General features: G+C 30.1%; 11 protein-coding genes and 1 long non-coding RNA gene across 18 annotated transcripts; 8 read left to right on the top strand and 4 right to left on the bottom strand.

Annotated features, from left to right (window-relative positions):
- Positions 1-10,355: 10,355 nt before the first annotated feature.
- Positions 10,356-14,944, bottom strand: LOC114188928 (putative GPI-anchored protein At1g61900). Of its 4 annotated transcripts, XM_085674159.1 has the most exons (9): positions 14,633-14,942; positions 13,326-13,387; positions 13,017-13,193; positions 12,311-12,916; positions 11,786-12,031; positions 11,638-11,649; positions 11,313-11,456; positions 11,095-11,139; positions 10,356-10,711 (listed from the first exon to the last, which is right to left on the bottom strand). In XM_085674159.1, exons 2-9 carry the CDS (start codon positions 13,366-13,368, stop codon positions 10,638-10,640), a joined length of 1,347 nt encoding a protein of 448 aa, XP_085530285.1. In that variant the 5' UTR covers positions 13,369-13,387; positions 14,633-14,942; the 3' UTR covers positions 10,356-10,637. The 4 variants fall into 4 exon arrangements, with proteins under 4 accessions (XP_085530285.1, XP_027933402.1, XP_027933401.1 ...); XM_028077601.2 differs by lacking the exon at positions 13,326-13,387 and having other exon boundaries at positions 10,356-10,708; XM_028077600.2 differs by lacking the exon at positions 13,326-13,387 and having other exon boundaries at positions 14,633-14,940.
- Positions 14,945-20,375: 5,431 nt separating this feature from the next.
- LOC114187282 (uncharacterized) lies at positions 20,376-21,215 on the bottom strand. Its single transcript, XM_028075490.2, has one exon. It carries the CDS (start codon positions 21,061-21,063, stop codon positions 20,665-20,667), a length of 399 nt encoding a protein of 132 aa, XP_027931291.1. The 5' UTR covers positions 21,064-21,215; the 3' UTR covers positions 20,376-20,664.
- Positions 21,216-41,502: 20,287 nt separating this feature from the next.
- On the top strand, positions 41,503-42,738 carry LOC114186943 (protein S40-6). The gene has a single exon (XM_028075025.2). The coding sequence runs from the start codon at positions 41,638-41,640 to the stop codon at positions 42,226-42,228; it is 591 nt and encodes a 196-aa protein (XP_027930826.1). The 5' UTR covers positions 41,503-41,637; the 3' UTR covers positions 42,229-42,738.
- A 5,143-nt stretch (positions 42,739-47,881) lies between these two features.
- Positions 47,882-60,637, top strand: DUO3 (Homeodomain-like superfamily protein). Its single transcript, XM_028075842.2, has 9 exons — positions 47,882-48,173; positions 49,116-50,699; positions 50,808-51,162; positions 53,854-53,938; positions 54,928-54,984; positions 56,521-56,580; positions 56,666-56,887; positions 57,284-58,786; positions 59,665-60,637. The coding sequence occupies exons 2-9, from the start codon at positions 49,229-49,231 to the stop codon at positions 60,058-60,060; spliced, it is 4,149 nt and encodes a 1,382-aa protein (XP_027931643.2). The 5' UTR covers positions 47,882-48,173; positions 49,116-49,228; the 3' UTR covers positions 60,061-60,637.
- Positions 60,638-61,340: 703 nt separating this feature from the next.
- LOC114188801 (ATP synthase gamma chain, chloroplastic) lies at positions 61,341-63,665 on the top strand. Of its 2 annotated transcripts, none has more exons than XM_028077449.2 (2): positions 61,341-62,633; positions 63,311-63,665. In XM_028077449.2, the coding sequence occupies exon 1, from the start codon at positions 61,494-61,496 to the stop codon at positions 62,619-62,621; it is 1,128 nt and encodes a 375-aa protein (XP_027933250.1). In that variant the 5' UTR covers positions 61,341-61,493; the 3' UTR covers positions 62,622-62,633; positions 63,311-63,665. The 2 variants fall into 2 exon arrangements, with proteins under 2 accessions (XP_027933250.1, XP_027933249.1); XM_028077448.2 differs by having other exon boundaries at positions 61,342-62,629.
- Positions 63,666-70,376: 6,711 nt separating this feature from the next.
- LOC114186831 (starch synthase 3, chloroplastic/amyloplastic-like) lies at positions 70,377-82,101 on the top strand. 2 transcript variants are annotated; one of them, XM_028074874.2, is made up of 17 exons: positions 70,377-70,583; positions 70,710-70,961; positions 71,098-71,149; positions 71,245-72,573; positions 73,286-73,500; positions 73,812-74,082; positions 74,476-74,651; positions 75,744-75,851; positions 76,231-76,340; positions 77,531-77,636; positions 78,159-78,329; positions 79,504-79,632; positions 80,225-80,407; positions 80,879-81,010; positions 81,095-81,206; positions 81,392-81,515; positions 81,767-82,101. In XM_028074874.2, the coding sequence occupies exons 2-17, from the start codon at positions 70,839-70,841 to the stop codon at positions 81,900-81,902; spliced, it is 3,477 nt and encodes a 1,158-aa protein (XP_027930675.2). In that variant the 5' UTR covers positions 70,377-70,583; positions 70,710-70,838; the 3' UTR covers positions 81,903-82,101. The 2 variants fall into 2 exon arrangements, with proteins under 2 accessions (XP_027930675.2, XP_027930676.2); XM_028074875.2 differs by having other exon boundaries at positions 70,457-70,579.
- Positions 82,102-84,743: 2,642 nt separating this feature from the next.
- Positions 84,744-86,637, top strand: LOC114189264 (protein S40-6-like). The gene is made up of 2 exons (XM_028077995.2): positions 84,744-85,086; positions 85,216-86,637. Exon 2 carries the CDS (start codon positions 85,721-85,723, stop codon positions 86,231-86,233), a length of 513 nt encoding a protein of 170 aa, XP_027933796.2. The 5' UTR covers positions 84,744-85,086; positions 85,216-85,720; the 3' UTR covers positions 86,234-86,637.
- A 4,944-nt stretch (positions 86,638-91,581) lies between these two features.
- On the bottom strand, positions 91,582-93,936 carry LOC146885910 (uncharacterized). The gene is made up of 2 exons (XR_014995473.1): positions 92,186-93,936; positions 91,582-91,961 (listed from the first exon to the last, which is right to left on the bottom strand). It is a non-coding gene; the product is annotated as an uncharacterized LOC146885910 (long non-coding RNA).
- A 7,463-nt stretch (positions 93,937-101,399) lies between these two features.
- On the top strand, positions 101,400-103,183 carry LOC114187402 (autophagy-related protein 8C-like). 2 transcript variants are annotated; one of them, XM_028075652.2, is made up of 6 exons: positions 101,400-101,587; positions 101,679-101,729; positions 101,943-101,998; positions 102,082-102,134; positions 102,740-102,858; positions 102,934-103,183. In XM_028075652.2, the coding sequence occupies exons 2-6, from the start codon at positions 101,693-101,695 to the stop codon at positions 103,026-103,028; spliced, it is 360 nt and encodes a 119-aa protein (XP_027931453.1). In that variant the 5' UTR covers positions 101,400-101,587; positions 101,679-101,692; the 3' UTR covers positions 103,029-103,183. The 2 variants fall into 2 exon arrangements, with proteins under 2 accessions (XP_027931453.1, XP_027931454.1); XM_028075653.2 differs by having other exon boundaries at positions 101,494-101,729.
- A 4,334-nt stretch (positions 103,184-107,517) lies between these two features.
- LOC114186627 (uncharacterized) lies at positions 107,518-110,015 on the bottom strand. The gene is made up of 2 exons (XM_028074590.2): positions 108,407-110,015; positions 107,518-108,180 (listed from the first exon to the last, which is right to left on the bottom strand). Exons 1-2 carry the CDS (start codon positions 109,832-109,834, stop codon positions 107,806-107,808), a joined length of 1,803 nt encoding a protein of 600 aa, XP_027930391.1. The 5' UTR covers positions 109,835-110,015; the 3' UTR covers positions 107,518-107,805.
- A 9,532-nt stretch (positions 110,016-119,547) lies between these two features.
- LOC114188601 (arogenate dehydratase/prephenate dehydratase 1, chloroplastic-like) lies at positions 119,548-123,104 on the top strand. Its single transcript, XM_028077173.1, has 11 exons — positions 119,548-119,776; positions 119,938-120,002; positions 120,092-120,184; positions 120,278-120,478; positions 120,607-120,687; positions 120,771-120,866; positions 121,010-121,084; positions 121,162-121,251; positions 122,139-122,206; positions 122,772-122,853; positions 123,039-123,104. Exons 1-11 carry the CDS (start codon positions 119,548-119,550, stop codon positions 123,102-123,104), a joined length of 1,146 nt encoding a protein of 381 aa, XP_027932974.1.
- Positions 123,105-127,654: 4,550 nt separating this feature from the next.
- Positions 127,655-131,180, top strand: LOC114188600 (arogenate dehydratase/prephenate dehydratase 1, chloroplastic-like). The gene is made up of 11 exons (XM_028077172.1): positions 127,655-127,901; positions 128,015-128,076; positions 128,146-128,238; positions 128,443-128,643; positions 129,916-129,996; positions 130,080-130,175; positions 130,401-130,478; positions 130,554-130,643; positions 130,711-130,778; positions 130,857-130,938; positions 131,109-131,180. Exons 1-11 carry the CDS (start codon positions 127,655-127,657, stop codon positions 131,178-131,180), a joined length of 1,170 nt encoding a protein of 389 aa, XP_027932973.1.
- Positions 131,181-136,412: the final 5,232 nt, after the last annotated feature.

Below are 136,412 nucleotides of genomic sequence, written 5' to 3'. Positions count from 1 at the left end.
TCACATACTCGCTGGGCGAGTGCTACTCGCTGGGCTAGCATGGGTCAGTGGCTGGGCTAGTGCTGCTCGCTGGGCGAATTTCCAAGTAAGAAACTTCAGACCTTGACCAGTGGTTGGGCAAGTGTACTAGCTGGGCGAGCATGAGCCAGTGGCTGGGCGAGTACTACTAGTTGGGCAAGTGAGTCAGAATCTGAAACTTGTATTTTTGGAGTTAAATTGGGTGGTATTTTAGTTCTCATAGAAGCTTTGTAATTATTATGAATGATGCGTATATGGTATGAGATTGTTTATATAAGACTGAGTTGAGATTGGTTGATGCTAACCTAAGGAGGATTAGTAGTGATTGTGGTAGTGTATGCATTGAGGTAGGGATTGTCTTGGCAGTTATCCTGACGCTCTAATAACCATTCAAATTCTCAAGTAGAGAGGAATGGGGTATGTGGTGAGAGGAGCAGGAGGTCCTAGCCTAGGGATTTTTTCTTGACCATAGGTGTTAACGGACTGACCTTGTATGTGGTAGAGTTTTGACTCTTAATCTGTCGCTCTGCAGAGCATGAGATGCCACTACAAGTGCATAACTGACTGGATCCGACCTTAATGCATGTATCCGGATTAGTTGAGTCGTAGTTTAGAAATATGTGTGTGTGAATATATGCTTGTTTATAGTTGTTAGATATATCAATATTATATTGTTTAAGAAAATTCTTTGAAAGTCATTAGCTTACCCTTCTTCTGTGTTTTTGTCTTGTGTTGTATGTTTTCCTTTTGCGATGATCACCTATTCGGTGGGAGCAGTGGTGGATGTAGTTTCAGAGACACCTCTGGAGGTTGAGGAGCTATCTTTTAGGTTGAAGGAGGTCTCAGTGGAAAGTTGTTGTAAGTAGTTAATTTGTGTTTAGAGTTAGAAATGTTTGGTATGTATAGTTGATATATTTATATAGTCTGATCATTTGTAAGACTGTATTAATATACTTTATACATTTGTTTATCTGTTTTGAACAGTAAAGTGGAATATCCTATTTTATTATTTTTAAGCTGCTAAAATTGAGATATTACAATATTTATAACAAAATTTTAAAAAAAAATTATATTTATTTTTAAAATTAAAAAAAGTGAACACACATGCAAGCATGTGTTTTCACTAATCTATATAGAAAGAATGTCCTATTTATCCACATTTTAAATTTTACCCTTCAATAAATAATCGTTTTTAAAATTAAAACAATTGTTTTACTTTTTTACATTTTGAGTAACTATTGTTTAAATTTAATTGTTCCATTTATTTAATTTTTCTTTTAAATTAATATTTTTAAAATAAAATAATTATTTTTAATAAAAAAATTATCTACAAAATAAAAAAATTACAATAAAATTTAAAAAATTATTATATTCACTTTTAAAATTAAAAAAATTGGAGACACAAGCGGACATGCTTTTCAGTAATTTTACTGATAATAATAATAACAACAATAATAATAACAATAATGATAATAATATATATTTATGTATTGTTCACATTTATATTTTCAATTTTACCTACCTAAATAATCATTTTTTGAAATTAAAACAATTGTTTTATCATTTTCGCCTTTTAAGTAATATTGTTAGATTTAACTGTTTCATTCATTTAATTTTTCTTTTATTTTATTTCTTTTAACAAAAATAAGTATCTTTAATACAAACAAATTATCTACGAAATAAATAAAAATATTTACAATAAAGTTTAAAAAATCATTTATATTTAGTTTAAATTACACATTAAGTGTCTATTTTCGGTCAGTTTTGTCAATTTGTCTTAATATTGTTTTTCAATCAGGTCATAATTTTGTCAATTTTTGTCAATTTGGTCTTTTTTGCTAATTTCGTTTTAATGATTAACGGTAATGAACAATGGTTGTCACCTGTCATTTCGTTTTTTTCTTTAATTAGGAACAAAAGTCCATGTGTCAACCCAACAACGTGCCAACGTGTCAAAGTTAATATTTTATATTCAATTTAATCTCATTCTTTTTTAAATGGAGTAATTTTGTCCATCTCCAAATTCAGACCAAATTTGAATTTTATATATGTTATAATTATGTTTTTATTAAAATTTAAATTTTTATTAAATATTTTTTGAAATATTACAATTAATTTAAAATTTTAGATCAATTATATTAATCCTTATCCTTACAATTTTCATTCCAATTTTAAATTAATCGTAGACCTAAACAAAAAATATTTAATAAAAATGTGACTTTTAATTAAATCATTATAACATTTATATAAAATTAAATTTGGTCTCCATTTAAAGAGAGAAAAAGTTCTTCCATTTTAAAAAGAAATGGAAGTAAATTGAGAAAAAATAATAAAAATATACCAAATTGAATATAAACATTGATTCTGACATGTGACACGCTGTTAGGTTGACACGTGGACATTTTAAAAAAAATCACGAAGTGACACGTAACAATCACAATTTATTACCATTCATCATTAAAACGAAGTTATAAAAAATTGACCAAATTGAACAAAATTGACAAAAATTAAGATATCACTGGAAAAAACATTTAGGACTAAATTGTAATTTAACATTATATTTGTTTTTAAAATTAGAAAAGTGAATATGTTTTCACTGGTATATATAAAGAATCTACATTTTGTCTTCCAAATTTACTCTTTTAGTAAATTTTTTATTAAAATAATTATTTTATTAATTTTACTTTTTTAAGTTATCTTTTTTTTAAATATAATTTTTTTCGATTGAATTATTTTTTTAAACTTAAGAATTAAAATAAAATAAATTATAAAAAGGTATTACTTTTAGAAAAAATAATATAAAATAAAAAATAACTATAAAATAAATTATTAAATTAACTAAACAAGATTACTATCCTTATTGGGGGTAAAAGAGGTAAAGCACAAAACATTCCTTGAAGAATAGTTATATGTGTGAATGATGTTCTGTTTGATCAGTTCAATGTCAACTATATCATGAATTCGTGAGAGTCAAATGATGTCATGAATCGTTGAGCAGTGGCTTTTTGAGTAATCGGTTGGATTTTAGAGTTTTCACGCTTAACTATGAAATTGGTTTAACAAGAAAAAAAAAATAGCATCACGATTATCGTAGAAGAATCTAAATTGAACACAAAAGAACACTTCTCCAAGAGATATAGAACTGGAAATTCCTATGATACTTCAAATGCATATAAATCTCATCAAGTTTCTGTATAACCTATGCTTTCTAAAATTTCTATATACAAAAAATTTATTACACAAACACACAAGAAGAATCATGAATCAACTATGATGTATGAATACGATACGTGTATTGGATATGACACATAATTGATATGTCGATATGTTTATTTTCAAAATAATAAGATACGATACGTAATAGATACGTGATATATGAATATCGAAAAGTAAACAATAATTCTTAAAAACATAATAAATATATGATTGTTATTACGTGAATTCAAAATAAAATTATATGTACTAAAGTTGTCCACATAAAAAATATAAATTATTGTTATCATAAAAGTACCTTTACAAGAAAATTATCAAATAATCCAATTTTAGTAACCAAAAATATGTTTGAGACCAATTTTCTAATTACAAATCAATTTAGAGATCAATTATTTTGGTAGTCAAAACTTTGGTAGTTAATATTTGTGACCAATGTAGAAATCAATTTATAATAGAAACTATTTTAATTATCAATTTAGAGACTAATTATAATTTTTTGAAACTATTTTAGTTGCTAATAATTTTTAGTTTTTAAATTGGTATATAAATTTGGTCATTATATAGTGACTAATTTTTTTTAACTAAAATTAGTCATTATTCAAAAAATTTATGGTAGTGTTAGTGTACTACGATTTTATAAATTAAATATTTCATTAATTAGTATCGATAAAGTATCCTAAAGTAACAAACATGGATACGTGTCGCACACGGATACACAACCCATGTTAAAGTGTCGGTGCATCATAGTGAATCAAGAAGATCCCTCATAAATTTAATAATATTTATAGTTAGGTCCCTATTAAATTTAAAAATTTTGCAAGTAGGTCCCATATAAATTATAACTTTTACATGTAAGTAGTTGAAAATTTTAAAAATTTCGAGGTAATTCCCTTTTAAATAAAAAATATTTGCAAGTGAGTCTATATTAAATTTAAAAATTTTGCAAGTAGATCCCTCATAAATTTAAAACTTTATAGATAAGTCCCTGAAAAATTTAAAATTTTATAGGTAGGTCCTAATAAATTTAAAAGATTTGTAGGTTTTTTGATAAATTTAAAATATTTACAGGTAGTTTCATGATAAATTTAAAAACTTTGTAGGTAAGACCCTCGTAAATTTAAAATATTTGTAGGTAGGTCCTTGTTAAATTCAAAAACTTTGCAAGTGAGTCCCTTATAAATTTAAAACTTTGGAGGTAAATCCATGATAAATTTAAAATATTTGCAGGCAAATCCCTCATAAATTTAAAAATTTTGCAGGTAAGTCCTGATAAAATTTAAATATTTGCAGTTAGGTCTATGATAAATTTAAAAACATTGCAGATAAGTCCCTCATAAATTTAAAAATTTTGTCGGTAGGTACCTTATAAATTTAAAAACTTTGTAGGTAGGTCTAAGATAAATTTAAAATATTTACAAGTTGGTCCACCGATAAATTTAAAAACTTTGCAGGTAAGTCCCTCATAAATTTAAAAAATTTGCAGGATGTCCCTACTAAAATTTAAAAACTTTGTAAGTAGGTCCCTTATAAATTTAAAACTTTATAGGTAATTCGTTGAAAATTTCAAACAACTTTGTAGGTAAGTTCCGGTTAAATTCAAAATATTTGCAGGTGAGTCCCTGTTAAATTTAAAAACTTTGTAAATTGGTCCGTCATAAATTTAAAACTTTACAGGTAAGTCCCTAAAAAATTTAAAACTTTGCAGGTAGGCGATAGGTCCCTAATAAATTTAAAAGGTTAGCATGTAAGTCTGTGATAAATTTAAAATATTTGTTGGTAGGTTCTTAATAAATTTAAAAACTTTGCACATAAGTCTCATAAGAATTTAAAATATTTGCAGGTAGGTCCCTGTTAAATTTAAAAACTTTGCAGATAGGTCTCTCATAAATTTAAAATTTTGTAGGTAGGTCCTTGATAAATTTAAAAGCTTTGTAGCTAAGTCTCTGATAAATTTAAAATTTTTATAGGTAGGTCCCTGATAAATTTAAAAACTTTAAGGGTAAGTTCCACATAAATTTAAAATATTTTTAGGAAGGTCCTTGTTAATCTTAAAAACTTTGCAAGTAGGTCCTTTATAAATTTCAAAATTTGCAAGTAGGTCCCTGAATAATTTAAAAACTTTGAAGGTAAGTCTCTAATAAATTTAAAATATTTGCAGTTAAGCCTCTAAAAGATTTAAAATATTTGCATGTAGGTCTCTGTAATATTTAAAAAATTTACAACTTTGCATATAGGTCCTTGATAAATTTGAAATATTTGTAGGTATGTACCTATTAAATTTAAAAACTTTGCAAGTAGGTGCTTTATAAATTTAAAAACTTTACAGGTAGGTCCCTGAAAAATTTAAAACTTTGCAGGTAGATCCCTGATAAATTTAAAAGGTTAGTAGGTAAGTCTCTGATAAATTTAAAATATTTACAGGTAGGTTCTTGATAAATTTAAAAACTTTGCAGGTAAGTCCCTTACAATTTTGAAATATTTGCAGGTAGGTCCCTGTTAGATTTAAAAACTTTGCAAGTGAATACCTTATAAATTTAAAACTGTATAAGTAGGTCCTTGATAAATTTAAAAACTTTGCAGGTAAGTCCCTGATAAATTTAAAATATTTGCAGGCAAGTTCCTGATAAATTTAAAAACTTTGTATGTAAGTCTCTCATAAATTTAAAATATTTGTTGGTATGTCCTTGTTAAATTTAAAAACTTTGCAAGTAGGTTCCTTATAAATTTAAAAATTTGCAGGTAGGTCCCTGAGAAATTTAAAAACTTTGTAGGTAAGTCCCTATTAAATCAAAAATATTTACAGCTAAGTCCTTGTTAAATTTAAAATATTTGCAGGTAGGTCCCTGTTAAATTTAAAAACTTTGCAGTTAGGTCCCTTAAATTTAAAATTTTGCAAGTAAGTCCTTGATAAATTTAAAAGCTTTGCAGCTAAGACCAGTGGCGGAACTAGGACTAAAAATATAGGGGGAACAAATTAGATTTGTTATATATAATTTTTCTTTAGAAGAAAAACTCTTCATTTTTTCTCTTCATTTCCTCTCCTTAAAACAAACACACATAATAATAGAATTCAAAAAAATATTATTATCATTCGCTATTATATCATGTTATTATATCATTATACCAAATCATGAATACCATTTTAGATAAGTCATTCGTATCTCATCAATTTGATTTCTGAGAACTTTAGAGATTTGTTTTTTATTGTCTTAAATTCTTGATTCTTATTAAATTTCTCAAGTTTAGTTAACGTAAATGCATTTTTTTCATCTTTATTAAAACCTTCCTCTTTGAAAAAAAGGAATCAATTTACTTTTTATCATAATCTTTCTAATATAAATTTATCACCACTCGCCTATTTAGAAAAAATAAAATTTATATTCACAAATCACAATTATCACAATGCAAAACATAACAAAATTCATACTACTTTAATTAAATAAGCAATATTGTATAAATTCAAAACTTAAAAAAAATTACCATAGGTAGCGATACATAAATCATAATAAGATACTAACCTTGATCTGTGAGAGATCATGCAAGAATTTGTATTTATCTCTCTTCACACACTTTCATGATAATTTACATGGTAGAAAGATTTTATAATCAGATAAAAAAAACCTAATCTCTTTTATAAATTAATGTCTCCATTAAAAAATTTTATTTATCTTTTATTATAATTTTCCATAATATAATCTTAATATAAATAATATATATTATAATTTTAAAAAATATATAAATATATGTAAAAAAAATTCAAAAAAAAAAATGGGTGAGCCGTGGCTCTTCCTTGTCATTACCTAGTTCCGCTAATGGCTAAGACCCTGATAAATTTAAAATTTTTGCAAGTAGGTCCTTGATAAATTTAAAAACTTTAAAGGTAATTCCCAAAAAAATTGAAATATTTGCAGGTAGGTCCCTGCTAAATTTAAAAACTTTGCAATTACGTACCTTATGAATTTTAAAATTTACAAGTAGGTCTCTAAATAATTTAAAAACTTTGCAGATAAGTCCTTGATAAATTTAAAATATTTGCAGTTAAGTCCCTAGAAAATTTAAAATATTTGCATGTAGGTCTATGTAACATTTAAATATTTTACAAATAATTCTCTAAAAAATTTAAAAACTTTGCATATAGGTCCCTGATAAATTTGAAATATATGTAGGTATGTACCTATTAAATTTAAGAACTTTGCAAGTAGGTGCTTTATAAATTTAAAAACTTAGCAGATAAGTCCCTGTTAAACTTAAAATATTTGCAGGTAAGTCCCTGTTAAATTTAAAATATTTGCAGGTAGGTCCCTGTTAAATTTAAAAACTTTGCAGGTAGATTCCTTATAAATTTCAAATTTTGCAGGTAGATCCTTCATAAATTTAAAAGCTTTGGAGCTAATTACCTGGTAAATTTAAATTATTTGCAAGTAGATCCCTGTTAAATTTAAATACTTTCAAAGTAGGTCCCTTTTAAATTTAAAACTTTGTAGGTAGGTCCCTGATAAATTTAAAAGTTTTGCAGGTAAGTCCTGATAAATTTAAAATATTTACATGTACATTCATGATAAATTCAAAAATTTTGCAGGTAAGTCTCTCATAAATTTAAAAATTTTCAGGTAAGTCCCTGAAAAATTTAAAAACTTTGCAAGTAAGTCCCTGATATATTTAAAAAATTTGCAGATAGGTCCCTGCTAAATTTGAAAAATTTGTAGGTAGGTACCGTTAAATTTAAAAGCTTTACAAGTAGGTGCCTTATAAATTTAAAAATTTTGCAGGTAGGTCCCTGATAAATTAAAAAAGTTTGTAGGTAAGTCCTTGATAAATTTAAAATATTTACAAGTAGGTTCCTGTTAAATTTAAAAACTTTACAAATAGGTCCCTTATAAATTTGAAATTTTGCAGGTACGTCCATAATAAATTTAAAAGGTTTGCAGCTAAGTCCAATAGTTTTATAATTTTCACCTTTTAAGTAACCGGTTCATTATATTTAAATGTTTCATTTATTTAATTTTTCTTTTATATTCATCACTTTTGAACTAAAATAAATATCTTTAATACATAAACTTTATCTACAAAATAAATAAAATATTTATTTAATAAAATTATTTATATTTTTGTTAAATTACACTCTTGGTTCCTATTTATGTTCAGTTTTGTCAATTTTGTTCAATTTAGTCATTTTTTGATAACTCAGTTTTAATAAGGGTAATGAACATTGATTGTCACATGTCACATTTCGTGATTTTTGTTAACAAAAGTCCAGATGTCAACCCAACAACATGCCACATTAGTCAATATTTTATATTCAATTTGGTTTCTATATTCTTTATTTTTCTTTAATTTAGACTCATTTTTTTTAAATGGAGCAATTTTGTCCATGTCCAAATTAGGACCAAATTTAAATTTTATAAAAATGTTACAATGATGTCTTTATTAAAATTCAAATTTTTATTAAATATTTTTGGTTTAGGATTTCAATTAATTCAAAATTTTAAATCAATGATATTAGTCTTCATTCTCAAAATTTCCGTTCTAATTTTAAACTAATTGTAGTCCTAAACAAAAAATATTTAATAAAAATATGACTTTTAATAAAATAATTATAACATTTATATAAAAATTTAATTTGGTTTTAATTTGGAGAGGGACAAAATAGGTTCATTAAAAAATTGAAGTAAATTGAGAAAAAATAACAAATATAAGGAACAAATTGAATATAAAACATTGACTTTAACACATGGCACGTCGCTGGGTTGACACGTATGCATTTTTTTTCAAAAAAAAAATTGAACAAAATTTGATGAAAATTAGAATCTGATTGAACAAACAAAAAATATTAAGACCGAATTAACAAAACTGAACGAAAACAGAGAATAAATGTATAACTTAATCTTATATTTATTTTTAAAGTTAGAAAAAGTGAATACACATTTATTATTAACGTATATGTTTTCACTGGTATATATCAAGAAAATTAGTTTCTACACTTGTTTTACAAATTTACTCTTTTAGTAAAAAAATTATTAAAATGTTTTTTATTAATTTTACTTTTTTAATGAATATTTTTTATTTTTTTTTATTTAATTATTTTTTAAAACTTAACCATTACAATAAAATTATAAAAAATATTTATATTTAATTTCTAATGATTATAATAACTTTATTATTTTTATTATTATAAAAAAAAGGAACCCACATCACATACTCATAACGCATGTGTTTTCCAAGTTTTCTTCACATGAATAAAGTTGTTCATCAAATAATTGGAGCCAACTAATGTGATCAATGCTTCTATCTTGAAGAAAAAGAGAACATTTTCCTATTTGATAATATTTTATAATTAATATAGTAACATAAACTTAACGTCCTAATAGCAAATTTACTTTTATAAATTTCTTAAATTAAAATAAATAAAAATCACACATCGATGTAACATAAACACTTATTTTACATTTCTTTATTAAAATGACATTGTTTTCTCTAACCCTATAATTTCTGAATACACTTACTCTTATATTTAAATGAACAATATCCAATTTTCTTATATTTTAAGAAAACAACAATCATTTCATTGTCTTATTTAAAAATAGCATATTTTAAGAAAGCAACAATCATTTCATTTTCTAATAAATGATTATAAAAGTTAAAAATTAAAGCTTGAAAATATCAAACATAATGATTTTTGAAATGACAAATTGAATTGTCAGTTATTATAGAATTTTATTATAAAAATTATATTGTCACTAAGTTATAATTGTCTTATATAAAAAGGTATTACTTTTAGAAAAATTAATATAAAATAAAAAATAACTATAAAATAAAGTATTAAATTAACTAAACAAGATTACTATCCTTATTGGGGTAAAAGAGGTAAAGCACAAAACATTCCTTGAAGAATAGTTATATGTGTGAATGATGTTCTGTTTGATCAGTTCAATGTCAACTATATCATGAATTCGTGAGAGTCAAATGATGTCATGAATTGTTGTGCAGTGGCTTTTTGAGTAATCGGTTGGATTTTAGAGTTGTCATGCTTAACTATGAAATTGGTTTAACAAGAAAAAAAAAATAGCATCACGATTATCGTAGAAGAATCTAAATTGAACATAAAAGAACACTTCTCCAAGAGATATAGAACTGGAAATTCCTATGATACTTCAAATGCATATAAATCTCATCAAGTTTCTGTATAACCTATGCTTTCTAAAATTTCTATATACAAAAAATTTATTACACAAGCACACAAGAAGAATCATGAATCAAGAAGATCCGAAACAGATTGAACATTACCTCCAGCTGAGATTTCTTTTTCTCATAGAACAGGCTACAACTAACTATCCTGAATTACACCCGTGTAAAACTATCTCTGTTGAAGAACCAGGAAAGCTTCACTTGAAAGGAAACCCTCATAATTACATGGTTGCCATAAGGAGAAACGATAAAGCAGCAAGCACGAAGAACATAATCTCATGGCTGTATAGGCCTGCTGAAAAAAAAAATACAGAGTCAGTTCATAACACCAAACCAATCAATCCAACTAAAACTGAAAAAATGAAAAAACTCTGAAGACATTGAAGAAACTGTAAACTAAATTGTTTAGTTGAATTTTTCATGGGTTTCAGATTTGGAAGCCAATCCTATACAAAATGAAACAAACCTGTCTGTGCTTTATATTATCTATGTACATTTAGAAACTTTGTTATTATAGCTCAAGCCAAATTTAGCCCCCTCTCTTAAATTTGAACATATGTATTATAGGATTGCCAATTAATTTTGAAACTACATTATACCATTTATATTGTATTTTGAAACTTCATAGATTACAGATTACTACTGCACAAACATAACAACTAGAAAAGGTTTTCTTACAACTTTGACTTGATGCTGCTGCAGGAAGGGCAGGGATGTTGACAGCTGCAGTTCCAACAACTTACAATTATCAGAAGTGCGGAAAAGAAATATAACATTTCAAAGAAAAATTACTACAGTGGAAATTTTGAAGCCAAAAAGAATCCAAAATAAAGAATCGAAAAAGAGCAGTTTGCCACTCATAATTATATTATAAACTTTCAACACGGTGTACATACATTTATTGCATGATGAAGAAGTTAGCTGAGATGTAGAAGGCCAGGGAGCTGGAATATTATCATTTAGATCACAAAGGAAGCTGATCCCAGAAATCCTGTCAAATGTAGCATCCGAAGGCAAACTAGGTAATAGACATCCAGCCTCTGTTTAGGGTAGACAGTGTAGCAAGTCACATCTCAGTAAAACATTAATGCAAGAAGGAAAATAATGATCAAGTACTGTCTCAACAAAACATTAGTTTTTTCTTATGTGAACCCCCTTCCCCTTCCTTCCCCATAAGTGGCACTTAAATTTATACTGACATAGTGTACATTGCAGAATTACCTTGATTTCCAACTGAAGAATCCACATTTTCGATTTCCACACCAAGTTGAACAAGGAAGAGAGAAGAATTGTTAGCATCAAGTATAAAATATTATAGGTATTGAGTGTGAGCTCATTATACTAACAAGAACAGAGAAAAGAAACCAACCTTGTAGGGAAAAGTCTTTAAGGCTGATGTGACAAAGACCATAAATATCAGCAGTAATATTTGATTTTTTTAACTTCATTGCCAAAGTCTCAGCACAATCCAAAGCTTGCAAGTTCGTGATGAAGCTCTGCTTTTGCAAGTGAGACACATAGCTTTCCATAGCATTACAGCAGGCTGTTTTGTTACTTATCCCATCCCCACAACCTCTGGTAACTTGCATTGTGTCAGGGAAAACCAGGGGACAAGCTGATGCAGAAGAGGAAGAGAGAATATATGTAAAAGAGAGGCAGTACTAAAGGGCCAGAAGGATTGACATCATTGGGAATTATCACCAGGTGATTAAAAGGTACTCAATGGAATCAATTATAACCAACTAAAGTCGTCATGCAATGATGATTACAGATTTGAAAATGCTTCTTATCGAGAGCAAGACAGAAAATAAAACCACGGAGGAAAAAACACCTAACTCACAATCTGCTCAAACTTTTCCAAGAAGGAATGATATAGCATTTAGCACACACTGACCTTTGTTAACATTGCAATTAGACAGCCCCCTGAGAACTTTCTTTGCATGAACAGGTTCAAGCTTACTAGCTACCCACCGGAGGACAATATTTCTACAATCACTGATCCGTAGTGGGTGCTCGGTTTGAACATGTGGTGAGTCCATGGTCAAAATATCGGAACCTTTTGATGCAATGGTTGTAGCTGCTTCTAATATTGCATTCTGACAGACTTGATAGCAGCATTCTTTCACAGGATCAATTTTGTCACATGCGGTAAGGAGCTTAGTAGTATCCACCATGTCATAAAAATCATTCACATTTTTTACAGGACAAGATGCCTCAGTGAGATTTGAAGAATGAATTGAACATATCTGCTTCAGATTAGTAGCAGCACCCTGGCCCATCAAAATCTGTTCCACATCTGCAAGGCAATGTTTGGCATTGGTCCCATTTAAGGCAAGTACATTGGTATATTTACTAGATTGACCAATGAGAATTGTGAGAGTTGCTTCCAATTGGGGACAACATATTACGTTAGCCAGAAATGGGGCAAAAACTTCCCAGCAATCAGTTGCCGTTACACTGATCAAACTTTCAGCACTACTAAAGTTTAAAGTGCAGAGTCCTGCGATCCAAGATACATTTATAAACACTTGTAAGAGGAACAGAGAACATTCAAGCATCTGAAAATCCAAAATAACCACAAAAATCATCTAGAAAGGAACCTGATAACTTTGGGATAGAGGTGTTGGTGAATGGAGAGAGTGGTGAAGGTGCAAGAGGAAGAAAAGGCTGTGGAGAACCAAAAGGTGAGAGTTTAGGGAACATAGAACCCACATGGTTAACCAGTCGTGCAGGACCTTGAAGATGATTGAATCTACTATTATGGGATTCAAGTGCGCCTAGACCAAAACACAAGATACTTTAGCTTTTGTTCACGTATCTTTCCTCTTGCTCACTCCCTTAGAATGAGTTAGCAGAGCAAGGAATTGCATACAAAAATTTGCAAACATCATGTTCCGTTAAATACTTACAATTAATAACAACTACAGTTCGGGCATGTAGAGGTGAGAACATGTCTTATTGTTAAGAGGAGCTGAATCACGGAAAGGCATCTTCAACTCAACATTAATTAATTCTCACCAATAAAAGCTCCCATTTACCAATTTTATTTTTGTTTCAATTCAACTGTCTGGTACATTACAATTTCAACCTAGTCCAATTTTGTTCAAAAGCAATAAATGAAAGACTATTCATCAACGAATGATACAGATAGTAAAACGGACAATCATGAAATATAATTGAAATTGACCCTTCTAAATATATATCTAACATCATCACCACCAAATATTGAACTGAAGCAATGGATAATGATGAGAATGATTGATAGAGCTAAACTTCAATTCATATCGTGATGTTCAGCACTCTAAAATTTTATAGGGAAGGGATGGTGGTCTAGCATTGCAACCCTGACTCTCCAAAATCAAGGATCATAAAAAATTAAGATTTAATTACTTATTTGGTCCTTATAGTTCCATAAATTTTACCTTTTGATCCTTATCTTATCCCTTTCAATCCTTACTTATATCATTTTAATCTTTTTTACTCCCAATACATACCATTTTTAATCTCTTATAGTCCTTGTCCCCTAAACTCCTTGGGATTTAAAGAGATTAAAAATAGGATGTAGAAGAAGAAATATTATTTAAACATAAGGACTAAAAGGTAAAGTTTATTAAACTATAGGGACTAAACGAGTAATTTAACAAAAAATTAACATGTAGCCTAATTGTGGGAAATGAACTCTATAATGTACAGGCTAAATGACACAAGCTCTGTTGTTAATTTTATCGAAGACCAATAACTTGTAAAAAGCAGAAACATCATTTTTAAAAGGAACAACAATTACATAATCAATTTGGCATGATAGCAGCTAAGTTGAACCGAAAATTCATGAACCAAGTTTTTTCTCTTTTATCCGTTGCACAGAAGATTAGCCCTGAAAGGCCAAGTAAAAATGAAACAACACAAAACCCTAACTCTTCCTACTGATGTCACTACCCCTTCTCAGTTCTCCCCATATCGAACAATAGAAGTTATAAATAGAAACCCCAAATACAGAGAACAATGCAAATGGAGAGAGTAAATTAAACTCGAAAAAACGGAAAATTTATCAACAACCAATGCACTTTAAACAGAAGAGCAATGCTGAAAGTTAATTTAGCTGAAACACTGGTCCCCAAAACATGTATCGGACCACGTAACACACCACACCCACCCACATGAGTAATAGTGAGACAGATCAAAGAAGAGTTAAAGAAAAATGAGAATAGGGACTTACGGAGAGACAGCAGGAAGAGGAAGAGGGTGAGGAGGAAGAGGAAGAAGTGGGGCATGGTGCAGAAATCGAAAGCAGCATTCAAGGAGAGAACAAAAAGGTGAGTGGTTGTGGCATTGGAGACAGAAGAGGAAGAAGAAGAGAAGAAGGAGGAAGAACTAGAAGGATCGGAAAAGGGTCACAAGATAAAGTGAAGTGTGAAGCGAAGAAAGGATGGAAGAAAAAGAAGAGTGAAAGCCATGAATGAATGAATGAGGGTTCAAAGTGAGTGGGGACTGTGGATGGCAGGATCAGTAAAAGCTGTCTGGTGAGAGACCCATAAGAAGGAGAGAGAAAGAGTAGACCCCACCATTAGCATTTGCAATGACTCGCACTTAGCTACCGCATTTACGCCATTCATTGCCTTTTTTTATTTCACTGCCTTTTGGTTTTTAAATTTGAAAATTACATAAACCAATTCTGGTTTTTAATAACATTTTATTCACATACAATTACAAATTGAAGTGTGAGTTTTATGTTTAAAGAACTTAATCTTGGATCAAGTTTGTTGTGTCTGTGACAGTATGTGCCAGCTCGTAGGTGGTTTTTTTTGTGTGTGTGGAAGTAGTTTGTTCTATTTGTAGGTTTCGTGAGTTGTGAGTGTTTGGCGCCAACTGTGTCTTGTGGCAGTTGGTAGATAGCGTGATTAATAGGGTGCGTTTGTGGGTGTTGCTTTTATTTATTTATTTTGACATGGAACGGCGAACGGAACGGAAGCATCGTTTCCTCCCACTACTTACCACTTTCATTTCTGATCTATCCGTAATGCATTCAATTCAGACATAATTCTTTATGGCTAATGAGCCGTTTTAAGTATGGTTTTTCAGATTCTATATCGTCAAATCAAGCTGCTTCTTATTAATTGTACGCTTCTTTTTACAATTAATGACACTTCTTTTTTACGCTTACTGTTCGTAAACAGTATTGTTTTCGTCAATACGTTGCTACTTAACCATCCTAGTTAAAATCCAAACGCTAGAGTGGTTCACGTAATTCACAGCTAAAAGTTTTCAAGATGTAACTGTATTGATTAAAATAAGTATCATTTTATTTTAGTCGTATAATATTAGTTTTCCTAAAAAGGTATTTAGACTCAGATAAAATTATATACAACTAATGTAGTTTCAAAAGGATGAAACTAATCAACCGGCAAAGCTCTCTCAACAAATTTTAAATAAGACGTTATTTTAAAATTTTAAATTCAAATTTCCCTTCAAAAATGTTGAATTCGGGTAAAATAAATTTACTTCGATTTATTTACTCATGACAAACTGAATACAAATAAATAAGAAATAAAAATAAGATAAAATAAATTTATACATCAACTAAATTTAGTTTATACATAAACTAACACATTTCAAATTACTTTTGTTCATAGATATATTTATTTTCTTTTTAATGTTTATAAAAAATTATCCAAACAGTATAATGTAAATTATAACGTAGGAAGTTTTACGTCAATTAATTTATAATATATAAATTGATGTAAATCTGACATTTCAAGTTATTTATTTTTGTAATATTGAGTTAATATATAAATAAATACAAATCTCATCTAACAAGTCAGTCTTGTAAAATTGAGTTATGCTTAAATTTCATTATAATTCTTAAGTGTTTTAAAGTTAATAATTTGGAATTAATATTTGATCTTTGATCCTTAGTATTTTTTTTTTCATTTTTGAAGAACCATTGTTTTGCATGAACAATTTAATGGTCGACGGTTTGATATTCAACAAATTTCCTTAGATCTTAAAGATATTTTTTATCTTATCATATCCTTAATTATATATATATTTTCTCTTTTGTACAATTTATTCAACGGTATATCATATATTTTATAAGACACCTATTTGATGATTTTTACTTCTTTTTAATATTTTTTATTTGTTAATTACCTTGATAATGTAAAATATTTTTTGGATTATTTTTTATATAATTATAATTTGTTCTCATAAGAGCAACTTTACCGGTATAATTGTATGAATATGTTTCGTTTACTATAATATAATAACTTATTGTTATAAATATTTTTATAAGTAAAGTTACTTATCGTTTGCAAAATTAATAAAAATTTTAGTTAATATGAAATTTTAGTTATGTGTATTTTTTATATTTATATAATTATTTTAAATGTTTTTTTGTTGTTATTTGATATTTTAATTTGAAATTTTGTATAACTATTGTTTTCCTTAATATTTGACATAAAAAAATATTACGTTTTTTTAATATCGAATATTTTGATTATATCATGATTCATTTATTTTGATTTTTTTATAAAAATAATTTAATTGATACTTAGAACAATAAAATGAGTACGAGTATGATTATATGAGTATACTTGTTATTTGATGGGATAGAGATGAAATATATATATATCCATTAAGTTTTAATATGGAAGTGAGAATGAAATTTTATTACGAGGATGAATGGAATAATGAAATTCGCACTCATCTCGCCCAGTTGTCATTTTTATATATATTAATTCAAATACTATTTTTCAAAAAATAGAAAAGTGAATGTATATTTTGTAGTTATATATCTGAGTTAAAAAGATAAATATATTTAAGCTAAAAATTATATTTTATAGTGTTGATTAAACCCATACTATCGTCGTGTGTTTTTTTGTGTAACTTTGATACATAATTTTTAGATTCAATTTTGAATACAATAGATAAGTATTTGATTGTATTTTTACTGAAATTAGAATATACCGTCTCATTTCATGTCATACACGTAGTTAAACATGCATTTACAAATACAACACCAATGAGACTTGAACCTAATCACATCAGCTATTAACATCATTCTCAACTCAAAACCTTAAAACATTGAGTTTATGGATCTTCAACCTTATATGATGCTCCACTTTTTTCATTTATACCTAATGTGAGACTTAAACTCATACTTAAATTTTCAACCATCTCTCCCTTAAGGATGAGTTCCTTCCACCACATAAAGGTATTTTTTCCTTAAAAATATCCCTATAATCAATCATATATAATCATAAAATAATTTAATACATTATACCCAGGGCAGGAACTTAGTGTTGACATAGGGGAGCCATGGCTCCCCCAACACTTTATTTTTCTAATTTTTTATATATTTTTAAAAAATATTTTATATATTATAATTTTATTTATATTAATTTAGTTTAAAAAAACCTTTTTTAAATTTAAAAATTATATTTTTCATTTTTATTATAATTTCTTTTATTTCTTTATTTTTTTCGTGTCTCTATCTCTTTCTCTTTTTTGTTTCTATTTCAATTTTCATCATCAATTTTTATTTTTATTTTCAAAATCAAATTGCACTAAGAAAAAATTGAGGAGTTAAGGAACATTTTGGATTGAACAATTTCTTTTTTTGAATAAATTCATTTTTTACTCTTTTTTTTCCGAAGTAATATGTGTCTTTTTTACGCTTTAGGCATATCTCTATCGGGTTAAAGATCATAAAATCATGCTTTAATTGTTCATCGAACTCTTCTTTGAGTAGATAGAGTTATTTTAGACTTTTAAGTCATGTAAGGGAAGAACAAGATTATGAATCTCTAAGACAAGGGAATGTAATAATCTAGAAATTATTATTTTTCTTAGAATATTAAGTCTTAGTTTTAAGATTTAGTTTAGGATATTCATAATTTAATATTTTTCTAAATAGGTGAGAGGTGACAAATTTATATTAGAAAAATTATGGTAAAGAGTAAAATAATTGATTTTTTTTAAATGGAAGGCTTGTGATGAAGATGAAAAAAGTACATCTATGTCATAAACTTGAGAATCCAAAAATTGAAGAAAATAAAAAACAACTCTCTAAAGTTCCTAAAGTTGTATATAATAAATTTTTAAATGCTTTAGAATGTGATCCCGGAAAATAACTTTTACTCATTTTTTTTAATATATTATTGTTGATGATAAATTTTATGCTACTTTTTTATATATATTATTGTCATATTTTTTGGATTCTATTGTTATAAATGCTTGTTTTGAATAGAAAAAATGATGTGAAAAATGAAAACTTTTTTAATTAAAAAAATAATTTATATATAACAAATATAATTTTGTTTCCCTAAAATCTTTGTTGAACTTCCGCCACTGATTATACAAAGTATGAGGCTTAAAAAATCAAATTTAAACATACATATGGTATATTCGTAAACAACTAATAATCATTTACATTTATATAGTTATATTAAAGTGTGCTAATTAAAATAAAGTATGTTCATTTAGTTCATCGTAATAAAATGTATTAATTTAGGGAAATTTCATTATAAAATTATCCCATTGTTGAGATTATCCTAAGATTATCCCACGTCACTATTAGATGAATAAGATAGCATGATAACATTGATGAGATGTTACTATTTTTTTTACCAAGAAAATTAAAAAAGTATAATTAATGCTTAACCTATGCACATTTGCAGAAGAAAGAAAAAAACCTTTAAAGTAAACCTGTAGAAACAGTATTAAAAGACATTTTCAACGGTAGAAAAGGTAAGCATAAAAAGTTATTTCCAGTCACAAAAGGCCCACACAACAATTCTTAAGTTATTTAATGCCCGCAGCCAGCCGTCTCTGGGCCCAACTTCCCATACCTCCAAATTCAGTACCTATTATTTCTTTTGTTTTAAACCATTAATATTTCAAACTCCAAATATTAAAACCCATCTCAAACCCAACAAAATTTGGATTAGTTGGATGTTTTTATCTTCCATGAAAAGTCATCGTAATAACAGCTCATATTTTTCAATTCTTTATTGTTTTGCGCATATTATTAATTTTATTTCGTTTTCTTTATCTATGGTTACTGGTATGATATACCATCTTCTAAATGAAAAGTAGGCACTAATAAATAAAAATAAGCATTGTGTGAAGGAAATATTATAAGAGTCAAGTATGTTTTTAGTGTTGAACTTTAATCTAAAATTAGAATTCGTGTCTCTGTCTAAAACTTCAATATATTTCGGTCCTTAAACTTAAAAAATGAATGAATATAATCCTTTTAACTCAATTACGTTAACCTTTTTTAAAGTGTCGAACATATTTCTCAGTAGATATTGAACCAAGAATGTGTCAAACAGTGTAAAAAACTCCAATACTAATATGAAAAGCGTTCGACACATCAAAAAAAAGATAACATAATTGGGTTAAAAGGACTATATTCATTCATTTCTAAAATTTATAAACTAAAATGTATCGAAGTTTCAGACAATGACCAATTTTGAGTCAAAGTTCGGGGACTAAAAATATAATTAACCCATATTATAATCACTTTTAAGACTCTACGTATATTATAATCACTTTTAAGACTCTACGTGTATGTTCCTCTTGGAGCCAATCATATCTGAGTTCAATGATTAGTCACCATAACTAAGAAGTTTAGGCCATTTCTATATATCGATCCACCTAGATCTTTCTACACTATGCTCAAATATTTAAATCTCGTATTCACCTCTTTATGTGAATTTTACGTGAACGATTAAGAAATTTCTCACCGTAGAGTTAGCTGCATCGAAAATCTTTTTTTTTTTATTTTAAATAGAAAAAAAAAAGGACAATAACTTTTGACCTTTAAAACGGATGCCAGATGTGAATAAATAAATTCCCACACATGAAACAGCAAAAAAGACAGCAAGATTATCTCTTCTGGACAGGTTTGTTCGCGTGTCACGGTTGATGAATACACGAAACTTCTTTGATTCGGTCTCTTATTATCAATAATCCCCAGTTTAATTTGATATTAAAACCATATATATAGTTACATACACCATAAACTATAATGTAGTAAAATAGAGTTACTTGGATAATTTCTCACAAGAAACTCGATCTACAATTTTCACTCGCAGAACGACGAATATACAAATGACACATTCCCAACCATAGAAGAAAAACACAAGCTGAAAACATGGAAAAAAAACAAATAAAAAAATGACCTAAAGTAACCTTTCTGAACATCTACTCTACACACCGCCACCGCCTTTGATCCCGTTCCTTGAACTAATTTACCTCAGGTATACTCTGAAGCACGGGTCTCCAAGGTCTATGATGAACATCATGGTACTCGTTACTGGAATGATCTCTAGCGTGAATCAAACGAGCCAGAACTTGTTCCGCAGAAGCGTGTCCTTCTTCACCCAAATGCTTGTTACTCTCTTTCCCCCCCAGCAACTGTGCCAGCTCCTTCTTCGAGATCTTGATCTTCACCTTCCCATTGGCATCAGAAGAAGCTCTCAGCGCACCCAACAGCTTCTCCTTCTCCACGTTATCCAAACTGGACTCATGAACTTCATCAAACACCTTCCCCGAACTCATGCTCCTCCTCCTCGATGACAAAGAACCCCAATCATCACCACCCCAATTCGTCGTAGACGACTCTGTGGCACAACAGTTTCCCATTCCTGTATATACTATTGTAAATATCTACTACCTTGCTGGATCGATAAAAATGGAATTGATGAGAGAGATTTGTGACATGGTTTGTGTGTTGATATTTATAAGGGTGATGCAAGAGATGGGTAATTGGGAAATTGACTTTTGGTTCTGGATTTGCGATTGAATTAATTAATATCTGGTACATGTGGCAGATAGCTAGATGTGGTAATTTGAATGTGCATGGCATTGGCAGCTGAAAGGGTAAGCTTTGTTGACCAAAATTAAATTAATTTTGTGATTTTAGGGTAGTGAGGGACGTGTAGGACCCAGATGAAGTAAGGTTACTTGATTGGGTCCATCATCCATATATATTATTGTGTGAAATGGAGGAGAAGGAGCATCTTTGGAAGTGCGTGTGAACGCGTATGTGCCATTGGAATCTTAGACTTGCGATGATTTTAGCATCACGTGTGGGCTTGGTTAATTTAATCACTTACATAATCTTTTATAACCTAAGGGTATAGAATCTTGCGCTTTCAAATTAAACTAACTTTCTGCAACAGATCCAACATAGCGGACATAAAACAGTAAAATCCATTAATAACGTCTTGAAAACGAAGGAATAGAAAAGGAATCACTACGATTGTTTGGTAGTGGGTTTTGGGTGAAATTATTGGGAATACCGAAAGAAGAGAGTTGAATGATGTTTATCCTGTTTTCAGTGAGCAGATACGTTTCTTACGCGATTAAGAGAATGTTGGAATAAAAGCGAGACAAGAATGATATTCCGTAATGTAAATAAAGGGCATAGGAATATAATAATATTGGGACTCAAATTACTTTGGAAATGGTTGCACATGGCAAAGAAAGATAATATGCGTATGCTTTGTTGGTAAGAAGAAAGTAGAAGGAAGAAGAGCCACAAATAAGGTTGTCTAAGCTGGCTAGTGTGGCTATGGCTGTGAAGCATGCATTATTGTCGGTTGGTAGTTGAATGCATGCAAACTGTCTCAGTGTGTTTGAAGTTTCTTAGAAAGAGCACAGGATGTTCTTATTATCTAGTTAAGAGGAAAATACGAGAAAAAAAAAATGGTTTCATTATCTATAGTTTATGAAAATAGTTTTATACAACAACTCATCGTACAGCATTGTATGCGATAATATTTTTTATTTCTCTCTTTTAACATATACTTTTTTCTCTTCCTCTCTTAGTTGTATAATTTCTTGCATGAGTTGTTGTATAAGTGTACTTTATTTTATGAGAATTAATTGTCGTGAGATGGAGAGAGTGGGCACCGTCTCAGATTTGTATCCTCAGCAGAGTATAAAAACATCATCTCACGTTTGAATTATTCAAAAAAACATATACACTTTATTATAATGCGTCAGCAAAACATTCATTTCATAAAATATCTATTACCATTTTAAGTTAATTTTTACAGGTAACTTGTGTCACGAAGACTAACCAGGGTTAGATTTTTATGGTGATATTGATTTTGTTCTTATCAGTTTGAAAAATGAAGATATTTTTACCCTTAATACCGTCGACTGAATTGGATAAACATTGCGCAGTCACTGAAATTGCCCACAGATATAAACTGAACCATCACATCTTTAATTTTCTTATGATAGTATCTGAAATCATCTGCTTCGTCATTTTGACTCATTTTTTCTTTGCCTCCTGCTTTGCAATTGGGTCACTATATCATATAGTTGAATATTTGTTGGATTCAAGCTAAATACTGTTGTTGGATCAACTTCGATCGGTTTGAGATTTTAACCACTAAAAGTTTTAGTCTTTTTATATTAAAATGAAATAAGATAACTATGTGTATGATCAAACTTTGGAGGTGTACTATTTTTAATTTAAGCTTTATAAATAAAAAAGAAGATGATATCATTTTCAAGGAAAAAAAAAGTAACTTGAAACTTCACTAATAATGTTAGTATTAAAAAGGACAAACATAAAATTAGATCATGTGGATAACTAAATAAGAGTTATTGTCCTAATCCGAATATTTATTAGTATCAAGACCGTCATGTACCTGGACATGTATGATCAAAGGTAATCGCAAAAAATATTTTTTTTTTTCTGATATTTTAGTTTCCATACCTTGGTGTCAATAATTTAAAAAAAGAAATTATTATGTTTATTTCTAATTCATTTTTAAATTAGTAATTCTATTTATCTTAATAAAAATAATACATTTATTAAACTATTTACTGAAATTTATTTTAAAAATATATTTATTTACAATAAAATATACTTTTTCATATACCATATACGGTCAATTTTTTGTTTAATATGTCTTTTCATTTACTTGTTTTCTTCACATCATAATGTCCAAGATATAAATTAAAATGTTAAACATTTATAATGTCAAGTATATAAGAAATAAATATTAAAATTAATAAGTCATTAACTTTTGTTATCGTAATATCCCTAATGTTTAAGCAAACACTTAATAATAAAAGTTCACATATGTATCAATTGTTCTGTCATATGCTATTAAGTGGTACATAAACTGTTAGATTAAGTAAAAAAGAATTGTGTGTAATAACTTTTAGTATAATGATAAGTTAGTGTTGAACGATTTATACCATAACTTTGTTTTGTTGAGTCATTATTTGTTTTGTTTAATTTAAAGGCAAAATATTAACTATATATGAAGTTTGATTAGGTTATTTCGCCTTTAATATTCGTGATTTGGTTCTGTTTCAATGCTGCAAGCACACACATACCTGACTTTTCTGCTTACAAAAATACTACATATTAACCATTTTCTTTAATATTCGATAGACCTGTTATTGAAGAACTATTCTTTAACATTAGTACAAAGGCAATCTTTCACAAATCTATGATATTTTAAAAATGAAAAAGTAGAACATTATATAAAGATAAAGACCCATAAACTCATTTATCTTAAAATTTTGAGTTGGGAGTGGTGTCAATATCTTATGTTGTTGGACTTAAGTCTTATTAAGTTTTATTGGTATTGTATCCCCCACTAAACTTCTTTTTATGTAAATCCAATAAGTGATATCAGAGTCCGTGATTAATCCAAGTAAATGTGTCTTGTCAAAAAAAAATCGCACAAAAAAAGATACCTTGTAAACTCAACAGTAGTCATTTCGCAGAAGATCAAGATCAGTTCATTTCCTGAATTCAAATATTTTTCTTTCCTACTTCACTCAAACCCATATACTTAACTTATATGTTGTTGGAAATACAAACTGTTAAATTTGAGGAGTATTTTTTTCAAGTCATCAATTAATTACCAAATGTGAAAATGATCTTCTAGTATCAAAACCAACCACATAATCAAATCCAAAATATCCAACAAATAACACCATGTATATCATCTCCAAAATAATGTAGCTCTCAAGTAATGGAAAGTATATGTAGCTTACCATTTCACGGTTTCAGATAACAAGTGACGCGAAATCTAGTATTACATACATAAGGAATATGAATCATGTACTGCAACTTTGATCGAGATATGATATTTGCAATCCAAAACGGGATAAAATCTTCTAAATTTTTATTCCTTAGTTTTTCTAAGAATGATCGTTGAAAAACTGATAGCTCCGTATTAGAATCTTGTTAGTGCATTTATATCTTTCATATACACACCAACTATAAGAACTTGTACTAAATCCTCTTATAGAATATTTTAAAAGGTTGCTTTGTCTCATCGAGATTTCCACGTAGAAAATTCTTTCTCCACGTCTAATCATTCAACTTCCAAAGTCCAATGTGCTCCCAAACGGTAGTAGAACTCAGACACAGACGTGTTTTATAAGTGAAAAAAATTGACTGTAATTAACCAACACAATTTCTTTGATGGTAGCTTTTTGAAAGTTCTTTATCTTGTTACAACTGTGTGTTCATTGCAATATATTCCATTCTCACGTGTTTGTTTTGTCCAACATTTGATTGTTGATGAGGTACTCCAACAACCTTTCGGGTCTAAGACACCATACAAGGTTCTTCTTCAAAAACAAAAGTTTGATTTATTCAATTTTGGAAAAACTGTAAATATTAATAAATGAGTTAAATATGTTATTTGTCCTTTATGTTTTTGGTCCCTTAAGTTTCTGTGAATTTTGGAATTAGTTCCTTTTTCGAAACTTTATACCAATTTAGTCCTTCATCTTTAGAAATGCGTGGATTTAGTCTTTTTTATCAAATTTTGCTAAATTTATTTAACATTTTAAACGTGTTTTATGATAATATTTGAGTTAACATTGAAATGAAAATGTGTCAAACGATATAAATAATTCAAATACTATTATGAAATGCGCTTGAAACATCATATAAACTTAACAAAATTTGATAAAAAGAATTAGATTCACACATTTTTAAAGATGAAGGACTAAATTAGTTAAAAATTTAAAAATAGACTAATTTCAAATTTTACTTAATGTTGAAGAACCAAAAACATATTTAACCCTTACAAAATTTATCTTAGACACGAAGTTAGCTTTTGCAGTTCTACTGGTAGTAGAGCAAGTACCTGGCTAAAATTTAAATATTCACATATTATAAATATTTATTGACTCCTAAAAGTGGTATATATTTGTTGCGATCTATTTTTTTCTGTGACTCGACCAGGCTATACGAATTACTTCTAGTCTCCTTATAGGTCCAGGCCCAAAATGGAGTGGTCCAATTGCATAATTTTTTTCAGAATAATTGTCTAATGCAGTACATACAAGGCTTTTACTAGGCTGCGTTAAGCTATTTCCTACTCTGTCCCTATAGTTTCTTTATGCATTTCCTTGGAATATCAGAAAAGTCTAAAATGCTCATGATTTAGACTTTTCAATTGTTCAATTCAGACACATATATTTCTAGATAAAAGATAAAGTTTTACGTTACATCGTTTAAAATAAAAATATGATTGCGTAATCTAAAATGAAATAATAAATTGAAATTATTCAAACTCCTCATCCAAACCCATCGTGATCCATTCTCACCGGGCCTTCCCTAGCTCCCTATAATATGGGTCAAGATTGGGCTTCTACTTGACTTAACGTATTCATAATGGGCCTTTTCTATTAACACACCTAAATTACTATTTCAACTCCTCATTTTGGACCGCACACTTTCTTGTTTATCTATCTTGTTGAATATTGTACTCCTGCAATTGTTTATGAAATGCAGTCACAGGAAATTTTTTTTCGCGAGCTTAAATAATTGTGCTTAATATCAACCACAAAAAAATAAACAGCTAAAGTAAAGACAGGATATAGTATGAAAATATGCATGGGGACATCAATTAATGCTTTTAAGATAGATGTGCTTTAATCTTTACACTTGACATGACAACTTTCAGGTTTCAAGTACCTTCAAAGCACAACTGTTTTAACAGAGATAGAATGAAATCACTTAAATGTTGTAGTTTTCCTCTCTTAGGAGTGAATTTGTGCTTAATAAATACTATAAAATATAATCAATCTTTGACTTTTTCAAAATATGGATTAAACATATTTTTATCATTTAATTTAAATTCCAATAAATTTTAAAATTAGTCGATTTTAAAATTTTAGATTAATTTAGTCCTTTATTTTTTTGAAATATGTGAATTTAGTTCTTTTAATTAAATTTTGTTAAGTTTATTTGACATTTCAAGCGCGTTTCATAATAGTATTTGACTTAACATTAAAACAAAAATGTGTAAAACAGTATAAACAACTCAAATACAATCCTAAAATACGTACGAAACATCAAATAAACTTAACAAAATTTGATTAAAATGACTAAATTCATGTATTTTAAAAAATAAAGGACAAAATTGGTTCAAAATTTCAAAATATACTAATTCTAGAATTCACTAAAAGTTAAGAGACAAAAACATATTTATCTCTAAAAATATATACACTTCTATATTTAATATAACATTTATAGTTTCAACATTACCAATTTCATCCAGAGTTACTCGGTTAAAACAACAACATTTAAGTGTTTGTTCGTATCTTTTGAAAAGTTCTTTATCATTTTTAAAGAGGGTAATTGTGGACGTTACATTATATTCTCCACTAATTGCACACGTAACATCATCAAATACATTTTGAATTAACCTAAATCAAAACATCTAGAGTTTGTCTAATTTTTTCTTCAATAACTGTCTGATAAATTTCAAATTGTTAAGTGGATAAAAATATATACACATGATGAAGCAATTGCATAAAGAAACATTAGCCAGGGATAAGCACAACCACACTTAGTGTCCTACTATCTAAAATCATTAAGATGACAAATTAATTAGTGAGTGTTTAGTAGATGTTTGAGTAATGGAGGACCTTCCCACAATAAATAACCAATTAAAGGCTTGATTTGATGTGTTATGGGGACCTTTTAGTGACACTTTGATTTATAACCAAAGAGATGCCAAGCAAATCATTGATTCACTCTGAATAAGGAGAAACAGATATAAGTAATAGTGCTTCTCTTTATGATTATTGTACCCAACTCTATTTTATCCACAAAACCACTTCCCACAACCTCCACATCCACAAATAGTTTTTGCTTTCATCATCAATAAGTGCTACCTAATCAAGTGGGACTTCACACTGTAATGCTGTGCAAAAAACACAATATATATATATATATATATATATATATATATATATATATATATATATATATATATATATATATATATATATATTCTTGGTTTAATTAATCGGATGGTACTCACACTTTCGTTTAGATGTATTAGTTTGGTAACTGCTTTTAAAAAGGTATCAATTGAGTTCCAACTTTTGAAAATATGTCTCAATTAAATTTTTTTCAGCAAAAAATTATTAATACCGTTAACTATATTGATATTTAAAATGACTTACAAAATTAAGCATTATATTTATATTAAAATTTAATGATAAAAGTCATGAATTAAGTTAACAATTTTAATAATTTTTGTCTAAAAAATACATGATTGAGACACTTCTTCAAAAGTTGGGATTTGATTGATACATTTTTAAAATGGATATAAAACTGACACATCTGAACGGAAGTGAGTACTATCCGATTAATTAAACCTATATTCTTTTATAAGTAAATGTTAATTGTTAGTAGAAATTTTTGATAAATGGTATTATAAAAATGTATTTTTAGATTATATTATAGTAACACTTTAATTATGTTTTAATTAATTGTACCAATTAAAATAAATCTAGACAAAAAAATATTTAAATTTGAAAAAAAAAATCTTAGGTATAAGAAAAATACAGTTTAGCTCAAATAAATTTATGAACTAAGATTTGAGAAAAAAAATAATCTTTCAAATATTTACAAACTAAAATATTTTTTCGAAATTAAAAAAAAATAACGTCATCCATTTTTTTTATACTTAAAATCGAATTCAAATCAAATTTCACTAACTGGAAATATAATGAAATCTATAATCTCCTAAACATATGAAATGTTGAGATACTTACATAAAGTCTTTATTTTATTATCAAAATATGTTATCTTTAAAGTATCATTACAAATAGTCCTTTCTTTTTTCAGTCTTTTCAAAACAATGAAAGGAAGAGAAATTAAAATGAGAATGTATGATTAATTTGAATAAATCAGATACTTCTTTATATATATATATATATATATATATATATATATATATTGAAATGTCACCATTAGCATATTGGAGACGTGTAAATGAGTTTTTATTTATAATATATAAAACTTAAAGTACAAGTTGTAATGCAAGTGTCTTAGTCAATCATTACAATTTTCAACTTCATGTTGTCAACTCAATTTTTTCTTAATTTGTCTTCTTAAATGTCATTAAGCTCGTTTTTATCAATAAATGAGATGTTTTACGTAAACTTATGGTTTGAAAAAGAGTTTTTCACAGATAAAAACTAATAGATTTACAAATATTTTGTAATAATGAAATAATGTTTTTAAATATTTTACTATTTATGATCTTGGTAAATTAGCTTTTAACGGACTACTAAAAATTCTCATATTACATGAAATTTTTTTTGCAAATTTGTTAAAAAATTTTGCAAGAAAATATTTTTTTCCTGCTATTTTTTCTTGCTATTTTTTCCTGTTATCTTTTCTAAGAATTTTAATTGACAGATAATTCTTCGTGGGTAATTATTTCCTACAAAATTATAAAATTTACAAGTATTTCCTACAAAATTTGTTACGAAAAGCGTTTATACAAAATATTTTGCAAAAAAATTGACAACAATTTTCTGCAATTTTTTTTTTCATAACAAAATTTATAAATATTTCCTAAAAAAAAAATTTAAAACAAAACTAGTAGGAAATATGAGATTTTTTTAGTAGTGGGAATTATAAAATATGAAATCATAAGATTTAAAAGGATTTTATATAATTTAAATAATTGTATACATTTTCAACCAAAATAATCATTAATAACCTATGTTTTGACATTTTTTTTACTGTGAAAAATATATTTACTTATTATCCTACTTTTTAAAATTATGTAAAACAAATTGTGCTTTGGGATGGACAATTTTGGTATTAAGGTAAATTATAAAAGTACAAACAACATGATATTAAATTATATTGAAAATATTAAACAATTTAATTATTTTTCATATTGCTCAAAGTAGACAAAATGTTAAGTATGGGTTGTAGAAGGGATTACATATTCAAATGTTCAATAGTTTATTATTATCTTGACTTGTTGGGTTATCTCACTTAATCCTAAAATGAGTTTTATCATGTGGACCACATAAGCATAATTGCTTTGGTAAACTATGTCATTTATGCAATTTTCAATCAACGATATCTTTAGCTAATAAAAAAGATAACAAATAAATAACAAGATTCGATTAAAATGTGTAAAACAATTATAAAGTATAATAAATTAACTAAATGAGTTTAGTTTATTTTTTTATGTAGAATTATTCCACGTATCTAAATCAATAGTAGATATTCCTACATTGGTACTTTTTATTGTTGCTCTTGAATTTGAATAATAAGTTCAAAGTTATAATTTTAGTCAACTGATAATTAAAAAGTTTAAATACCTTTTTCGTTCTCATTTTGATAGTGTTTGTTGCAGATGATTCTCATCTTGACATAATGTTTAAAATGGTCATCAGTTTTACCGAATGTTTAAAATGGTCCTCATTCTCGTAATTCGTGTTTTATTTGTTCTTTGTGACGCCGTTTAAATCAGTAACTAAGCACTGTACATGTGACATTGTTTGTATTACGTTGCATTGGGGTATGTACGTGTACTGTACAGATGACTGATTAACGTTAATTTTTTAATTTGGGGGAAATTTTGCAATTAGGGCTTGAGTTAGATTGTAGTCGCGTTCTTCATCGTTGGAGGCGATTTCTTTATCTTCGTCTTTCTTGAGCTCGGATTTGCAAAGGAAGCAGCTAATACTTGTCATTTCATCATTGGATTGCACTCGCGCTCTTCATTTCAATTTTACAGTTAATCATCATCAACGAGGTAAGTGAGTTTAGGGTTTTCTGGGTTGTGTATGCTCATGGGTTAGGGTTTTCGTAATTCTATTTTGGAGTTTGTTTGTGCTTGGATTGGTGTGATGTTCTGCATGGTGTCTAAATTACCACAGGTACATTACACGTAACACACCCCACCAAAAATCCACAATTGTTAATGATATATCTAGTTGCGTCACATGGATTATTAAGTAATGCTAAACTTGTTTTAGAAAACATAAATACTAGTTGTTGAGTTAATAAGATTTTTTTTTTAAAGATTAGTTTAAACTTGTCTGAAAACTTTATCACACAAAAAAAAAACAGGGTTAATTAAAAAAAGGTCCACTAAATTAGTGTTTACTTCTTATTTATTATTTTCTATAAAATTTCCTAATAACTATATTTGTAACTTGATCTCATAAATGGTTAAAATCATTTAAAGCTTCATACACGTATAAAAATAAATTAAAAAATGAAAGAAAAATCATCTTTTTATACATCTAACATATAATAATTATAATATAACCCAAAATCTGACTAGAAAAAAATAACTCAGAATATAAAAGAAAATAATCTCTTGAGTGGAAGGTTTAAAGTTAGAAAAAAGACTCTACACAATATTCCAATTGATAAAATTCGAATAAAAACATGAAAGTCTTCACATTTTAAAGTGATGTTGTTTTATAGAAAGGGTATTATAAAAGCAAATAAAAAACACATAAGATAAATAAAAATATAATTAATGAAATAATATGTTTAAATACAATTGTATAATTTTAAATACAAATTTTTTTAATTCTTTAAATTTTAATTGAATACCACAATTTTCTTACGCTCTAAAATGATCATGGTCTTAATTAAATATAACCTATTTTGTTTTAGTGTTTACAAATTTTAATCAAATACTGCAAAAATCTCAAATGAATACACTTTTTATTTTATAATCGTTCTTGGCAAAAATTATCAACAAAAGCCGAAGTTAAGTATAATATATTATTTCAACTATGAGTATTTTTTCTAACGTTGTATCAAACACACTAGGAATCTAAATATCATTTTTAATTTACATTTTTAATCTTTCTAAAATTTTAATTTCAAAATCTCTTAAGTGTCACCATTTTCCCTCTAGTTACTGTTCGTAAACCTATTGCCACGTCAATCGTCACTGTTATTACGTCAAAGTGAACTGACAGATAAATAAGTGTCGCGAAATCTTAAAAATTGGAGATAAATTATGTGAAAAATTAAAATCAAAGCGACTAAATTGTAAAATCGTAAGTAAATAACAAATAAGCTTGTATTTTCATCAAAAACATTGTGCTTAAATTTTTATTTGGATGAATAGTATTTTTATTCATTGAAAGTATATAAATTAATATTAATTTAGTTTCTACAAGAACGAAAATTTCTTATTTGATCTTTAAATATGTAAAAAATGTAATAATTATATACTATTATAATATTATTGAATGAGCAACAGCATGAGATGTTAATTACGTGATATATTGAAAGTGATATTGTACCAAAACCATAAATGTTAATAAATTTTTATAAAGGGTTATTTATATTACTCTACCATGAAAGTTGAAACTGCCAACGTCGTTCATGCATATCTGGGTCCCTTAGGACTGTGCCTCACACACGTTTGCATGTGCAAATTTAATAGCTGCCACTTTTTTTATTTCTTTATTCATTGGATCCAGAAAAGTATATGTTTTATTAAATATGTAAAAATAAATTAATATTTTTTTACAGATTTGATGTCTTATGAAAATAAAATTAATTTATAATATATGAATAAGATAATTCTTATCTCATAAATCGAGTTTTATAAAAATAAGTTATACTGAGAAGTTTTTTTCATATTACATCTTAAATATATAATTTTACTCGACCCATTTATAACCTTAATAGGTATAAGACAAGAATTTGAAGTAGCTGTAGTTTTTGGCTGCTTCTGCGTCATCTTGATCAATCAATGAAGTGGTGAGTTAGAGATGATTGCTTTTGAAGAAAGAAAAATGTTAGAGATAGATATCTAGCTATCTAGAATTTCATTTCATGAGAACTGTGCCATATCTTCAACTACACCTATGAGAACTCTTTTCAAACAAATGATAGTGATTTATATACTTTAATTAAGTGGTTAAAGATTTAAATATTGGTAAATATCATTTCAAGTAGGGAATACATTATTAAAACGAATACTGTATTATATACCTTCAAAATTTCTAACCAGATGGTTTTTTAAAAATGTTATACGATCAATTATTTGACATTCAATTCAATGTTAATAAATATACAAACTGTTTGTTTTTATTTAAAAAATTGTATATTTGATTATTTAACTAGTATTTACACGAAAATACGATATTAATAAGATCTGAATCCAATTATATTTACGAATCTATCCATATATAATATTTTATTTTTTTTTATTTTTAATGAATGTGTTATCTAGATTCGTATCGAACTTTTAACTATATTTTTAAATATTCGTTAATATTTAATAAACATATGTCTACATTTACTGTAGAGGTGAAATAAGAAGTAATAAAATAGAAACTCCATAAATATTTTATTAGAATTAAGAAAATATATTTCATTTCTTGATTCCAAAACAAAACTTGAACTACATGTAAATGGCAAGGGAGGGAATAGTACATGCTGAATTTGTTACAGGGAAAATGGTACTGGTGAACAAATAAATAATTAATGGAAAAGAGAATCTGTCTAAAGAAGCTAAAAGAGTGGATCTGAAGTGATTTTGTTGCTGTTTATATAATATGGGTTTATATAATTGATGAATAACTCTCACTTTATTTTTAATTAATTAAACCACTGAAAAACAGTGTAGCTATCAGCTATCATTGATGTGACACACTAACCAATTGGAATTTGTTAATGGTCCATGCTGAATTCATATATTTTTTAATTCTCATGAATAAGACAAATGGATTTGTCTGCATAATATTGTAATGGTATGTCATAAATTACAGCAGTTATGAGAAGAACAAACCAATAAACAGTGTGTTAGGTATATCTGGTGGTTATGTTTTGGGTTTACTATGACTGATAACACATCGTTCTGAAAGAGTTGAACTTGGAAATGGGAACATAGGTTTTGCAGTGAAAGCTTATTTGTGTATGTTTTAGAATGGAGATACAGAGTAAGGTTTTCATCCAATTGTGGTAAGATTGGCACATGAGGGTGTGGTGGTTGTCCCAACTTCAGCTGAAAATAACAATTCAAAAGAGAGGGTGATTGTGATTTTCGATCTTCAGACATTTATCTAGCTAGCCCTAATACAATTATGATAGAACCACCTGCATAGGCAACTGTTGCCACTAAATTTTGTTCACAGAATTAGCATACAATCGTTGTGGTGGACTCCAATGACAGGGACTCATCTTCCCATCCTATGAGAAGCAAGATGGCCCATGAAGAAGATAAAACTTTTTTTTTCTTTTTTATTTTGTATACTGATATCAAAAGCATGGCATTCATGTTGTTGGATACATAGATCCAAATTTAAGTTTTCAGAATCTGGAATCCAAGAATAATTGAAAGAGTGGACTCTCCAAGTTGCTAGATGCATGACAAGGACATCAAATGGATTCCATGTTTCCAAAACAGGGGTTCTTGACTCGTTTTCTGAGTCTATAGAAACGTATGAAGGAACAAAATCAATTCTCTAATGAATATGAGTTATGATTTGTTGTGTTTAATGAGTTATAGGAACATGTTTGGAATACTTTGATTACTATTATATTATTCATAGGTGTTTTTTTCTAACTTAACATCAAAATACCTTTGCAAGTTCTCTGCCACCACTCGCACAATCCACTTGAGTCATGAATCAAGTCCAAGCCAAAAACACTTTCTTTCAATAGCTACCCATCTGCTATTTCCCACCGTTCAATTTGAGAGAAGTCTAATCCATCTACATCCACACTTGGGACTAAACACCAGTATGAAAAAGAATGAGTTTTAACTTCACTCAGTACCCAACAAACACCTTCAAGATGCACTGTCCTTTTTTCTTCTGATAAACTCCGTATAATATACAACAGCAATGCTAGAATGATACTGTTAATGAAAATACAGAGGGGACTCTTTTTCTCTTTCACCGATGACAAAAATCCCATAGATTCGACCTTAGTACAATAATTTTTCATTCTGGTGATGCAGAGTCTTGAATTGATCCCTAAAATAGTGCAATGTGAAGCTATGTTGGTACTAAAAATAAGTGAAGGTACATGAAATTCGACTTTGTCAGACTGTGACAAACAAGTATACCAACTCATCTGAAAAGCATGGTTTCACATGGAAAACTATAGTCTCTGTTGCATATTTTTAATTCTCCTTGTTTATTACGTAAGTAAGGATGGCGCCTAATACAACAGGTGAGATTCTGATTCTGATTCTGATTGCGCAGATGAATATGAGTCCATATCTTTTAAATCGTACTTTATATATGTAGTAATAACAAAGTTAAATAATATTCATTAGAAAGAGAATACCAGTATGGTTTAGGAGCATGCAAGGGAATCCTCTGCAAGTATGCATCATAATGGCTGACACAAATAAACAAACATCGATTCGTGGCACTTTCTTGGCTGTCTTTGTTTATGAAGATGACATAGTTGTGGGACTGTTCTACCTTGTGTCATTCCACTTCATGTGAATTTGCTAAGAAACAAATGAGGTTTCCTAAGATATGGGATTATTTTAATAAACAGCCGCCAAACCCAAATTTACTACCTCATAAATTACCCTCACTCACCCACTACTACTACCAACTGCTTCTGTAATGTAATCAAAGTACACGACCAAAATCTTCTAAACTGAGAGATCCATATGTATACATTACTTGAAAAAAAAAACTATATATATAATTTTATTTAAACACTTAAAGAATATCTCTATTTCTCATTATGTTATCTGATTTGAATATAATTATTTTATTTTTTGTGCGTGGAAAGGATATATACGGTGACATAAAAAAAGTGGATGCGTATGATGATGAGATGAATGACATCATGAAATGAATGACAAGTGTGGAGGATGGGATTAAAAATACAGCATAGGATGCTCGGTTGCTGCTTCGGTGGGTCCCAACTCTAAGCAGAACTGGGCCCGGGGCCCACTGCTGCCAAATGCAACCGCTTCCCATGGGGCCTCCTGTCACGGTGAAAACTCTGCGTGAGTGGCCCACTTACGGCCTACTCCACAATCGGAGGCCCATAGAAATTTGTCAGAACTCACTGATCAAATAATAGGCAGGAGAAAATGTTTGAAAGGTAAGAAGATATAATTGGTTTGAGAAAGTATGAAAGTGCCATTTATCATTTTTTAAAAATAAATAAGAAATAAAAAAGTAAAGAAAAAATTGTGTAGGGTTTTTATGATAATTAAAAAGTATAAAATATTTCTTAAAAGTTAACAGAACCCAAATTTATTTAAATATTACATCACCCTTGTTTTTCATAAATTAACATTAAAATGAAAAATTAAAGTTTTGTATGTGCAGGAGAGCAGCCTTGTGTAAGCACGACCAAGGAACACCCCGAAACCGCACATTCGTAACAGAACCACCATGATCCTGCATACTTTGTCTTACAATGATTTTTGTCCTGCCACACAAAAAATAGGTTTTCGTGTTCAACATTATTATGAATACTGGACACAGTATCTCGTGTGGACAAGAAAAAACCTGTGGTAGAAAAACATATGATATTCAAGTTATTGATTAATAATTACTTGAACCTCTTGAATGTTGCTCCTTCCAGAAAATAAAAATATATATTAAAAATATGGTTAAATATTTATTTAATTTCTGAATTTTAACATAAAATTATAATTAATTTTATTCGAAACTTTTGATACAGGTTAGGTATCAAACTTAAAAATTGAATATATATAACTTAACTGTGTTGAATTATTTTGACTATCAAACACGTTTTTCAAGATGATGATTTAACTGTTTATGTCACTCGATACATTTCAATTCTAGAATACTTTAATCTAATAACTTAAAAAAAGTTAATGTTGTTAAATTAAAATAAATATATTTATTTATTATTAAAATTTGAAGATTAAAATATAATAAAATTTAGGATAATAATAAATTTTAATTTCACTTTCTATAGTCAAAAATATATTTAATCTTAAAAAAAATTGTATTTATTTATTAAAAATATATTTAATCCTTAAAAATATCTTTCTTGTATTTATTTATTGTATTTTTCATTTTGTAGTATTTTTACTGCTTTTTTTTCCTTATTTTTTACAAAAATGAAGAGAGAAAACCGGCTCTTCTCTCGATTTTTTCACGAATTGGAAGTGAGATTATAAAAAAATTATATATATATATATATATATATATATATATATATATATACTGACTCAACATTCCATTTTGGAATAAAAGTTAAGTAAAAAATAAAAAGAGGATCTACAAGGGGAAATAAAATCTTGTCATTCCGCTGCTTGAAAGTGATAATAAGGTAGAAAAGGTGAAAGAGAAACTGAAAAGACGGAAAATAAAATGTGAGATCCTTTTCTTTTATATGACCAATGTTAAACGTAAAACATAAAGAAATATATTTTATGCGAAAAAAAATATTAAACTATATTATTTAATTTAAAAATTACAAATACATCTTACGGAAAATAGTTTTATTTAATTAAACACATTTAATATGAATAAGAAACAACTGTTTCATATAATTAAATATTCAGCATTCGAGCTATAAATCGTTAACTAAAAAAAAAATCAAACACAGTTCATTCATCTATGGTTATAATTTGAAATTGCTTATTTACATTTTCTCTTACAAGAAAACATATAAAAAAATTAAATTACATTATGTAAAGTAAATAAATCATTCAATAACTTCCATTTCAATTATGCTTTTACGAAATATACTTTTAAATTAAAAGTTCAATTTACATAATTTATGTGTGTGTAGATATTAATCGAAATTATTTCAAAGTTTCGTGAATCAGAATTAATGAATTATTTTAAAATATATTAAATATTAATTTTTGTTCTTATCACATTTATCAAATACTAATACTGTTTATAATATTATAATTATTCGTTGATTTAATTTTTATTTTATTTTTAAAATATATTAAAATATGAATTACTTTGACAAGTATTTTTAATAATATAAAATTATAACTTGGTAATTAAATTGGAAAAATATTTTTTTTAAAATAAAACGATTAATATATAGTGTAACCACTAATAATTATTCTTTGTTAAATTATCTAAACAATTATCTAGATTTTGTATGGTTCCCCTTTCTCTTCCTTTTCTTTATCAATCGTTTTCATTAGTAAACCTATCATACCTTATATTTCTGTTTTTGTTTAATTGTCTATTTATCAATTGATAGCATTTTAAGTTATTTGCTTATCTGCCTAAACTGAACCAACAATTTCAATATCGTGATGTCATCAACAATTAAAAATGGAAATAAAAGAAACTATAATAAAACTTTGAATAGACATAAATCAGATAAAAAGTATGATTTTACCCATTTTTATTAATAATTGAGGAAAGAGGCATTTCAAATAATTATAATAATGAAAATAGAAGTGAAAAAAATAATATTTATGTATTTATTTGTTTGAAATCATATTGTGGGTTGGATTAAAGTTGGATTAGTTTAACTTTAATCTAACAAAGTCCCAATTATTTGCTAAGGTTAAATCCAGCGTCATTGCCATCGTTATCAGATTTCTTCATCCAATGCAATCTTTTTATTTTTATTTTCAACGGAAAAAGAATTGCAACCTGTCGTTGTGTTCCTACGTGGCACTGACAGAGTCAGCATTCATAAGGCATAGTACATAAAATAAATAAATGAAACAAAAAATTATAAATGATATTAATAATTCTCTGATTAGAGAAACACGTGCATGTAGATGTTTATAATTTGCTTAGCTCACATAACTTATACATTACGCTTAAATGCAGTTTTTATTTAAACAGTATAAATGAAAACTGAATGTACATAATTTAATCGAAAAAAAATTCAAATATGTATTTTAATAAATAAATTAACTTCTTCAAAAATTTAAATTAGATGTGTAAATAATTTGTGATATTGATGTTTAATATTTGGAAAATATTTTTTGACTATTAAATTTTGACAACTTTCTCTTATAATTTTATTAGGTGATATTTTTTAAGTGACTTTTTATTTTTTTATTTTCTCATTTTCAATATTCTGAAACCACTTAAAATATAACATCTAATATTATAAAAAAAATTGTCAAAATTTAATAGTTAAAAATATCATTTTCGTTAATATTTTACCGAATAAAATCGTTTTGGTCAATAAAACACAATATACCTTCGTCTTCTTCACCATCGATGTTTAAAATCGGCGTGGACGTGCACGTATCTTAACTCTTCGTAATATCAAACACGACTTTCTATTATTTACTTGTGTGAGAGAATTTTGAAAAAAAAAAAAACTTTAATAGACGATATTACAGGGAAAATTTTTATATTGTAACAGGTAATAGACATTTTTAGTATCTTTAATCTAATTACTATAAAAGTCAACAAATTTATTACATATTCAGTTTGTGATTAAAAAACGGTATGGAAATTTATATTGTCAATAAAGCTATATCATTTATCCTTAAAAATATAACTTCAAATTCAACAACTTATTCACTTTTTCTAAATGTTTGATAACATAATATACCATGTCTACGAAGACGACTGATTCCTTTCGTAACTCTTATTAATACATATTCTTTGTTATTAACTTTTTGAAATACTTAATAAGAAAATCGTTTATATATATTATGTCTGATATAATTTGTTTATTAATACTTAAATTTATATAAAATCCAATAATTAGGTCAATTGCATCCGTTATCAGGCACATATTTCAATAAAAAACGTGTTATATATCCGATTTAAGGAGAAACATATTTAATAGGTGATACTTCTGATTTGTGTCCGAATGAATATTTATTCTCTCAAAGTGACTTATACTCTCACCTTCTTAATTGGGTAAAAAAACAAAATAAGTATCATGATCACAATATAAGTTAGACAATTTAACATAAACAAGATTTCACATATATTATACTTGCAAAGGACCACAACCTAACTATTACAAGTCAATGATACTAGTTTAAAAATTATTTAATTAAGGAATACTATGAAATAACGATTTGTAATCACAATGTGATTGTGATTATGTCTTATTTTTAGAAAAAGTTGCAACAATAGTCAGAACTAGAACATCTATAATATAGGAGCCATACTCAGTGTCCTATATTTAAAACATGAACTTTATATAAAACTTTATTAAAGTATATTGTACATAAAATTTAAAATCATCAATAAGGAAACTCTTTTTGAAAATGCAAAATAACGCAGGTAAAAATCACAAATATCAAGAACTATGACGAAAACAATAATAATAACATTGATACAAAGGATTGAATACTATTGAAAATGTTATATAATTTTAAGGTGAACAAAATTTCAAAAGCACAAAAAATTATATTTAATTAGGTTCTCTGTCTGTCTTTCTTGATCAATTATTCATACCTTTAATGTATAATATTTTTTCTAACATAAAAAATCTACTACGAATTGGACTTTGTCATTCTAAATGCATCAATGACACATTGTGTTTTCGAACCAACTGAGTTAATTTTTGTCATTTTTCTACCTGATACAGAATCTCCTGTACTATTATAAAGGACCACTCTCCAAGTATTTTGGTTATTTGATTCTTGAATCAAAGAGTCAAGTCATTGGTCATTTTGGTTGAATAAGAAGAGAATATTAGAAATTTATGTTTGTTTTAAATTCCAAATATTTTTCTAGATAAATTTCTATTACAAACAATATAGATTGGTTTAGAAAATAATTTTAGATTAATTCTCTACCAATCGTCTTCAAATCTCAATATTATAAAGTTATCTTTATATATCGTACTAATAATATACAAAGTTTTCCAGTCACAATAACGGTTTGAATTGAAACTCAAGTACATTTTGGATGGACACTGGATTTCTTGTACCAGTGCATTTTAAAACTCGAAACCTACATTCATTTTCTCAACAACAACTACGGAAAGAAAATGAAATTGCCCCTTCATTGTCAAAAAAAAAGGAAATAAAAGATAAAAATATATAAAATTTAAAGATATATTTAGTGGAAAAAACCAATATAAAAAGGAAAAATATTTGTCCATTGTTTGATAGATTAAAAAAAGGAAAATTATAACGGTATTAAATGACATTTACATCACTGATAATTATAGGACAGTTTTTGTTTTCTTCTATTATTTATTTGATTTTTGGAGGAAAAAAAAGGTAAAATAAGTATTTTTGTTTTCTCTTGCTGGTGTTCTATTATTCTATTCCAAGCGAGATAGAAATTGTTACGACAAATGTTTATTTTCCTTTCACGTCTCTTTCTACTATAAAACCCAAATAAGAAATCATGCCATGCCTTTCAGAACAAAAGATTAAAAAAGAAAAATACAAAATAAAAATAAACAATAATAAAGAATAGATTTATTAACATAGTGAGAGTGTGTGACCACTAAAAAAACCTGAATATTCTGCATCTTTCTTTTTCCTCTGTTTTGACCGCAATGAAAAATGAGCGAAGCCTCTCTAACTCTCTACTATGGGCCAAAAATGGAAAAATAGCCTTTCATATGTTCCAGAGAGATGGTCTAACATCCCAAAAGTAGAAACTTTTACCCAAGACAGACACGGTGGTGCCATTCTTTTTCACTCTCGCAAAATTGGCGAGTTATCCCACGCTCCGCCACAGTCGCGTGCCACCAACGTAATGTTGTAATAATATGTTTTTTCAACGTTAACTCTGTCGTCGCCATTAGTTAAATTCCATGTCACCGTAACATTACTTACACAAGAGTAAATTCAGAGAAAATGAACCCCAAATACAAATTCAAATGAAATTGCTGACAAACATTATATATACAGAGGCAGTGGCACCTGTGTGCCCCCCAGCTCAAGCATCAGAGAAATGGATTCGCAAGACCAGAGCTAAAAAAAATAGTGCGTATATATTTGTTGTTAGCCACTTCCGATCAAATCTCCGGCGGCGGCGCAATCGATTCCGCCGCCGCATATGGCTAAAGGTCGCAAACTAACCACCAGCCGGAGTGAACGTTTCCTGGGAACCTACGACTACTCCAACAGCCGCGGCTCCGCTGCCGTGGACCCGTCGGAGTTTCGTGAGGAGGATATCTGGAGCACCGGAGATGACTCCGGCGAGCCCGAGTGGGAGCCACACGTGTCTTCCGGAAGCAACGGCGGGAACTACAGGCGGCGGATTCCACGCGAAACGCAGGACCACCGGCGCGTGGGAGGTCTGTCGTTAGCGTTTGAAGCCCCGGCGAGTGGCTCGTCGCAGAGGATCGTGCATCAGTTCCGCGCGCGTGAAGAGATGGCAGCGACACCTCGCGGACGCCACGTGGCGACATCGTTGCCGGTGAACGTGCCCGACTGGAGCAAGATTCTCCGAGTGGACTCGGTCGAGTCGATGAACGATGAGGAGGAAGATGACGAGTCGGAGATGGAGCCACCGCATGAGTACTTGGCGCGTAGCCAAAAGATGGTGGCGAATTCGGTGTTTGAAGGCGTGGGCCGCACGTTGAAGGGCCGTGACTTGAGCCGGGTTCGTGACGCGGTCTGGAGCCAGACCGGGTTCGATGGGTGATGGCCCGGTTCAGGTTTGGGCTTTCTCCGGGTTTGCACCATAAAATTGGTAGAATATATAAAATTTATCGTAAAAGCTATGCAGCCACACATAAACACCACTTTGTAGAGTGTAGTGTTTATGTTTCCCCTGGTCATAAAACACAAAAACACAGTTTTGTAAGTAAGTTTAGTTCTGTTTTTTTAACTAGAATTGCAGTATTATTTTGATGATTTATCAAAATAAAACTGTTATTTTAGTTAAAAAAATAATACTAAAACTATTTATGAAACTGAATATAAGTTTTGTGTGTGTCATATTTATTTTTATTGTTAACGAGGTTGTAAGTGATGGGTAGTTAAAGACAATTGTTTTGGTTTTTCTGGGCGATGATTCGGCTGAGTGGACTCGGGCGATGAGAGTCCAACTCAGTGGCCAGTGAGCCTGAGCCGTGATAATTAATTAGCATGTAATTGGAATTTGTGAATTTGATTAAGATCTTCTCCGGCCATGGCCACTTTATGTCTTCCACTTCCTGTTTGATTAATTTACGTTTTGTTAATTGTGAAAGATAAACTAATTTTAGGTTTACCTTATGATGTGATATAGATGTACATAAGAACGAACATAATTGGTTTTGAGAAAACTGAAAATAATGCTAATTAATGGTATTATTAGGGCTTGCCGATAATGAGACAAAGAACACCGTTTTCTTACAAAAGTGTTTGAAGGTCACTTTGATTGGTTGGTTCTTGTACAAATGCTTAGAATCACATAAGTTCTTCAACTTGTCTTTTTGAAATGGGGACCCTATATGTTTAGGGAAAGAAAATAAGAACAACTTTATATATATATATATATATATATATATATATATATATATATATATATATATATATATATATATATATATATATATATATTACCTAATTGTTTGTAATTTGCAATACATCGATTATTGTTCAGTTCCTGTCTATTTGATTTCTGACTAATACTCAAATAGTTTATAGTAGTATGATATTTATTTTAAGGAAAACAAAAATGATTGAAATAAATAAATGACAATTCATTAAAAAAAATCATAAAAAAAATGAAACCACACGTCGAATGAAACGAAAGAAATTATGAATCAACTGTTTTTGTTTGGGTTTGCGTCATTTATTTATGTTTTATAATGAAAATGTGGGAAGTAAAGGAAAAAAGATACCCAAAATTGACTCGCATCTATGCCCTGGGAATGTGAAACTAAACAGGCACTAAAATAGATATAAAAGCATTATTAGGAAGTATAAACATTACAAAAACTCTCACTGTCTCTCTCTCTCTCACACTCACTCTACGTCACACATAACTGATTCTTTTTTCGATTCTGAATTTTAATAGTAATTTCATCATCATATATAATTTTCTACATATTTGTCGTTTACCGACTAATGAAAAAAACTCATATTAAAAATAATACAGTTAACATCGATGAACCGTGTCTAATCTCAGGAAATTATTAGTAGCATTAAAGGTAAAAAAAAAAAACTTCCGAGATTACAATATTATAGTTTAAGTGTGTTTAAGACTAACAAAACATTAACAAGAGGTTCTCTATCACAAATTATAATTTTAGAAAAGGGAATAGCAGAATAAAGAAATTAAGAAACAAGTGAAGGCAATGAATGAATGGTGCAGTTGAAGTAGTGCAATGATTAACCTAAAATTTGCCCTAAATCAACAGTGGCGTCACTCCATCATGATATGTGTTCATTGAAAAAAAAAAGTCTTAAATTGAAAATGGTCACCCCAGAACATGATATCCAAATATCTTATTTGATGAAGAAAAATTTGTGGAGAATGACAAATGGGCCCTCACAAAGAGAGAGAAAGAGAATGAAAAAGGTGATGGATGATGGGTACAGCATCGAAAGAAATTGGGTTAGGTCCAAAGAGTGGGAGTGAACATTAAAAGCCTCTTTTTCATGAAAAAGAAAGGAAAGGAGTATTTTATCTTGGGCTCACAAGCCCCCTAGCTTTTGGACCATACATTCTGCGCCTTCATTATTCATTATTATTTTCGGACTTCAACTTTCAAGAAACTTTTTTTTTTTAATTTCTCAAAACAAAATAAACCGATTTTCTTGGCTTCTAAATTTAATAAAAAATATTAGATATATTATTGATAAATCACAATTTCTTCCTGTATTTTAATAGTTTTTTTTTTCTCATACTCCCCCACTTTAAGGAAAAAAAATACAATAAGAACTTCAAAATACATTTAAATAAATATTTAGATTTTATTTTTGATTATTTTGGATTGATAATTTAGTAATAACTTATAAAAAAAATTAAAAAATATGAAATCAAATTTTTAAAATGATTTAAAATATATTCCAAAATGATTAATCCCTCTGAAAGTTGTAACTTTTAAATTTCCCAAAATATATTTTAAGTGGTTTTGAAAATCTAATTTTGTAATTTAATTACCATGCATTTCAAAAAGATCAAGGATTTTTTTTTCGCATGTTTTGGAAATGAGTAATTCAAAATTTTAAAATATTTTTTCTTTATTGTTTAAATTTTGAAATGTGTGGAAAATATATATGGAAATGCAGAAGACAATTACCTCAATGGATATTTAGAAGCAACTGTTGGCTTGGATTTGACGATAAAAGAAAAAGATAAACATTTTATTATTATTATTAGGAAAACAAAAATTTTATCAGCTTTGAAACCCTGTTCAAGTAACAGTTTAGATATTAAATAATAGACAACTTAACTTTCTATTCATTACTTCCAGGTAAACTCATTTCATATTTACAAATAAAATTTTAAAACTGTTTTTTAAGATTATTTATAGATAACGGACATTTTATGTATTCATAATTGAGGTTGATTTGTCGTCATGTTCAAAATTTCTAAATGAGAACAGTGTCGTGTTACAATAATGATTTCAATAATTTTTTGTTTTGTTTTATTTTTTTAAATGGTACATTTTCTTTTGGAAAAAAAATATATCTTCTAGGTATGAGAGTAGTTGAAATAACTTACTTAGGGTCATATTAAGATATTATTGGACTTCCTAACCTGATTCATATATTATGGATTAATCTTAATCCATTTTGAAAAGAGTTTTTTTTTCTTTACCAGGTGAATGTGTTAAAAATGTTTTAACCTTACATACTATTTAAGAAGCTCAAACTAACTTTGATTATTTACGAAACTTTTGCTAAATGTTTTTTAAATTATACTGGTTCTTAACAAATTTAAAATTGAAAATTTATTCCTGTATATTTTACATTTAGAACATAAGGCTCAACCAATTCGTTTTGTCAGGTTAATTTATCATAATTTGAATTTAACCTATCTCGATATTTTGTAGGTGGTTTTGACCTTAGTTGTCTTTATTTTAATCAAAATTAACATAGTTTGACATGCTTGACTTGACTTTGTTAAAAGTAAGTTTAATTTGACTTGGCCCTAAGTCTATCCAATTTTTACTTAGTCAATATAGACTTGATTCTACTTCATATAATATGGTTGACATGACTCAACTCTAACATGGACTAAACTTGAAGTGGATCCAACTTCACTTGACTTGAGGATAGTTAATTCAATTAAACTTCAAATGGACTATAAATGAGTCGAACCGAGGTAGGTCTAACTTCACTAAACTTTACATGGCCCAACGTGATTTTAGATTGACTTAATCTAATATGGGCTTGACTCTACTTGACTTTACTTAAACTTAACTTGAGTCTCTCCAATGTGGATCTAACCTAACTTAGGATGAAGTGGGTTTACTCAACTCGAACAAATGTGTGCATGAATTGATTCACTTTGAGTTGTGGCCAACCTAACTTATAAAGACTTTTACTTAACTTGACTCATGGTTACCAACCAGAGATACTATTAACTCGAGTTAACTTAACCTTAATTTTTGCCTGATTTTACTAATAATAAATGTCTTTTCATGTGTAATAATATTTTTTAATATTTTCCATTTTTAAATACTTTTTACTTTAAAACTTTACTAATGAGTTAATCTTAATCCATGATAATTTTGTTGACATTTTTATTTTATGAACCTTTTTTTATATACATTTTTAAAGCCTTGACCCAATTGGATTAAGGTAAGCCGAATTGATAAGTCTATATATTATTTACCCGAAAGTTTAGAATCTTATACTTGAAAGACACTTTCAAAGAGTAAGAAAAAAAAGTATTTTAGTTATTATGATCACAAATCTTAAAGTATACATTAATATCTATTATAAACTATACATTATTTTAAGTTATTATTTTATTTCATGATTTACAAATCCCTAATATCAAGATTATATTTTGTTCCTAATTTACCAAAGGTTTAATTATTCGGAATATACTTAGTTTGGTTCCAAAATTTCAGAATAGTACCCACCTTTAAGTAATGTGTATCAATGTAGTGACCTTCGTTAAGTTTTCGCAAGCGCCGTTAAGAACTTTGTCACGTGTCAGCCTCTGATTTTTTTTAATTCTTTTATTTTTTTTTATTTTTTTTTGAATTAAAAAAAAATTGGCACATGTCAAATACTTGATGTGACACGTGACAATGTATCGTCACGTGGTAAGTTACCTTCCAAGTGTCATTGTATTGATTTCAACTTGGTCCCTATATATGTCTTTTTGTTTCAATTTAGTATCCATATATGTTTATTCGTTTTAATTTAGTACCTGCTCTATTTGTTTCAATTTTGTCAATATCTTTTTACAAAAAGAGAAATATTGTGTCTCCCTTAAGACCAAATTTATTATTTAAATAAATGTTATATTTATATTTTTTATTAAAAATGACTTATAAAATTAGGTATTGAAATTTATATTAAAGTTAATAGTAAATATCATGAATAACAAATTTACCAAAACTTTGTTATTCATGAGTATAACAAATATCAAAGTAACAAAACATAAATTTGTTATTCATGACTTTTACCATTAACTTTAATATAAATTTGAATACTTAATTTTATTAGTCATTTTTAGTAACAAATATCAATATAACATTTATATAAATAATAAATTTTGTATTAAAAGAGATACAATATTTCTCTATTTAAAAAAATATATGAACAAAATTCAAACAAATAGAACAGGGACTAAATTGAAACATATATATATATATATATATATATATATATATATATATATATGAGTACTAAATTGAAATAAATAGAGATTAATTTGAAATAATGACACTTGACAGGTACCTTGACATGTGATAGTACCTTATTATGTGTTACTGACAATGTCGTATGTCACATCAAAAATTTGACACGTGAATTTTTTTTTTAAATTCAAAAAAAAATTAATTAAGAAATAAAAAAAAATTAAAAAAAATAAAAAAAACAGAGACGGATAAATACAAAATACTTAATGACGTTTGCAAATAACTTAAAAAAGTATTACATTATTACACATTGTGAATTTGAATAATAAATTGAAATAAACTAATAGGTACGTTTTAAAATTTTAAAACCAAACTAGATATCGGAGTAATTAAACCTTTACCAAATTACGGTAAAATAATAACAAAAAAAACGCAAATTTTTGAACTACGTAAAAACAAAGATAACTCTTACCCCAGTAAAAAAGAAAAAGTTAAAAGGACCTTAGTCTTGAAAAGGAAATATTTAAAGGAGTAAACAGGAGGAGGACGAAAGGATATTGTCAGCGCTGTGGATTTTGATTCGTGAAGAAAGATCAGCATAGAAGGGGAACAAAAGAAGAATATAAGAGAAACAGGAAGGAGTAAAAGCCAGCAAATTTTCCCGTTCCAGTGGGAGTAAACGAATCCGTAAACACAGAATCAACAAAACAAAGAAGACGAGTAAACAGTGTCGTACGACGTCGCTCTTTGCTCTCCTCTTCCTCCAGGCCACACTCATTTCGCTCCACAAATTATTCGCCCGTCGCAGCATCGACGCATTTATCATCTTCCACACGTGCGTTTCTTACCTCTAATTCCGTTACTTCTTCCTCTTTTTGTTTGGTTAGGTTCAAGTTGCTTTATGTTGTTAGGGTTCTCCGCAATGCACCTTCTCTTGTTTTCAATTCTTAATTATTATTCATCGCACTGAAATCATAACCGATCAATCGCAATTCGCGTGTTACTTGGATTTGATTACTAGCTCTTGGCTTTCTGAACTAATTTCCTTAGCATGCAATTGGGGTTCAGGCTGCGTTGTGGTCCTGCTGGATGTTGAGAGTTCTAGCTTGTGGGAATTGTTTTGCTTTGGAGTGTTTGTGATTAGAGGAAGGGTGATCAAAGGTTATTTCCTTATATGTCGGAGTTTATTGGGGCATATTGTATCATGCATAATCTCTCATTGGGAGAAAGGATAACTGTGGGGAGAAGGAGCTGGAGAATACCATTGCATTGACTTTATTAATTAACAAAACAAAATGTGCGTCCACTATGTACACAGTAATGTAATCTTGTTAGTGGCTATACTCCGATAAGTGGTTTGGCCTAATGTAGTTATAATTTGTCAGTCGCATATATTCTCATCATAGACAGTGATAAAATTATATAAGATATTGTGTGGCATGCAAGTTATTGTGATTGTATCCTTTGTTCCTTTTGTTTTCTATCCCTAGTTTCGTGTTTTTTATTTTTTTTATATATATGCTTGATAAATGCTAATATGACTGGATATTAACTGTTTATTTTTTGGAAACTTTGGAATTTTGGGAACGTAAAAATCACCTTTTTGTTAATTATTGTTTTAGTGTTTTGATTTCATTCTAGTTTTCAATAAAATCATTTTTTTCTTTGAAATAGATTTTTGTTGCATTCATCTTTTAGATGTGACTGGAGTTGGAAGATGTATGCATATACCCTATACGCCCTCATTTGTGTTTATTACTGTTTTTCCTTTCTTCAGGGTCCGTAGTCATTCCAAAATCCGTCTTATGGATATTGCCTCTTACACATACTTTTGGATGTCTCTGAGGATCTCAGCCTAAGAGTAAACTGTAGCCATATTGTTTGTTTAAGATGCCTTTAGGCTCAAATTCACAGTCAGCGGAAGTTTGCCTTGCAATGAATCAGAATGCACTTTCTTCCTCTGACAACCATGGAAGGACCTTAAAACCTGAGGAGGATAAAGAAGAAGGGGAGGAGGAGGAAGATGAGGATGCAGATTTTAACCCATTTCTAAAGGAAACTCTTTCCCAAGAAGCTTCTTCAAGTTTGAGCTCTGAAGTTGATGGTTTGGATGGTAATGTGGTCACTAGTAAGCCATCTGTAGGTTCAGAGTTATCAAAGGTAACAACTAAGGAGCAAACCTGTACTGCTGTAGATAATGAACATGGCGAGGAGGAAATTGTTTTACAACCTTCTGGTATGATCTCTTTGTCAGAGATGAATCAAGTGAAGCACAATGACCTAACCAGGGTGGCTGATGGCAATGGTTCAAGGACAGGAGAACTAAGTGACAAAACAAATTCTCGAAGTCCTGTAATAGACGTAGACAATGAGGATGCTATCTGTATGCGCACCAGAGCTCGTTATTCACTTGCAAGTTTTACACTTGATGAGCTTGAGACTTTTCTTCAAGAAACTGATGACGATGATGATCTCCAAAATGCTGATGATGAAGAAGAGTATAAAAAATTTTTAACAGCTGTTTTACAGGGCGGGGATGATGATCTTTCAACTCATGAAAATGAAAATCTTGATGATGATGAGGATAACGATGCAGACTTCGAGATAGAACTGGAGGAGTTGTTGGAAAGTGATGCTGAAGACAACTCAATGGTTAAAACCCGAAAAGAATCTGATCGAGCTGGACGACGACCTGAGACTAGGCAAAATAAGCGTCAAAAGGTGTCTGCACAATGTGAGAAGAAAACATTAGGAGAAGTCAAGAGGCCACTCCGCCCCATTTTGCCTAATTGGCTGAACGGAACTCTAGCTTCAGGAAAAGGTTTGGTTCCTGAGGCTTCTCTGAGCTTTCAGTCTTCTGCTTCAGGAAATGGTCTTGTCAATGGGTTCACTCCCCTGCAGATTGGTCAGTTGCACTGTTTGATACATGAGCATGTACAACTTCTTATTCAGGTGTTCTCTTTGTCAGTTCTTGAACCTTCCCAAAAACAGGTTGCTTCTCAGGTTCAAGGTTTGCTTTTTGAGATGCTTCACAAACGTGATGAAATATTAGCTTCAAAAAGAGTTCCATATCCCACTGTTTGCTTTTCTCCATCTTTTACATGCTCATCTGTGTCTGAAGAAGGCTCAAAGTTTGTCCAGGTCCAGTCCAATACAGAAGAATATGGTCTTCCACAAGATGCACATAATGTTTTGTGTTCTCAATCAATTCAGAGATCCTCTGAAGGTTTGAACTTGCAAAGCTGTTTCCAACCTGCTGAGAGTTCTTTCTGGATTCCCTCTGTAAGAGGCCCTGTAAAATCTATTTTGGATGTTTCTCCTCTTCATTTAGTAAGAAGCTACACTGATGACATTAATTCCGGTAGGTCATTTTAAAGACTGCAAGTTTTCTTCTGGTTATTTCATTTTGTGCTGGTTTGTAAAAATAAATTCTGCATACTCAGGAATTGGTTTAAAATTCCTTTTACAGCTGCCCAAGAGTTTCGAAAGCGATACATTGAGTCTTGTTCCGATTCACCTGTTGAAAAGGAACCTCTCTTTCCTTTTTCTTCACCAGTTGCTGAAGCTAATAGTGAAATTTCTAGTGGAACCACCGCTAAAGCAGTTAATGCAGTCTCAACTTCACCGGGTCAACAACAACCAAAGAAAACATTGGCTGCTATGCTGGTTGAAAGTACAAAGAAGCAGTCAATTGCTTTGGTGCCGAAGGAAGTTGCAAAGTTAGCTCAAAGATTTTTGGCCTTGTTCAATCCAGCATTATTCCCACATAATCCACCCCCAGCAGCAGTTGTAAATAGGATACTTTTCACTGATTCTGAGGATGAGTAAGTTGCATGCCTCTTCATTATGCCAACCAACTATATTAAATGATCTACTATGAACATTCTTGATTTTTATTCTGTTTATTTAACATTACCATGGACTATGTTTACATATGTCTGTGATGTAGACAGGTAGGAGGTCTAAAGTATGCAAGTAAACTTTTGAACTTTTTATACGACTTTAAGTATGTTCAACGATCTTAAATCTGCATTGTCCTTAGAAGATCTTAGAGTTTGGCTCAGGGTCTAAATTAATTCCACAAATATTCCTCGTAATGTGAACATCGTTCAAGTCTTATAATGACTACAATGGCTATATTTCAAGTTCTGTTTCATGCCCATGATTGGACAATTGGAGTGTGGACAGATTCAGGTGGCAAGATAACTTTGTCACACACGCCTAGGAATAGTGATCTAGACTGTAAACAAATGCAGGTTGCCCTGTAACGGATCTAGGCTATATTTTGTGATTTGAAATCGAGTCTAATTTAACCTCATGAAATTAGCTTGTCAAAGTTTAGAATACGGCTTAGGGTGTACTATCTTACAAAATTGGCTTGTGAGGAGAAAACTGCTCAATCTCACAAGGACCACATTGACTATATCGTTAGTTGATGCTATATTGCAACACAACTCCTCATATCTAGCAAGTGGACATCTGCAATGTGAAAAAAGTGGATGGCCAACCACAATTCTCTTCCATGCTTAGGAATAGACATCTAAAGCATAAAAAAATCCAAATTTCTTTAGAAAGTGGATTTTAAGTCTAATTTAACTTTACAAAACTCGCTTGTGTGGTAAGATTTGCACCTAATAATATATTATAGTTCGGTCATTTTTCTATTCCATGTAAGATCTTCGACACTCTCTCACTCCTAGAACTAGACATTTGAGCATGATCCAATAATGGCTTGACAAAGGGTAGTATGATAGACCCAACAAATCTTGTTAGGATAGACTCCAATACTATCTAATAAGGTGAACTTTAAGTATAATTTAATTGTACAAACTTGGTTTGTAAGGTGATGCATCCACTGTAGCCGATGTGAAATCTCTAATACATTCCATTATGTCAAGAATCGAACATCTCGAGTTTGGAAATAAATATTTATGGGTGGTCCTATAGTAGGTGACATGATATGCTCAACAAATCTTGCTAGGATAATCTTTAACGGATCATCTTAGAAAGTGAATTTTATGACTAACTAAACCTCACTAAACCAATTTGTAATGTAAGATTTACACTTAATTATATACTATAGTTTCACCATATCATTAATTGATATTACATCTTCAATACACCCTATCATGTCGAGGACCGAACATCTCGAGTGTAAGGCTTGATATTTGTGGGTAGTCTGATCATAAACCAATAGTTAGTGAAATGATAAACCTAACAAAATATGCTTAGATTCTAACACCATCTTAGGAAGTGGACTTTCAACTTAACTCAACCTACCAAAATAGACTTGCAAGGTCAAATTTGCGCCCACTAATGTCCAATAAATTGATAATATTTTTAGTCAAGGGATCTCCAATATATCTATGATAGGTTTTGATACTATCTTAGAATTTGGGTTTAGGACAAAACACATTGATGTAGTTCTTTGAGTTTAAATTTTAATGCCGAATGTTAATATCCAGATTGAATTAATTGATGTGGCTTGCTGGAAATAATATTAGTGAATAACCTTAGAATTGTATGTTAATGTATCACACAGTAAAATTCATTTCTAGTAGTGTTTAGGAAGTCGCACACAAATAACAGTAGCCTAGGAAATAGTCTCTAAAGTCCAATATCAACCTATTAATATGGATGTCTAGTATAACCTATACTTGAAAAACTCAACACTTATGTAAAACATTCTACTGTATGATACGAAAACATTCCCATTTTGATTTCTCATTAAAACATTTTGTTCTGTGTTTCTTCTTTATTCCTCTAAGTTCAACATGGTTGTTGTATTGGTGTGTATGAGGCAATGAAACTTGATAAAGCTAGCAAGACTCTACTGTCTATGTTCATCTTGTCTCAAATGAAAATATGATTGCTTATTATACTATGCTTGCTTAGTAATTTAAAAAGTTCCAGTTAGACCTCAACATTTGCTTTAGTTGGTTATAAATATGAATAAGCGTTTTGAATAAGTGAAGCAGAGAAAAATTAATCATTTGAGATGTCTCTGGTGAAGATATTTATTTCAACATTCTATCTTTTTGTGTGTTCCTTGAATTTGATGCACTACGAGTTCTCTTTTGGTTATTCATTAGTCCTATGTTTGAATTATTGTATGTGTATAAGAGAGTACCTTCAATTATATTTCTCTTTCTTTGTACACTTCTACACTTTCCTTTTAATGAGAATATTTTCTTTTATCATGAAGTATATTTTTTAGTGTATAATATACACTACAGACAACCACCTATTGTGGTCTTTGTGGAGATGGAAGACAAGTTGACACTATTATGTTCTGTTGGTGTTTGCCTGTTTGTCTGTTTTTCTCTGTTTTATTTATTGGAGCTAAGAGCATTTTTTATTTATCACTAATTTAAACCGTAGTTTACTTATCAAATTGTTTTCCCTTCATAGTTGTTTTAGTCTGCTATTATAAAGATTTATTACCTCAATTATTATCTCAATTGCATATGAGAAGCTTATGGAGTTAACATCTCTTCGTTTTAATTTTATTCCAGATTACTAGCCTTAGGGATAATGGAATATAATACAGATTGGAAAGCAATTCAACAACGTTTTCTTCCCTGCAAGTCTAAGCATCAGGTATATACTATTGCAAATTTCTTTTGAGGATTTTTTGGGGGTGAGGGGGACAGGCAAAAGTTTGACTGTTGAATCATCTTCATTTTATTTTTGTTGCTATCTTGTTCTTGTTAACAGTAAATAGACTGTGTTTTTTGGCAGATACATGTATGTTAAATTTTTTTTTGCTATGCTTTCTGTCCTTTAGGTATTTTCCCTCATATGGGAGAATTCTTATGGTTTTATATTGAGACTGGAATCAGTTGTTTTTTTATTGGTCATCATACAATGCTGTATGATTAAATGGTTTGGATATGGTTTATTGGTTAGATTAATAAAGACCCTTTAGCAGTAACTGGATGGAGATCCTCCAGCCAAAAGCACTATAGGCTTTACATTGTTACTACTTGCCATTTTCTGTCTCTATGCCTCATGTTCTTTTGGCTGAAGAAATACCAAAACCAAGTGTCTGAAAAACACTACACTCAACAGTAGGATCCTCTGAAACACAGGTTAAGGAGTGAAAAAAGTAAAATAAAATAAAGAGCAATTAAACAAGTCTGTTCCTGTCTGTTTCAAGCTGTTTTGTTTTACTATAACAAACATGTTTCAAAGATAAAACATAAACAGTCTTAGTTGTCAAATTAGAGTCCTGGATACAGCTTTGGAAAGTTGGTTTTATTTTAATGATTGTTATAGGTGGCATAGTATACTATATTTAACTTATTGGTTGGGCAATAAGTTCCTAGTTGTCAGAGCAGTATCCTGGATACACTTTCTTTTATCCCTTTAACATGGTGCTATTAGGTCGATGACGCTACATTTATCATTTGTATTTGGGCGTGCTTATTCCATAGAATTGAATTGTTATCATGATGATGACTTGCATTCCTTCTTTTTACTAGGTTTTGAGTTAATTTGAAATGTTTTTGTTGAATAGTTTAGGTCAGCAATTCCAATATCAAACGTTGCTATCTGTCTAAATATGAAATGGAATGTTCTGGTTACAGATTTTTGTCAGGCAGAAGAATCGTTGCTCTTCAAAGGCATCAGAGAATCCAATAAAGGTGAATTTATATACATAATCTTATATATGGTGTTAGATTGTAACTAGTCATTAACTATTACTGATTTGTTAATCATTAGCTGTTACAGATTCTAGGAAATTAGGATCATTGATTCCTTAATTATGCAAAAATTTAATGTATTTGATTGTGTAAATTAGTATAAATACATACTATGTGGTCTGCATTAGAGACACAACATCAGATAAGACAAACATAGTCTTAGCATATGGTATCATTGCTAGATAAGGGTCTGCATGGTTTGGATTTATAATATAAAACCCAAAAAACCATTTATAAACTGTATTATTAGTTTAGTTTTAAAAATATGACCAACTCTGTTTTTTAACCAAAACCAGTTTGGTATTAATGAATTGGTTTCAAATTAGTTTCTATCCAGTTTATATGCATATCTTCCAGTGCACTCCCTACTCCAATGTGTTTACTTTAAATCTTCAAACAAGTCGTCTTCTGCATAATTCATTCACATGAACTAATTCTAGAAAAAGCTCTATCAAAAGGTTCTTCCCCTAATGAGACTGGTTGGTAAAGGCAACCACTAGGATGAGAGTTGTGAATGTTATTTTTATGGTTCAAAATTTGACTTTTAAAAATGGTTTTTTAATTTCTAAACCAGTTTTTGTAGTTTATGAGCCTGGTCGCATTCTTGGAGGAAAACCAGTTCAGTAACTTCAGTTTAATTGCCGCATTCAATCATTGGGTTTTTTTAAATGTAATTTGTGGTTCAGAAGTTTTCACATTTGAAAGACTTTTCGAATTTATAAACTCCATTTAGTATTTAGGAACCAGATTGCATTCTAAGGGGAAAATCGGTTATGTTAAATAACTGGTTTTAGTCATTTTGTCTTTGCAAATGTAATTTGGTAGGTTTATGGTGTGGATTGGTTAAACTGGTTTTTCCTAACACCCCCATTTTACTAAAATCCAATGGTCATGCATGTGAATCTTAGTTATCTGATTCATGGCTACTAGATAATGAATTAGAAATTAATTTTGTGCATTGCAAATTGATGTTTTGTTCCCTTATAATAGTGCATTATTGGAAACATAGGTGTATCGTAACTAACAGTTATTATAATAAATAGTTGCCACAATGTTAAGGGTAAAATCATAAGGAAATATGTACACAATTTTTTTTTTATGGAAGTGTAGCCCCTTTTATTATATACTGTAGATGGTTTGATCATTCAAAGTGAGACTGCGAAACCATAAAGCTTTTTCGTTGAATGAGATTTTCAGTTTCATTCAACAAAACTTAATTTTTCTAACTGCAACCCAAACACATCCTTAATCACATCAACATCACTCATTATTTTGATTTAGATCCTTATCCCAGTGGCATGATGACTTCTCAAGGGGTTAGCATGCTTTCTGAGCACCTTGTATCTGTTTTCACTTTATAGCGTATATGCCTATTATAGCTCTGTATTTATAGGCTTGTGGCACATATGGAACCATACTATACTCACTAATTAATAAAATAATGGTTGATATTAGTTGCATGGTTTCTCTATACAGGCCGTTCGAAGAATGAAAACCTCCCCATTGACTGCAGAGGAGATAGCATGCATTCAAGAGGTAACATATTCAACACTTCAAGTGCATTTTGCGTTTGAAAATTTTCTGCTAGATAGCATTATTTTGACTTGATGATGTATGACAGGGACTCAAGATTTATAAATTTGATTGGATGTCAGTATGGCAATATATTGTTCCACATAGAGATCCGTCCTTGCTTCCACGCCAGTGGCGCATTGCTCTTGGCACTCAAAAGTCATACAAGATAGACGAATCAAAAAGGGAGAAGAGGAGATTGTACGAGTCACAAAGAAGAAAGTTAAAGGCTGCCTCATTAGAAAGTTGGCGAGCTATATCTGATAAAGAGGTTTGTTACTGTCTGGAGCTTAGAAGCTTTGTTTTGAATTTTATCACCCTGGTCTTACATGTGTTTGAGATGCCATGATAGTCTTCTTAAATGTCGCTTTTGTTTACTACCTGAATGGCTTTGGACAAGTGACAGATAAATACACAGTGTACAGTTTTCAATTTACTCTTGTGGAATCTTGGTTCACATGTTAGTTAACAGGAAATTATAAATCATTGTAAATTGTCGGCATGCTTATATATATATATTTCTAAATTGCATGTTTATTATGTACGAAACTTCTCACCTCTACACATGTACATTGCCGGTTTTTCTATCATAACACTGGTCTATCTGGCTTCTCTTATGGGTTATCGAGGAGTAGAATTCACAGGTTTTTTTTGGAATTTATTGCAGGATTGTGATACTGAAATTGCTGGTTCAGAGTCCATGGATTATTCAGATGTACCATACGTGCACCAGGCATTTCTGGCAGATTGGAGGCCAGACACATCTGCTCTTGGTTATTCTGAACGCATTCCGACTACATCTGGAGAAGGAAATGTTGCTCACAATGCATTTTCTCAGAATATTCGATTTTATAGGGGTACTCAAGATTATGGTTTAAGTGGAAAAGTTCAATATCAGAATGGTAATCAATCTGCATTTCCGTCTGTATCTTACCTACCTCAATTTTTTCACACTACATCTGATTTGAGAAATGGAATGAATGGTGCTCCTAGCGCCCTTAATCCTAAGAAACCAGTTTTTAATGTGACTTCTAGCACCAAGTACTATTGTCGGCCCTATCGGTCTAGGAGGGCACATAATGCCCACTTGGTGAAATTGGCTCCTGAGTTACCCCCTGTAAATCTTCCTCCTTCTGTTCGTGTGGTTTCTCAAACTGCTTTTAAAGGGTTCCAGTGTGGTACGTCTAAGGTTTATCCTCCTGGAGGTGGTGTAGCTGCTTCTAGAGAAGATCATTTTGCTTCTCAAAATCATCATGGCGAGAAATCTGAAAATGTCCATCCTGTTATAGGTGCAAAGCCTGCATTGAAAGACACTATCAGAAATTCTCAATTAGAAAGATCTGAAACTGTTGAAGGCAGATCTATTGGGGTAGAAAAAGGTACCTGTACCGATCTTGAGATGCATCCTCTCTTGTTCCAGGTCACTGAAGATGGCAATGTGCCTTATTATCCATTGAAATTTAGTTCTGGCACTTCTAGTTCCTTCAGCTTCTTCTCAGGAAGCCAACCACAGTTAAATCTCAGTCTCTTCCATAGCTCACAGCAACAAAGCCACATTGATTGTGCTAACAAGTCGTTAAAGTCTAAAAATTCCATTCTAAGATCTGGAGGCATTGATTTTCATCCACTTCTTCAGAAATCTGATGATGCACAATCACCTAATTTTGATTCCAATCAGCCTGAGTCACTGGGCACTAGTGGTGTGTCGGCAATAGCGAATAGATATTCTGGCCTTATTGACAAATCTAATGAACTTGATTTGGAGATTCACCTTAGTTCTGTGTCTGGAAGGGAGAAATCTGTGAAAAGTAGACAGGCAAAAGCACGTGATCCTGCAGGGTCCCAAAAAACTGTAGTAATTAGTGGAATAGCGAGGGAACCTCTAGAGGACAGCGTTCCTCATTGTCAGCAGGGTGGGGAAAATGTTTCAGCAAGCAGTCGTGGGCTTGCTTCAAGTTATCCTTTGGTTGTTCCTAATGATAACATTGCCAGATATGATGTAAATGATATTGGTGATCAGTCTCATCCCGAGATAGTGATGGAGCAGGAAGAGTTAAGTGATTCTGAGGAAGATATTGAAGAACATGTAGAGTTTGAGTGCGAGGAGATGACTGATTCTGAAGGAGAGGATGGTTCTGGCTGTGAACAAGCTCTTGACGTTCAAAATAAGGTAGTTGGTTTAAATTCTCACTTTCCTTTTAGTTTTGTGCATGCCTGTCTCTCTGTGTGCATTTATAAATTACAAATTTTATGAATAAGGAGGAGAAATACAATTTACAAATTATTACGATTTGAAATAACATATATCTTCTCTTGTATAGTTTCCCCCGTACTTCAGTCTTCCAAATTAAAAGAGAAACTAAAATATTTGTTTTGTTTGTAAAAAAAATTCATTTTCAAATTTAATTATCAAAAAAATCATTCCCTTTCTTATTTTTTGTACTAATTTTTGAAAATAGAAATTAGATGAAAATAAGGTAGTATATTTGTAAAAAATGTGAAAACAATGGAAAACATTTTTTCAAAGAATTAGGCCGGTAAATCTTTGTTTTCTAAGATATGTGGAACTAGCAATTATCCTTGTTCTTCAGCTTTACTACTAAACTCACTATTTTCGTATTAAATTAAACTCTTTAACCTGTAAAGTACTTAACTTTTTGTTTGAGTCATACATGGATTGATAGGGCTTACTTCTATTTTAATGTTTGTATTGTTCACATTATCCTTGTCAGCCTGTCAGTTCTGTTGGCTGAGCCATATCTGAGCTCTAAATAAATTGCTAGCTGATTCATTGATTGCACGTGATTCTTTGCTTTTCTTTTTCTGTTGCTTCTTGCTTCATGACTATCTGATGCATTGTGAGCCAGTATTTTTATAACAGTAGAGCCTCCATGGCAGTTAGTTAGTGGTTGATCATTGTAGTCCTTTATCATGCTACGTAAGATTCAAGACCCCAGTCTTCTTCTGAAGCTAATTCATATTATCACTCAGCTAATTATTTGTTTATTTTTCTTCCCTTCTAACTCTCTTTTAACTTTGTTTCGTTAGGAGGTCTCAATTTCTTCTCAAGTCGATGGCGGTCTCCTTACAAATAATACAGCTCTAAATATTACTTTGACAAATGAGGAACAAGATGACCGAAGTAGTTCTTCATGGCTAAGTTTAGACTCGTGCACGGCAGGTAACCCTGTACTTTCAAAGGCCATGCTTGGACACAGTACGAGTATGATTGGGGAAGCTTCTGCTTCAAGAAACTTCTCAATTGGTAAAGTTGTCACAGGGGAGACACACACCATAGACATGGTACAACAGCCAACTGTGGGTCCTCACGTGTCTACCACTCCACGAAAACCCAGGAAGCGTTTTGGCAAACCAAAGGCAAATTTAAATATAGGTCTGACTGTTGAAAGATCAAGCAATGATGGTAATCATGAAAATGGTTGATTTAAGTATTCTGGCAAGTGGGGTTCGAATAGGATTGACTATCGAAAGGTCAGGCCACGATGGGTTGATTGAAATGTTCTGTCAAATGGAGTGCAATTGAATTTTGCACGTTCACGCCATGATGATAATGTGGAAGTTTGTTGATTGGTGCACCATCTGAACTAACTGAGCTTCTTTTTGTTGTTGCTTGGCATCTAATACTGTTGCTGCTAGTGCTGAACGACAGTTAACAAGAACATAATGGGGGGTTCTTCAATTTTTTCGACGTGCTGCACCAAGAATTGAGACTTTAATTTTGTACTGTTGTTACTCGCAATGGTTGAAGGTATCTTGCCTTTGTAAATATGTCGCTAGAGGTCATGGGCAAAATGACCTTGTCTCGTTCATGAAATTAATGAAGATCATGTACACAAGTTTTCTATTGCGAGCGTCCAATGTCTCTTTTCTTATGGTGGAAGTGACGAATTGTATATGCTAACCATATTACTATTTACTAATTCTGATGTCCCAACAAGTAATATTCAAGAATGTGCCCAGAGCATGTTGGCAAGCAATCCTTTGGACTTGCCTTTTCACAGCTTTCTCTTGCATTACTTTTGTTAAAAGTAAATATTATTCATTGCTGTTATCTAAAAAAATTCATGTTATGGTAAAACTACCTTCTCGGATGTCTTAACCAGACATATCTTGTAACAGTGTATACTTGAATACAAATTTTTAACATCAATGAAATTGCAATGGAGTCTATATGCTGTATTATTAATAAAGCATACAAACGTTGGTTTCGCTTGCGCGATGCCTTTGATGCCTTTAATTATTGACGTGAGTTGATTAAGACAATTTATTTTTAAAATTAAATAACTTTGATTATACAGCTATATTTTTTGCCCAAAGTAATTAATGTTTCTTTTCTATCGAAATATTTAAACATTTTGTGATGAATTTAGAATATAATAAAAGGAGTTGGTGTATCAGTGTGGAGACGAACTGTTATATTGCCGTATCTGTGTTTTGATAGTTTTTAGAGAAAAAGAAGAAATGAAGTTAAACGGAGAAGGAATCAGCACTCGAACAGCCGCATATACCTTTGGCAAATGCCACGTCAGAATTTGGACCCACAGAATTCCCTTACGTGGCTTACGTGGCTTACGTGGCTCTCTCCTCATTCCACCACTTCAAAATCGTTATCTCCAAACCTCATCCACTTCCTAGCATCACCTCCACTCATTTTCCACTTGTAACTTCCATGGCAATTGAGAATCCTAACCCAACACAACACAAAACAACTCATTCACACAAGGAGAGGATAAGACCACTCTCTCTCACACTCACAGAAACAAAAACAAGGAGGAAAAAAATCTCAAAATAAAGCAACCAAACCCACACACCAACACCCTCCTCAATCTCCTCAAACACAAGATCAACGAACAATAATGTCTTGCTCCAATCTCACAATGCTTGTGTCCTCCAAACCTTCCCTCTCCGACCCCTCCAACCTCTCCTTCCGCTCCGTTCTCAACCCTTTTCAGCTCCCTTCACAAAACCCAACTTCATGCACCCCTTCACGCTCTTCCTCAACCCAAGTTCAGTGTGGTCTCCGAGAGCTCAGAACCCGCATTGATTCTGTCAAAAACACGCAGAAAATCACCGAGGCTATGAAGCTTGTGGCAGCTGCAAAAGTCAGAAGAGCTCAAGAAGCTGTGGTCAACGCAAGACCCTTCTCAGAGACCCTCGTTGAAGTCCTCTACAACATCAACGAGCAGCTCCAAACCGAGGACGTAGACATTCCCCTAACAAAGGTGAGGCCAGTGAAGAAGGTTGCACTTGTCGTGTGCACCGGCGATCGCGGCCTCTGCGGCGGCTTCAACAACGCTATCATAAAGAAAGCTGAGAGTAGAATTAAGGAGTTGAAGGAACTTGGTTTGGAATACACTGTCATAAGTGTCGGCAAAAAGGGTAACACTTATTTCATTCGAAGGCCTTATATACCGGTTGACAGGTTTCTAGAAGGTGGTTCACTTCCAACTGCTAAGGAAGCTCAGGCTATAGCTGATGATGTTTTCTCACTGTTCGTGAGTGAAGAGGTTGACAAAGTGGAGCTTCTGTACACTAAGTTTGTGTCATTGGTGAAGTCAGATCCTGTGATTCACACTTTGCTTCCACTGTCACCAAAGGGAGAGATTTGTGATATCAACGGTGTGTGTGTTGATGCTGCTGAAGATGAGTTCTTCAGGTTGACCACCAAGGAGGGAAAGTTGACCGTGGAGAGAGATGTTGTGAGGACTAAGACTACGGATTACTCACCAATTTTGCAGTTTGAGCAAGACCCAGTTCAGATCCTTGATGCTTTGTTGCCTTTGTATTTGAACAGCCAGATACTGAGGGCCTTGCAGGAGTCTCTGGCCAGTGAACTCGCTGCAAGAATGAGTGCTATGAGCAATGCAACGGACAATGCTTCTGATTTGAAGAAGAAGTTGTCCATTGTCTACAATAGGGAGCGCCAGGCTAAGATCACCGGCGAAATTCTGGAAATCGTGGCTGGTGCCAATGCCTTGCAATAGTGCAATTTGTAGGTATTGTTATCATTATCATTGTTATATGATGTGTTTGTCTAAGACTAAAGCGGAAACGTTTTTTGTGCTGTATTTATTATTTTCCTTCTGAACTATGTATGTAATGAATTAATGATAGATCTATATATAAAGATTCAGCGAGTTCATGGACATGTTATGAAGTGGTGTTTCACATACTTTTTGCAAAATGTTCCACTGCAATGTGGTGATTGTGTTTGATACTGTGGAGACATATATTATAACGGGTTGTATAAACTAATAAAATATTATATCACTGAATCCTGATTCGTGAATTGAAACTGAGTACTAAGCAGAATGACACATAACATCGTATGGATGAAAACGGCACACAGAGAAAGATAAGCCATCTCGTGTTAGCTGGACTTTGGCATTGGATATCTACATCACACTTTCACCACAATATCTTGATAGTTTTTCCTCTCAGAGTTTTTATATTTTTATTTGATTAGAGAAAGTGAGAAAGTAACTTCTTATACCGATTCTATTAAATGTAGCAGTGCATGTAATTTGTCTTCTGCTAACATGTTATAAGTAAACATTCTATTCTCATGCTTCCTTGCAATAAAGTTATGCTGCTGGAAATGTTTTTGGAATTATGTAGCTTAGAAAATGCACAATGATGATGCAATTTTAAAAGGCCATTTTATGTTCGTCAGGTTCTGGTTTGATCTCAGGAGATAAGCACCTAATGCATTAGAGTGAAGAAATTGTTCTGGAGCTTCTCAAAGGAGGTCAAAGTACCTTTTTATGTCTTGTCTTCTCCTCAACTTGGTTCTGATTTCTTCTAAAGCAGAAAAGTTCATTGTTCTTCAATTCTATGATGGAGCTGTAGGGAAAAGGAATATGAGTACAGAGAACACCGAGTCTGAACAAATTACTTGCAAAAAAATGACATGCACAATTTGTATTTGTATACTAAATCATGTGAAAAGTAATATAAACCCTTTGTCATCCATCTATTTGACATTCGAATTTGTGGTGCCATTATATAAGCAGAAACTTTTTCTTAAACGCTCAGACCAAATTGATCACTGTTTTGTTGAATATCATTGGAATGAACACTTCTAAATACAGAAATCAAAGCTTTCATTGCAACATAAAAGAGTTTGATAGCTCAAACATCTTTAACACACTTCACACTCATTTTATCTTCACTGTATTTTGTCAATGTCCAGGTATTATTTTAATCAAACACACACACACATATATATATATATATATATATATATATATATATATTCATTTTTGTATATGGATTGGCGGTGTTTTCTTCATACTCCTCTTAAATATCTTCATCTCGTATACTTGTTTGTTGCTTTTCTCAATCTTGCTTCAAATATCTTCATGTTTTGTTGATTATCATTGCGCATGGAGCTCATTATGAAATAATTTCAAACCACATTTGTAGAGACTATAGAGCTATTGTTGGACAAGGAAATACCTTAATGTTGTGATGTATAATTGGAGGAAGAAACAAAAAAGATAGTAGGATCAACACTAGGATTGTTTGATTGTTGTTGTTATTGTCTTTTTTTTTTTTTTTTTTTTATGTTGAAGAATGAAAGAAAAACTGCAAGATAGAAGATAAGGTTCATTAGAAGGATTTTAGTTCAGAGAACATGATAAAAGTTGAGACCTTTCAAAAACAGATAATATGTTTCTTATGTTCGCATGATTTTTGAGCGATTGTTTACAACTACAAGATTCACAGTTTGGTGTTGGATTCATCCCAAAGACTTTTTAGTCAATGAAAAAAAGTAGAATCTTTTTTGAAGATCTATTCAAAGCTCTCTCTTGCACTAGATATATGAAATTTGATAAGAAAAAATGTGAACGATACCAAAAAAAAAAATGCCCATATTATTTGTTACGTTAATTCCAATAATCAAATAAGGAATTTTTTTTTTTATATTTTTAAAAGACGAAACTGTTTATGACTCTACTCCATTTGTACTAATTGTCTCCATTGAGAGGAAGAGAAATAATAATATTCTTACGTGTAATGAAGTTAATAAGGAATATAAAATTGATTATGAGAAAACATATTATTTAAATTTAAGTTTAATTTTTATATTACATGATGGAAATAATGAGTTTTAGTGCAAAATGGATTAATTGGTTAAAAAGTTGTTTAGAGTCATCTTCAATCTCAGTTCAAGTTAATGGAAGTTCCAACCAAAAGTTTAAACCATCCAAAGGTAGACAACATGATCTTTTAGTTCTACTTTTATTCCTAATTGTTGTTGAAACCCTAGGGGAATAATGAGGCAAACAACTTCAAAAAGATGCTCGAAGGCGTTAGAATGTGAAGTAAATGTATTGAGGTAAATATGTTACAATTTTTTATGATACTTTTTTTATGTGTTGGTTTTGAAGAGTATCTTTATATGTTTTGGAATCCAGATTTTTTACTGTTTTTTTTTTGTGTTATTTTCTATTGAGCATTAAAAATACACTATATTGATATTTTAAAACTTCAAAATTAGTGGTAATCAATGTATTATGAAGACACAATACAAAAAAACTTAACAGAGAATTCAAATTCTATGTTTTGAATTTAATTTTTCTTAAAGCAAAATAGGTGGATTAGGGATGGAAGAGAAGAGATCAAGGAGAGTGTTATGACAAAATTTATTGAAATGCTAAATTGTAATATCATGTGTATTCCTTTTAGATATTTAGGTTTGTCTATTAGAGGTAATTCTAGAAAACACATCTTTTGACCATAAAAAGGAGATTGACATGGAAAGGGAAACATTTAACTTTTGCTAGAAGAATTTGCTTTGTAAATTTAGTTTTAGAAACATTACCATTATTCTATCTATCTTTCTTCAAAATGCCAATGGTTATCATTAAAGTTATTAAAAAATTATAACGGAACTTTCTTTGGGAAAGATAGAAAAATTGTTTGGGTTAAACGAGACACTTCATGCAAATCAAACTATTATGGATGATTAGATATAAAAGACATCAATTATTCAATAATTCTTTATTAGGAAAGCAAAGATTGAGGTTAGGAGTGGAAAAAAAAGTTTATGGAAGGAGGTATTATAGTCAAATATGAGAGACAAGTAGGAACTTTGATTAATTGGCTCGATTGATCATATATATGAGTCTTGGTTTGAAGAGAATAATACTTAAAAGGTAGGATTAGGGAGCAAAATCAGTTATTAACCTATTTCAACTAATAAAAAAAAATAACAATTGCAAAACTAGGGAGTTGGGTTAACAACACTTGGGAATGGAAGTTGTCATAAGGTTTGATTTGATCGGAAGATTCATTAGGTACAATTTTTGCAAAAAATAAAAATAAAAATGTAATGCTGAATATGGAGGATACGTGGATATGGAAAGATGAAGAGTCTGATTTTTATACGGTTAAACTAAATTATCATAAGCTTTAAAATGAAAATCTTAGAGAGAATGATTTATATTGTAGGTTTTGGGAGGTAAAAGCGTTGTCATTAGCTCAATATTTTGCTTGGAGAATTTTAAAGAATGAAATTGCAACTAAGGATGTGATATGTATAGAGTAGAACATAAAATAGTTAATTATCTATGCTTAAGTTGCACGATAATTAGTCTTGTGTGGAACTTATGTGATATATGGGTTGAAGTTATATTGTACATCATAATTTAGTACAAAAATATTTTCAACGATTCGCCCAACTAGAATTAAATGACACAGAAATTTTGGTTGGAGATTACGTTGATAGTATTGATATGAGTTATCTCAAGCCATATTAATCTAGCACTTTATTTAGATAATAAAAAAAGTATATATATATATATATATATATATATATACATATATATATATATATATATATATATATATATATACACGAGAATGCTAACCAGTGTCCTAAAGGCACTGGTTAAGAAATAATAAATGTGTTTTGATATCATCATTTTTACATTAAAAACTGAAATAATTAAATACAGTAATTAAAATAGTATAAATGCACATAATCAATTTTATAAAGACAAAAATATCCTTTTAAATGTGTAGACAATAACTTTAATTATTCCTTTTTTGTAACATTTTTAGATGGTTAACACTATTTTTTTTTGTTGGTTTTTCTGTTAATTTATACTTTCTTATGTTATTTTTTTTAAGTTTTAGATGTTTAACACTATTTTTTTGTTGGTTTTTTGTTAATTTAAATTTTCTTATATCTAATTTTTAGCAACATTAAAATATAGTTATTTTATTATTTAATTAGTTTTTAAATTTTATTTGTGAATATTAAATAAAATATTAAATTTCACATGTACAATATTTATGGACATTTTTGTCTTTTAAAGAAAATAAAGTTGCATTAATGGTTATTAGGTCAGGTTTTATTTAATATTACACTTATCTATGTACTTTTGTAGGATCCAATGTATATTAATTATCCTTAACCAGTGCCCACTGGTTAGCGCAAGACCTATATATATATATATATATATATATATATATATATATATATATGGATTGAAGTTTTCTTCGTGAATTAGAGTTAGTGTTAATGTTGTGCTAATATCACGTGTCAGTATCAGCACTATATGACATATGTCCGTGTCAGCGTCATATGTTGGTGTTAGTATCATGTATTAGTGTTTTGTATTTAATTGATTTCTTATATTTATTTTTTTGACTCAATTGAGTTCCAAATTTGTTTAAAATTGAAAAATGTTGTTTCTACATGAAGTATAAGACTTGTACAATTTGTTCAAGTCAACCGGGTACTAAGTTACTAAATTATTACTTAAAAATTAGTTTAATTCAATTTACAAACCAATGAAAATAATTAAAATACAAAATTTGTTTTATTTTATGAAAAAATATAAAAAAATAATTTATTTTATGAAATTGATTGAAGTAGTCAAACTAAGTTAAAATACATAAAAAAAATATATTAATAATTTAGTTTAAATTTCATGTGAATATTAAGTTTTTTTAGAGGAATTAAATCTATAACTAAGCTAGCTAATAAAAGAAAATACACTTTTGATATTTTTCAAATATTATGATTTATAAATTAAAATAAGAACTTTACGTTCTTTTTTAGTTGGTTCGAATAGTCAACTTGGTTATAAGATTAGATAATAGGAAAGAAAATATTTGAATCAAAATTAAAAAAAATTATAAATTTAAAATATATTTTTTTTAAATTTAAATAAAAAGATGAAATTAATTTTAATATTAATGTAAAGTAATTTAATGTATAAAATATTTTTTTTAAACATAAGTATGTAAAATATAATTAAATTTATTACTAATTTGGTCACATGTATATTAAACAAAATTAAGACTCAAATAAATACAAGATACTCACATTCTTACATAATACGTGACACATAACAATATTAAACAAAATTAAGACTCAAATAAATACAAGATACTCACATTCTTACATAATACGTGACACAGACAATATCACATGATACATACTGATCTTGAAACATGAAAAGAAAAACCAAAAAGATATTGAAACGTGAAAAGAAAAACCAAAAAGATCAAAAAATTAAAAATATCATTAACTAACTTATGATATTTATAGAATAATCGGTTACAGAAATATAACAAACATGACTAAATTAAATTGATATAACAAAAAATAAGATTTAGTTGAGAAAAAAAATATTGAGATCAAAATAAATTAAAACAACAAAATTAATACAGGAATAAAATGAAATGCAGTGTTTTTGATTAGCAGTGTTCCCGTCTTCATCATCTGACTCGTTAATCTAATGTTCTCATCACAACCTATGACTAGGTTGCTTGCTATTTACAAGGACGTGGATCGATAAATTTAGATATTGGACTGTTATTGCTCTTTTTACATCAAATTAAAAAGGAAAAGAATCTTATAAAGGATTATACGTAGAATATTCCTTAACTATTGAAAAAGAAAAAAGAGAGTATATATATTATTGAGAGAGAAATATTAGTTGTCATTTTTTGCATGTATCTCTATTCCTCACTATGTTTTCTTCTTCTTCCTCCATGTTTTAAAATGGTAAGAACAAGTTCATCAATGGTTGTTCTTTCAACAGCAATGGAAAAAGAAATCCAAATCACCATTTAATCCACTCCACCACCAACACACCACACATAAATAGAGTCATATACTTTTTAATATATTAATATATCTACTAATACCAACTTAGAAAAAGTGTATATTGATAGAAGATGTTCTTCCATGTAGCTATTGTTAACACTTATCAATTATCACTATTTAATATTTTTTTACTAGAGTGTGTATCCCACACCAATCAGTCACCATTATTTAATATTTTTTTCTCCTATATATGATGTTAAGTTATCATCCTTATCTGCAACTTTTAAGATTGTTAAATTAAAACAATTACTTTATTAATTTTTAATTTTTTTAACATTATGAAAAAAAATTAATAATTTAATTATTTTTAATATTATGAAAAAAATTAAAATACTAATAACAGTAAATAAATAATGCAAAATTAAACATTATTTGTTTTACTAGATATATGTTCAATTGATCTTTAGTTACAATACAAAATAATTGTACCTCATAAAGTATGGAGGGTTCATCAGTTTGGTTGAAATTGTTCATTTTAAATGGTTTTTGAGTATTAGATAAGTTTCTATTCTTGATTGAAGAAAATCTTTTTATGTTAAAAAACAAGTTTTCTATTGTAGATTTTTCTTTTGATTTATATAAAAATTGATCATAATGACAAACGACAAGCATGTTGAACAGATAGAAACCCCTCCTTTGAGATATATTCAAATTGCCTAGTTGTGAATCTTACTTTCTTCATAGCAGAAAAAGCAAAACTAGAAAACCGACTTCACTTTTTTTTTTTACTCAGCTTCATGTGTTTTTCTTTAAAGATGATATTATAAGTCCGTGAATGAGTGTGATTACAAGTTCCCATAAAGCAATGATCCAAACCAAGAATTTTACACAAACATCCCACCAAGAAATTGTCTTCGTCTTCTCGTCTTACATCTGGCGCATTCTCCTTGGCACGTATCTTCGACTATGCTATTGGATCCGAATCGAATCACTTTAATGTAAGAAAAAAAATAAAAAATTCATTAGTTAAGTTTAAGCTGAAATATGAGATTATATTATTGTTATTATAAATTTTATAACTAAACAAGTAAGTTGGATCATAAATCTTATAACAAAATTTCTCCAATGAAAGATTTGTTTATTTTTTATTAATAATATAATAAAAAAATTAAACAAACAATCATATATGTGTTTTTATATATTTTTAAGTTTTGAAGTTTTACTCGTGTGTGTAACAAAGTTTGATTCTCATAACTGCAATGGAAATTACATAACAGATCAACATAAATTAACAAAACAAGATGGAACTCAGATTTTAATTGAGAAAAATATACCAAAAGCAAAATACATTTAAGTTTGGTCCTAGATTTTAGTATACTAATTATAAATTTTAGTTTAAAATTTGTATCAAATAAAAATTTAAAATAAGAATATCTGATTACAGCTATTAAATTAAGATCATACATATAGTTACAAACTTACATGATATTGAAAAATCTCACTTAGCCTTTGCCCGAAACAAGATTAGACTAAGAAACAGAAATTAAATGATCTCTGGAAACCTAAGTATTTTTTTAGTTGGCAGTGTTTGATAATTAACGTAAATGACAAAAGACATGAAACACTGGATACCAACATTCGACATTACAATAACCACTCAAATATAATTGATTTTGCACCGTTGGATGAGTTATCGGAGTGTGGTTACTTCCATTAACGAATTAATGTAAACTGCGGGAGCAAAAATAGCAAGAGATGGTATAAAAAAAATAATCACAAATAGCGCACACACACCACACCACTTGACTGTCATATGTGTGGCTCAAACTCCGATACTCTCAAATCAATTGACACCAGCGCCGAACTCCTGCAAGTGCATGTATCATCCTCATCATCATCGTCATCTCATTTTCATTTTTTATGTTTTCGTAATTTGTTTTTCGTTTTCTATACAATACACTAATATTTTATTTTATTTTGCTTTTTTTTATGATTTGGCGCACAGATTCATGGGCATGTTTATTGATTTTGGATCATTGAATTAGTAGCACAGTTACATTGATCAAATGCTCGCACCACAGCGTGTATAAAAGAGGAAGAAAGAACGAAACTTTGTTGTTGGAAGTGAGTGGTTATGGAGATGTCTTTGCAACTAAACTGCAAAACCGTGTTCCCCTGCAGAAGCGATTCTGTGAAGCTGAACCCGTTTCCTGGGGTATTACCTCGTCGGTCTGTAACGTTTGAAAGTGGTTACGTGGTAATTACTAAGTTCTTTCATCTTACTCTTGTTTATGTTTTATGTTTTCTGCCTTCTTGTGCTTTCTCTTTTTCATAAATTGGATTAATATGGTGGTGAGTATTAGAGTTTGTGTACTTTTTCTTTTGGGTTTCAGTGTTCCCCGAGCAAAGCAGGTTGGGGTGTTTCTTTCGTCAGTGCCAGTGCAGGTTTTTTATTTATCTTATTTTCTTTTTGTTATTTTGTTGTGATAAGGATTAAGAATTTATGAGTATGCTTTTGTATTAATTTTATGGTTTGGTAGATTTTTCTCGGAGGAGGCACCAGAAGAAGGTGTCAGTTACAAGGCCCAAAGGCACTGCTGCAAAGGGTTTTGTCCCAAGCAAAAGGAATGCAAGATTGAAGAAGGGAGATTCATTAACTCCCGTGGTCAGCGAGGTTTCAGGGGGGGATAAGAAACAAGCAGTTGATGTGAATATTGATGATGATAAAGAAGTGGGAGTTGAATTTTCAGAAGACGAGAGGTTTGAGGTTATAGATAGAACTGATGAAATTGTCGGGGATGTGGGGGAATTATTGTTGTTAGATGAGACCGTGGATGTTATTGAGAGCAGTCAAGCTAACATTTCTATAACCGATGAGGATCTTGAGGTTCTCGAGCCTTATAATGGAGGTGTTGAGATTGTTGAAGATTCAGGAGAAGGGTTGTTGGATCATGCCGAAATTGATGATAATATTAGAGATATCGATACTCTTGGTGAAATAACCGAGGAAGCTGTTGAGGAATCAAGCATTGCTGCTGATGATAGAATAAAGGAGGAAGCTTCTCGGCTGTTGAAGTTGGAGTTGGAAGAAAATCAGCGCCAGCAGGAGATAGAGAGGATTGTAGAAGAAAAACTTTCTCAAGGGACCAAGGTGTTTTCATATCCTCCTGTTGTTAAACCTGATCAAGATATAGAAGTTTTCCTTAATAAGAGTCTTTCAGCACTAAGTGATGAACCACACGTTGTAATCATGGGGGCATTCAATGATTGGAAGTGGAAATCTTTTTCCGTTAGGTTGAATAAGACACGTCTCAATGGAGATTGGTGGTCTTGCCAATTATACGTGCCAAGAGAGGCCTACCAGGTAGATTTTGTGTTCTTCAACGGAGAAAATGTCTATGATAATAATGACCAAAAAGACTTCCGCATACCCATTGAGGGAGGAATGGATGCATTAGCATTTGAAGATTTCTTACTTGAGGAGAAACGTAAAGAATTAGAAGAACTTGCTCGGTTGCAATCTGAAAGGGAAAGACTAGCTGAAGAGCAAAGGCGAATTGAGGCAGACAGAGCTGCAAAGGAAGAGGACAGGTCACGGGCGAGGGTGGAAGTTCAAAGAATGCGAGAAACATTACCGCAATTGTTGAAAAATGCTGTAAAATCAATTGATAATGTTTGGTACATTGAACCTAGTGAATTTAAAGACAACGACTTGATCAGATTATATTATAACAGAAGCTCAGGTCCTCTTGCACATGCTAATGAAATATGGATTCATGGTGGGCACAATAATTGGAAGTATGGATTATCAATCGTTGAAAGGTTTATCAAATCTGTTTTAAAAGGAGATGACTGGTGGTATGCCGATGGTATGCTCTTTTACATATCTATGCTTTGTCTTTGAAGTTTTTTCATTTCCTTGAAATTAATCTTTTAATAGACATTACAAAAGATGATGAATAGAAAAAAAATTTGCTATTATGTGACTGCACGGAATTGGAGTTTTGCATCTCTTTATTTAGAATGGCCACATGTTTGCCGTATGAAGTAGGACATTCATTGGGTGAATGGTGTGACTTTGCAGATGAGATTCAGACACATGATTCTTAAGTGCCTTGTGTATCCACAAGAAAAACCATAATAAAGTGAAATTTAGTTATAGATTTGTCAGGTCCATCATATAATTTATAGATGAAAAGGTTGCATATTCAAGGGGCAGGGATATTTGTGTTTATGGCTATTATTTTGCATAAAATCTTTGATGAGAATTTTGAATCTTGAACATTGTAAGTTATACAACCAATTTTAAACTCTGATTTTTACTATATCTTACATTTGGCTGAAATTTCATAGATTGACAGAAAGAAAGAGCAGAGAGCGATGAATTTCTTTCATGAAGCATTAGATGTCTAGTCCTAGAATTTAGACATCAACTCTTTAAATTATATAGGTCAAGAAGGACTGTATGATGGTCGGCGAAGGAATTCTGGTTCAGAAGATGGATGAAAACTTGATATTATTTTTCGGATTAGTTTGAAGAATGCAACACATTTTATTGATCAATTATTATATTTTATGCAGTTGTTGTACCTGACCAAGCTCTTGTCCTGGATTGGGTCTTTGCTGATGGCCCACCTCAAAAGGCAGGTGTGTATGATAACAATCATAAACAAGATTTCCACGCCATTGTCCCTACAGTTACACCTGATGAACAGTATTGGGTAGAAGAAGAGCAACTGCTATATAGAAAGTTTCAGGACGAGAGGAGGTTAAGAGATGAAGCTATACGTGCCAAGGTTAGTTCTCTTGGCACTAGGTGACATCCAGATGGTGACATTAAGTCGTGGTCTAAGATGCTTCAATTGTAAAAATAAGTTTTTCAGTTGTCCTTTCTTTGTTGTACCACTTGTTGTAAATATATACATAACAAACAAGTATATTTCTATAATTGAATTTTGGGTATGGAGGATAAGTTCACCTTTTGCTCAGAGTGTAGCTCTAGATTTATCCCTATAACATTTTGCTTATGTAAGACAATATTTGTTTTTCTTTTAACAGATATTCAAACTAATACTCATCTTGTTGATTGTTCTTATCCTTTTTTCAGGTCGAGAAAACAGCACAAATGAAAGCCGAAACAAAGGAAAGAACTTTGAAAAGATTTTTGCTTTCTCAAAAGCATATTGTATTCACGGACCCACTTGATGTTCAAGCAGGGAGTACAGTGACGGTATTTTATAACCCCTCCAACACAAATCTAAATGGAAAGCCTGAGGTTTGGTTTAGATGTTCATTTAATCGTTGGACTCACCGTAATGGTCCATTGCCTCCCCAGAGAATGTTACCTGCAGAGAATGGTACTCATGTCAAAGCCTCTGGTGAGTCTCTCCCATAGTTTACATTTGAAAGATGATTAGAGTCCAGACCATATTATTCCAGCAATTAGTAATATAAAGGATTTTAAAGGATCAATATGCTACATGCAAATATTTTTGTATTAAAAATGATTCTTTTTATGCACCATTTGTGTGTCATAAGATGTGGGATGGCCTTGATCGATCATAAATTTTATAAAGAAGGCTGCTAGGAGCTTCTAATGCGGAAATTATGGTTTGTGTTCGGATTCAATGATCTTGTGCATAATAGATTTTCAAGATGGAGAATTCCATTATAGTTTTATAAAGTTGGTGTTATGCAAATTCATCAAGGGTATAATCACTTTGTTCTCTCTAGGGAAAAAGACATTATGATAAATGATTGTGTTTCTGCAGTTAAGGTTCCACTGGATGCTTACATGATGGACTTTGTATTCTCTGAGAGCGAACACGGTGGAGCTTTTGATAACAAATTCGGAATGGATTATCACATTCCAATTTTTGGAGGTATTGTAAAGGAACCACCTTTGCATATAATCCATATTGCTGTGGAGATGGCCCCAATTGCAAAAGTGAGCTAACTTGTTCTGTGTATCTTATCTTAAATTTGTGGACATGTCTCTGCGGACTCTTTTATTTTCAAGTCTGGAAAATTTCAGGAAATTACAGTGAAGGAATTTTACTTTTTCTCATCTGTTATGGTGTTGCCAGAATGACCTCTTCCGTGTTGAATCTTCACATGACTTTGTCTAATGGAAACTTCGTAATATGTCAACCCTTATTAATATTTGTGAATTTTTATGAAGAGATAGACACAATTTCCACATGATAAAGACGTGTGAAAGTTCAATACTATAGGATCCATTCCCAACACGGTATCAGTTACTTTTTTGGTGCTGTTTTCATAAAATAAAAAAAAAAAAAATCAGTTGCAGTTTCTTTATGCTTTCAATATCATTCTATGAAAGTTGAATTTGTAGGACTGGAAAGTTAGCATACACCTTTTCATGGGTGAAGGAAAAAAAATGGTTTTACTTTTCATTATCTGCACTATGGCATGTTTAAGGGTAGCATTGAACATTCCTTAAATATGTGGGATGTTAGAAATATTTCTTGAGCGAATACAGTAAAAAGTTATGATTTATTAAGAACATTTATTTTTTGCATATACTATATAACATGTATTAAAAACATTTGTGTTTGGCATTTGGTAATTTTAATTGTTTTGGCTGTCAGTACTTTTCTCTGTCTGTTAGTCTTTCCACTTTTGTAATCTTTATCGTCTTACTTAAGTGTCATTGGGGGAAGTCTTGTTAATAATCAAACTTCTCTGATTATTTTCTTTTCCCATTTTGTATATTTGTAGAACAAAGAAAGATGATTGTAAAATACCTCCCTAAGTGCATTATTTTAATAGTGATTGAAAAGAGAACTATTGAATATCTTGAAAAAAGGTGTTTCTCCTCTTTATTAAAATGGGTTGCAGTAGGAGAAGATTCCATGATGTAGCTAGGGTACTTATGAAGGGTAACTGTTTACAGTAATCAGCAATTATTGCAAATTTTGTAAGAAAAAAGATTATTATTTATTGCTATGTTATGCAGAGGACACTTGTGATTAAATCTAACACATTTGTCTGTTTCTGATGTATTAATTTTTGGCAGGTTGGGGGCCTTGGTGATGTTGTTACTAGTTTATCCCGAGCTGTTCAGGATTTAAATCACAATGTGGACATCATTCTACCAAAGTATGACTGCTTGAACCTTAGCAATGTAAGTTGTTTTTTTCTCTACCTGTTGCTGTGGTACTTATTTTACATCTTATACTCTGCATTGGATATATAATGTCTATTCCAACTTGATTCAAAACTTTTATGTTCTTCCTTAAGTTCCTTTTGTATACAGCATGGTGTTATAATAATCGCTTCCAGATTGATGTAGTTTGCTATTCAATATGAAACTGATTGATAATAGAGAGAAAGGGGGACACAGATATTGTTTGGGTGCCTTCCTCTTCTTCACATTGAGCATTTGAATCAGTGGCTATCTTAGAAGACATAAGTGTCTAGAAAAATGTATTTTTTGTGTTTTTGTGCTTTTGTATTTTAGCTATTGTTATTACTAGCTTCTAAATGCGTAGCTTCTAATGCAGGTAAAGGACTTTGAATCTCAGAGGAGCTATTTATGGGGAGGGACTGAAATAAAAGTATGGCGTGGAAATGTTGAAGGTCTCTCTGTCTATTTTCTGGAGCCTCAGAATGGGTAAATGCATTGGTTCTCCAATCTGTTCTCTAATGTGTCAATTAACTGTTCCTTAATCCAAGCATTGTATTTTATTTTGGAAAATACGTTTTTCACATCAACTTTCTCGGTTAGGAAAATATTTATGTTTAGATTGCAGGCAAAATTTATGTTGTTCTACTCACATAATTGAATTTCAATGGTATTATAATCAAAGTGCTTGATGGCAATCTTCAAGTCTTCTGTTCTTTTGGACACCTTTTGTTCGGGATAAAAGAAAAACAAATGATAAAAAGAAAGAATTCTTCAAAATCTTTTTTTTTTTTTTTAAATTACAAACAAAGAACCTAGGGAGAAGATTCTCCTTCCACCTTCCCCTCTTCCACACTCTTCTCCTATTTAAACAAACTCCCTACACCTAATACGTTAAATTCCCAATACTACTTTTTAAATTGACCACCTTTATTCTAACTCTCTGGACCCTTTCAGTTGATTGATCATCACCGGAGGTGGCTGAGAGGTATCAGAGTTTTAGGGATTGAGAAGTAAAGGTGGTGGTAGGGCAAATGTAATCAACTTGCTGGCTAGGTTTTCAGCATGTTTTTGAAGGGCTTATTCACTTAGCACCAACATGAGACAAAATTATTTCTCGGTAGCATGAAGATATGGGTTGGCTAAAGTTTGAAAGTTCCATCTCACAGTTGTTAAACCCAAATTTGTACAACTTGGATAAATTTGTACAATCTAAGTTTTTCTCTTTCAAATCTTGACTGTAGTTATATTTGAATGTCAACTGCAGGTTTATTTCTGTCTAACTGTTTGAGGAATTCAAATTAAGGATTAGATAAAATCTGTCACCACTTCTTCAAGATAACAGAAGATACTTCCTGTACCTTTAAAAATAGTGTATATTATACGTAAAATAAGCCTTTGGACGAGATAGAAGCAAATCAAATATGTGAAAGAAATTAATTAATCTCTCCAGTTGTATATATTATGAAGTATATAAATTCAATAGATTGAATTGATAGTTGTGAGCTGTATTATTTTTGACATTGAGGGCTATTTTTCATTGTAATTATCTAAAGATATTTTTTCTTTTATTTTTGGTAACTTCATTTTTACTCTTTGCTGCAATTAAGCTGATTTGAAAACTTTCAAATGTTTCAAAGATTGTACTGACCTTTACATATCAATATTTTTTGGTGCAGGTTCTTTCAAGTTGGCTGTGTATATGGTCGTGGGAATGATGCAGAGAGATTTGGTTTCTTTTGTCATGCTGCTCTTGAGTTTCTACTCCAAAATGGATTTCATCCTGTAAGAAATATCATACTAGTGACTAAACTGTTCGTTTTATTTGTTTTTTCATTAAAAGATGTCAATTTTTTAACTTCCAATTAACATTTCCTTTCCTGACGTAAGAGTGAATGAAGAAGTGTCTATTATTCTTGGGACGCTGTGTTTTAACTCAACATTTTCTCATAAGCCACCTGAACCAAGCAGTTTTTTTATGAGACTTAGAGTGGTCAAAACTAGAACAGTGGCAAGATACTCTTGTCCCTACTTCTTTTTTAGGGTAAATGCAAATTTGTGTAATCCCCCACTTGACCTAAAAACATGATTTTGTAATTCCATGAATTTGTGTAATTGTATCTGAGATTCCAATGCATAAAACAACAAAAAATATCATCAGCCACTTTCCAAGTGATCAGCTTTCCTATTTTGGGCTAGATATTTCGCTTTCAAATTTATTTAACATGCCATTTATATAAAGCAAGTGATCTCCGGTTTAACACAGTCACCGAGGATGTTTTTTAATTGGCTCTAGTAAATGGACAGGATATCATCCACTGCCACGATTGGTCAAGTGCTCCGGTTGCATGGATATTTAAAGACAATTATGCTCATTATGGTCTTAGTAAAGCACGACTTGTCTTCACTATTCATAACCTTGAATTTGGAGCCCATTTCATTGCAAAAGCTATGCAATATGCTGACAAAGCTACAACTGTAAGTGCTATCTTAAATTTGTCAATTTCCCTAACTTTCATCCAGTATTTGATTATTTTAGTAATCATTAACTAATTGTTCCAAACATCAAGTTGTCAGATTACATTTCTATCAAGCCTTTTGAGGCTTCAAGCATGGCCAATGTACACACCACACCTGCCTTGTACTAAAATTTGCCACGTCATGAACTAGCTATCCCAAAAGTTTATTCAATAAAATTTTAATTATTACCATATATATGTATAGGGCAACAAGGTTTGAACAAAATACCACTTGGTTGAGAAACAGAGAACATAGATAGATATAATGTTGAGTGAACTCAGTACCTCCTCCACACATACTATTTTCAACGAGTGTTTTTTATCTCTTTCCTAACATTAGTGAGGACTCAAGATGATAATTTTATTTTGTGATAGTAATTAGTAAGTAACATTTTTCTAGTTTTTTATTTTTTGTGCAATGTTTGATTTAATATTTAGTTAATATAACTTGATAAATAATTTATTTAAAATGTATGTTTAAGTGAAAATTATAAGGATGGTATAAGAAGTTGCCTGGAAGTTTACTCAAATCCGGTGTAACATGAGGAAGAATGTAGGGATGAGTATCAAAATTTTAAACCTACTTTGATACCAACAGGAGATTTTAGGAGTGAAATGAGTAGACACCTATTATTCCTGAACACTTACAATAAAAAAGTGAAAGAAATTAAACAAAACAATTTATATTATAAATAATGCATGACTAATTTTTTGGCCTTGACTCATAAGAGTTGACTATGGAGCTCTTATTGAATAAACTTACGTAGCCACTTTGAACTTGCTGACTATATTGCCTCAAATGGACTTATGCCTTCCTCTGGGATCACGGAGAGGACCATGTGCCGACTCTTTTTGTAAAGAAAAAAAAAAATTCTTAGCTTATGCCAGATAGCTTTAATGGAGAGAAAAATTTTTATGTATGTTATGGCAGCAAACAATTTGTAAATGTGCACTTACAAGGTAAATCATTTCCTGTCAAGGATTTGATTGGCTCTCATCTTTAAATATTTCCCCATAATATATTTTTATATAACTGTGACATCAGATACAATCTTTGAGTTTAAATTGAATTAGCAATTTGAAATCAAGAAGCTGGTTATGATTTTTACATCATGGTCATTCATATTTGGCAGGTCTCCCCCACATATTCAAGAGAGATTTCTGGTAATCCTGTAATTGCTCCTCATCTTCACAAGTTCCATGGTATAATAAATGGAATCGATCCAGATATATGGGACCCATATAATGATAAATTCATTCCTGTAAGTAGACTTATACACAGATCTTTCTTATTCTTTTCTTACATGGGTCCTAGAATTGCATGTGGTTATCAAGTTAGCCCCAACAATGTGGCTTCTTGTAAATGATAACTAAGTTAGAAAGTTAAGCTAGAATAACGCTGATGATTTGTGTTTATCTTGACCCCTTTTACTTCCTTTGGATAATCGTATTGAATAACTCCATCCTATTTTGGTTCTTACTAGTGACTTCAAAATGATGCAACTGATTCTGTGAACATACTTGCCTCATGTTTCTTATGTAACATAGTGATTGTGAGTGTTTGGGATGAATCATCAATATGCAGAACATATGAACTTGGAATATTAGTTATTACTCAACTGTAAAAGTTTCAACTTGCACAACTGCATGCATTGCTCCGATAAGTTTAAGATAGACAAGTTTTAAGAAGGACTTCTTAAATGAAAATGGACCGAGGGATTCTTTTTATTCAGTAGAGTTCGTTAATGGCTACACTGATATCTTAAACTCAATTGATGCCTGTGCTTATTATATAGAAGCTATTTTATTTAGTTTAGTAAGTCAATTATGACTATTTCTGATATACTATTCCAGGTATCATACTCATCAGAAAATGTTGTTGAAGGAAAAAGAGCTTCTAAGGAAGCCTTGCAACAAAGGCTTGGTTTAAAAAGAGCTGATCTTCCTTTAGTAGGAATTATTACTCGATTGACTCATCAGAAAGGAATCCATCTTATCAAACATGCCATGTGGCGCACCCTAGAACGCGGTGGACAGGTATTCCTTTTTTTTCTGTTTTACAAAGGTGTACACCAGCAATGCCGTAGTTGCCTTCATAATAGCAATATGGGATAGTAAAATTATTTGCATTTTCACTGTTATTTTTGTTATCATTACAAAATCATTTACCTGACAACTGATGCAGTATTAAATATTCTTTTATTAAGTTGTTGGATCTCGGTCCTCATCTCCCTTGGATTAAAGATAGGTGGCCAGTTTTTAACCTCCACTAAGAAGTTTCAATGTTTAGTCGAATGATTTGGCAAAAATAAACACCCAGGACGAATGATATCTTGAACTTGGAATCTACTTTGACCCTATACCTTTCTTGAATAAGTTTAATACTTCAAATAGGTGCTGTCAAAGTACAAAGTTTAAATTTGTTATTAGATTTTCTTGTTCCATTTAGAAATTGTTTACTAATGTTTCATTTAAGTAGACAAGTCTTGACAGTAAAATGATATGCAGGTTGTATTACTTGGTTCGGCCCCAGATCCTCGTATCCAAAATGATTTTGTGAATTTGGCAAATCAATTGCATTCCTCTCATAATGATCGTGCCAGACTTTGCCTTGCATATGATGAGCCTCTTTCACACCTGGTAACTTATGAAACTGAAAATCCTTTGCTAGCATTTTTTCCATTATTGGACGCTACTGACTCTTCTAGATTTCTTTTGTTCTAGATATATGCTGGTGCTGATTTCATTCTTGTTCCTTCAATCTTTGAGCCATGTGGACTCACTCAACTCACTGCAATGAGATACGGTTCAATACCTGTTGTTCGAAAAACTGGAGGTCTGTACATGCTACATATTAATCTATCACATAATATTCATTTAAATGGCATGGCTAGTATGCATACCCAAATAATACATCGACCATTTATCTCATATTTATATATGAAATATCTTTATGTTTTATTTCTTTTGTTCATTCAAATGTTTTGGTTCAGTTGACATTCATCTGAAACAACTTTGCAGGACTTTTTGATACCGTATTTGACGTTGATCATGATAAGGATAGAGCTCAAGCACAGGGTCTTGAGACAAATGGATTTAGTTTTGATGGAGCTGATGTTGGAGGGGTTGATTATGCTCTGAATAGGTGAGTTCTTTGTCATATGGTTATATCATGTAAAACTCAATAGTAGTGTCCCAATATTGTATGCTGAATTTCTTGCAATTAGAATTTTCATTGGGAAAGAAGGGTTGAAAGTGGCTTTGATGACACGGACAGAGGAAACCAAAAGCATTTGGCATGTTTTTTGTTTGGGTTGCTCTACGTTATTGCCACACTCTTGTAAATGTTTCTTACCGCAAAGTGCAAAGCAAAATTAATTGTGGTAATTTTTTCAGGGCAATAACAGCATGGTATGATGGCCGTGATTGGTTCAACAGTTTATGCAAAAGGGTGATGGAGCAAGACTGGTCTTGGAACCGGCCTGCTCTTGACTATTTGGAGCTTTACCATGCAGCACGCAAGTTAGAGTGAGATTTAAATGCAAATTAAGATTCATTCCTTTTACACAGATTTAGTGATAAGCTTTTTAGTCTTAGAATAATTCGTTGCATATAGCAGATCTTAGTGAGAATAATAACGTCAAGGTGACATCTGTTTGTAGAGACGAAACTCAAAAGGTTCATTATTTTGTTGGCATGCAATAATATGTAATTTATATGGTTTTAGTATATATGCTAAAGAAGGCATGTTTTTTAATAGCTAAGCTTGTGGAATGCAGAGCAGAATAAATTGAAATCTGCAAGTTTTTTGTGCATTACTTTGTTCAAAATCAATAATAGAACAAAGAGCTCATGTCTGGATGGGAACCAGCACATACTCCTACCAGGAAGGTGATAACATTGATGATCATCTTTTATTTTAATATTGAGGTTGTCGCACTTGTTTCTTCACAATTTTTTAGGTTAAAAAAGTAATTTAAATTAGTATTAAATATTATGGTAAGAGGGCTGTAAACAAAATTTTAAATTATCTTTTCAATTTGGTTAATGTAAATGTAAAAGGTATTAAAAAAGTAAAAGTTAGGTGGCGAAATTTACTGCTAATATATTGAGGAAATAGAAATAACTATACATGAGAACGATTCTTAGAGAAGATTTTGTGTGCACGCATGGTCGGTTCCAAAAATTTAAGAAACTTTTTTAAGAATGAAACTTTTTTATTTATTAATAGAAATAACCTTTTGTTGAAATATAGCATGAGAAGTTTAAAACAATTTTTTAAAAATAAATTAATTTAAAATAAGATACTTTTACTAATAAAATAATCTGTTGTAGAATTTAATAGTCATTCACAATAATTTTATTTTATTTTATTTTTAAATATAATTTTATAATTAATTCAATAAAAATATATTTGTACTAAGAATTTTAAAAGTCTAAAAAATGGATTTTACCTTGGATCTTATATTGGTACGACATGCAGGTGGATCTTCTAGGAAGCTGGAATATGTCATAGCTCTCTCTAAATTTTTAAAATTCTATGAGAAATTATAAAAACTAAATTAGATAGGTTTTTAATTTTTTTGTAAAATCCATCATTAATATTAATAAATAATAAAATATTTATTAAGATGTTTTTTCTTTCTTTTACTTTTTCTTCCTTTGATTATTTTCTTCTTGTTTCTCTATATTTTTCACTCTTTCACATGTTTTTTTTTTAAGAGAAAAAGTTAATTTATTATTTTTGCTTTTATTATCACATGTTTTGTTTAATTCTGATGAGAAAAAAATAAGAAGATATCTTGTCCTACTTATACTCAAATATTAATTTTGGACTTTTTTATCTCATAAATATTTTGTATAATATTTTTTATAAATAGAAATAAAAGTTAACTATTATATATTTTTTCGTAATAATAACTTGACTTTTTATATAATAATTACGTCTTTTAATATTTAATTAGATTTTGAAGGGTAAGTTTTAGTCTTTTGACTTTTTTTTAAATAAGTATATTTATAAAATATAAAGTAATATATTTTTTTAAGTAATAAAAGAAAAATTACATGATAGAAAACAATACAAACTCAATTTTATCTTTACCTTTATCTATTATAAGATATGACGTTAATAATTCAATTATTTATTTTTATTTTATTAATAAAAATGAATAAATATATATTTTTTGAGTATATTATTCTAAATTATATGTCAATATCTACTTTATATATATATATATATATATATATATATATATATATATATATAAAATCCAATTATAGATGAAAGTATTAAATTTTATATACAAGTGATCATAACACAGCAATGACAATGTTAACATCACAATCAATTTTATAAGGTAAGCGTGTGACGGTGGTACATTTGTATACTTTTATTATTATTTTTTTAAGTATACGCATATTATAATTTTAATAAAATAATGTTTATTTCTTTTAACTTTTAAGAAAGTATTTAATTTTTATATTTTTAATAAATGGCGTTTATTTGTATTTACTTTTAATAAATTTATTAAAATTCGAACATACATTATAAAAATTAAAAAGAATTATAAATCATCTTTTTAAATTACAAAAAAAAAAATGATTTGTTATTAAAAATACAAGAAGAGATGACTATTGTTTATTAAAAAGGATAAAATATATAATCTTTATTTTAGAGAATATAAGTTAATTATATTGAATATATGAGAGATAAAAATGTTTACTTTAAAATTAAAAAAAAAAACAGCAATATCATTTTATATAACTTCAAGTAAGTAAATTTTCTATTATAAATAATAATAAGTATTTTTATCATTTAAATATTTATCATCATTATTTTGATCGTAATTATTATTTTTTTTATTTTTTTATTTGTAAGAACTATGTACATGTTACTTGTCCCTCCTTTTTTGAGAGTCCATTAATTTAACAAGTACCAAGTTATCATGGAAGTTGCTGATTGCCTCCTCTAATGTCGACATTAAAGCTACATAATAAGGAATCATAGATCTGTAGAGGTCACCAGCTCAAATTTAAAGGACCACTTTTAATTGCTCTTTCAATCATTTTTTAAAAAATACTTTTGGTAAAAAATAAATGTTTAAAGATGAGAGAAAAGTTTAAGATTTAAATTAAAAATATAAACTTAAATACAGGTTTTTCCCACTTACTCATTAACTCAAATATGAAATATATCATTATTTATAAATTTTTCTTACATGTTAGTTATATGTTAAAATACAATGATAATATAGACAAACTTGTGCTTGTTTAAATGTTTTGAATCAATAAATTAAAATATGTAGATTTGTTTAATATTTAAATTTTCACTTTTCATTTATTTTATTTGTTTCATTTCATCCGAGAACTCTCCATCTATTTTTCACCTTCTCTCCATTACTTTACTAGTTCAAACTATACGAATCCAAAATCTTAAATAAAAGTTGATTGGACTGAGTGTGGAGCGTTGGAATTATGTCTTTATTTTTAGTTTGTTGTTATTAGTTTACACAGTTGATATGAAATCAGAGAATAAGTTAGTAAAAAGTCCAAATTTTTTGAAAAAATTGAAAATGAACAAGTCTGGTAAGAAGTCCCTAACACCCATCCAATGAAAAGAGAGAGCCAAAATGGTTGAGATGGAGGGAAGTTCTGCATGTGTTAATCAATGAATGAGCTTTGTTACAGAGTTGAGGATAAGGTTGATGATTCACAAGGTACGGTTACATAACACCCAATACTCCCTTACCACATCTTCAAATCAAGATGCAGTTGCAGCTTTTACAAAAAGATAACAAAAGATTTTGGACTCTTTCACTTAATCACCTTAATTTGATCATTTGCAGGTAATTCATGATTTTATGTAAACTAATGGAGATTCATGCTCTTCTTTTCTGGACCAAACAACAATACACGCTTACAGGTGTACACATAAATTTGCTGCTTTTGTTGGCTTTTTCTGCCACCCCATGTCTTGAAAAAAATAATAATGTACTATTCTCTCTGATTCTGGACTCGGATTTTCAAGGCTTCTTCCTTTGTACCGGTTGGTTTTTAACATTTGTGAGTTTTTTGTTTTTTTGAAAAGTTGTAGTTCCTTTTGGGGGTATTGAAACAAAAGCAAGTAGATTCCTGATGTTATTCCCTTACACCTTTCTGCCTTTTTGATTCCCAAGACCACAAAAAAGTTCATTTTATCTCATTACAACCCTTAGCTGGAGAAGTCTCACTTATCCATCTCTATATATACTCAAAAAGGTAACTTTGCCATCACTCTTCTTACACTCCTTTCTGTGTTTCTCAAACACCTCATCCTTCTAGGGGTGCCACACTGTGCCACACCTAACAACAATGGCAGATCTAGGTGTTTTTCTCAATCAAACTTGTGCTGCTGCTGCTGCTGGTGATAGAGGAGGAGCAATGGGGGACAAAGATTTTGATGAAGATGATTCTGCCCAAAATACCACAAGGGCATGCAAGGAATCTTTTGCTTCTTCTTCTGCATGGCGTTTACCTGCTACCACAAGAAAGATTCCAAGGGCTAAGTCCATTACTCCACCACCTTCTTCTGATGCTCCTCCATTGTTGAAAGCTTCCTCAGAACCCATGGATATCCCTGACTGGTCTAAAATTTATGGGAAGAGTTGCGAGAAAGGGTCAATGGATGATGATGGTGCATGCAGCAAAGGTGGTGACGATGAAGATGATGAAATGGTGCCTCCACATGAATGGATTGCAAGGAAGCTTGCAAGAAGCCAGATTTCATCTTTCTCTGTGTGTGAAGGGATGGGGAGAACCCTGAAAGGGAGAGATCTTAGCAAGGTGAGGAATGCTATTTTGGCCAAAACTGGCTTCATAGAGTAGTTGCTGTTAGTGAAGTTGTCACCACAGTCTTCTTCAACCATGTCTCATCATATAAGCTTCAAATTTTGGTGTCATTAGTGGCTCTACCATCGTCAAATCTTCTATTATTGTTAGATTAAGTTATCATGCAATCGTTTTTTCTTTCTTTTGTTTTGATCATTCTCAGTATTAAATACTTTATTGGTACGGAATAGGGTGTCCTTTTCTGCAAGAGGAATCGCTCTACATGAAGCCAGAGCTGTCTTGTTTGTATTCGTTTCTTGTTCTAAAGCTTTCTGGGAAAAGGAAAGATTTATAGGGAAAGCAAAAGAATGAGTGGAAGTGAGCATGGCAGCCTCTGAAAGTTTTGTGTGGATTTTTAATGAGTTTTTGGTTTTAGGCTAATGTGGGATACACCTTATAAATGGAAGAGTTGTTACTTCTCATTGTTTATTGTTTCATTCTTGGATTTATAATGTATCTGTTTTAGACTCTGAACTGTTCTAATGTAGTCTTTTCCAACTAAAGTTCATAGAACAAACAGTGAGATTTTGAAATTCAGGAATCACAAAATGGACATCTAAAAGTTTGAAATAAGCAGCATTTTCAAAATCACAGATTAATTACAAATTTCTGTGCCCTTTTCCGATTATTTTAATTCTTTCAACCAATTAATACATCAGTGAGTTTTAAATTTCTACGCTAGCGATAGTTTTCAAACAAAGTTAGAAGTTGAAAAAAAAACAAGAATAGTAGATATTTCATTTTTGTCATGCATGTCTAAATTACCTTTCGAATTGTATCACACCGCTTTCTGACTACAACGATTAAATTGAAATTTAACTCTGCTACTTTTGTCAAATTTGTTAGAACTAAATAAAGTTCCACATCGGTGGATTTTCTGATCTGGCAGTCCTCTAAACCTATATTTAGGACTATGGTCGACCCAAATATTAGTTCCAAAGCTTTTTCCTAAATATCATTATACTAACAATTTAGAATAAATTAATAGTGAAATATGTTTGAAATTCTTTTAGTAGTTGTGTACTTCTTTTTAAGTTTCTGTTATTATTCTCTTTCTATAGGAAATTTTTGTATTGCATTCTATTTAGTAATCTTTTATGACATATATTTTTTTAATATTTTATTTTATCTGTAAATTAATATTTTGCTACATTTTTTACGTGACAAAAATAGAAAATTGTTTTTTATTAACACAAATCCTTAAGATTCAGGGGTTATGTTTTGAGAATTTTAGCACGTTTAAGTTATCTTTAAAATTGAATTTTGCTATTATGTTAAGAAAATATTATTTAAAAATGTAATTTTTCATTATCAACTCTGTAAAAAAATAAAATTAGTTTTAATTATTTCTTCTTTTATCTATTCTAAAAACATTGCATTCATCTTATTTAAATTTTATGTCGGGACAAAACTAATTAGAATGAAAACAATTGTCCCGTGGAGATCATAGTATTAATAACTTTAAAACTTTTGATAACTGTAACCAAATAAAAATAAGTTATTTTTATAAAATCTAACTAATAAATCAATTATTTTGTATATGTTCTTCTACACAATCACCAAATCCCTTACTTTTTACTTTGGAGGACATCCCAACTTAATTTCTGTAGATTTTTTATTACGTTTTCTCGAACTTTGAAAAGAAGAAATATAATATGTTTTCTTTTTAATCTCCTTCAACATATTCCGATAAAAAACTAAATAAAAATATTGAATTAATTTTATTACTTTTCGATTAATAAATAATAAAATATAATTCTATTGTAAAGCAAAATATAATCATCTTTTTCTAGTTTGGCATTGACATAAGGATATATTTTTATTACTTATAAATATATTTTTTAAATAAAAAATCATGCATTATGATTTTTAAATTATTAATAAAATTAAAAATAGTAGTCTCATATTTTTTCCCATTTTTGTAATATATATATATATATATATATATATATATATATATATATATATATATAATTTTATTAATTCAGATGTAATACAAATGATTCAACATTTTTATTTGACTTCTCACAAGGTTATGTAAAATAAATTACTTTTTTTTTATATTTCTCTTATCAAGGTGCTACACTAAAATATGTATGGACACATATATTGTAAATGTTATTTTTTTTATCTTATTTGATAAGTTGGCATTTTTATTTTACTAATGGTAAATAAGAAGAGATGTTGAGTTTGTATTATTGTAATAATTTACTTTAAACTACATGATTATTTTTTCTGTTTAAAAGACATGTGGCGCCGACGAACGATGTTTTCATTATTTTTAGAAATTCAGACATGGACAACAAATGATTCAACATTTGTATGACGTTTTCAACAAACCAATACACAGTTACATATGCTTTTTCTTCAGTGTGGGATTCTTATGGAAATACTTGAATCACACAATTTGAGTTACATCTCAAACTTAAATAAGCACGCATGATTGAGCCTACATTGTCTTGTTGTAACTGTTGTAGCCTTCTAGGATATTCAAAATCAGCAAGGTGACCACCCTAGGTTTCAACAAAGACAACTTATATCTAGATGCTCATTCTCAACTCAAAAAAAAAAAAAAAACCCTCCTCACAAATTTTCATCTGAACCATTTGCATTTAAGACATTCTATATATTAGAGTTAAAACATTTACATTCTAATGAAATGTTATGTCTTTTTTATCTGTTGTTAGTTAGAATTAAATCAATGAATCTTATGTTACCTCTTCAAGCTAGTTACACACTTAACCTCAAGTATCAATTCTCTAGCACTACCACCCTTGTTCGAGCAAACACACACAAAAGTCTTTGCAAGAAACGGAACTAGTGTTTGAACACTTATATGTTTTCAAAGAAAACACAAACATGCAGAAACCTTATTAGTTGATGGACACAGGGACAATGCTTTAGTCATTTTCACATAACCTTCTAGTATTTAAGAGCATCTTTGTTTTTTGGTACTATTTTGAAGGTTGCAAACCTTTTGCAATGTTTGGGTGAGAATAAATTTCATGACTTTCCGGTGGCTTAAAAATTTTATGATATGGCTGAGTGTGGCAATATATCATACACCTTGAAGGTCCTGTTTTTCATCGGTCTAACACTTCTTGAAAAAAAAAACTCTTTTTGAGCCATTATTTGAGTATTTGTCCAATAGATTTAATGAATCTCTAAGGAATGCTTCATGTATGTTTCAATTAATGGGTCCTTTATACAGCACAACTTGCATTATCTCCATATTTCCTTGTTTAGCTTTTCATATTGTTACTCTCTCATGTTCTCATTTCCTACATATTTAGACCCAATGACAAGACTTGTGCCTTTTATCATCACACAGACAGTTCAAGATGGAACCTTAGGCTAATCTCTTCTTACACCATCAATCAAGCCAAACATAAAGAACCTTCGTAGCACATTTAATCTCACTAATAGTACCAACAAAATTAGAATGACCTAACTACTAATTTTTTTTTTAGCCACAATAATTTTGTTAGTTATAGTATTAATATAAATTATTCATTGCTAGAAACATTATCACAAACATTTGAGACATTAAAGGAAGATTTTCCTCTTAATATATAACTTATGTTGTATTCAAAATAACATTACCACAAATCAAATCTCGAACTAATTGACAGAGGAGGTTTTAATTATTTAAATATATTATAAAACTCTCAGTACTCAACCTTATCCAATTATCTGTACGTAGAAGAACCCAAAATCTTTTCTCATAAGCTAATAATTATTGTTAGATACTAAAGTACTTACTCTATATATTAAAAAAAATACAATAATAAGAATAAAAAAAGTAAATATTTGCTTTCACTAATTTTATTTTTTATTTTACTTGTAATTACAAAATACAGTTCATTTGATTTTATTTATTTTTTTAATCAAAAAAAGATAAGATGAAAAGTAGGTATGTGAATTTGATCCACAAGCCATAGCTATGACTAACCCATCTTTTTTTGAGAGAAGGCTTATAGGGGAGTAGCCCACAGTTGAGTGTGCTTTGGGAAAAGGAAAAGTATGTTATCTATCACCAGTTTTGTACCAGACTAGCCTCATACTCTTAAATTGATAAACTTTAAGAAATATTTATATAATTTTATTATTTTAATTCAACAACTACTATTTAGGACAAAAAAAGTGAAAAAATTAATGGTGTTCCCAAATTAGTGTTCAAGAACATCACTTTATTTAATATTTTTAATTTATTATTACATCATTTAACATTTATTCATATTTTTTTCTCAATAAATATATTAAAATTTTAACAGTATAAATAGTTAGTAATTATTTTTTTAAAATGATAAATTAGTTAAAATAAAATTTACAATTACATTGATCAGTTCAGAAAAAAAGGTGTTTTAAAAAATAAAATAAAAAAGTTTTTTTATACACAACCAATGTTCAGAATTACACAATTTTTAAATTTAAAAATAGAAAACAAAAAAGAAATATTTTTCACAGTACAAAAGCCTTACATTAAGTTATGTAATGTTTAAAGTCAATAATTTTTCAAATTCAATATGTATTAAATAATTTGATATATGTACTCAATAAAAATATGTTTTAAGATCTAAATTCACTTTTTCTAAAAAAGAAGAAGAAAAACTTATGTTAAACCCCAAAAGAAAAAAACAATTTAAAATAACCATTCACTATTCTTATTTTATACTTTTAAAACATGGGCTTTTTAAAGTGGACCGGTTGATCTTGTAGACCTTTTTCGGTTTGGATTCAGATGAGTTAGGAGATGAAGTTGACTCATTTTTGTCAACTCTAAGTAAAATGTCGAAGAAAAACATTAGATTATAGACACATCAATAGTAAAAAAGTTTACTCTGTCAACTAATTAAAAAAATTTGTAATATGTATGTAAAATAGTTATTATAAAAGTAAAAAAGAAAAAAACATATCCATGTTAAATAACTTCTTTAGTAAAAGAAAATGAAGTTTAAAAGTATCACCACAAAAATATTGTAAACACAATTAATTAAACTAAATAAGAAACATTTTCCACACAGTAATTTTTTCTTTTACATTTTGAACTCATGTTACGCACCTTCCCTTATGCACTTGAATTTTACATGGATCTCATTAAATGTGAAAGTCTTGTTCTTCTTTCAACGAGTCAAACTACTGAATTAAAAAAAAAAAACATGAATTTAAAGAGAAAATAAAATGTTAGAAAATGTAATGCTAGTATTTTTTTTTATTATTATTGAAGTTGTGTGTTTTGCATAAGTGAAACTAGAATATTTATCATAGTAAGAAACAAAATCAGTTATAAAGTGATGTATTTTGGAGCACCAAATTACAATAGTTTTAATTAAGGAAGCTTCTGATAGAGAAATATTTCCAAAAACATATATTACCTGGAAAGTGCTTTGATAATAATAATAAAAGGAAGAGAAAGCTCGGATCTTGTCACCTAGACACACCTACTATAATACTAGATTGTCAAAAAAGAGATGAATCTTTAAATAGAAGCAAACTAAACGTGAAAGATAGATTTATCTTGGTCACGTTAATTAAGTCCCTACCACCCAAAAAAAAGAAAAGAGCAATATCAAAACCAATTCCAGCTACCTTACCAATTTCATTTTTTTCTCATCCCACTGCAACAAATTCATTACTTCTCAGACATGTTCAAAAAACATCCTTAAGATGGATTATGATCGAACCATGGTTGCTTCCTACACCAAGTTACAAGATCCCGAGACATCTGCGAAAACAAAAAACATCAGCTACTGGTATTCACTTTTTGCTTACCTTCATCTGCATACAATACACACAAAAGATAAAACATAGCCACACTTCTTTAACTGTTTTCTGTATTGTTATTTAACTAAAATTAGAATTTCACCTCGTATTGACCTTAACATACCATTAATTAGTGATCATCTGAGATAGTAAGATGAAAACTGAATTTGAATTAGAGAAGAATACCGGACAGAAGGAAGTGAAAAAAGCTTGGATATTGTGGTGCATGCCGATTGGTTGAAGCGAGGGTGAGAGTTACATGTGATATTGGCACGGCTCAATCAAACAAAGAGAGCTTTAGAATCATAAAGCACTGCCTTCTGATTGAACCGTACCAATATCTCAGGCCCTTAATTATATGTTTGAGACACCAATATCGTAGAGAGTCATCAAGTTGCTGCACTTTCTGTCTGAAGAAACAAAACAACCTTAAACTCGTTAATGAAACATGTATCTGAGTTAGAAAGAAAACTTACACCCCACACGGTAACTTAAGCTGAACGTGCATATGCATGAGTGAGCAGAAAGAACAGAGATAAAGAAGAAGGAAAAGGGCATAAGAAGTAGTGATTAACGTGAGTGGGGGGTATGAAGAAAAGAAAAATAGAAAGTGATGAAGGAGGCATAGGAGTAAGTGTGTTGTCCTGTGAGATTCTTAAAATTTAATGGATGAGACAGGAGGGACCTAGGCAGAGACACAAATGCAGAGCCTTAAATATAGTGGCATTAAATTTGCCAACAACCCAACAACGAATGGGAAGAGGGCACATTAAATTGTGAGCAAACCAAACCAATTGGATAAAGCCATATTTTGAATTACTAATATTTATCAGAGAAGATGCAGTGAGGCAAGATGTTGAGTTTAGCTTCAAGGTTTTCATATTTATGAACTCACAGGATAGATAGTTGGGTTGGGTCTGCTACCAATCACATGCATTTCAAATTCAAATACTTTTCAAAAAAAAGTGTGGTTGGTGTGTTGTGTTAGGGATTTTGCATTGGAAGAAAATTGGGTTTGTGATAGGCTTTATATGTGCAAAGCCTGCATTCATGAATATCCATGAAACAGGTCACCACTTTCTTCCACATTCAAAGGCAGAGATACCTGTAAGTGGAGTTGGTTAAAAAAGACACAGTCTTTCGGCGTAAATCCATAAAAAGGAAGCTCGCATGAAAGTATATACATCATTCACGCAGCATTTCCTTTATTTCCTTTTATCTTCTCATTTTGTGCTTTCTTTCTCCAGAATTTAAAATGAGAATTCCCCAAAACTAATTCACTGGCGATATTTAAGGAAAAACAGTAGTGTGTAATGTTGGATACTAAAAGTGTAGACATGTAAACATGAGAAATAGGAACAGATTACGGAGAAAGCAACAGTATAACGATGTTGATACATCGTAACCATCTACTTAATGGCACTAACATGTTGTAAAGGAATTCATAATATGGTTGTTCCTTGTCTAGTTTCTTGGATACATAGAGCGGAAAGTTATTATTATGATTTGAAGCAGGTATAGTGGTATTGGAGCAGAAATTGATATGCAGATGGTTGAGGCATTTTAGAAAAGGGAAAAAGAAAAAGAGATAGATAGAAGTAAGGAAAAAAAAATAATTAGTTGAAGGGGGTTGTTAAACATTACTCATTTGATATAATTGTGGTCCCACAGAGTTTCACATAAATTCCCTTTGGTGGTAGAACAACGGCAGACATAGTGTTAATTAGTTCCCATGCATGCCTGGGACCTCATCTGTCACAAGTTGCCTGTAGTCTCTCCGCGAGCAATGCCCATAAATGAGGGCCAGATTGGTACGCACAACACAAGTTTTCTTTCATCTTTCACAAACCAATCATCCAAATTATGCTTTTATCTTAATTTCATCACAAACAAATCCATGCATGTGGTTAACATTTCTGTTTTCATCGCCATATTTATTGCTCCCCACATTCTGTATAACCTTTTACTTTAAAAACGTGTGCCTCAATAGTACTTCTCATTTTCTCTCATTTTCTCAATTCAAACGGTTAAGAAGATTCAAGTTTGTATCCATTTATAAATAACACCTTAAACGTATAACTTACATTTAAGTTATATACAGTAGATTTACTGTATGGAACTTCCAACAAAAACAATGTCTCTTTCATGTAATTAGGCTAACGATCGAAATTTGTGGAGACAATTTGGACTCTCACGTAGAAACCAAAGCCTTAATTATGATGCTTAGTATAAAACAAAAGAAGAAATCATTTAATTTTATTTAAAAATTGGACTAATTAAAAATAACTTTAACGCTTTGTTTCTTTACCACTTTTTAACTTTGTTTTAGCCAAATTTCGTTGTAAACTGTGATGATACCATGGTTGTTTGTTGAGATTACATTAAGGTTGGAAGAGGGAGGATCAAATCATTGTACGATAATCTGGAGCAAACCCAATTATAAAGTAGAATCGTCATCTCAAAACTTTTACCTCCCAACATCAAATAATTATCCTTTCCGAATATGATAATTCTGTAACAATAGAGCGAGCTTGAAGGCATATTTCATCACTAAACTCTTGCAAAATTATATGTTAAAAAATTACCTAAAAGTTGTTCATTAGATAAAAAGCGAGTGTTTACCTAAAAGTTGTGGTAAAAGGGTATGACATAATTCCAATGTGCAATGTTATTTTACTTCATGTGATTTATTAAATCACTAATAATGACATTTCTTTTTAATATTATTAATGTATGTCTTACACAGTAAATCCATTTTATCATCACACAATATGTGTTGGATTTATCCTAAGATATTTAGTACTTAAATCAAACTATTCAAATATTTATGTTTTACTTTTCAAATCAATTAACTTTTCAAATATTATATTTTAGTGCAATAGGCAACATGAAAATTATGAACCTGTTTATTATGTCATGCATTGAATGTAGGCAATAGTTCATATTTATATTGTTGACTCTTGGGAGCATGTATTAAGTCGATTTAAATAGACACATAAAAATTAATTACTTATGTTCCATATGCTATTATTAAAAATAATATTTCTTTTGTATTTTAGATATTCCAAGATGAGAACATATTGAACACTAACATAATTGAATAAATCCGTAAGGAGTGGGCCAAATTCTTTTTTAAGAATGAGAAACATCTAACATATTCATATTGTCTTTAGTGATATTTAGACATTGGGTAGTTGTTTGGTATTGTGTTTTAGTTCATGTGGAATTTAGTCATTGTTTAGATGTTTGGTATTGTGCTTCAGTGGTTTTGTAATTATAGATCTTTGGTCTTGTTTCTATTTTGTTAATTAATATGTTAGTTATAATATATTTTTTTGAACAATTTTTGGTGTTTGTGAGCACTATATAATGTTTTTCTGTCTAATCTGGATTTTTGATTAATTACATGTTGAAATTTATGTAAAAATGTATATTATATTTTAAAAAAACCCACATATAACATTTGTTATATTAATTAATTATGTTATACGTAGGAATGACAACGGGAGGACGCGGGACAGGTTTCGCTATCCCATACAAATTCTTGTAGAAAAAATTCACCTTCATTCTCATATCCAAATTCAATGGATATCAAACTTTTGTCTCATTTCCATCCTTACCGGGTAACGGGTATAATCTCGTACCTATACCCATACCCGTTTTCTTACTACTTCAATAATAATTTTAATTCATTTTTATAAAATAATAAAAAATTATGGTAAAGGAAATATAATATTATCAAATATTCAATATTAAGAGGAGAATTGTTTCTTTGATATCAAATACTTTGAAATAAATTATAATTGTTTATATTTTAGATTAGAATACCAAATAAAATTTCATGAGAATCAATTTAAAAATATTTTTAAAAAAATATAAAAGGAAAACAAATATTCAAATTAAAGTATATTTTAAATGTTTGTTTACTTCAATTTTTTAAAATTGTAATGAATCTCCTTTTTATAAACTAATAAAAGTTATAATACATCACTTTATCAAAATGACGCAAAGAACAAATAATAAACATAATAATAAATTTTTTGACATAGATCTTGTATCTTTTGAACTCCAATTTATGTTCGATGTTATAAAAAAATATTCACGACAATTACATTAAATTTTTATATTGTAGTAAATAAAAGTTATTTATACAATTATAGTGAAAAAATTACATTATGATTGATAATGAGTTAGAAAATAATTAGATAAAATATATTGAAATAATATTTTACAAGATGAAAATAAACAGCAAATAAAAATATTAAAAAAATTACAAATGTGTGTCTTAGAAACAATTTGAGACAGTAGTGAAAGAAATCGCACAAAGAAAAACAAATGTATAATTAAGGGCATGATAAGATCAAAAATACTTTAGAGATCTAAGCAAATTTTTCAAATATCAACATATATACTCAATGGTTGAGAAAGAATGAAAATTATTTTAGCGAAACAAAAGAGTTATTCAAATGAAACAAAAATGAATAATAATAAGTAAATAATATATTTTTTTAATATTACCTAGTAAATGAAATGTTTATACTATTAAATACTTAAATTGATAGTATTAAACATTCTCATGTGAAAGGAAAATATATAATAAATAAAATTATTAAAAAATAATAGAAATATTCAAATGTGAGACATAAATTTTTTTTAATTAACATACATCATTTTAACATAAAGGTTATATAAGATGAAAAATATATTAGAGATATGAATGAGTTTCATGACAATCCAAATAATTAGAATAAATAAAAAATAGAAAGTATATATATATATATATATAGTTACTTAATTAATTGTGAATATTTTAATAATTTAAATGAGGGCGGAGATATTACGGGGACATGTATTATGGCGGGGATATGTACATCCTCATATCCAATACCAATTGAAAAAGTTGAGGATTTCTCATACTTATACTCATATACCCAGTTAATGCGGGGATTCTCTGTCAAAACAGAGACGAATTCGGACAATACCTACAAAGGCAAATTTATTTGTTATTTCTAGTTATATGTGGTTTGATGAACATATAACATCGATTCTCAGCAATAACCAATGTAGTATCTCTCTCATATGACATACTACATCAGTTATTACTAGGAACTAATGTTATATGTCCATATACCACATGTAATATCAATTATTTCAAGAATCGATGTAATTGGAATCAATTTTTGTGTTATTTTTACAATGATTTCACATTGAGTTGTATAGTTAGCCAATGTAATAAAAATATATTTTATATCAATGATTAACTGATGTAATATGTTATTCACTTTTTTATCGTTAAAATTTAACTAAATACTATAATAGGTAAAAAATAACCGATATAAAATATAATATTTATACTAATACAAAAACATTAGTATTTTTATTTTGTGTATTGGTAAATAATTACAATCAAAGTAAAAAAGAGATTATCCTTAATTAGCCCATAGAGTTAATTAACACTTTGCTACTTACTAAAGGGATATGTTGCCTTGTCAACTATTGAAAGGTGGTATATGGAGACTTAATTACTTTAGTCACAATTGTCCTTATTATCTCTTTCATAACTTAACAATATACTCTCTTTTTTATCCATTTGTTCTATATATACGACTTTAACATCACAATGACAAATTCAGGATTAAAAGTAATTATCACCGTCCATTCTAACCAGTCAGTTTGAGTATAACATACAACATTACTATATATTGATAACTTCACGGCATCAAGATAATTATACAGTAACTATATTTATCTTTTTTATTGGAAAAAGATCGCTATAATTTTATTGTATATACATTTATTATGTATTATATTAGAAGATAAAATATAATTCATATTAATATAGTCTATATTTAGAAACATGTCAAATTCATCTTATATATGTCATAGACTTAATCCATAATAGATGTGATAAAATCAAATGCCAAGTGTAATAAAAAAGAAAAAAAAAATATTTATGTTCTATAACATGTATTCCGATAGTGAAAGAAGAAAGTCTAAACTATAAATTTTGTAATAGCTCTCCAAAATGTCTAATAAGAAATATATACTTTTGACTTTGGGGATATGTTCAAAACAGAGAAAAATGGAATCCAAAACTATTTTCTGAATTATATATTTATATTTTGAATTGATGCATTTTTAATGTTTTGTATTAGGCGTTCTGAAGCTTGAAAAATATGTTCAAAAAGATTTATGAAATTTATTTTATGAGACATGATGTCCGTTGCGTTTGGGGAGAGAATGAGAATAATTTTTTTTCTGAAAAATGGATATGGGATAAGGAATGTGTCATTTGATTGAAGAAGATTATCGTTAATATCATGTGTTACTTTACAAAACCTGACACATGAAAAAAAAATATTTTACAACACGATAATCTTTAATTATATTTTTGTAATACTAATTAAGAAGATATTATAGACTCACTTTTTTAAAATTTGGAACTTGTTAAGAAAATAAATAAAGTCTTATCTTTAACCTTTTAACAAAAAAAATAGGGACAAAATAAGCAATTAAATATAAACTAAAAGACCAAAATGTGGACTTATAAAAAGCTAAAATACTACTAAATATTGAAACGGTATTCTGTATATATACAATATACAATACAAAACTATTTCATATTATATAACAAAATCAAGAAATGATGATGTAAATGTGTCATTGTTTTATTACGTGTTACCCTGCGAAACTTGATACATGAACCAAAAAATATATCTAAAAAAAAAACAAAACTACGAAGTCACATGTCTTTAACTATATTTTTAATACTAATCAACAAAACCGGATGCACTCAATTTTTTAAAATTTGGAATTGGTTGAAAAAGAAAATAAAGTCCTAGCTCCAATCTTTTAACAAATATTGTGGACAAAACAAATAATTAAACATAAATTAAAACACTAAAAGATAGACTTATAAAAAACTAAATTATTACTAAATATTGAAACGATTTTCTGTATAAATACATTGTATAATAAAAACTACTTTATATTATATAACTATATAAAAAAACATAAAAAAGTAACTTAAATCCGTTAAGATTGAACATGTAAGTTATTGTTAGTATTACGTGTCACGTTACGGAACTTGACACATGAACCAACAAGATCTTTTGAAAAAACAAATTACGATATAATATGTCTATAACTATTTTTGTAATACTGATTGAAAAGATATAATGGACTCAATTTTTTAAAAAATTGGAACTTGTTGAAAAATAAAAAATAAATTCCTATCTTCAACTTTTTAACAAAAAATGTGGACAAAAATAAGTAATTAAACGTAACCTAAAATACAGGTAGACTTATAAAAAACTAAAATATTACTTAATATTGAAACGATTTTATGTATATATACGATATATAATAAAAACTACTTTACATTATGTAACAAAACCTAAAAAAAAATAACAAAAATATGTTAGTGTGACGTGTCAAAAAAATTTAAAACGTGAAAAAAAAATATTTTAGAGAAAAAAAAACTACGACATAATATATCTTTAACTATATTTTTAATACTAATTAAAATCACATAGACCGCTCAATTTTTTAAAATTTGGAACTTGTTAAAAAGGAAAAAGTCCTATCTCTAACTTTTTAACAAAAAATAATGTGGAAAAAATAAGTAATTAAACATAACCTAAAATACTGAGGGGTAGACTTATGTAAAGCTAAAATATTACTAAATATTGAAACGTTTTTATGTATACAAACAATATATAATAAAAACTAATTTAAATTATATAACAAAACCCCAAAAAAATATAACGTAAATATGTTATTTGTGAATATGTCATCTTATGGAAGAATGGAAGAATGTTAAACTTCACACTTGATATATTTTACACACAAAAAAAAAAAAAAAAACTATGTGACATGTTTTTAACTTTGCAATACTAATTAAAAGACATTAATGAAAATTTTTAAAATTTGTAACCTGTTAAAAAAAATGTCTTATCTCCAACTTTTTCACAGAAGATGTGGGAAAAATAAATAATTAAACATAACCTAAAATATCAAAGGTGACATATAAAAAACTAAAATACTACTTAATATTGAAACGATTTTTCTTTATGTATACAATATATAGTAAAAACTACTTTACATTATATATCGAAACCTAAAAAAGATAACGTAAATATGTTAGGTGTAGATGTTCATTTTATGAAAAAAAAGTTATTATTAGTACCACATATCACATTACGAAATTACGAAACTTGATACATAAACCAAAAATATACTTTACAACGAAATTTGATACATAAACAAAAAAATATACTTTACGAGGGATGAAGTACGAGGTAACATGTCTTTAAGTTTATTTATAATATTAATCATGAAAAAAAAAACGAAAGAAATAAATTCGTATCTCCAATTTTGAATAAAAAACTTGCACAAGTAATTAAACATAAACTCATACCAAAAGGTAAACTTATAAAAAAACTAAAATGTTACTGAATATATATACAATATATAATAAGTACCAATTTAAATTATGTAACAAAACCTAAAAAATAACGTAGATATGTTGTGGATGCGTCACTTTATGGAACGTTATATATATATATATATATATATATATATATATATATATATATATATATATATATATATATAAAATAAACACTAATTTGAATTATATAATAAAACCTAACAAATGTAACGTAAATCTGTTACTTTTGAACGTGATATCTTAATGACACGTGTGTCATACTACGAAACTTAAAACATGACACGTCAATAAAAAAAAAATTACAAAACAAATAATGACATGACATGTCTTTAATTATATTGGTATTACTAGTTAAACATATGAGGTAAACATATAAAAAGCTAAAATATTACTTAATATTGAAACGATTTTCTTTTGTATATATATATATATATATATATATATATATATATATATATATATATTATACAATAAAAAACTACTTTATATTATTTAACAAAATAAAATATTAAAAAAATATGTAAATATTTTAAATATAAATTTAGATAAGTGTTAACGTCACGTATCATATTAGGAAAATTGATACGTAAAAAAATTATAACGTAAAAAAGAATTACAACGTGACATGTCTTTAATTATGTAATACTAATTAAAGAATACATGTCATTTTTTTAAATTTGGAACTTGTTAAAAAAAAATCTATTTACAACTTTTTAATAAAAAACTTAAACAAAATAAATAAATTAAAATAAACTAAAATACTACAAGTAGATTTATAAAAAATTAAAATACTACTAAATATTGAAACGGTTTTATTTATATATATATATATATATATATATATATATATATATATATATATATACACACGATATATAATAAAAACTGTTTTATATTATATAACAAAACTAACCTAAAAAGATAACAAATCTGTTACGTGTAAATGTGTTGGCGATGGTTATATATCCAGCGAAGTTTACTTGTGAAGGGACGATTCGAGGCGTATGCAGAAAGTATAAGTAGAGTTTTCGTGTTGGACTCAAACAGAACATAATAAGCAACTAAAGCCAAACCCTAATTTCTTCTGTTCCATCTCCTTCCCAACCAGACAGAGACATACCTTCTTCCGTTTCTTAGTATTCTCTTCTCCTTTTCTTCACCTCTACTCCCTTCTTTCGTTTTGGTGGTGGCCCAATTTTTAATTTTTGGGTTGTTTTAAATCTGCAGATTCCGATTTCATCATGGCCAAAACCTCTTTCAAGCTTCAACATCCTTTCGGTATTCTTCAATTTCTTATAATCATTGGAAATTCAAAACACTTTTGTATTTTAAAAATTTAAAATTGAAGAATGAAATTCTTGTTCATTCGACTTTGTTTTCTTATAATCATTTGGAATTCAAAACACTTTTGTATTTTAAAAATTTAAAATTGAAGAATGAAATTCTTGTTCATTCGACTTTGCTAACAGTTTGGTCTTTTTTACTTCTCAGAAAGAAGGCAGGCCGAAGCTTCTCGCATTAGAGAGAAATATCCTGATAGAATACCTGTAAGATTGTAGTCAATGTAGATGCTCTGTTTATGTTTTATTGTTGAAGCGCTTTTGTTTAAATATGGCAATTATATGTGCAGGTGATTGTGGAGAAAGCTGACAGAACTGACATTCCTGACATTGATAAGAAGAAGTAAATGATTTTTTCATGTTATGCTACTAATAATCGTTTTCCCACATTTGGATATATGAAGCATGTTTGAATGTTTGAAATATGTTTGTTACATGAAATGCTTAAAAAATTAACGATGAACTCATACAATTCTTAGTAGTACAATGAATCTATTTTATTTTACCTTGGCCAAGCCGTAAGTTGTTGGTAATTTGATTTATGAATGGAAATTCTGCGAATGCATGTCCAGAATGGCTATGAACATGTGCAGGAATGGTTATTGCTTAGTACTCTCAATTTTTTAGAATGAATTTGGTTTGCTTTAGTTTGAAGGTCATTCTTAATCGAAGAAGTCGTGGTAATTTGATTTGTGAATGGGACATTCTGCGAATATGAATATTGTTTTTTTCTAATCCAACAATCTCTTTTGACAGTGAAATTACCTACGAGATACAGTTCGATAGTTTTTTAAGTTTATTTTGAACATTGGAGAGTGTAAACTAGAGATAAGTTTGAAAATTGGAGGACCAGACATAGTTTTCTTTCAATGTTCCTGCGTTCATGTTGATCTGATACTGTGCGTTAGTGGATTCTCAGTTGCTTCACTTGTTGTTGTCATTATGCAGATACCTTGTCCCTGCTGATTTAACTGTTGGCCAATTTGTTTATGTTGTCCGCAAAAGGATTAAGCTCGGTGCAGAGAAGGCTATTTTTGTTTTCATCAACAACACTCTACCTTCAACTGGTAAGTATCCAGTCATGCCGAATGATGTTTTTACCTTTTTAGCAATGATTATGTACTGATTCCTTGGTGTTGCAGCTGCTCTGATGTCTGCTATTTATGAGGAAAATAAGGATCAAGATGGCTTTCTTTACATGACTTACAGTGGAGAGAACACCTTCGGATCCCACTAGGCATAATACATGTTAACTTCTGTAAATAAATCCTGATATTCTCTGCACCCAATTGTCAGTGCACGGCCCCTTTTTAGTATTGTTATCCTACACTTTGATTAAGCTTGTTATCTTTGAATTATGATTTGATTATCAATGCATGTTCTTTTGGAGAATTCTGTTTGTTACCAAGCATTGGAGTCGTGTTGCTGGGTTTTAGTAGCGTTGGTATACTTTTTTTATACTGCTTTTTGGGTGAAAAGTATAGAAGAGCACTATTTTAGGAACAAATTAATGGGGAGGTAATATCCTGTAACGAGGTTTCGAGGTTGTCCGAACTTAGGGTATTTCTTTCTACATTTTGTTAACTTCTTGTGGATTTAGTTTTCTGGAATCTAAAATATATTTTTCAGAACGAATGGGACATTGGACTAAAAAATAAAGTTTCTTTACTTAAAAAGACTAAACAGTAATTTACATTGAAAGAAAAATCTATCAATCTTTGATTAATGTTTTCTCTCTGACACCGATCCACTTTATATTGGGCTCCCATAGTCAATGATTCAGCGATTCGCAAGACATATATCAACCCACTAGTCTTAAGTGATTTTACTTAGGATATATTCTCTTGCCAATGAAGTTTTTTTTTTTTCTTCTTTTGAAAAATGGATTAAAACTAATGAATGGAAAATCTTATATCGGAAAAAAATATGTACACTGGACGGTTTCTTTCCCCGTTTATTAATGGAAATATTAAATAAATTAATAAAAAATAATATTTTCCCACCCGATTTTGTTGGGGTCCAAATTAATATAGTCTAGAATGAAATGAAAGGTAGATTTGGATCCTCCCAACTGTTTGGATTTCCTCTCCCTTGAATTGGCTTTTGATGCATGTGAAACACATTTTTTAATCTTCTGCACACGCGCTTCCATGATCCAGTGTTCATTGATTTCAGATGCACAATTCTTTAATTATTTTGATCCAGTGTTCATCGATTCCAGATGCACAATTCCTTAATTCTTTTGAACTCATAATTGAATATATTATATCTTTGTATCTTATATTATTTTTCATATCGAATCAAACAGCAGGTAAGATACAAAATATCATTGTTCAGTTTTAGAATGTGTATATAATTGTTCAGTTTTAGAATGTGTATAATAATTTTCATAACTATTCCTAAGCATGAAAAATTGGGATCTTAAATTTATTGTTTTGGATTCAAAAAATAATAAAGAGGTTTAATTACTTATTTATGATGGGTCTGATCCAGTTTGATTAATATAATAGAAACTCCAAACAAGAACCCTAATTAAGACTAAAACCCCAATGGAAAATCACAATATGATATCTTCTCTTATTCGTGGGGAATTTTTATTCTGTTTTGAAACATAAATTCTAAATCCCCAATTAAAAATTCAAACAGCAGAGACAGAGCAGAGAGATTTTACATTTTTAAAATTTTAAAATTTTTTTGAGGTTTGTTAAAATTTTTAAATCATATACGTATTCGGTGAAAATTAAATTAATTATATTTTTATTTCTTTTTAAAAAGTATAAAATCTAATGCTAAATAATAAAACATAAAATTAAATATAATAAAGAATAAAGTATTTATATATATATATATATATATATATATATATATTCTTTTTTGTTGTTTTTTTAATTTTTCATCTATTGTACTCATTTGCTTTCATCTTTTTTTTTTGAAAAAAAAAAATTAGATACAAATTTATTATTTTTACTCTCATTTCTTATATATTATCCTTTGCTTAACAATTGTATTTCTCTTTTGTCTCATTTAATATTGAAATATTATTATTAATAGTTAATTTTTTTTATTTGATGAATCTTTGTATATTATTTTTTATGAAAAGAAAAGAAAAGTTAATATATATGTTTTTTCATAACTACTTTTTAATTATAATTTGATTATTAGAGTTTTTTAGTAATTATTTCTCCAAACTTTCAATTAGATTACGATCAATTATTTTAAAATTTTTATTTTTCAAAAATATGTATATTAATATACAATAAAAGAATAAATTAATCTTTTTAAACATAGTAAAAAGGAAGTTATAGATGAAGATTAAAACAAACATATTCAACAACTCTTGCATTATATTAAAGATTTAATTAGAAAAGTGAGAGGTGAGGAGGTTAATGTTAATTATTTGAAAGGTGATATAAGAAACATTCTGAAGTAAGAATATATTATTGGAAGAAAAGGATCACATTAGCAAAACTTATTTAGACCTCGAAATAAATGATCAGAGACATTTCAACAAGTGATTATAGACTTTTCTAAATAAAAGATCCATGAAAGCACATACAAAACGATACTGGTGCCCAAATTCTTGTTCTTGCGGGAGTATTTTCGGGATATAGTGCCATAATCCTCCATGGCACCAATACAACTATTGCACCCCATTCATCATCAGCCCAACTTGGTGCTTCGCTCCCCAGCTTTCACTCTCTGTGCCGTGGATACAATAAAAGGAGACTATATTAATTGTTAAACCTTTTATAGATTTGTTTAGGAACCTCATTTTTCATTACCGGGAACAATGGCGCAGTAAATCATTGCTACATCTTAACAAACTTCGTGAGGGAGGCCTAGTAATTAACTTTTTCACCGATGAATCAGTATCTCGAATATATTATAATCCTGGGCACACATAAGAAAGCATTTGCCTTGAAAAATAATGTATTTGCAACATCAATCGGGCACGTGCCCATGAATCAGAGGAGATCCAAGAATCATGCCGTACCTTACCTTACATAGTATGTTTGGTCACAATTTCTACGTTTTAGATGTGATATGTTATTTAATAAGTTATAGCAGTTACAGCATCTACCCAAATGTGATTTTTGGCAAATTATAATAAAATTAAATAGAAAACTTGATGCAGTAATGGTCAGAGACATGGGTAGTACCTCGTGTGACTCAGTTGTCGGTATTAGGCGTAGAAAGAGGAGTTAAACTGAACAGAAGTGAGAGCTGAATCAATACATTGTTTATTCTTTTCCTGATATATCTTTTATGTTTTCGTAGCAGCACTTGCCGATTCACCAATTTGAATATTGCCGCTTGGTTAAGCAAAGTTTGTGATGCATCTTTGTTAATTTTTAATTCTCAACCTTGTCACGTTGTAGTGATACTTTGGCCAGCTTTGTAAGTTAGTTATCCTTTAGACAATGTGAATTTGGTATTTGTCGTTTATTATTGTGATGGAACCACCTTAGTCCACTTCTATCCAGGCATGCATTTCCCTTGCCCTGTTTCTTCTACTTAATTTATTATAATAGCACTCAATCATTGCGTTATCATACGCCATTTGTGGGAAAAATAACACACATCAAAATCAGAGATTAAACAAAAGAGAACCCTGTTGAGCTTTGCGGGCACAACAACATTAGCTAGCATCTGGTCATAAAAACTTTGAACTGCTTCTAGCATCAACTTCGTGTAATGGTAGCATTTTCTTTTGTTGAAAGGAGTAAAAGATAAACCGGTGAGATTTGTTGAAATAGCCTTGTGGGATTACTGAGGGCCCGGGGTTTATTAATTGGGATTTAAAATGTTGTTGAAGATTACAGTGAGAAATTTAAAGAAGAAAAGGGAAAGCTTAGTCCAAAGAGTGGGGTAAAAGGAATAAAGATTCCAGGAAATGTCTTGATCTGTACTAATGTCTAGGGAGAATGAATCTTGAGTGTGGAGACAGAGTAAAAGTCAGTGGAGCCTCATCCAAATCAAAATACGCAGTACATTTGATAGTAACTAAACCAACACTGTAGGCGCTATTTGCAGTCAAAATATTACAATTTCGTGACTTTCATCTTTAGTCATTCTCCAATCCAACATCAAACGTTTCTTGCTCTATCTACTGAGAAATGTACGAAAATTGTTTTGGTCATTAGAGCAAAACTTAAGCAATGTCCTTTTATGCAACACTATACATCTGTACAACAGTGCATTACATGCTTATTTGTGCTCTCGATTAAGGCTACTTTTGACAAAGTAAATAAAGTCTAATGTGCCTTCGAGTCTTTGACCATTTTCCTCACTATCCCTGCCGGTTATTGTTGACCGTTAAATTTTAATGTTGAGAGTCTTAGATATTCTTGTCGCATCGGTAACATCAACGAGCCAACGAGGACGGCGGTGTTTGTTAGATAACATGATCAATAGTTTCAATTTACCCTCTGTCATTCATGTTATTCCCCATACATTACTCTGGCTTCACGTCATAAGGGCACTAACACGTGCGTTTAAGATGATGTTACAGCTTACAAGTAGTAGCTTTCACATCCTTACCAATTACTTGACGCCGAACAAGCACTCGGAAAAATAATGAAAAATAGTGACAAGTAATGACAAAATACGAACCGTAAACTAATCAAATGAGAATTACGAATTCCACAATGAAACTTAGCCAAAATCAGGTCCAAGGCCATGGTTGCATTCGCAATAACCATTTCAAATGTACTTAACAAAAAACATGGACAAAAAGGTATAATCTATTTCTCTGCAATAATTTGGCTATGATAGACAAAACAAAACTTGGTCAAGTAATTCAGTTCTTACTTCTAAAAACTATGCTGAGGATCCTCTTTATGAACACGGTTATCCCAAAGCCCCCAGCTGATTAATGAAAAACAATACGGGATATTTACACAATAATGGATACAGCTTTTGACACATTGCTACAATGGTTCAAATATTTCATGGAATTGTCTCATCTTAAAACTCCAATCAGTGCACACTTGATACTTGGTGTATTAGTGTTTTCACTTTGATTTTCTGAAGGAGTTGGACTTGTTCATTTTCCGTGAGGAATCATCCCCACTGTTGGTCCACGTATATCCAGCAGGAATGGCAAAAGGATCCGAATCCAGAGCCCCAGAAGAGCATCGCTGTTGGTGTTTACTCCAGGATTGGCTACTACTAGTACTTCGTCTCAGCCACGTGGAACCCCCAGAAGATGATGAACTCTGTCTTAGTAATTTCTGCCGATTATGATCACTATCAAGATCATCATCATCTGCACTGAGCAAATGCGAAGGACTCGAGAGCGGCGTGTAGAACTGCTCCAGAGGTTGCAGGTCCACGAACTTCGTAAACGTGACCACCACCCTCACTGTGGGGACCACGGGGATCGCCACCTGCCCCACATATACCAAAACATTAAAAACACGACCTTTTTCATTTTCCATCACCACCGTCGATCACAAATTAAAATCATTCACGAATTTTCGCAAAACCCGCACATCACATCCATCAATCAAATCAAAACAATTATCAAATTAATCATTTTCGGTTCATGCGGTCCCACACACTCACACGCACAATTCAAACTAACAACAGTCAATAGTCAACCACCACACGTACCTTCACCGGAAAACTGCCCGCCGGGAACTTTGTCGTCAGCAACTCCCGCAGCCGCCGTACCGCCTTCACCTTGTTCGCCAGAATGTCCAACAATGGCAACAACTCTTCCGTCTTCAATGGAAACTGCTCCGTCAGCCACACCGCCGGCCGCAAACTTCTCAAATATTCTTTCTCCTTCATTGGCGGCTCCAGCATAGGCGGGGCCATCGCGGAAGATTTCCTAGGCGGCGCCATGGCGGAAGATTTCCTAGGCGGCGCCACCGAAATGGAAGGCAAATCCACGCTTTTTCTCCCCACCGGGACCCACTCTCGTTCTTCTCGAACAAAACTACTATGTCTTCTCTTATCGTCATTGCTATTAGAAGCCGCTGGGATTCCAAAACTCGGATTTTCCGCAACGAGAAAACCGTCTTCGTCTTCGTCCAGCTCCAATGGCAAAACCTGCTCGCTCCCGGCCACGTCAGATCCACCGACAGCAACTTTTCGTGACCGGAAACTGAAAAAAACGTTATGCACTTCGTAAACCCTGGCTTTCCACTCTCCGACGTTTTCCATCTTCTCTTGTCTTCTCCAATTGGTTCTACCAACTAACTCTGCTTTTGTTACATCCATCCCCGGCCGGTAGACGCTGCTCTGCGAGCAAAAGCCCGCCGCATCAGAATCGCTCATCGGAGCTCCGGCATTCTCGAACGCGTCTAGGATTTTTCTATCGTCGCGGTTGAGCACGAGGAGCGAACCGGCGGGGATGCTGCCTTTGCCGTCGCCGTCGCCAAGGAAGAGGAAGCTCTGGTCTGCGCGGTGGATTTTGAGGCCGTCGAAGCCGGCGAGGGTGGTGTCAGCGCGGAGGTTGCCGTCGCGCTTCCAGATTTTATACGTATCGGAGGGGGCGATTTTCCCGACGAAGGGGATCACGGAGCTCTCGAAGTGAAACGAGATCTCCATGTAGAAGTCGCGCATGCGGCGGAGCGCGGCAACAAGTCGCGGCAGGCGTCGCCGCCACTTCGCCCATGCGGCGCGGTGGTGGAGTCTAGCAAGGAGGTGCGCGACATCGGAGGCGCGCCGGCAAATCGCTTCCTGGAGCGGGTTCCAGCCAGCGCCGTTGTGGAGGGAGATGTCGGCTCCGGCGGAAGCAAGGGCTTTCGCGGCGACGATGTCGTTGAGGCGGACAGCAAGGTGGAGAGGCGTCTCGCGGAACGGGACGTCGCGGCGGTCGAGCACGGCGGAGATTTTTTCCGCGAGTCGCTCGTGAGCGAGGGAGTCGGACTCAGTGATGACTCGGGCAGGATCGGGAACCCGGGGAAGTGAAGAAATTATTCTGGAAAGTTTAGCGTGGTCGCGAATCGCCACCGCGTAGTGAACGGGGCTGTGTAGGTATTGCTCTGCCTTTATCGGTGGATACGACGTCGAATCTTTGGTCGATTTCGCCATCTCTATTTGCAAATTATGATGAAACTCAGATAAAAAAAAAAAACACTAACTCAGCCTGAATAAGAGAGTTGAGAGCAATGTGTTTTTCTTTTGTTATTGCAACGCTTTGCCCGTGACCGGTTCTTTTGCTTCTCCCTACTCTTAAAACCTTAAAACGTAAAAGTGGGGGTGTTGTTACTAAACGTTATGTTTATTAATCAATGATCTTTAATTGTGATTTTTATTTTATTCACATGTATGAGTTACTCTTTTTTGCCTTTTTGAATGTGGTGCTACCTATTGTTCTCCAATTAGTTAGATTTTATGTGGGAAGTTGGCATGAGATGCATTCAAAGCAAGACAATATACTAAGTTTTTTCAACAAGTAAAAGACGTGACGGGTAATATTTGAATTTAAAATGCTTTTGTGTGAGTGAGTGTGGGGATAGGTTGAAATGGTTAATGGTAATTACAATGTTAAGATGGTGCCAAAATTACTATTACAAATGGCTAAATTTCTGTTGTTTTTGTTATTTAAGCACGCATCACACTTAATCACCTCAGAAATTGCTGCTCCTATTTTTTGCACTTTAGGATTAATTAATATACTTTTGTGGATAAATAGATGGATAGTTGATTACATTTTGTTTGTGTCTTGATATTAAAATACTATCTGGGCACTGACTACATCCTGCAAAACATTCCTAAGTGGGCTCGTCCTATCTGTTGCTCATGGCCTATATGTATTTATGTATTAATTAATATTTTTAATAAATATAATATTGATTAACATTCACAAATTCTAAACAATACTCCTGCAAATTAAAATTATGCATTCTTTCTTGTCTAACTTAGCACTCTAATTTATATGCTTAATTTTAGTTACTGCTCTTCCTTAATTTGTGAAAATAGTGGTCTTCAGTCTTTACACTTCCCGCTGACCGAGTTTGACCATAAACATAATAGTGGAAGTCGTGTCTTTATATATAGACAAAAATAATGAAAATAAAATGTATTAGTATAAATACAAATCCTACAAACCATCAATGTAATTATCAAAAAGATAACTAGTCTCAAACTTAGAGAAGTATAATTAACTACATTTTAATAGGTTGAATTGAATTTAAATTACGTTTATTACAGTTAGGTTGAATTTTTAGGTTATATATCTGTTGTGTAGGGACCAAGAGCTAAGAGCCTCTTCGATCTTATTCCTTTTCTCGAAATCTCCTCTCCTCGCAACTGCAATAACTCCTTCTCCAATAAATCCACTTCCTCGTTCGATCGGTTGGGCAGACGACCGAGGTACCTGTCTAAAAGACTCCTATGCTTAAGTCAGTTACTGGACCGATCGGTGTATCAGTATAACTGCCGTAATAAATGCAATTTAAAGATCCTCACCAACCTACCTTTGGGCCCTATTTATAGTTTCCGGTGTGGGCCTGTGATTAGGGTTCCTTAATTACAGTCCAATGATCCTCTAATCAAGATTACTGACTTATTTAACGTTAATTATTCCGATTTACTGGTGTTGTTTGGCCGTGTGACCGATGGCCGCTTGACTAGGTTGGTTATCTCCTGATGTTAACAAGTGAATAATTCGTTTATAACTGATCGACTGATGGTTATATATAAAGCGCTACACGAATCACTTATGAGATTGACCGGCCGATCGACTTGGTGGCTAATCAAATTATTGTCCTTTATAAGTTAAGACGTTTGTTCGTGTGGGACCGAACGACCGATGATCCTTTGTGGAGTTAAGCGTAATTAATATATATAGGCCGATCGACCGATTGTTCTTTATAAGTTAATATGTTGTTCGTTTGTGATACCGATAGGCTAATGGCCCTTAACGTGGTTCGTTTGTTCGACCGATCGACCGATGGTTCCTTACGATATAATACGTGGTTCATTTGTGAAACCGATTGACCGGTGGTCCTATACATTTTATCCGTGAAACCGTTCGACCAATGGATATATTTTATATACGAGCCCTCCCATCTTTATTCGATGGACCCGAGGACTGGACATGACCAATAAACCGATGGGGCATACAATACACTACCCAAATCAAGTTAATAATATTAAAGTTTCCTATACTATCAAACATGCTCAAAACTCAGGTTCATACATATGCTTTGCTTTGAACTAGCTTTATACGTATCTTAGTCTTTTTGCAGCGCGTGACTTTTCGCTACTCATAACACGGAGAATTTATAGTTTCAAAAATAATATTATCCTTATTCATAAGATTAAGTTTGGTTTGAAGCTTTTAAATAACCCAACCAACTTGTCCTCTCTGCTATTTCTATATTAATTAGACATTTTGCATATATGCCTGCAAAATATAATAAAAGAAATTTCAATTGTTATGGTATTATAAATTAACTATGATTTCATTTTTCTTACAAATACTAAATTAAAACTATAGGTAATTTTTAAAATCTAATTAATTAATTTAAATAACACCAACACAATTATTTTTTTTATTACTTGTCTTATATTTTTATTTACAACTAGTATACGATTTGAAAAGAACAAACGTATATGACAAATTGATTTAATGACACGTTTTATCAATCAAAAATTTCATTCTTCATTTTTATAATTTAATTTGTTTCGATGTATCTTACTTCTTTTGGGTAAATTTCTAACAAACTAGTGACATGTGCCAAGCAAGTTAAAAAAATGAAATAAAAGGGTATTGTTTTATCACATTTTAAAAAAATGATGCTGTTTCGTTTAATTTCTTAAAACCTTTTTTTATCTTCACTCCGTTAAACTTTAACGCATATGTAAAATGTTATAAAGAGTAACGATAAAACGTGAAAAAGTTAATTTTAAAAACTTTACAAAAAATGATAACTAGTTTAAGTATGCAATTAAGTGATAAATTTTTATTTACTTTCGTTTTTAACAAAAATAAAATATTTAACTTAGACATTTTAAGTTTTTGCATTTTTTTTATCTTATTCTCTTCTTATACTTATGTGAACATACCTCGTTTACATTTCGAATCGGAACAATCCTCAAAATTAGATTTCATAAAATATCTTTTTATTATTTTAATGTAAATGTTAGAATCTCACTATTGTTTATTTAGTAATTATTCTCATGTGAATCAAGTATGCTTGATAAAAAAAATATTTATATAAAAGTATCATTTAAAAGAAATTCCTATCAAAGAAAAAGAAATGTTAGTAATGTTTAATTTTAAATAAATGTCAAAGTTTATTTTCCTTATGCATTGATAACACGTGTACTATGTTCTTAAATTAAGAAAAAAAATTGCATTAAAAATATTTAAAAAATATAATATTGTAATAAATGACACGGAAAACATTTTCACAATATATGTTACTGAAAACAAATATGTTACGCGTGTGTTTACATTTTTTACTATAATAAAAAATATCAAAAATATTATTATTATTATTATAAAATTAAACTAATTTTTATAACTATTTTATAAATATTTTTTATAATTAAAAGATAATTAAATTTAAAAAATATCAAATTAAAATAATTAAATTTAAATAAAGAATTACTTAAAAATAAAAATTGATAAAATAATTATTTTAATTTAAAAATATATTTATTTAAAACTCAAAAAATATTTTTTTATGTATAAACATAAATAGATAGAACAGACCATGAAAAATAACTGTAAAAATTATATTTATAAAATAAAATTGTGAAGTAGATATTTATTTAATAAAAGGATATCAAAATATATTTTAGAAACTTAAGGGGTCGTGTGTGTGTTCCCCTACATGCTATATTAAAGAATACTTTATTATTGTTCTTAATTTTTACTTTATTATGGCTAAAACATTAACAATTAAATATACAGTGACCTGGGATTAAAATCGAGACATCGTTGTTTACAGCTGAATCAAATCATACCATAGACGTATTAGTATTAAATATTTAACTAATTCTTACCAAAATTAAATAAAATCCAGTAAAAAGCCAACACTTTAGTTTAAAAGCAAGCTAAAGAAAAAAAAAAAAAATCCAGAGTTGTTGTTTTGATTTTGATTTGGTCTAAAGTTGAGATTGAAAGGCACAAAACAGTGAACAAAGGTTTCATCTTATAACTTCTACCATACTGTTGGGTCGGGGAAGTTTGGGACCCTATTGATCCTCATGTTCCCATTTCACCAACACAAACAAACGCCATTTCATTCATATTTTCTTCATAACTTCTCTCTTTCTAACCTCACAATTCTACAATTTGAATCAAATTCATTTACCTACCCCCAATCACTGACCAGTTAAAAGGCTGTCTTGAAAATTACCATGTAAAAGCCTAAGGGGACCCAATCATTTCACTCACACAACTCTCTTTTTGCTTTTATCATCTAATCTCAATTCTGCAGCAGAGTATCTTCCAGTTTCTTCAACATTTCTTTCCAAAGGCTATTTTTATCCATAATTATAAACCAAATGTTGTCTCACCCAAAACAAAATCTTTTCCATTTACGAACGAAACTCTTGGCTTAATTATCCATATGTCATGATCGTGCATAATTCATGTGCTATAATGGCCGAGTCAGGAAGCGAAGGGATGCATCATGCATCATCCAACTAAAGTGCATCCTTCATGTGCTAGCTACTGTAAAACTGTTCTGATTATACGAATTCAGCTTTATCAGCCTTTCATTTTTTATAAATGGAAAACAAATCTTCTTTTTTTTTTTAATTAATGTGTGTGCAATTGGGGAGAGAGAAAGAGAGACAAAAAGCAAAGGAATCAAAGTGTTACAATCTTAGCTTTACCTGTGTGTACCAGCTACATGACTTTTTATTAAAACATGTTTGAATGGTTTCTTCTTTAGGTTGTGTTGGGAAGGGGTCTGCTACTAAAACCGTAGGATTGAAGGACGCAGTAACACGATCAAAATCAAATCAAAGAAAGGTTGTAGGCTGCTATTTCCAATTTCTATGCTATCCCTGCTTTTTAGGAGATCTATAGGAAGCTTCTTTTCGCTATATATTTCTTTTTCCACCAATTGTTTTTTTACATGCAACTACCTCTTGCTAGGTATCTCATTCATGGCTAAACTTTTTAAGAACAACATTATTAATTAAACCATTAAATCATCCATGTTCACGTTTTCATAAGGCTTTTGATTGAAAATTATTAATTCAATCACTTCATCTTTTATCATTGGTATTAGGATTTAATCAGATCTGATGGATGAAATATCTTATTATTAGAGAAGATATTATGTTCGTCTTCACTTTTTAAAATATTTGAAATTATTTTTTCAATTCAAGTGTGGGTAATTTTTTTTTTGTCTATTTAAAGTTGGATTAACCTTTTTTTCATTTGGTGGTAATCGAAACATTTTATCAAAATGAAAAAAATATATTTAACATATTTTAATTGTTTTTTAAATAAAATATTTAAAAATTAAAGTAATTCAAATTTAATATATTTAAATTTCTAAAAAAATTGTAAAACTCTTACCAGAACACGATGATAAACTATTCTAAAGTTAAACTTGAAATAAAACACTATAAATAATGATGAATTTGTTTCGAGCTATGTTTTAATATTTTCAGGATAAATTCAACAAAAACAAAAATTAAATCAGGAACATTATTCTTAGATATGTCTAAAAGTATATTTGATTAGCTTTTCACATTTTTGGGAATAGTTTTAAATTTGAAAAAAAAAAGATATAATGAAAGTTCAAATGTTATAGTATCTTCGATTTGTCCTAAGGTTTAAGCGGTTGTATACGAATGTATATTATGTAGAGGAACTTACACTAAGTTTATATAAAAGAGAACTACACAATCAATTTCATCATTTAGCTGATTCTTCCAATGTTAAAAAATAGGTTAAAATACTCCATTGATCCTCGTTTTGGTTTAGAAATCTCAAATTGGTCCTCGTATTTTAATTGGTCTCAATTTCGTCATCGTTTTTGTAATTCAGTATTAAATCAGGGCAATCGTTAACTGTTGGCAAACGGCGTTTATATGTGATGATGTGGCTGTAATGTTCAATCTTACGTGTCAATGAGTTGTGGTTGGCACCTTAAACAACCATTGTTGTCTTCTCTTTTAAGAAGATAATATTGGGAGAGGGTAAGTGTTTGAATTTGAAAGAGGGTGCGGAAGGTTTGTGGTCTCCTCTATTTTGCTCATCCTGCACCAGTAATGTCTCCCTCTCATTCTTGCTCGTCCTCGTCCTGCACAAATTCTACCGTTTCTTCTCATGGGGGTGTGGGGAGGAGGTTCGATTTCGCACCTCTTTGTTATTGCGATGAGAAGGCAATCATGAGAACTGCTAAGAACAAGGGAGAAAATTTTGGAGATGCCCAAAGTTCAAGATATGAGATATGGAAATGAATTTAGTTATGTTTTTTGTGTATGTTGTTTTTGTATTTTGATTTTGGAAAACCTAATTTTGCAATTGGGGGTTTTTTGTTTCGTTTGATAGGGTGGAAGTGAAGAAGTTGTTGGCTGCAACTTTTTTGTCATGGTGCAGTGAAAATGTAATTGAAAAAAAATGTGGTCCTACTTCACCTTCGTCCACGCACATGGGGTTCGCAATCCACACCTCACACTGATTTTCCCAATCCAATCCCTAATTTCCTAATTACAACATTTAGGGTTTTTCAAGCACTATGTTATTTTTAATTCAATCCATGCAGTCACTGTGCCATTCTGAAAAATAATAAACGCCACGTCAGAAAATCAAAACCAAGTTAACGTTAAAAAATTTAACACTGTTAGTGATTACCCTGATTTAATACTGAATTACAAAAACGAGGACGAAATTGAGACCAATTAAAATACGAGGATCAATTTGAGATTTCTGAACCAAAACGAGGACCAACGAAGTATTTTAACCTAAAAAATATTATCCAAATGTTCCTAAAGGGATGAGAAACGTTCAACTTGACCAAAACTAATGAGATGATTTCAAGTTAGAAATTATCATACTTGGAAAAATATGTTATGATGTCCATAATGATTTTAAGTTTTTAAGTAAGATAAATGTTTTTATAAGTCCTATGTTTGAAGACTTGAGAAAATTATGGGAGAAAGAGAAGTGAAGTCTCCATGTTATGTGATATATTTTTTTATATGATTAATGACTTTCGAACATATGATAATGCGAATACAGTTTTAATAAACCCCGTACATTCTATCTCAGAAGAAGACATTATTTACATTCAAACACGAGAAAAAAATACTTTACAACAAACATTGTGAATTTCTCAATCCAACTCATTTATGTTCTAGAATGAAAAAAAAAAAAAAAGTTAATGAGTTTGTTGAAGGTGAAACCGCAAAAATTATCTAATTAGTGTGAAATTTTGTAAGAAAGCCATGAACATTAATATAGTAAAAAGAAGAGATCTATATGTGTTTTTTAATCTTCCAAACTAGACTTTGCATTGATTCTATGCATGTAAAGAAAGATATTAGTTATAGGCTTACCAAAATGTTTCATAACATCCCTTATAAGACAAATGAAATGATAGTGTTAAAACATTTCTAAATATGATAAATATGATTGAAATGAATATATTAGAGTTGTCAAATTGGGTAATTCGGTCCGGTCCAATTCAACCAACTACGGATTGATCATTTAATGAGTCAATCCAACCCGACTCATTTATTAGCGAGTCAAAAAAATTTGAACTCAGCCTGATCCACCACAGGTTGATGGGTTTAACTGATTGATTTACGGACTCACTTAATTAAAAAAAATATAATTTTTTTATCAAAACTAAATTATAATTGTAATTAAGATCTAAATAAACTTCAATACAATCCAAATACAAACCAAAATCACCAAAATACAAATTATTGATGTGTTGGCTAAAAATAACAACCTAACATGATCCAAATGCAAAGTCCAACTTAACAAAAAACAATTGTGTGACTCTTTATTTGCGGATTGGTAAGCCAACATGACTCACCACGGATTCAACCCTAGTGGGCCGTGTAAAAAGTCAACTTATATTGAAATTTGTAAAAAATTTTCAACCTAATCCGGTCCGAATCCGTCAAGTTAACTCGTGAATTTCAAAACATTTTGACAGCTCTAGAATATACATCCACATAACCGAAGTTATGTTAAGCATACATGTGTGTTTAAGTTTACAACTTTCTTTTTGAAGTTAAATTTAAATTCAACTTCTTTTCCATAAACATTAGAAATTCCTACCTAATTACTCGCAAACAAAATAGAGAAAATATATCACCAATTAAAACAAAAATTTATAGAACGCAGAAATATTTAGGACACATTTTCTTGTGAAATATGTTCAATTTGGTATTCAATGATATATAATATGCTTTTTTATGTATATTATGGAAAAAATTAGGGTTATATAAATTACATGAAATATTTTACTTTTTATATGAGTTGTCTCTAAATAGGCAATTCTTTTAAAACAATAGATTTTTTCAACATTCGTTATTACTTTGAGTTTAACACGGGAAGAATCAATGTTAAAATAGTTTTTTTAACCTTCATTACTGAACTTTGCTAAAAAATCACATTTTTTCATCATTAATTATAAAACCTTGAAAGGTTTACATAATCAATAATAGAAGAAATTTTGTAACAGTCAATTATTAAATTTGACATAAATGAATTTAATTACAAAATTACATAAATATATTTTATAATATCATTTAAAATTAATGAATTATAAAAATATTTATCTTACATACTTAAGGATAACAAAAAAAATCGTTAAGTATGGTTACGGTTAATATTCAAACTTTTAATTTAGTAATGAGAATGTACATATTTATATATTCATCCCATTTTGTCTCCATACACATTCTGTTCTTATACTCGTAGTTATTTTAAATTATTAATAATATTTGTAGTTTCTTAGATAATTTAAAAATTTATATTTATGGTTCTTCTTGGTCCTTTTGTAACTATCCATTTTTTTTCCTTTCACTACATAATGTTTTTTCTAAATTGTTCAACTTCTTCAAAATTCACAAAATTCAATTGGATCTTTAAGGTATTTTTTCCCATATCATAATTTTGGTTATTCATTTTTTTCTTTATGTGATTTATTTCAAATTGTGTATTATATAGACACACAAAATTCATTTGGATCTTTATATTTTTTTTCTGTAATTATTTTTATTTTTTTCTAATTATCTATCTTAATCTAATTATTATTTGATACTTCAATTTAATATTTACACATTTATAATCTTTCTTAATATTTAATATTGAAGAAAATAAAATATATTTACATTTGATATTGAATCCTTAATAATATTATATTTACTTTTATTTTTTATAAAAAAATCTAATTAATATTTGTAATATTAATATGTTTTAATTAAATTGTAAAAATATTATTGATATTATAAAGGTGGAAGTAACTGAAAATGTTGTCCAGAAGAAATATCTATATTTAATATTCTTAAGATAGAATTAGTTTTTGTTTTAAAAAGGACAACAAAATACATGAAGAGAGAGGACGCGGAACCGTGTCAGTTACATCCAAGCTATTGCAAGATCAACATTATTCTGCTTTCCTACCATTTCTTTCTATTAATTCCCAAAACTTCATTTAATTCCAGCTACATACATCAGTTCATAACTGCCATATCATTCCCAAAGCTAAATATAAATTGCTAAAATACTAACCCTAAATAATTTCTTCATCAACCACACTAAAACTTTCACTTTCATCGCTTCTGCAACTTCCTCCACACTCATCTTCATGGCTCTCAATGGTTGTTCCATCTGGGGCTGTGCCAAAGCTCTTCAGCCTGCAACTTCTACACTGAGTTTGAATTCAAAACATGATCTTGGAAAATGCGGCAAGTGGAGACGTTGTTGTTCGAGTGTTGTGAATGGGGTTGAATCATCTTTCCAATATGCTGACAGGGTCCAGGTTCAGATAACCGAGTTAGACGATGGGTTTCACAAAGATCTTAATATGCTTCCAAGTGAGAAACGATGTTAAGTTTTAAATTTGATAGCTGAATCTTTTTACTTGATCTTCATTTCTTTGGTTGATTTTCAATTCAATTGCTAGAGAGAAGTGACTTCATCTCATTTCCTTTTTCTTCTTGCTTTTGGCATGACTAAGCAACTTCTTTAATTGCAGAGCCATTAACAGCAAATAAGTTTTCTTCTTCAAGAGATGGGACAAAGTTGTGCGTTGCTTATAAGGTATGATGCTTGATATATAGTTTCTTTCAAATAAAAGATTCATAGCATCACCAATGCCACTTCTAAGTAGTGAATTACTTGACATGCAGGGCCTTGCGGGAGCATATACTGAGGAAGCAGCTTTGAAAGCATATCCAAAATGTGAGACAGTGCCATGTGATGACTTTGAGACTTCACTCCAGGTTCCATTCCTTGTTTATTTTAAACCTATGTCTCTGTCTGCATATGATGTCTTCTCCAATAGATTCTGTGATGATATATTTTTTTGTCTGCAGGCTGTTGAATCGGGGTTAGTGGATAAAGCTGTTCTACCCATCGAAAGTTCTGAAGGTGGAAGCATCCACCATAATTATGATCTACTTCTTGATCACAAGCTACACATTGTTGGGGAGGTACAGTTGCTAATTAACCACTGCCTCTTGGGATTGACCGGTGCGACAAAAGAGAACCTAAAATTTGTACTCAGTCATCCTCAGGTTGGCTATTATATATGTATCATTCTTTTCTATCTTTTTCACAAAAGATAACCTAAAACGTTATTCTCTTGCACGAACATAGTTGATGACAAATAACTATGTAAAACATTTAAGGTTTTAACATGCAGGCTCTTGTTCAATGTGAGATGATGCTTACTGATTTAGCTGTTACCAACATTGGTGTAGATGATACTGCTGCAGCTGCTAAGGTATTTTACAATTCCACTGAAAACAAACATTGATTAGGTTGTAGGGTTGCATGTCCTAACAATGATTTGGACATTGTGAACAGGCTGTGTCCTTAGACGGAAGAAGGAACATTGGAGCTATTGCAAGTTCAAGAGCAGCAAAACTATATGGTCTCCACATTCTAGCTGAAGGAATCCAGGTAATACTTCAGTTACATGTTTTTAAAGACTCAACTGCTACAACAGTTACTCTTACTCTGGTTTTCTCTTGTCGCAAAATAGAAAACATGTCTGTTATTGTTGTTAAGTTGAGCTGATTCATTTCCTTATCTTTATATATTAGGATGATGACAATATCACTCGTTGTTTGATACTTGCGAGGGATCCTATTCTTCCAGAAACTAACGGTTCATACAAGGTATACAAAACTATATCTATATATTTGTACGTTATTTTGACGAATTTACTGATGAATATTCAATATTTCTACCACAGACTAGCATTGTTTTCAGTCTGCAAGAAGGTCCCGGTGTACTAATGAAAGCCCTAGAAGTCTTTGGCCTGAGGAACATTAATTTGTCAAAGGTTTGCCAAAATAACAATTATACCAATTCAAATTTGAAATTAATAGGGTTGTGTTTATTGTTTTAGAAGATTTTAGTTTTTATAATTTATTATGATATGAACTAAAGCATTTAAGTATTGTAAGTAAATTATATGTATTAAACTAAGATTATTAGAATAATTTTAGGAAGACGCGTTAATTAGTATGTAATTATGATTTTTCTCTAATTGACAAAAAGTCTTTTGATATTCATACAAAATATTATTCATTCTTTTTCAAGATGTACCTTGATAAATTTTAAACCATTGATTTTAGATTTATAAATATACATCAGAGTCATCATCTACTTTTTTTTCTTTTTTTCCATCTATTGTTAGACCTTCCATTTTCTAATCACATAAAATGTTTCCTCAGCTCATATATTATACGAAATATTAATCTGTAATCCAACACACTTTCTTTTCAATTGGACCAAGAGACAATCTTTATCTTACTTTATATATTACCCGTTAGGATTTTAAGGATCGCAAACATAGAGGTGATTCCTAATTAGGATCTCTACAGATTTATATGATGATGTTTTTTAACACTATAATGAAGAAAAAAAAGTTAACAAAGAACGTAATTTTAAATTTAATCAATTTAGTCATTAATATTAAAAAATTATTTTAGTTTTACTTTTATCCAAGTTATCTTATAATTTATTTTTTACTTTTACATGATCAGTATTATAATTCAAAACATCTTTGCAAATCTTATTATATGAACTCATTAAAATCCAAATTAGTAAATTTTGATTGTTTAAATTGCATTAAATTTTTATTATATGAATTCATTAAAATTTCAATCCAGTATACCTTAAAACCCGTGCTTCTTTGCGCTCATTTCTTTAATGATGCGTTTTCAGATAGAAAGCCGTCCAGTGAAGCGTTACCCAGTAAGGCTTCGTGATGATTCTAAGTATGAGAGTATCAAGTGAGTAGTGATCTTTTTCTTCTTCTTTTTTTTTTCTTTTTTTCATTTTGGATTTGCAATATTATCAGTTTGTAAACTATATATTTGGCTTATAATTAAATAGCCAAAGAAAAAAAAATGGAGGGTCTAAACTGGTTCATAAAATGTAAAAGAATCACAATTTAACATAGCTTTACTTTGAAAACCATATATATATATATATATATATATATATATATATATATATATATATATATATATATATATATATATATATATTGTTAGGAATCAGTGTAAGTCTAAGTCCCACATTAGAGAAAGTGGAACAGTGTAAGTCTAAGTCCCACATTAGTTAAAGATGAAAAAGTGGAACACTATATAAGAATAAAAGGCCATAAATTCATTTTTTTAAGATTTTAGATTGAAAGTGGTGTCAATTCCTGATCGTATATCTTTAATGAACCGTCTATAAAAAAAACTGATGTTTGGTTTGGTTTAACTCCATGGATAAACACTAATTGCTCTGTATTCTGTTTTGAAGAGTGTTATGAATCTGTGACTTAGACATTGAATTTTGTGGTGGCAGGTACTTTGACAACCTTTTCTACATTGATTTTGAAGCTTCTATGACAAATCCAAATGCACAACATGCTTTAGAAAGTTTGCAGGTTAGCCAATCATATCATAAAAATATCATACTTTTCATGTTAGAAACCTATTCTTGTTTTGAGTACTCATTCTAGCTCCTTATCTGAAAGATGTATTAAATCCAATGTCGTAGAAGCATTTCTCAAAGTTTGCTATTACAACATATATTAACTCAAATGGTTGGTTCTTTCCCCTCTCATTTCAGGAATATACAACATTTATTCGTGTTCTGGGTTGTTATCCCGTGGATAAAACAGACATATCTTGTTAATCTTAAATCACCTGCAAGAGGAGGTAGCACTTTCATCTACTAAGATGGTGCTTCAGAATGTGATCATAATATTTAGCAGATGGGAAGAACACTGAACCAACATTTCTTTATTATCAACTATAAATACATGAGACAAACATCAATAATAGTAACCTTTTTAACACTGTATACCTTCTGGAAGTCCAGAATATAAAAAATATTTGGAAGAAGTGTTTCAAATTCAAAAATACTTTGCGGAAAAAAAAAATATATATATGGGATTGAATGTTTCGGAATATAAAATTATTTTTGAAATAAGTGTTCTAAAAAGTAATTCCAAATCTAAAATTATTTTTCAGAACATTCCTTCTAAACTTTCTTTCTTATATTCTGCATGGAATTTTTCGAAACTCCTAATCCAAAAATATCTTTCAGAATATCTAATTTAAAAAATAATAAAAGTAATGAGATTTACAAATTTTTATGATTGGAGAATATCACTTCTATGGGATGCAGGAAGAAAAATAGGATGCAGGAAAAAGCACCCTTAAATTGATCCAAATCTGACTCCTCCGACCTAGGCTTAGGCCCAATAATCACTGCTCCATGCAAAAAGTCATAATAAAATAAGCTTAAAATATTAATTAGAAGCATTTAATATTTTTCTTTAATTACACCATGGTTAATCTTCCTACATGTGTAACTCTTTAGTAGTTCTTTGGATGTAGACATTTTATAACAAAAAAAGGTTGAATATTTAAATTTGATTTGAGTGACTATAAGTACGAATTTAATTACATACACGCAAACTATATATATTTTTTATATTTTTATTTAATCATGTACTTGTATAATTTCGTTAGGTAGAATAGAATGGATCATTGATAATATAATCAAATACACTGTTACCCCTTGAATAATACAATGCACTTAAAATTGAAAATATCATAAAGGACTGACAAAAATCCTACAACGGATATATATATATATATATATATATATATATATATATATATATATATATTAATAGGATGATATTTTAATTAAAACCTTCAACTTTAGAAATATGAATATGAAGAGTAAATATTAACTTTTAATTTTTAATTGAATTTGATTTTTTCTTAATTGAAACTACTACATAAAATTGTATAATCTTACAATTTTATCGACTTTGACTATAATTCATAGTAAATAGTAGTTCTATATCTATTTGAAATAACATTAAAATCACAATTGTCATGGTAATTGTTTTATAAATTTTTATATTTAAAATCATTTTTAATCGTTTTATAGTATTAAAATATTTACAATGTATCAGTTAATTTTTGGACTAAATAATTTAAATAAATCATAATTCACACAAAATAATCATTTGAAATCTATGAAAGTAAAAACTTTGCTTACAGAGTCACTTTCAAATTCGTGGTCTCTCATTTGTGTCAATATATCTGGAATGAGTATTTCTTAGATAAATTCTTAATTAGGAGTAAAACGTAGGGATGGCAACGGGCGGGGCGGGGACGAGTTTCGCTATCCCATATCCATCCCCGCATAAAAAACTCATCCCCATCTCCATACCCAAACCCAACGGGTATCAAACTTTTTTTCCATCCCCATCCCCACCGGGTAACGGGTATAATCTCGTACCCATACCCGTACCCGCGTTCTAACTACTTCAATATTAATTTTTATAAAAGAAAAAAAATTACGGTAAAGAAAATATAATATTATGAAATATTCAATATTAGGAGGATTTTCTTCGATGTCAAATACCTTAAAATAAATTATAATTGTTTACATTTTATATTAGAATACCAAATAAAATTTCATGTGAACCAAAACATTTATTAAATTTGCAAACTACAACATTGATGGACTTAGTTGATAAAATTAAAAAATATTTCAAAAAAATATAAAAGGAAAACAAATATTCAAATTAAAATATATTTTAAATGTTTGTTTACTTCAATTTTTTAAATTCTAATGAATCTATTTTTTATACACTAATAAAAGTTATAATATATCACTTGATCAAAATGACACAAAGAACAAATAATAAACATAATAATAAAAGGAAAACAAATATTCAAATTAAAATATATTTTAAATGTTTGTTTACTTCAATTTTTTAAATTATAATGAATCTCTTTTTTATACACTAATAAAAGTTATAATACATCACTTGATCAAAATGACACAAAGAACAAATAATAAACATAATAATAAAATTTTGACATAGATTTTGTATCTTTTGAACTTTATTATATGTTGGATAGTGACAAAAAATATTCATAGAAATTACATTAAATTTTTATATTGTAGTAAATAAAAGTTATTTATACAATTAAAGTGGAAAAAATTACAGTATGATTAATAGTGAGTTATAAAATAACAAATAATTAGATAGAATATATCGAAATATTATTCTACATGATGAAAATAAACAATAAATAAAAATATTAAAAAACTAACAAATGTGTGTTTTAGAAATAATTTGAGAGACTATCGAAAGAAATCGCACAAGAGAAATCAAATGTATAATTAAGGTATGATAAAATAAAAAATACCTTAGAGAACTAATTATTAAATTATGTTTGAAGTGGTTAAAATTAAATAGAAATATCATTAGTGACCAAAAAATTTGTCATTAAATTACAAATAAATTAGTAATTAAATTGGTCACTAAATCAAGTACCGATTCGATCATTGAATCGGTCACTAATTTAGTCATTGATTCAGATAATAAATCAACTACTACCACCAACGACGAAAAATAGTGACTGATATGGGTTACTGACTAAATCAGTCACCATTTCATGTTTTTCTTGTAGTGAATTATCATATATTATTCCTAAATATCATTATATATATATATATATATATATATATATAATTTTAACCACTTCAAATAGAATTTAAAGTGAAAAAATTACATTATGATTAATAATGAGTTATAAAATAAAAAATAATTAGATAGAATATAACGAAATATTATTCTACATGATGAAAATAAAAACAATAAATAAAAATATTAAAAAACTAACAAATGTGTGTTTTAGAAATAATTTGAGAGACTATCGAAAAAAATCACACAAAGGAAATCAAATGTATAGCTAAGGTATGATAAGACGAAAAGTATCTTAGAGAACTAAGAAAACTTTTCAAATATCAACATATATACCTAATGGTTGAAAAATAATGATAATTATTTTAATGAAACAAAAGAGTTCTTCAAATTAAACAAAAATTAATAATAATAATAAGTAAAGAATTTTTTTTATATTACCTTAAATTGAGAGTATAAACATTCTCATGTGAAAGGAAAATTTATAATAAATAAAAATATTAAAAGTAATATAAATATTCAAATGTGAGGCATAATTTTTTTTTATTAACATAGATCATTTTAACATAATTACATAAAGGTTATGATAATATAAAAAATATATTGGAGATGAGAATGAGGTTCATGACAAATGAAATAATTAAAAGAAATAAAAAATAGAATATATATATATATATATATATATATATATATATATATATATATATATACATATATATATATATATATATATATATATATATAGGGGTGACTTGATTAATTGTGAATATTTTAATAATTTAAACGAGAATAGAGATATGACGGGGACGAGTATTATGGCGGGTATATGTACATCCCCATATCCATCCCCATACCCAACTGAAAAAGTCGGGGATTCTCCATACCCATACCCATACCCAGTCAATGCGGGGATTCCCTGTCAAAACGGGGACGGGTTCAGGCAATACCCACGGAGACGAGTTTATTTGCCATCTCTAGTAAAACGTCTATCACTTGTGCAACTAGACCCTCTACATAGTTTCATTTTAAATTTTAAAAACTCATACATTATTATATCTTTATTTTTAAATATTATGGATGAAGAGTCCAATCTTTATTACTTCTAAAAATTTGAAAACAGCTCAGACTGACTGGAATATTACTTATGAAGCAAACAAATTTTTTGACCAAACCTTTCTACATTTTCCAACCTCACTTACAGTTTTTAACAGTTAATATCATTAATGACATGTATTTTTTAAAATATAATTTAATAATATATTTAATGTATTTTAATAAAAATTATAGAAATATATAGAAAGTATTTAAAAAAATATGTTTTTATTATCTATAGAAAAAGGTATAACTTTATGTATTATTAATTTGAATTGATCAATATTAAAAATTATTACAAGTAACTTTTAAAATAATGTTTATAATTAATAGAAGAGTTATTTCTTGCAGTGAAGATCAAAAAATATATAGTGTGAGGAGGAAAGGGTGTCACTTGCAAAAGAACATACTTTCTGATTACCTGGGTCTGGTGTCTCTCTCATTGCCAAATTTCAAAAGTCATTTTCATTTGAAGGTACAGTTCATAACTGATATCATATCAAAATATGACTTGGTCTAACCCTATCATCATATTATGCCAACAAATTCCTCACAAACCACAGTAACTTCAATTTTTTTTATCAGTGTTGACTTCTTCTGTGTTTCCTTCAGACTTTGTTCTTCTGAGACGTTGATGGCTCTCAACGATTGTTGCATCTGGGGTTGTGCAAAAGCTCCTCAATTGGGCATGGCAAATTTTCATCCTGATAGTTCTAGACTGAGTGTGAATTTAAAACAAGGAACTGAGAAATGGTGCAAGAGGGAATGTTGCTGTTTGCGTGCTGTGAGTGGTTTTGAGTCTTCTGGGGATGCTGACAGAATCAGGGTTCAGCCAAGTGTGTTGTTGGAGGGGTTTCACAAGGATGCTAACATTATTAACAGTGAGTTTTACTTAAACATCCCTCAATTTGAGTTTTAGAATTTCTATGGTTTTGGTCTATGCCTCAATGAAATTTCCTTTTTGTTCTTCCTTCTGTGATGACGAGCATTGCAGAGCAATTACGTGGTAATGATCTTTGTTCAAGTGATAGGTCAAAGTTGCGCGTTGCTTATAAGGTATGGTAGTAGATATTGTTTTTCAGATGAAAAGGATTCATTGTAACCAGTGAATTACCTAATATACAGGGTCTTCCAGGAGCATATGGTGAGGATGCTGCTTTGAAAGCGTATCCAAATTGTGAGACAGTTCCATGTCTTGACTTTGAGACAGCATTCAAGGTTACATACATTCTTGGTTTCTTCATCTCTCTTTGTTCTCCATATGATGTCTGAACTACTATAACATGATGTTGGAAGTTTCACATCGATCAGAGATAAGTCAATTTTATAATATTTAAATGAGGTGCAAACCTCAGATCACGTACCAGTTTTGTGAAGTTAAATTAGATTTAAAGTCTATTTCTGACACTTGATAATGTGCAGTGTGTTGAATCATGGTTGGTGGATAAAGCTGTTGTTCCAATCGAAAGTTGTATTGCTGGAAGCATCCACCGTAATTATGACTTACTTATACGCCACAACCTACACATTGTTGGGGAGCTTCATTTGCTAATTAAACACTGTCTTTTGGGACACAAAGGTGTCAGAAAAGAACACCTCACATCTGTAATCAGTCATCCGCAGGTTCGCTATTATACATTTCATTCTTTTCCATATCTTTTTTCACACATAACCATGCTTTAAGATGCCACTATAAACCTCACTTTTAATTACATTTTAGAAAAATGCTAACTGAGATACACAAATAATATACAACATACGTGGAGTAATAATACAAAACTAGCTACTTATTAGTATGACTTTGATTCAAAACACTGATTGAATGTTTTTTTGTTTTTTTTGACGCTTAACAATAGAACGTATGCCTAATATTTTCTAATAATCATTAAGTTTCCTTTATTTTAAATTGTGTTACCTCCCGTCCTTGATTATAGTGTCATAAATTGTTATGTATCTCCATTGAAGTTAAATGCATCTTCTTTTTTTATCATTTTAACCAGAATTAAGAGATTTTGTTTAAGACAGAAAAAAATAATATATTTTTAATGAGCCTATATTCTTTGTATTGTATTTACCTTTTGATTCCATCATATATAATGTTACTTCCTAATCAAACTTCGATTTACCAGTCATAAATATTTCTGAAAATGTTTTTTTATCTTTAATAATGCTACCTTTATCCAAATGTGAGTTTCTACCTTATTCATCATTAATAAGATGCTGTTCATGGTCATGCTTTTTAACGAAATTTGGTTAATAACTATTTTTATTTGCAGTTTTTCTCTGTCTAGATTTCTTATAATATTAAGGTTTACACCAAGAGTCTTTCTTCAACCTACTTGTCGTTTCGCAAATATTTTCTTTGTTGTTTTTATTTTAAACTATAATATGAGTTCTTTGTGAGAGAGAGAACTTTTCAACGACATTATGCCAACTAAATCTATGTCTGTTTATGCCTCTTTTAAAAGTCCTTCATTTAAATAACCGATAAGATCAATAATTTTTTCTTTTTGTTGAATTACAATCACAATTGCAATATAATTTGGAGAAACAAAAATTATCTTTTTTATGGTTTTATAGTAAAATTTCCCCTATGCTCTCATTTCACAAACTATTTTATTTATCGTGTGATAGTAGTCTATTACTATTTCAAATTCGTGGCTTTTTACTATTCATATCTTATAATTTGAAGACTAAAACTACTTTGGAACATTTTGTGTAGCATTCATATCTTATCATACTTCTTTAACACTTGGGACATTCTAAAATAAATAAGTCTGGTATTGCTTGATGTTAGAGAGTATCATGCAATCTCGTAATTGGACTTGTGATTGCAAAAATGCTTGAGACAGACATGTCTCATTATAACTCTTAAAACGATTTCCTTACATGCAGGCTCTTGTTCAATGTGAGACTATGCTTACTGATTTAGGTGTTACCAACATTGCTGTAGATGACACTGCTGCAGCTGCTAGGGTATATTACAATTCCACTGAAAACGAACATTGATTAGGTTGTAGAGTTGCATGCCCTAATAATAATTTGGACATTGTGAACAGGCTGTGGCCTTAGACGGAAGAAGGGACATTGGAGCTATTGCAAGTTCAAGGGCAGCACAACTATATGGCCTCCACATTCTAGCTGAAGCAATCCAGGTACGACTTCAGTTACATGTTTTCGAACACTCAACTGCTACAACATTTCTATCTTGTCGCAACATCTCTTCATATATTCACAATGAGTTCTTAGTTTATAGTTGCAGTTTTAGAAATGTCTGTACATGACAATACGTGTAACAAAACAAAAACAAAAAAAACATGTCTGTATTGTGGATGATTTCTATAGATTGAAGTTATGCTGATTCAGTTTCTTTTTGCTAGGATGATGATGTTAATGTTACTCGCTTTCTGATACTTGCAAGGGATCCTATAATTCCAGGAACAGACAGGCCCTATAAGGTAGAAAAAAAAAACATTATTTTATATATAATTTTTATGAATTTTGGTGATGAAATCGATGGCTTCTCCGCCCAGACTAGCATTGTTTTCAGTCTAGACGAAGATCCTAGTGTACTATTCAGAGCCCTGGGAGCATTTGCCTTGAGGAACATTAATTTGTCAAAGGTGCGTTAGAATGATTTTAGAAATTAAAACTGGTGCTTCATTCATCTAATTCTTGGTGTGATTTCAGATAGAGAGCCGCCCGCTGAAGCATTGTCCATTAAGTGCTGTTGATGATTCAAAAGAAGGAAGTGCTGAGTGAGTAATGAATACTGCTGTTCTATGATATGGTTTATTGATTCTTCTGTTCTAAGTGTTTAAGTTTTCTGGTGACAGGTCCTTTAAGTACCTTTTATACATTGATTTTGAAGCATCTTTGGCAGATCCTTGTGCACGATACGCTTTAGAAAATTTGCAGGTCAGCCAATCATCTTTGGCAGTTTTTCACCTGGGCTTGATATATTCTTAAGAATATTTAACCTTGTTAGCAAAATGCATTCTATATTTTTGATTGTTGGCATTAACACTTCTTCAATGTAATATTCCGATATTAACTCAAATTGTTGGCTCTTCTCCCCTTTGTTTCAGGAATGTACTAGATTTTTTCGTATTCTCGGTTGTTATCCAGTGGATAAAACAGATACAACTGCTTCATCTTGAATCAAAATACTAGAGGAGATACTATCTTGAATCAAATGGGTGTTTCAGAATGTCATCATAGTTTTAGCAGATGGTCGAGAACACTGAGACAAACATTTTTCTTTATTTTCTATCAATTATGAGTCAGACATCAATAGAGTCCTTTTAATTAATAGCAAAATTCTGGGACCTGTAATATTACATTTTATACCCTTATTACATTATATAGTTAAGTGATTATGTTAGGAAAAGATCCATTGTAAAACATTTAAGGTTCAAGGTTTATCAACGTGTCCAAAACTATTAAGAAATATTTTATTTGTTAATAATTTCCTTTTTGGTGAGATAATGAAATAATTGTTCAAATTGTTAGAAATACGTGTGTTTTTTGTCATAGGGTATTTTTTCTGATGTAATTACTATTATCACCTTAACGCCCATTGAGGCTGATATGATGATAACCGTATAAAATGTGTCTCAGTTTATTCCATTTAGGCTTCTCAATGTGTGTGATTTACTATACCTCAAGTGTTATATATGATAATCAAGGGTATCTCAATCTATTCTATGTAATTGTTTCAAATTTACATAATTAAATTTGCATACCAAATATCAATCGATCAATTTTAGCAATATCACAATTTTCAACAAAATCAAACTTCAAATAAAAATTGTTTCTATTTTTTTTTTCATTTATGTTTCATGTTGATTAATGATAAAACGATATAATTTTATTTTAAAGAGATTTTATATTCATTTCTTATCATTTATATGCAAATGTAATAAAAATATTTCATCTAATTCTGAATTTAGTAAACATGTAATAATCATCATCCTATTTTTTGTTGGTATATAAAAAAATCCATTTTCCCTTAAGCTGATCTAGAATTTCATCATCATATTGACTTATAGTTGAATTGATTTATCAATAGAAAAAAAAAACTATATAAACATTTGGTAATGTGGTTGTAATGTCAAACATAGACAATAAATAGATAGATGTTATAAATACTTTATAATAATAATAATAATAATAATCATTAATTAAAAATGTATAATTAATTTTAATTTTTTGTTCAATATGTATTTAATTTTATCAAAATTTTAAACTGTTAAATTTCTAATAATTTATTACAATTGTACTTTATTTTTTCTGTGTACATTTCATTATTGCTCAGGAATAAAATATCATCCTTAATATTGATCTTATTCATTCAATTTTGCTAGTTGTTTTGTTGATTATTGAAACTAATTTTGCATTATTCATTTCACATTGACATAGAAAATTTGTAACTGAAGAAAAGATGTTGGATATAGTCTTCTTGTTAAAAAGGTTGTCTTTGGAGGATTCTCTCCTTCCACAAGTTTTTGAAGCTCTAAATCAATTCTAAATAACTTTGTAAACAAATCTGAAATCTTAAGCTCTGTGTATTCCGGAAACTCCTCAGTCCTTCTTAAGCTGTATTGTTATGAAAAGAACTAATTATAACAGATGAAAGTTGTAATTCTTTTACTTGATTTTAAAATAATAATATTATATATTGTAACCATTTATGCATACGCATTTCATTGGAATTAAATAAAATGAAAACAATTTAAATGGATAAAGTATAAATTACGGGCAAGGTAGATTGATGATCAATCAAAGGGAGCTTCTTCCTGCACCACCAAGACCTCTTCTGCACCTCCAAAATTTACTATTATACTTTATTAATATATATTTTTTCTCCTGTTTCTTTTCTTATCTTCTGTCCAGGTTAGCCTTAATATTAGCTTAACCTTTTTTTTTTTTATGTTTATGATATGAAACGGAATTCGTATTCTGTTTCAAAAAGTATGAAATAGCTTCCACATTCCGTTTCAAAAAAACAACACGGAATCTTTATGAAACGCATTCCAACATCCGTTTCACACCATTTTGAAACGGATTACGTAATCCGCTTTGAGAAAAAATTGGAAAAATTTGGGAAACGGAATACGAATTCCGTTTCATAAAATTGTGAAACGGATTCTGTAATCCGTTTCAAAAAAAATCGAATTTTTTTTTTGAAACGGATTACAGAATCCGTTTCACAATTTTATGAAACAGAATTCATATTCCGTTTCCCAAATTGTTTGATGGCCGTGCAGCTAGGACAGGCTGTTTTAGATGATCTTCTCATTCCTTCTTATTCCTTCACTGGGGACACATTGTTTGATGTAGATACAGTGCAGCGAATCATGATGAATTACCTACAATCTGAAAATGAAAAACATTCAGCCTATAATGCAGATGATGAATATTTTTCTCCTCCCCAAAGTGATATTTATGGGATTGGAAAGCTAATAGAGAACTACCTCGCTGAAGTAGCCACCGACAGAAACTTAGCTGTTTCAAAATTCATCACTCTTGCTGAACTAATTCCTCAACAATCAAGATCAACAGAGGATGGCATGTATAGAGCCATAGACATCTATCTTAAGGTACGCTTCTAAACCCATGTGGCTGTAACTTCTTTTGGGGTAACTTTTTTTCTGAAACTTGGTACTATATATTAAATTAGTCATCACTGCTAATAGAAACTTCTTTACATATAAATTTGACTCCTTAACTATACACACATAATAAGAGTCATGGATGTGTTGAAAATATTAATCATTAAGTGCGTGTTTGGTCATGAATCAGTGGCCTATAGTATGTTTGGATGCACCGTGAAACCATGGGGATGTTTCGTTTTCCCACCATATCTCTTAGTAGCTTTAAGGTTATTATTTTCTCGTCAGGATAAAAGCTCTCTACGGTAGCTTTTATGTCTCTCAGTTATTTGAGGTGAATTCTTACAAACTAATTTAGAAAATGTATTTCCAAACACATGTTTTATCCTTACTCATTTTAAGGAGTTAAATCCAACTTTTATGGTGTTAGTATTTCAAGGTTGTGAAAGGGATAGTTGAAGAGATAGAGAAAATGTGTAAATAGTAGAGTGTGAAAGTAGTAGTTGAAGAAGTGTATTTTGTAGTTGAGAGTAGTTGTATTGGATGTTGTGTTAATTGTTCTTCATGTTACAAAATGGTAGGATACATGGGTATTTATAGACCCATAGATTATTCTAGAAACTCCTAGTTAGAACTAAAGCAAATACTTCTAGATTTTCTACATAGTTGAATGTTCTTGATTTTTCTTTCTATCCTAGGCTTTTCTCCAATACTCTAGAAGTTTCTTTACATTTCAATAACTCTATCTTATATTTTTCTAGATTGTTCTAGAATTTGCATTATACTTCAATACTCCTCCTTGATGCAAATTCGGTAACTCCAAGCATAGCGCGTAGTAGTTCAAATCTTGGTCTTGGTAAGGCCTTTGTGAAGATATCTGCAATTTGATCTTGTGTCGAGCAGTACTCAAGTCATATCTTCATATTTGTTTCCGCTTCTCTGATGAAGTGGTATTTAATTGCTATATGTTTTATTCTGTTGTGATGCACAGGATTCTTTGTCATTGCAATGGTTGATTTATTGTCACAATTAATTATAGTAGGGCCACTTTGTTTTTCTCCCATATCTTTGAGTATTCTTCGAAGCCATATAGCCTGACTTGTTGCTTCAGCGGCTGTCACATATTCTGCTTCAGCGGTTGATTGGGCAACTGTGGCTTGCTTCTTTGACGCCCAAAAGAATATTCCTGATCCAAGTGAGAAAGCATAGCCTGAGGTGTTCTTCATGTCGTCCACTGACCCTGCCCAATCACTATCAGTATAACCAAGCAATATTGGATTACCTGTGGATTTGTACCATATACCGTGCTCTTTGGTTCCTTGTAGATATCTTAAAATTCTTTTGCCTACGCCAAGATGTATTTGGCTTGGATTTTGCATGAATCTTGATAAGAGACTTGTAGCGAACATGATATCTGGTCGTGTAGCCGTCAGATAAAGTAGACTTCCAACTAGACTCCTGTATCGAGATGCATCGGCTTCTAGTGCTCCATCCACCTTTTGTAGTTTCTCATTCATCACTAGTGGTGTGCTTACAGGTTTGCACCCGTACATCTTAAATTTCTTCAGCAAATCTTTTGTATATTTCTTTTGTGAGATGAATATTCCATCATCTCTTTGACTTACCTCTATGCCGAGGAAATAACTCATCAAGCCAAGATCAGTCATCTCAAAGGTCTTCATCATATCTTCTTTAAACTCCATCAACATCTTTGTGTTGGTTCCAATATAAATAAGATCATCTACATATAGAGAGAGTAAAAGAGTATGCTAACCTTGTGTCTTGATGTATAGTGTAGGCTCACTCTTACTCCTCCTGAATCCTTGATTGGTGAAATATTGATCGATTCTGTTGTACCATGCACGAGGAGCTTGTTTCAAGCCATATAAAGCTTTCTTCAATCTCAACACTTTGGCTTCTTGGCCTTTAACCACAAATCCTGGTGGTTGCTCTATATAGATCTCTTCTTCAAGAACACCATTGAGGAATGCAGACTTGATGTCTAATTGGTAGATGCTCCATCCTTTTTGTGCTGCAAGGGCTATTAGAGTTCTTATTGTGTCTAGTCGAGCAACTGGAGCAAATGTCTCATTGTAGTCTACTCCAGGTTGTTGTGAATAACCCTTAGCTACCAACCTTGCCTTTTGTTTGTGTATGGTACCATTGGGGTTTAACTTTGTCTTGAAGACCCACTTAACTCCGATGATATCTTTATCTTTTGGACAATCTGCTAGCTCCTAAGTGTTGTTTTTCTCTATTGTCTTTATCTCTTCTTTCATAGCCTTGACCCATTCTTCTTATTTTGCAGCCTCTTCAAAGGTTCCAGGCTCTAGTATAGCCAAGTTGCAAGATTCATAGATGTCTATTAGAGATCTGATTCGTCTCGGAGTGGATTCAGGCGATGATTCTTCTTGATCTTGAATTGATGTTGGAGTTGCAGGAGATTCTGGAGTTATAATGGTATCTTGATCATTATCTTCTTGGCTTGTACTTGGTTGATTGTTAGGCATGTATATTGTCTTCCTTTCAATTTGTTCCTCTTCCCAGTTCCAAGTAGCGCTTTCATCTACTTCAATGTCTCTGCTGATAGTTAGATTCTTTGTTTGAAGATTATAGACTCTATAGCCTTTGGATTGCGTACTATATCCCAAGAAGATGCCTCGTACGGTCTTGTCTTCTAGTTTGTGTCTCTTTTGGTCTGGAACATGAATATAGCAAACAGATCCAAATACTCTTAGATGTTTAGCTGATGGTTTCTTACTGCTCCAGGCTTCGATT

The sequence above is a fragment of the Vigna unguiculata genome, chromosome 6 (assembly GCF_037176805.1).
Source record: "Vigna unguiculata cultivar grain cowpea cultivar isolate G323 ecotype 2 chromosome 6, ASM3717680v1, whole genome shotgun sequence".
Classification (NCBI taxonomy): Eukaryota; Viridiplantae; Streptophyta; class Magnoliopsida; order Fabales; family Fabaceae; genus Vigna; species Vigna unguiculata.
The sequence above is the reverse complement of the archived record's forward strand: the minus strand, read 5'-3'. Positions and strand labels throughout refer to the sequence as shown.

Coding starts and splice junctions, on each gene's coding strand:
- LOC114186831 (XM_028074874.2), top strand. CDS start 70,839: ATGGAGATGTCTTTGCAACTAAACTGCAAAACCGTGTTCCCCTGCAGA. Junction 72,574..73,285: donor TGACTGGTGGTATGCCGATG/GTATGCTCTTTT, acceptor TATTTTATGCAG/TTGTTGTACCTGACCAAGCT. Junction 75,852..76,230: donor ACTGCTTGAACCTTAGCAAT/GTAAGTTGTTTT, acceptor CTTCTAATGCAG/GTAAAGGACTTTGAATCTCA.
- LOC114188601 (XM_028077173.1), top strand. CDS start 119,548: ATGGCTCTCAATGGTTGTTCCATCTGGGGCTGTGCCAAAGCTCTTCAG. Junction 120,185..120,277: donor ACTTTGAGACTTCACTCCAG/GTTCCATTCCTT, acceptor TTTTGTCTGCAG/GCTGTTGAATCGGGGTTAGT. Junction 122,207..122,771: donor TCTAAGTATGAGAGTATCAA/GTGAGTAGTGAT, acceptor TTGTGGTGGCAG/GTACTTTGACAACCTTTTCT.
- LOC114186943 (XM_028075025.2), top strand. CDS start 41,638: ATGGCTAAAGGTCGCAAACTAACCACCAGCCGGAGTGAACGTTTCCTG.
- LOC114188801 (XM_028077449.2), top strand. CDS start 61,494: ATGTCTTGCTCCAATCTCACAATGCTTGTGTCCTCCAAACCTTCCCTC.
- LOC114188600 (XM_028077172.1), top strand. CDS start 127,655: ATGGCTCTCAACGATTGTTGCATCTGGGGTTGTGCAAAAGCTCCTCAA. Junction 127,902..128,014: donor GGATGCTAACATTATTAACA/GTGAGTTTTACT, acceptor CGAGCATTGCAG/AGCAATTACGTGGTAATGAT. Junction 128,239..128,442: donor ACTTTGAGACAGCATTCAAG/GTTACATACATT, acceptor GATAATGTGCAG/TGTGTTGAATCATGGTTGGT.
- LOC114186627 (XM_028074590.2), bottom strand. CDS start 109,834: ATGGCGAAATCGACCAAAGATTCGACGTCGTATCCACCGATAAAGGCA. Junction 108,181..108,406: donor CGGGCAGTTTTCCGGTGAAG/GTACGTGTGGTG, acceptor TATGTGGGGCAG/GTGGCGATCCCCGTGGTCCC.
- LOC114189264 (XM_028077995.2), top strand. CDS start 85,721: ATGGCAGATCTAGGTGTTTTTCTCAATCAAACTTGTGCTGCTGCTGCT.
- LOC114188928 (XM_028077600.2), bottom strand. CDS start 14,687: ATGCCCCACTTCTTCCTCTTCCTCCTCACCCTCTTCCTCTTCCTGCTG. Junction 13,194..14,632: donor CCTCTTCCTGCTGTCTCTCC/GTAAGTCCCTAT, acceptor GTTTTGGTCTAG/GCGCACTTGAATCCCATAAT. Junction 12,917..13,016: donor CTCTATCCCAAAGTTATCAG/GTTCCTTTCTAG, acceptor CTTGGATCGCAG/GACTCTGCACTTTAAACTTT.
- LOC114187282 (XM_028075490.2), bottom strand. CDS start 21,063: ATGGGAAACTGTTGTGCCACAGAGTCGTCTACGACGAATTGGGGTGGT.
- LOC114187402 (XM_028075652.2), top strand. CDS start 101,693: ATGGCCAAAACCTCTTTCAAGCTTCAACATCCTTTCG. Junction 102,135..102,739: donor CCTGACATTGATAAGAAGAA/GTAAATGATTTT, acceptor GTCATTATGCAG/ATACCTTGTCCCTGCTGATT. Junction 102,859..102,933: donor CAACACTCTACCTTCAACTG/GTAAGTATCCAG, acceptor TTGGTGTTGCAG/CTGCTCTGATGTCTGCTATT.
- DUO3 (XM_028075842.2), top strand. CDS start 49,229: ATGCCTTTAGGCTCAAATTCACAGTCAGCGGAAGTTTGCCTTGCAATG. Junction 50,700..50,807: donor CACTGATGACATTAATTCCG/GTAGGTCATTTT, acceptor TTCCTTTTACAG/CTGCCCAAGAGTTTCGAAAG. Junction 56,888..57,283: donor GAGCTATATCTGATAAAGAG/GTTTGTTACTGT, acceptor AATTTATTGCAG/GATTGTGATACTGAAATTGC.